The sequence below is a fragment of the Ornithorhynchus anatinus genome, chromosome 11 (genome assembly GCF_004115215.2).
Source record: "Ornithorhynchus anatinus isolate Pmale09 chromosome 11, mOrnAna1.pri.v4, whole genome shotgun sequence".
Taxonomy (NCBI): Eukaryota; Metazoa; Chordata; class Mammalia; order Monotremata; family Ornithorhynchidae; genus Ornithorhynchus; species Ornithorhynchus anatinus.
Window position 1 is genome coordinate 60946731 of NC_041738.1, and position 142005 is coordinate 61088735.

The 142005-nt window shown below is 54.1% G+C and overlaps 3 protein-coding genes across 3 annotated transcripts; 1 reads left to right on the forward strand and 2 right to left on the reverse strand.

The window, feature by feature from the left end:
* The first annotated feature begins 10099 nt into the window (after positions 1–10099).
* FMNL1 (formin like 1) lies at positions 10100–61196 on the forward strand. Its single transcript, XM_029076120.2, has 27 exons — positions 10100–10304; positions 29802–29885; positions 33753–33836; positions 34682–34755; positions 35957–36040; positions 36340–36477; positions 38537–38645; positions 42017–42093; positions 42199–42292; positions 43530–43604; positions 43879–43989; positions 44657–44806; positions 45469–45570; positions 45696–45942; positions 51744–51877; positions 52031–52115; positions 52620–52741; positions 54502–54704; positions 55641–55875; positions 56212–56280; positions 56492–56572; positions 57597–57726; positions 57827–57990; positions 58174–58275; positions 58432–58533; positions 58693–58816; positions 60497–61196. Exons 1-27 carry the CDS (start codon positions 10167–10169, stop codon positions 60595–60597), a joined length of 3219 nt encoding a protein of 1072 aa, XP_028931953.1. The 5' UTR covers positions 10100–10166; the 3' UTR covers positions 60598–61196.
* Positions 61197–65723: 4527 nt separating this feature from the next.
* Positions 65724–78117, reverse strand: SPATA32 (spermatogenesis associated 32). The gene is made up of 5 exons (XM_029074655.2): positions 77988–78117; positions 70364–70418; positions 69528–69594; positions 66118–67805; positions 65724–65862 (listed from the first exon to the last, which is right to left on the reverse strand). The coding sequence occupies exons 1-5, from the start codon at positions 78115–78117 to the stop codon at positions 65766–65768; spliced, it is 2037 nt and encodes a 678-aa protein (XP_028930488.1). The 3' UTR covers positions 65724–65765.
* Positions 78118–84546: 6429 nt separating this feature from the next.
* On the reverse strand, positions 84547–117633 carry MAP3K14 (mitogen-activated protein kinase kinase kinase 14). Its single transcript, XM_029074520.2, is given in 18 exon segments — positions 84547–84968; positions 85292–85389; positions 88570–88714; positions 89904–90010; positions 90128–90490; positions 90924–91074; positions 93377–93469; positions 93471–93532; positions 94852–94965; positions 96073–96204; positions 96388–96517; positions 106010–106147; positions 107674–108249; positions 108410–108498; positions 108501–108619; positions 109851–109920; positions 111935–112240; positions 117594–117633. Coding segments are annotated over 17 exon segments (2838 nt in total). The 5' UTR covers positions 112221–112240; positions 117594–117633; the 3' UTR covers positions 84547–84803.
* Positions 117634–142005: the final 24372 nt, after the last annotated feature.

Sequence of the window (142005 nt, forward strand, 5' to 3'; positions counted from 1 at the left end):
TGTTCTAAGCACTGGGGGAGATACAAGGTAATTAGGTTGTCCCACATGGGGCTCACAGTCTTAATCCCCATTTTACAGATGCGGTAACTGAGGCACCGAGAAGTGAAGTGACTGGCCCAAAGTCACACAGCTGCCAAGTGGCGAAGCCAGGATTAGAACCCATGACCTCTGACTCCTAAGCCCGGGCTCTTTCCACTGAGCCACGCTGCTTCTCAAGAGCTCACTATGTGCCAGACACTGTACTAAGCACTGGGGTGAGCAGAAGATGACAGGGTTGGACACAGTCCCTGTCTCACATAGGGCTCACAGTCTTAATCCCCATTTTATGGATGAGGTAACTGAGGCCCAGAGAAATTTAAGTAATTTGCCCAGGGGGCACATAAGAGACGAGTAGTGGAGCCGGAATTAGAACCCAGGTCCTCTGATTCCCAGACCTCGACTCTCTCCACTAGGCCATGTTGCAGCGTGGCTCAGTGGAAAGAGCCCGGGCTTGGGAGTCAGAAGCCATGGGTTCGAATCCCAGCTCTGCCACTTGTCAGCTGGGTGACTGTGGGCAAGTCACTTCACTTCTCTGTGCCTTAGTTCCCTCATCTGTAAAATGGGGATTAACTGTGAGCCTCATGTGGGACAACCTGATGACCCTGTATCTCCCCCAATGCTTAGAACAGTGCTCTGCACGTAGTAAGCGCTTAACAAATACCAACATTATTATTATTATTATGGCTGACTGCTGTAGCGGCCTCCTCGCTGGCCTCCCTGCCTCCAGCCTCTCCCCTCGCCAGTCCATACTTCACTCTGCAGCCCCTGCCATTTCACAAAAATATCGTCTCGTACCCATCTCCCCACCTCCTAAAAACCTCCAGGCGTTGCCTCTCCCTCTCCACATCAAGCAGAACGCTTGACGGTTCATCTATTCATTCCTTCACTTGTATTTATTGAGCGCTTACTGGGTGCACAGCACTGTAATAATAATAATAATAATTATGGTATTTGTTAAGCGCTTACTATGTGTCAAGCACTAAGCACTGGGGTAGATGCGAGGTAATCAGGGTGTCCCACGTGGGGCTCCCAGGCATAATCTCCATTTTACAGATGAGGTAACTGAGGCCCAGAGAAGTGAAGTGACTTGCCCAAAGTCACACAGCTGTGCTTGGAAAGTACAATTCGGCAATAAAGAGAGACAATCCCTGGCCACAGCGGGCTTCCAGTCTAGAGAAGCAGCCTGGCTTAGTGGAAAGAGCCCGGGCTTGGGAGTTAGAGGTTGTGGGTTCTAATGTCACCTCTGCCTACTTGTCAGCTGTGTGACTTTGGGCAAGTCACTTCACTTCTCTGGGCCTCAGTTCCCTCATCTGGAAAATGGGGATGAAGTCTGTGAGCCCCATGTGGGACAAGCTGATGACCTTGTATCTCCCCCAGTGCTTAGAACAGTGCTAGGCACATAGTAAGCGCTTCACAAACATCATCATCATTATTATCCAGCACTTAGAACAGTGCTCGGCACTTTGATGGTATTTGTTAGGCGCTTACTACGTGCCGAGCACTGTTCTAAGCACTGGGGTAGACACAAGGGAATCAGGTTGTCCCACATGGGGCTCACAGTCTTAATCCCCATTTTATAGATGAGGGAACTGAGGCACAGAGAAGTGAAGTGACTGGCCCAAAATCACACAGCTGACAAGTGGCAGAGCCGGGATTCGAACCCATGATCTCTGACTCCAAAGCCCGTGCTCTTTCCACTAAATGTGTTCTAATCCCGGCTCCACCATTTGTCTGCTGTGTGACCTTGGGCAAGTCACTTCATTTCTCTGGGCCTCAGTTCCCTCATATGTAAAATGGGAATTAAGACTGTGAGCCCCTCGTGGGACTCAGAGAAGCAGCGTGGCTCTTAGTACACTTAGTGGCTCTTAAGTAACAAGCGCTTAACAAATTCCATTATTATTATTATTATTATTATTATTATTAATAATAAAATGAGGATTGAGGCTGTGAGCCTCACATGGAACAAGGACTCTGTCCAACCCGATTTGCTCGTATCCACTCCAGGGCTTAAAACAGTGCCTGGCACATAATAAGTGCTTAACAAAATACCATCATTATTATCCACTGATCGCCACATTCCAGGCCCTTCTGAGCACTTAGTATAAGCGCTTAGTACAGTGCTTTGCACACAGTAAGCGCTCAATAAATACAATCGAATGAATGAATGAAATCACCTCCAGGAGGCCTTCTCTGATTAATCTTTCACCTCCTCACCCGTCTGCAACTTCAGCCCATCATCCCCTAAGCACTTATTTAGTCCCTCTCCACACTTTCATTCATTCAATAGTATTTATTGAGCGCTTACTATGTGCAGAGCACTGTACTAAGCGCTTAGTTATTTAGTCCCTCTCCCCTTAGCATTTCTGCCCCTATTCATTCATTTTATCATATTTTTTTGAGCGCTTACTGTGTGCAGAGCACTGTACTAAGCACTTGGGAGAATACAACAATAAACAGACACATTCCCGGTCCACAATGAGTTTACAGTCTAGAGACTGTATTTCTATTAGATAATCACTCTCTTTAAACTCCCTTTGCTTTCCCCTCTTATCTGTCTCCCCTACTAGAATGTAAACTCCTTGAGGACAGGCAGCCTGTCTACTAACTCTAATTTACTCTCCCGTGGAGTGTTCTGAGTGTTCTGCACAGAGTAAGCACTCAATAAATACTACTACTACTAATAATAATGTTGGTATTCGTTAAGCGCTTACTATGTGCCGAGCACTGTTCTAAGCGCTGGGATAGACACAGGGGAATCAGGTCGTCCCACGTGGGGCTCACAGTCTTAATCCCCATTTTACAGATGAGGTCACTGAGGCACAGAGAAGTTAAGTGACTTGCCCAAAGTCACACAGCTGACAAGTGGCCGAGCCGGGATTCAAACCCATGAACTCTGACTCCAAAGCCCATGCTCTTTCCACTGAAATGCTATTAATCAATTGACTGACAACACGTTTTGTTACACGCGTGTGCAGTGTGGTCTGCTGTCATAACAATAATAGTAATCTCAGCAACAATAATCATAGTTAAAAATGGGATTTCTTACATGCTTATTATGTGCCAAGCACTGTAATAATAATAATGTTGGTATTTGTTAAGCGCTTACTATGTGCAGAGCACTGGGGGAGATACAGGGTCATCAGGTTGTCCCACGTGAGGCTCATAGTTAATCCCCATTTTACAGATGAGGTATCTGAGGCACAGAGAAGTGAAGTGACTTGCCCGCAGTCACACAGCTGACAAGTGGCAGAGCTGGGATTCGAACCCATCACCTCTGACTCCCAAGCCCGGGCTCTATCTACTGAGCCACGCTGCTTCTCTACTAAGTGTTTGGGTAGATACAAGATAATCAGGTCCCACAAGGGGCTCACGGTCAAAGAAGGAGGGAGAAGAGGTTCTGAATCTCTATTATGCTGATGAGGGAACTGAGGCACAGAGGAAGTGAAGTGACTTGCCCAAGGTCACACAGCAGGCAAGGGGAGGAGCCAGGATTATCAATCAATCAATCAATGGTATTATTCAATCAGCCAATCCATCAGTCGTATTTATTGAGTGCCTGCTGTGGGCAGAGCACTGTACTAGGGGCTTGGGAGAGGGCAATAAAACCGAGTTGGTAGATGCGCTCCCTGCCCACAACAAACTTTCCGTCTGGGGTGGGGAGGATTTAGAGTCTGGTGGAGGATTAGAACCCAGGTCCTTGGACTCCCAGGCTCACGCTACCCATAAGAGAAGCAGTGTGGCTTAGTGGAAAGAGCACGGGCTCGGGAGTCAGAGGATGTGGGTTCTAATCCCGCCTCTGCCATTGACCAGCTGTGTGACTTTGGGCTAGTCACTTGACTTCTCTGTGCCTCAGTTCCCTCATCTGTAAAATGGGATTAAGACTGTGAACCCCACTTGGGACAGCCTGATTACCTTGTATCTACCCCAGCACTTAGAACAGTGTTCGGCACATAGTAAGTGCTTAACAAATCTCATCATTATTATTATTATTATTCATTCATTCATTCAATCACATTTATTGAGGGCTTACTATGTGCAGAGCACTGTACCAAGCGCTTGGAAAGTACAATTCAGCAACAGATATTATGCTCTTTCCGCTTGTCCACACTGCTTCCCTGCTCTGTAGAACATGTGTCGGGGGTGGTGACTCTTTTTTCTTCTGCTCAGGGCAACAGAATGGCAGAGGTCATGGCTGCTGGTCATTCATACATTCAGTCGTATTTATTGAGCGCTTACTGTGTGCAGAGTACTGTACTAAGCGCTTGGAAAGTACAATTCGGCAACAGATATTATGCTCTTTGCTTGTCCACACTGCTTCCCTGCTCTGTAGAACACGTGTGTGTGTGGGGGTGACTCTTTTTTCTTCTGCTCAGGACAGCAGAATGTCAGAGGCCATGGCTGCTGGTCATTCACTCATTCAATCATATTTATTGAGCGCTTACTGTGTGCAGAGCACTGTACTACACGCTTAGAAAGTACAATTCAGCAACAATGCAGAGATGGTCCTCATCTCTGCCTCCCCGCCGCCCCATTTTCCTGGGGCAAGCTTGGGGGGCCCTGGGGTCCAGGCCCTGCCAGCTTGGTTTCAGGAACTCCTTGGGCTTCTTGGTGGTCTGGCAGGGGGCAGCCCACCCCGGCCTGGGATCTGGAGGTGGGTCCTGGGGGTGGGGGTGGGGGAAGGAGGGAGAGGAGGGGAGGGGGGCTTGGTCCAAGGGTCTTCCCGCCCCTCCCAGGTTGGGGAGGACGGGACAGGGAGGCGGTGGAGCAGGAGGGGACGGCTGGATCTTGAGGCCAGGATGGTGGTCTAGTTAGATGGTGGTCCCCCATTTAGACTGTGAACCCGTTGCTGGGCGGGGATTGTCTCTATCTGTTGCCGAGTTGTACCCTCCAAGCGCTTAGTCCAGTGCTCTGCACATAGTAAGCGCTCAATAAATACGATTGAATGAATAGTCTGTGCAGAGCACTGGACTAGGCGCTTGGAGAGTTCAATTCGGCAACAGATAGAGACAATCCCGGCCCAACGGCTGGCTCACGGTGTAGAAGGGGGAAGACAGACAGCGAAACAAAACAAGTAGACAGGCATCAATAGCATCAAAATTAAATAGATATAGGCACATCATGAATAAAGTAAATAGAATAATAAATATGTACATATATACACCAGTGCTGTGGCGGGGGGAGAGGGGAGAAGCAGAGGGAGTTGTGTATATGTGTATATATTATTTATTACTCTGTTTTATTAATGATGTGTATATATCTGTGATTCTATTTATCTATTTTGATGGTATTGATGCCTGTCTACTTGTTTTGTTTTGCTATCTGCCTCCACCTTTTAGACTGTGAGCCCGCTTTTGGGCAGGGATTGTCTATCTGTTGCCAAATTGTTCATTCCAAGAACTTAGTACAGTGCTCTGCACATAGTAAGCGCTCAATAAACAGTATTGAATAATTGAATGAATAGTTATCATTATTATTATTATTATTAATAATAATAATATTTGTTAGGCCCTTACTATGTACCAGGCGCTGTACTAAGCGCTGGGAAGGATGCAGACTGATGATGATGATGATGATGATGGTATTTGTTTAGTGCTTACTATGTGCCAGGCACTGTTCTAAGCGCTAGGGTCTATACAAGATAACTGGGTTGGACCCAATCCCTGTCCCACATGGGGCTCCCAAGTCTCAAACCCCATTTTTCAAATGAGGCAACTGAGGCCCAGAGAGGTGAAGTGACTCGCCCACGGTCCCACAGCAGGTAAGTGGCTGAGGCGGGATTAGAATCCATGACCTTCAGACTCCCAGGCCCGTGCTCTATCCACTACACCATGCTGCATCTCTAGGGTTAGCATTAGTATTAGTATTAGTGTTATTACTGTTATTACTATTACTAATAATAATAATTGTGGAATTTGTTAAGAGTTTACTATGTGCAATCACTGTCCTAAACTCTGGGTAGATACAGGTTAATGAGGTGGGAAAAAGTCCCTTTCCCACATGGAGCTCACAGTCTAAGTAGGAGAGAGAACAAATATTTTACAGCTGAGGAAACTGAGGCATGGAGTTCAGTGACTTGCCCAAGGTCAGGCAGCAGGTGCCTGGTAGAGCTGGGAGTAGAACCCAGGTCTTGGGCAAGTCACTTCACTTCTCTGGGCCTCAGTGACCTCATCTGTAAAATGGGGATTAAGACTGTGAGCCCCACGTGGGACAAACTGATCACTTTGTATCCCCCGGCACTTAGAATGGTGCTTTGCACATAGTAAGCGCTTAATAAATGCCATCATCATTATTATTATTATTATCGACTCCCAGGTCTGAGCTCTTCCACTAGGGAACACTGCTTTTTATTGTTACTGTTATATTGTTGTTGCATTGTACTCTCCCAAGCGCTTAGTACAGTGCTCTGCACATAATAAGCTCTCAATAAATACGATTGGCTGGCTGACAGAGATAATAATGATAATTATGGCATTTATTAAGTGCTTATTACGTGCCAGGCACTGTACTGAGCACTGGGGTGGACAAGCAAATCGGGTTGGGCACGGTCCCTGTCCCACTTGGGGCTCACAGCCTCCATCCCCGTTTTCCAGATGAGGTAACTGAGACCCAGAGAAGTAAATTCAGTCAATCAGTAAAGTGACTTAACCAAGGTCACCCAGCAGACAAGTGGTGGAGCCAGGATAAGAACCCACGACCTTCTGACTCCCAGGCCCGGGCTCTAGACACTACACAGAGATGGAAGAGTGGAGGCCCAGGGAGGCAGAGGGGCTGGGCCCTGGGGTCCCGAACCCCGGCGTCCTGGCTCCAACCGGGGGGCGGTTGGCGGGCGGTGGGTGGGTTGGAAAGTGTTGGATCCCAGGGAGAGGAGCAGGGAATCCAAAGCCCCGGAGGGTGCGTGGCGGAGGGCAGGGGGAAAGGCTGCAGGCCGGAGAGGAAGAGGTGGCGGTGGTCGTTTTCATCATTTCTTTAGATTCCCATCCTCAGAGCGTCCTGGCCCAGCTGGGACTCCCCCCGGTCCCCATCCCACCTCCTTCAAACCCACCCCCGACCCTCCCCCACTGTCTGGCCTTCAATCGTATTTATTGAGCGCTTACTGTGCAGAGCACCGTACTAAGCACTTGGAAAGTACAATTCAGCAATGAAGTCAGGCAAGCCCTACCCACAACCAGCTCACATTCTAGAGTGGGGGAGAGAGACATCAATGCAAGTAAACAGGCATCAATATAAATAAATAGAATTATATCTATATCTATATAAAAGTGCTGTGAGGAGGGGATGGGGGAAGAGCAAAGGGAGCGAGTCAGGGTGACGCAGAAGGGAGTGGGAGATGAGGAAAAGTGGGGCTTAGTCTGGGAAGGCCTCCTGGAGGAGGCTTTGAAAAAGGGTAGAGTCATTGTCTGGCGGATTTGAGGAGGGAGGGCGTTCAGCTGGCAGGACGCTGCAGGTTCAACCACCCTGGGGACGGTCCCCCGACCCTGGCACCGACCCTGGCACCGCCCGGGGGCCCCGTAGGAGAGGAGGGGCAGGAGGGGATGAAAGAGGGCTGGGCTGGGCCCCCGAGAGGGCCTGAAGCGAGGAGTGGAGAGACCCTCAGACCCTTCCGCATCAAAGCTCAGGTCCGACTTCAGTTCCCCTACCTGGTGCCAGGGGAGGGGCCACCACCATGCGCCCCTTCAGTGCTTGGCATGCAGTAAGTGCTTCATTCATTCATTCATTCATCATTCATTCATTCAATTGTATTTATTGAGCACTTACTGTGTGCAAAACACTGTACTAAGCGCTTGGAAAGCACAATACAACAATAGAGAGAGACAATCCCTGCCCACAACAGGCTTAAAGTCTAGTGTGGGGGGAGATAAACATCAAAACAAGTAAACAGGAATCAATATAAATAAATAGAAGTATAGATGTATGCATATATATGCATATATAGGAGAAGCAGCGTGACTCAGGGGAAAGAGCACAGGCTTAGGAGTCAGAGGTCATGGGTTCTAATCCCACCTCCACCACCTGTCGGCTGTGTGACTTTGGGCAAGTCACTTCACTTCTCAGTGCCTCTGTTCCCTCATCTGTAAAATGGGGATAAAGACTGTGAGCCTCACGTGGGACAACCTGATGACTCTGTATCTACCCCAGCGCTTAGAACAGTGCTCTGCACATAGTAAGCGCTTAACAAATACCATCATCATTGTTATTATTATTATATATTTATAAGTGGTGTGGAGAAGAGCAAAGGGAGCGAGTCAGGGGGGACAAAGAAGGGAGGAGGAGCTGAGGAAAAGTCTGGGAAGGCCTCCTGGAGGTGGTGTGCCCCGTTGGGGTGCTTCATCGATGCCCCAGTTATTATGACTATTGATAGACAGTTTGCGGAGCCGGGATTAGAATCCCCGTATATATGTACATATTTATTATTCTACTTATTTTATTAATGATGTATATATATCTATAATTCTATTTATTTATACTGATGCTATTGATGCCTATCTACTTGTTTTGCTTTGTTTTCTTGTCCATCTCCCCGCTTCTAGACCGTGAACCCGTCGTTGGGTAGGGATTGTCTCTGTAGCCAAATGGTACTTTCCAAGCGCTTAGTACAGTGCTCTGCACACAGTAAGCGCTCAATAAATACAATTGAATGAATATTCCTCCTATTAATAATGATGCTTCCCCGGCAGCCCCCTCATACCCTCCTGGTCCTGTCCGCTCCGCCCTCCGGCCCTCCCAGCAGTTCCCCTTTTCTGCACCCTCCACGTCCCTCTTGGAGCAGGCCGGGCTGGGGGCTTCATTCATTCATATTTATTGAGCGCTTACTATGTGCAGAGCACTGGACTAAGCGCTTGGAATGGACAATTGGGCAGCAGATAGAGACCATCCCTGCCCAGTGACGGGCTCACGGATGGTGTAAACCAGAAGAGAAGCAGCGTGGCTCAGTAGAAAGAGCCCGGGCTTGGGAGTCAGAGGTCATGGGTTCTAATTCCGACTCCGCCGCTTGTCAGCTGTGTGACTTTGGGCAAGCCACTTCACCTCTCTGGGCCTCAGTGATTTCATCTGGAAAATGGGGATTAAAACTGTGAACCCCACGTGGGACAACCTGATCACCTTGTATCTCCCCCAGCGCTTAGAACGGTGCTTTGCACATAGTAAGCGCTTAACAGATGCCATTATTATTACTATTATTAAGGGGGGAGGCGGACAGCAAAGCAAAAGAGGACAAAACAAGCCAACATCGTCAAGATAAATAGAATCGGGGAGACGGACAGCAAAGCGAAAGAGGACAAAACAAGGCAACATCATCAAGATGAACAGAATCGGGGAGACGGACAGGAAAGCCAAAGAGGACAGAACGAGACACCATCATCAAGATGGATAGAATCGGGGAGAGATACGGCTCATTAAGAAAATAAATAGGGTAATAAATAATATATCCAAATAGGCACAGTGCTGAGGGGAAGGGGAGCAGAGGGAAAGGGAGGGCTCAGCGTGGGAAGGCCTCCTGGAGGAGGTGACTCTCTTCAGGACGCCGGGGTTGGTGTCCCGACCGCGGAAGGGGGGTGTGGGGGTGTCTTGGGGGGAGGGGGGTCCTCTCCCCGACCCCGGGGGTCCGGCAGGTGGAGCGGCCGGTCGACAGCCCCCTCCCCTGCGGACCCCCGACCCCGAGGGCGCAGAGGCCCAGTGCGGTTTTTACGCGCTCAGGACGAAGCCGAAGTTAGAAAATGCCCGGGGGTGGGGCGGGGGGAGTGCCGCAGCTTCCTGCCCCCTCCCCCTTCCTCCTTCCCCTCCTCCTCCTCCTCCTCCCCCAGGCCCCTCCCTCCTTCTCCTCCCCCCCCCCCAGGACCGCCCTTCAGCCTGGACTTGCACCCCGTGCCCTCGGCTACTCCTCCCGGCAGGACCATCCCCATGGGGGCCGCCTCGACCTCCCCCCGACCTCTGGGCAGCCCCCAGCCCGCCTCCCCGACCCCCTCCGCCTGACCCCGGGGTCTCCCGGCCGGCCGCATCTCCCCTCCATCCCCACCCCCTCCCCTCTCCCCATCATCACCTCTCACCATCTCCCCCCCTCCACCCCCCACCGCCCCGCCAAACTGGATCTGGGAGCCTGGAAGCGGCTGGCCGGCTGGGTGGGCAGCGCCATGGGCAACGCGGCTGGCAGCGGGGAGCAGCCCCCGGCCCGGGAGGGCAGGACCCCCCAGCCCGCCCCCGCCGCAGGGACCCCCAAGCAGCCCATGCCCGGAGCCGGAGAGCTGGAGGAGAGGTTCAACCGGGTCCTGGTGAGTGACCGGAGCTCAGTGTGTGTGTGTGTGTGTGTGTGTGTCTGTGTCAGGGGGTCGAGGGGGACCCCCCCCCCCGGAGAGGACTCTTGGCCCACCCCCACCTCTCCCCTGTCCTCGAGATGGCCTTGGGGTGACTTTTCCCTAGTGCCATCTACTCCCTTCCTCCTCCCCCCCCCCAGATAAGTTTGTCCTCCGGAGCCCCCCCCGACTTGGGGGTCGCCAAGGGTCAAACTAGCCGCAGGAGTCTGCATCTCTGCGGCTCTGAGATCCCGAAGGGATCAGGGTTGGGGGGATCCGGGGGGACCCCCTCGGGGGTTGGGGCTCCGGGAGGGACACCACATCCCCCCAAAAGCTTCCTTATCTCCCAGCCGCTGAGGGGATTGGGGTGGCCTGGGTCCCCCGCCCATCCCCCGGCCCGGCTCCCAGCCACTCGCCAGGGAGAAGGACGGGAGGGTCCCATTATTCATTCAATCGCATAATACATATTACTATTACTATACATACAGCTATTACTATGTGCAGAGCACTGGACTGAGCGCTTGGAATGGACAGTTCGGCGACAGATAGAGATGACCCCTGCCCAGTAACGGGCTCACAGTCCAATTGGTGGGTGGGGGGCGGGATTGATGGTGTCCCGGGCCGGGGGTCTCGAGCAGAACCAGCAGCTGGTCCAGGGCGGGGAGAACTGGACCCTGGAAGAGGAAGGCCTACGGGTTCTTTCTCACTTCCTCTCCGGGACCTTCCGCTACCCACCCACCCAAGCCAACTTCTGATGTTCCCCGCCTCCACCCCCACGGCCTGCCCCACCCTGCCCCTCCCCGTCCCACCCCATTACCCCCATCCGTTGGGCAGAAGCCCCCCGGCCCCCTCGGTTGACATCCCCGGAGCCACTCCCGGGGAGCAGGTGCTTGGCCCCTTCCCACTCCCGCTCCATTTCTGGGTTCTGGCGGGCTCGGTTTGGGAGTTTCAAAGCCTCCTCGGCCCACGGTGACCCTAGAGAGCAGGCGCCATCTCCCCATCCTAAAGAAGAGGAAACAGGGGTGGGGTAGGGTGGCGGAGGGGTTACCGAGGACCCTTCTGGGTCACCTCTCTGGGAAATCGGGTTAGATTAGATGGTCGTTTCGCTCTTGCTTTCACCAACCCTTATTAATCATCCATCATCATAATGATGATGATGGTCCTTCTTAAGCACTTACTATGTGCCAAGCACTGTTCTAGTACTAGGGAAGATTCAGGTTGGACGCAGTCCCCGCCCCACAGGGGCCTCCCAGTTTAAGTAGGAGGGAGTAGAATTGAATCCCCATTTTACACACAGGGTAACTGAGGCGCAGAGAATTCACTCATTCAATGATCGTTATTGAGCGCTCACTGTACTAAGCGCTTGGGAGAGTACAATATACAACAGACGCATTCCCTGCCCACAGTGGGCTTGCAGTCTAAAGGGGGAGACAGACATTAATATAAAGTGAAGTGACTTGCCCAGTGTCACTCAGCAACCGATTGGCAGAGTCGGGATTAGAACCCAGGTCCTCTGACTCCCGGGGGTCTGAATCCAAGAAATAAGAGGGAGATTCATGACGGGTTGGCTTGGCAAAAGACCTCCCCTCAGCTCCTCTGACGGAGCCTGGATCAGGGGAGACAATCGGCATCTTGTCCAATTGCTAGATTGTAAACTTGGCTTACCTCAAGCCCTTACTTCTTCCCCTTTAGATCAGTAATAATAATAATAATAATGTTGGTATTTGTTCAGCGCTTACTATGTGCAGAGCACTGTTCTAAGCGCTGGGGTAGATACAGGGTCATCAGATGAGGCTCCCAGTCTTCATCCCCATTTTGCAGATGAGGTCACTGAGGCCCAGAGAAGCGAAGTGACTTGCCCACAGTCACCCAGCTGCCAAGTGGCAGAGCTGGGATTCGAACCCATGACCTCCGACTCCCAAGCCCGGGCTCAGTGTCGTGGGGAGGGAATGTGTCTGTATGGTTCTGTTATACTCTCCCAAGCGCGTAGCACAGTGCTAGGCACACAGTAAGCGCTCAATGAATTCACTCAATGGTATTGATCGAGTTGTCACTAATCCGATCGCATGAATGAATGAATACTACAGTGCTCTGCTGGCAGTCGGCCCTCAACAGATACCACTGATTGATTATTCGTGGTGCAGTTGGGGGCAGGGAGATCTCGAATGAAAGGGACCCACAGATAATCCCCCTAGAGACGGTAAAATCCTTGAGGGCAGGGATGGTGTCTACCAATTCTATTGTACTCTCCCAAGGACTTAGTCAGAAGAAGGTAATGGTAAACCACTTCTGTATTTTTACTAAGAAAACCCTGTGGAAAAAAAAACACCCGAGAGTCTCTATGAATCAGAAACGACTCGATGGCATCTAAGAAGAAAAAGTACTTAATACAGTGCCCTGCACGCCAAAAATCCTCACTAAATACCACTGATTAATCCGAAATCCCTTCTGACCCTGTAGCTTTTTTTTCCTAGTTACTATAATGATAGTAATGTTGGTATTTGTTAAGCGCTTACTATATGCAGAGCACTGTTCTAAGCGCTGGGGTAGATACAGGGTAATCAGATTGTCCCACGGGAAGCTCACAGTCTTAATCCCCATTTTACAGATGAGGTAACTGAGGCACTGAGAAGTGAAGTGACTTGCCCACAGTCATACAGCTGATCAGTGGCGGAGCCAGGATTCAAACCCATGACCTCTGACTCCCAAACCCGGGCTCTTTCCACTGAGCCACGCTGCCGTGCACTGTACAGAGTGCTGGAGTTGATACGGGCTGATCGGGTCGGACGCAGTCCACGTCCCACATTGGACTCACTGTCTTCATGCCCATTTTAACAGATGAGGTCACTGAGGCACAGAGAATAATAATAATGTTGGTATTTGTCAAGTGCTTACTATGTGCAGAGCACTGTTCTAAGCGCTGGGGGAGATACAGGGTCATCAGCTTGTCCCCCGTGAGGCTCACAGTCTTAATCCCCATTTTCCAGATGTGGTAACTGAGGCACAGAGAAGTGAAGTGACTTGCCCACAGCCACCCAGCTGACAAGTGGCAGAGCTGGGATTCGAACCCATGATCTCTGACTCCCAAGCCCGGGCTCTTTCCACTGAGCCACGCTGCTTCCCAGCGAAGTGAAGGGACTTGCCCAAGGTCACGCAGCAGACACTTTGCGGAGCCAGGAGTAGAACCCCCCCGTATATACGTACATATTTATTATTCTATTTATTTTATTAACGATGTGTATATATCTATAATTCTATTTATATTGATGCTATTGATGCCTGTCTACTTGTTTTTCTATGTTTTCTTGCCGTCTCCCCCCTTCTACACCGTGAACCTGTTGTTGGGTAGGGATTGTCTCTATCTGTTGCCAAACTGTACTTTCCAAGCGCTCAGTACAGTGCTCTGCACACAGTAAGCGCTCAATAAATACAATTGAATGAATGAACCCAGGTCCTTCTGACTCCCAGGCCGCGCTGCTTCTTGCTGTTGAAACTTGGGCTACGGCAGGTCCAGTGGGTCTGCGTGGACCATTCAGGGAAGGTCAGCGTCCTGGGGGGTTTTTTGAGGCCCGTTTGATCCCTCTCCCACCTCTGGAGGATGAGAGCTATATAACCATTTTAATGCCTGTCTAGCTCACTTGATTGCACGCTCCTTGTGGACAGGGATCAGCCTGGTCTAATAATAATAATAATAATAATGTTGGTATTTGTTAAGCGCTTACTATGTGCAGAGCACTGTTCTAAGCGCTGGGGGAGATACAGGGTAATCAGGTTGTCCATGTGAGGCTCACAGTTAATCCCCATTTTAGAGATGAGGTAACTGGGGCCCAGAGAAGTGAAGTGACTCGCCCACAGTCACACGGCTGACAAGTGGCAGAGCCGGGAGTCGAACCCATGACCTCTGACTCCGAAGCCCAGGCTCTTTCCACTGAGCCACGCTGCTTCCCGTGGTCTAGTGGTTAGAAGATGGGCCTGGGAGTCAGGAGGACCTGGGTTCTAATCCCGGCTCCGCCGACTGTCTTGCTGGGTGGCCATGGGCAAGTCGCTTCACTTCTCTGGGTCTCAGTTACCTCATCTGTCAAAAGGGGGATTAAGACTGTGAGCCCCATGCGGGGGATGGACAGTGCCCAACTTGATTAATTTATACCTACCCCCACCCAGCGCTTAGTACAGTGCCTGGCCCATATTAAGTGCTTAACAAATACCATTCCAAACAAAAAAAAGATCACGTCTGCCGACTCGGTTGTACCGTCAAGAGCTTAGTGCAGTTATCTGCACGCAGCGAGCACTAAGTAAGAGAAGCGTGGCTCAGTGGAAAGAGCCCGGGCTTGGGAGTCAGAAGTCATGGGTTCGAATCCCGGCTCCGCCACCCGTCAGCTGTGTGACTGTGGGCAAGTCACTTCACTTCTCTGTGCCTCAGTGACCTCGCCTGTAAAATGGGAATTAACCGTGAGCCTCACGTGGGACAACCTCATTACCCTGTATCTACCCCCAGCGCTTAGAACAGTTCTCTGCACCTAGTAAGCGCTTAACAAATACCATCGATTGATGGATTGAACTGTATCGACTGAGCCACTCTGGACCGAGACCCTGGGAAAGTACCGAAGAGTCAGCGGTCTAGGTCTCTGCCCTCAAGGAGCTTCCCATCTAGAGGGGGAAGAGGGTCACTAAAATAAATTACCACCCGGAGGAGGTAAGAGAGGATATACACGTGGACCTAAGTGGAATAGGGTGGGGTAGAAGTATCTAAGTGCTTAAGTGGAAGTCCCGAAGTGGCAGCGGGATGGAGAGATGAGAAATGAATGGAGGAAGGCTCCTGGAGGAGATGTGATTTTAGAAGGGCTGAGCAGATGTGGAGTGAAGTGGTCCGGGGATTCGAAGGGGTGGAGAGCGAGGGTGCCTGGTCTATAATAGAAACCCAATGAATAATATAATCATCAGGCCGGATTTCTGCGCAGAGAGCAGAGTGCTCGGCTCATTTATCCACCTGACGGCTTGGGAGAGGGAGAGAGGGTGAGGCGGGGAAGGCAAACTCCTTTTTTCCACGGGGGCTTGGGCCTCCCGGTGTCACCCACCCAAAGCCGGGCGGGGGGGGGGCTGAGGCTGTAAAAGCTTTGCTTTCCACTCCCTAAGAAGGAAAGGGGAGGGAGCTGGGGCTTGGAAAGTTTTGGTGTTGGAACAGAAGCCCGGCCTCCTGCCCTGCGGCTAGCAGGGAAGCCCCCAGACCACGGTAGCCCAGGGCCCGCTGAAGACCTTTGGAATCAGGCTGTTCCCTGACCTCCGGCCCAACTGTTCAAAGGAAGGAGGGAGCTATTTTTGGGTAGAAACCGCCTTGAATGGTGTGTCCGGGTGCATTGTGGGAGAATCAGCAGCTGTACGCTGTCAGTGACTTTCAGAAGCAGGTGCACCTGGGGTTGGCTTTGCCCGTCTGGTGGCTGGGAGGGGTCCAGAAGCCTTCCTCTCTGCCCCCCCGGGGGCAGCGGGCAGGAGAATCCACCCCACCACCACTCCGGGCACCTCGGGGGAGGGGGCTGGAGGTGGGGTCTGCAGGGCACCCGCAGAAACCCCAGGGTGGCAGGAACCAAACTGGCTAGAGCCGGGCCCAGCTCCCAGGATGAGTCCCCCCCAGGGGCGCAGGCGTTGGCAGAGGGACGAGCCTCCCTGCAGAATCTGGCAACCCCTGCATCAGTACTGAGAAGCAGCATGGCCTAGTGGATGGAGCACGGGCCTTGGAGTCAGAGTGCTTCGCACAGAGTAAGCGCTCAATAAATACGATTGAATGAACGAAAGGTCGTGCGTTCGATTCCCGGCTCAGCCACTTGTCTGCTGCGTGGCCTGGGTCAAGTCACTTCTCTGGACCTCAGTCACCTCGTAAAATGGAGATTGAGATTGTGAGCCCACGTTGGACAGGGATTGTGCCCGACCTCATTTGCTTGTATCCACCCCAGCGATTAGTACAGTAATTGGCACATAGTAAGCACTTAACAAATACCACAATTATTATTATTGTTATTACTAAAGTCCCCCCACCTCCATCCCTCCCCGGGGGTGGGCTTCCCCTCTGGTCCCACCCCTCTGGAACAAGTCTCCCTCATCTGCTCCCTCTCCCTCCATCCCAGGAGGTGTTGGGGGCTCATCTTCCCAGGGCAACTGGGTCTCTGGATGTGGCCCAGTCTCCCCCAGACCCACTGGGCCAGCAGAAAGCACCCGAGACCCCCAGCCTGGAGCCCGGGGAGACCCCGGAGCAGCGTCTGCCATCCACACCCTGAAGCAGCAGGACTGCCTTCTGCCCAGCCTCTGCCATTCCCGCTGCATCTGCTTAATGAACTTTCCTCCCACACCCCCTCCTCCCTCCCCTCCGCCATCCCCGTTGTCCCCAGCGTCCCCTCCCCACTTTCCCGCCCCCCACCCAGATCTCGCTGGTCCTGGCCGGGCTGGGTGGGAAGGGGTCCGTGGGCAGGCCCTTACCTTCCCTGAGGTCCAGGAATAAGAGGGGTGTCGTTGCTTCACTTAAAATGGAGCTGGGGGACGGAGGGGAGGGGGCGACAGCTGGAGAGGGTGCTGCCTTAGCAACGGCTCGGAGGAAGGAGAGGCTTCTGCTCCCGGGGATGGATTTTTTTTTCTTTTAATTTATTCTATTCCTTAAAGGTATTTGTTAAGCGCTTACTATGTATCAAGCGCTGTTCTAAGCGCTGGGGGAAGTACGAGCTAATCAGGTCAGACACAGGCCCCGTCCCACATGGGGCTCGCAGTTTAAGTAATGAATCTTCATTTTACCGTTGAGGAAACTGAAGCTCAGATAAATGACTTGTCCATGGTCACACAGCCGGCAAGTAGTAAGCTGGGAATCTTCTGACCCCCCAGGCCTGGGTTTTTTCCAGTAGGTCATATGCTGCTTCTCTATAACTCCCACCCACCTCGCCGCAGGTTCCAGGCAGTGGTGATGATGGAGACGATGATTAAGGTATTTGTCTAGCACTTTTGTACCAAGCATTGTTCTAAACACTGAGGTAGATTCAAGTTAATCAGGTCAGACACAGTCCCTCATGGAGCTCACAGTCTAAGCGGGAGGGAGAACAGGTATTGAATCCCCATTTTAGAGTGGAGGAGACAGAGGCCCAGATAAGTGCTTGCCCGAGGTCACAAAGTAAGCAAGCGGTGGCGCCGGGATTAGAACCCAGGTCCTCTGATTCCCAGGCCTGTGCTCCTTTTACTAGACCACGTTGCTCCTCGCCGATAAGGAGGCAGCGGAGAGGGTGGGCCTGGAGTCTTGGTGGAGTTAAGAGTGCTCGTGCTTTCTGGGAGAAAGGACAGACAGGGCCCAGGGGCAGTGCCCAGATCTGCTGTGTGACCTTGGGCAAGTCACTTAACTTCTCTGTGCCTCATTTACCTCATTTGTAAAATAAGAATTATGGCATTTGTTAAGTGGTTACTATATTCCAGCCGTCGTACTAAGCGCTAGGGTGGATACAAACAAATCGGGTTGGTTACAGTCCCTGGTCCATATGGGGCTCACGGTCTCCATCCCCATTTTACAGATGAGGTCACTGAGGCCCAGAGAAGTACAGTGACTTGCCCAAGGTCACAGAACAGACAAGTGGTCAAGCCAGGACAAGAATCCATGACCTTCTGACTCCCAGGTCCTTGCTCTATCCACTACGCTACTGGGGATGAAGACTGTGAGCCCCAAGTGGGACAGGGACTGTGTCCAACCTTGTATCTACCCCAGCGCCTAGTACAGTGCCTGGCACATAGTAGGTGCTTAAGAAACACCATTAAAAAAAAAGAGGAGCACGAATGAGCTGGGTGGAGTTGCCAGCTCCTCTCTGCTCTGCCCGAGAATTGGCACTTGGGTGATCTCACTCCTGCCCCAGTGCTTAGCTCCTGTGAAGCACTTAATAAGATGACATTATCATTATCATCATCAGTGGTATTTATTGAGCGTTTACTATGTGCAGAGCACTGAATTAAACGCTTGGGAGAGTACATTCCAACAGTATTAGCGGGTACATTCCCTGCCTATTATGTGTTTACAATCTAGAGGATTCTTATGGGGTGATTTTCCCCCACAGATAATAATTATGGTACTTGCTCATTCATTCACTCAATCGTATTTATTGAGCGCTTACTGTGCGCAGAGCACTGTACTAAGCACTTGGAAAGTACAGTTGGGCAACAGCGGCTTACTATGTGCCAAGCAGTGTTCTAAGCGCCACAGTAGATACAAGTTAATCATGTTGGACACAGTCCCTGTCCCACGTAGTGCTCACAGTCTTAATCACCATTTTACAGATGCGGTAACTGAGGCACAGAGAAGTGAAAAGACTCACCCAGGGTCACACAGAAGATATGTGGCAGAGCCGAGATTAGAACCCAGGACCTTCTGACTCCCACAAACCGCCCAAAGAGCAGCTGGGGGTTGGAGGCCCTTTAGAAAGAGCAGTCTCCAGGGGTCCCAGGGGCAGGCAGGGAGGGAGCGAGCGAGCTGGCTGCCCATCTGCTTCCTTTTCCTCCAGGTTCCCCTAGCTGGGTGAGTGAGGGCGGAGGAGGAAGTGACTCTTGGGGCGGGTGGCACTGGGGGGGTTGGTGGGGGTCTGAGCTGGCACCAGGCAGGTGCCCGGCCAGTCCTCGCCAGGACAGTCCAGCTTCCAGAGGGGCAACCGGTCCTGGAGTCTCGTGGTATTTACTATGTACCAAGCACTGTACGAAGCGCTGGGACAGATCCGAGATAATTAGGCCAGGCACAGTCAACTGTCCCTCATGGGGCTTGTGGTCTAAGGGGGAGGGAGAACAGGTGGTGAATCCCCATTTTACAGATGAGGAAACTAAGGCACGCAGAGAAGGCAAGTGACTTGCCCAGGGTCATACCGCAGGCTCAGGGAGCCCCGGCCCTCAGGCTGTCTCTTTGAACCCACCCCCCGTGTTTGGGAGCCTCAGGCTCGGGGTATTCCCCCGTCCCCACCCCAGATCCTGGGCCGCCAGACATCCCCGACACAAATCCCGAAGTCGAGGAGCCCGGTGAACCCCGACTAGGGAATGTGGCCAAGTGGTTAGCTCCTGACCGTGGCTAGGTCACCCGAGACGCTCCGGCCCCCGCCCCGGGCCAGAGCGGCCGCAGGCCGGAGAAGGGTCCTGGACTGCTCCCTCAGTGGGGGCGAGCGGGGAGGGGGCCCAGGCCCCTGGCCCGGCCTGCAGGTCTTGCGGGGGGAGGCGCCGGTGGTGGTCCTGGCTCCGGTCCCTCAGGCCCCAAACGGTTCTGGGGCCTTAGAGAAGAGCAGCCGGAAACCGCAGAGCGGGGAGGGCCTCCAGGCCGGAGAGCCGGTCCACTCCCCACCGGGGTGAGGGGGCAGGGCCGGGGAACGGGTGCTAACGGTGGGGAAGGGGAGGCCGGGAGGAGGGTCCCCTCCTCGGCTCGGAAGAACAGCAGTGTAGACAATAACAGGAAGTGTGGGGTGCGGGGCAGGAGCAGGAAGCTGCAGGGCCGCAGCGGGTCCCCGGGGCGGACTGACGCCCCGTCCTCGCTTGGCCCCCCGGGGTGGTGGAGGGACGGGAGAAGGAGGACCCGACTGGGAGCCAAAGCCTTCCCTCGCCAGCACAGACGTGGGCAGCCTCCATGTGCCCACCTGTTCCTCCTTGGCTGTGGCTCGGGCCTGCTCGTCACCGGCTCAGCTGTTGTCTCGGACCCTGGGGTGGGTTACGCCCGACCGAGCTCCATCACTCAACCAGTCGTGCTCATTGAGTGCCTAGTCGCACCGTCGTATTTACTGAGCACTGACTGCGTGCTGAGCACTGTACTGAGCCCTTGGGAGAGTAAGCAGGGTGGCCTAGTGGATAGAGCACGGGCCTGGGAGTCAGAAGGACCTGGGTTCTAATGCCGACCCCGCCACTTGTCGGCTGTGTGATCTTGGGCGAGGCGCTTCACTTCTCCGCGCCTCAGTTACCTCATCTGTAAAGTGGGGATTAAGACTGTGAGGCCAGTGGGGACAGGGACTGGGTCCAACCCCATTTGCTTGTATCTACCCCTGCGCTTAGTATAGTGCCTGGCACATAGTAAGCGCTTAACAAATACCACAATTATTATTATTACAATTTAACAGCCACATTTCCTGCCTTCAGTGAACTTACAGTCTAGAGGGAGAGACAGACATTAATATAAATACATTACTGGTGCGGTGGGCCTGGGAGGGGAGATACACTAGCGATAGTAGACCCCATCCCTCCCTCAAGGAGCTTCCCATCCACCCATCAGCGGTATTTATTGAACGCCAGTACATGCAGAGCACTGCCCTAAGCAATCAGGAGAGTACACCGTTCTCCTTCCCATCTAGACTGTGAGCCCAGTGAGGGAGAGGGACTGTGACCAGCTTCATTATCTTGTATCGACCCCACCACTCAGTACAGTGCTCGGCATGTAGTAAGTGCTTTACAAACACTGCTCTTATTACACCAGAGTAGGAAGAAACGATTCTTGCCCTCAAGCAGCTTCACTATAGCAGGGGAGACAGACACGGAAATGATTTATAGACAGAGGAAGGAAAAACTGGAAAATTGCAACCCTATCCCCCACCCCCTGATGATATCATCCGTCAGGCAAGAATAGCACTGGGACAGGGCACGAAGCTTGGCGGTCTGCCAGCTAGTCAATTCTCTTTATTAAGCGCTTACTGTGTGCATAGCACTGTACTGAGCAGCTGGGAGAGTCCAATGCAACAATTATTGTGTTGGAGGGAAGCAGCATGACTTAGTGGAAAGAACCCGGGCCCGGGAGTCCAAAAGACCTGGGTCCTAATCCCCGCTCTGCTCCTGTGACCTTGGGTCAGTCACTTAATTTCTCTGGGCCTCAGTTACTTCATCTGCAAAATGGGGATTGAGACTGTGAGCCCCATGTGGGACCTCTCTGGGTCTCAGGGGCCTCGCCTACCTCATCTGTCAAATGGGGATAATAAGTGCTTAATGAATACCATCATTATTATTGTTATTATTATTATTATTATTATCAATATAGCAGACCCATTCCTTGCCCACAGTGAGCTTACAGTCTAGAGGGACTGGCAGGATTCCTGGGTCCCAGCTCCATTTGGCCCTCAGGCGGAGCCCCTCTTATAATAATAATGATGGTATTTGTTAAGCGCTTACTATGTGCCCGGCACTGTACTAAGCGCTGGGGTGGATACGAGCAAATCGGGTCTCTTGTCCCACTTGGGGCTCACAGTCTCAATCCCCATTTTAGAGATAACTGAGGCACAGAGAATTTAAGTGCCATGCCCGAGGTCACACAACCTTCATTCATTCATTCAATAGTATTTATTTTAATAATGTTGGTATTTGTTAAGCGCTTACTATGTGCAAAGCACTGTTCTAAGCGCTGGGGTAAACACAGGGGAATCAGTGCAGAGCACTGTCCTAAGCACTTGGAATGTACAGTTTGGCAACAGATAGAGACAATCCCTTCCCAGTGACGGGCTCACGGTCTAAACGGGTACAACACACAAATGGTGGAGCCAGGATTTGAACCCATGACATCCTGACGCCCATGCCCTAGCCACTGCACCACGCTGCTTCTCTGTTGCGGGGTCTGAGGCAGGCGGAGGAGACTCGCCGGGGTGGGTTGGGGGGCAGATCTCGTCAGGCTGGAAAGGAGGGAGGGAAGAAGGGAAGGAGGGTATTGGATTCTCTCTTTTTTAGCTGGGCTTTCTGCAGCCTCTCTCCATCCCCGGGGAGGGAGGGAGGGGAGCGGGCTGCCGATCTCGGCTCGCTCTTGTTCCCCTGGGCAGCCCCCGCCCTGGCACGGGTCGATCCCCCTCTGCTGGGTGGGTGCCCTCACCCCTTCGGGTCCCAGCCTCCCCCCGGCGGGTGATGGGGTAGAGGTTTGGAGTCTCCTGCTCCATCCTCCTCCCCTCCTACCACCATCCTCTGGTCACTTCAGAGCCCCTGGGAGGGCAGCAGCCGGGCCCCGCTGCCCTTTTGGCCCGGAGGCCTCCGGGCCAGTGCAGCCTGGACCTGCCCTGTTGCTGCTTTTGTTGAGGATATTTGTTGAGCACTTACTGTGTGCCAGGAACTGTACTAAGCGCTGGGACAGAGACAAGCTAATCAGGTTGGACACCATCCCTGTTCCATTTAAGGCTCATAGTCTTCATCCCCTTTTTGACAGATGAGGTAACTGAGGCCCAGGGAAGTGAAGTTGACTTGCCCAAGGTCACACAACAATGAAACGGCAGAGCGAGGATTAGAACTAGGTCCTTTTGACTCCCAAACCCTGGCTCTACCTCGGTCACTGTGCTGGCCGGCTGGCCGGGGTCCGCCGACCCTTAGCCCCCAGGGCCCCGGCCCCCAGCCCGGGAAGGGCTTGCATCTGTCAGAACATGGGACCCATCAGAGCGGCAGCTGCTAATTAGCAGTTGCGCACCATCCGAGCTATTCTGGCTGATGGAGCCTAAATTTAGCCCAGCTGACGGGCTCCCACGGCTGGAGGACCGGTGCGGGCGGGAGGAGACGGGTCCCTTGACCCCTCCATCTGCCCCGGGGCCAGAGGTCCACCCGCCAGGCCGCAGGTGGGCTAGGAGAGTCCCCGGGGTGGGGGCTGCCTCCCGACCCTTCCCCATTTTGCCCCGGTGCAGCCTCCTGGCCCTAACCATTAGGCCCCAGCCCTGCCCCCTCCTCACCCCCGACCTCCGGCAAGCCCTGGGCCGGCAGAGGAAGGGGCTGGGCACGGACAGCTGCCCCTTTCTGGGAAGCTGCTCTGTTCCTGACTCACCCCTCGGGCCTCGCCTGGCCCCTCGGGGCCCTGGCTCTCCCCCCCGCTCCCCCCCCGCAACCCCGATTCACTCGGCATCTCCATTAATGCCCGGCTTGGCGGCTCCCGGCTATTAGCGGGCCCGACTCTGCTTTCCGCTCTCCGAGCCGCCCCATCCGTGCTCAGGAGTTCCCTGCGGCCTTGTTACTGGTCATTTAAAATTCCATCGTCCCCGTTCGGCGCTCCTAGAACGCTCGCTCTCTCCCTCTGGGGGTGTCTCTCCCTTTTTATGTCTCCAGGACCGTCTCTTTGGGTCTCTCTGCCTCCCAACCCATCCATCGACGGTAAGGAGCGGAATGGTATAGTGAGAGAGCACGAGCCTGGGAGTCAGAAGGTCGTGGGTTCTAATCCCGGCTCCGCCACTGGTCAGCCGTGTGATTTTGGGCAAGTCACTTAACCTCTCTGTGCCTCCGTTAACACATCTGTAAAATGGGGATTAAGACAGTGAGCCCCACCTAGCACAACCTGATGACCTTGTACCTACCCCAGTGCTTAGAACAGTGCTTGGCACATAGTGAGCACTTAACAAATGCCATCATTATCATCCCAGCTCTGCTACTTGTCTCTGGGTGACCCTGGGCAAGTCACTTCACTTCTCTGGGCTTCAGTTCCCTCATCTGTAAAATGGAGATTAAGACTGTGAGGCCTCCGTGGGACGGGGACTGTGTCCAGCTCGATTATCTGACATCACCATAGCGCTTAGAACAGTGCCTGACGCATAGTAAGCACTTAACAAATATCAAAATCATTCATATTATTATTTATGGGGGGCTTTACTGTGCGCAGAGTACTGTACTAAGCGCTAGCGAAAGTGTATGACAGTAAAGTTGGTAGACACGATCCCTCTCCTCAAGGATCTTACAGTCTAGTGGAGGAGATGGACAGTTAAATAAATTACAGCTGGGGTAAAGAGCAGCGTATAGAAGATGTACATAAATCCTGTGGGGCGAAGGGTGCGGTGAGGATTAAAGTGCTCTGTATCTCTCTGAGCCTCTCTGCCCATCTCTGCGCCTCTCCGCGCCCGTGCCTTGTCTCTGTCCCTGACGTAAGCTCAGGTCTGCGGTTTGACACACCTACTTGGGTAGTGGAGGAGGAAGAGGAGGAGGAAGCCAGGCCGACTGGATGACCGAGGACTGGGGTGGGGGTGGGGAGGCTGAGCGAGAGGGTCCCCGGTCCCCGACGGCGTGGGTTTTTCCGGAAGCCCTCGACTGGCTGGGTGTCCAGTCTGCACCGACGCCAAGGGACCATTCCCCTTGGCGGATGGATGCAATCGCCATTTGCGGGGGAACCCCCCGGTACGGTCCCGCTGGGGGCATTGGGCTCCCCCATCCCCCTGGCCCTAGGAGCAGGGTGTCGCCACAACACGTGCCCGAGGCATGATGGCAGGCGAGGGGGGCAGGGGAGTGGCCCTGTTCCTGTCAGTTGGCTGTGGGGGAGGGGAGACGCGCGCAGCTCCCCACAAGACGGTTCCTCAAACTGCCATTTCTGTCGCAACTCGGAGGGGCGGGGGTTGACGTGTCCCTCTCCGGTCCTCCCCCGCTCTTCCGGCCCCCCGGGGGGAGCCGCAAGGGAAGCGGCGGGGGCCAGCCTTGGTGGGTGCTCACCGGGCACCCTCCCGCCAGGAGCGGAACCGACCACTGGTCCGTCCCACGTAAACACGGACGAGAGGCCTCGCCTCTTGGGCATCCTGGTTGCCGCAGGAACCAGGCCGCGGGGCAGTGATTTCGCGGGGGAGGCCCGTGCTGCCGCCGGGCAAGGTGCCCGTGTGCCAGGGCGAGGGGCGACGTGTTCATTCCAGGCCTCGGTGGGCTGCACTCCTTCCACCATGGCCCAACCTCGGCCCTGCCCAGCTCTTGCGATGAGCAGTATGGCCTAGTGGAAAGGGCCCAGGCCTGGGAGACAGAGGACCTGGGTTCTGATCCCAGCTCCACCATCTGTCTGCTGTGTGACCTTGGTCAAGTCACTTCTCTTTTCTGGGCCTCAGTTACCTCAGCTGTAAAATGAGGATTAAGACGGTGAGCCCCGTGTGAGACGGGGACGGTGTCCAACCTGATTAGCTTGTCTCTACCCCAGTGCCTAGAACGCAGCCTAGTGGGTAGAGCCCAGGCCTGAGAGTCAGAAGGACATGGGTTCTAATCCCAGCTCCTACCACTTGTCTGCTGTATGACCTTGGGCGAGCCACTTTACTTCTTTGTGCCTCAGTTCCCTCATCTGTAAAATGGGGATTAAGACTGTGAGCCCGATATGGGACAGAGACTGTGTCCAACCTGACTTGCTTGTACCCCCCCAAAGTGCTTAATACAGTGCCTGGCACATAGTAAGTGCTCCACAAATACCAGAATTATTATTATTACTATTATAAACAGTGCTTGGCACCTAGTAAGCGCTAAACAAATCTTGCAGTTATTACTGTTCTTTGGCTTGGGGCCGGCAGAGCCCTTCCGTGGAATCAGAGGCATGTCAGGCTGGGTGTGTACATGTATTTGTTGGAGCACAGTAGCAGGAGGCTGAACGGTGTGATAGTGTGTATCCAGCGCTTAGAACAGCGCTTGGCAGATAGTGAGCGCTTAACAAATACCTTCATTATTATTATTATTATATGTGTGAGGGCATGGGGTCACAGGAGCCTGCATGTGTGCGTGGTAGAGTTTGTGGTAGGGTGTGAGTGTGAGTAGGGTGTGGTAGGGCGTGTGTGTAGATGCTTGGGTGGGAGTGGAGGGTGTATGATATTTGGAGTGCTGTGGCTAGCCAGCCTGCCACAGACCTTATCTGAGCATTTGCAAGGGACTTGCCAGTTGCGGAGAGGATTATGAGATGCTCTTAGCACAATACACTGTGCTAAACTCTTGGGAAAGTATCGCAGAAGCACGTGACACGGCCCCCTGCCCACCAGAAGCTTACATTCTAAGAGGGGAGGCGGATTTTAGGAAAATAGCTAGTGTGAAATCAGAATAAAATGAAAGTTCAATCGAATCAGGCCTATTCACTCACAAGAGGCAGCTGTAGGGTCAGTCAGCTGTGTGTACTAAGCGCTTACTGTGTGCAGAGTACTGTACTCAGCGCTTGGGAAATGACAACACAACAATATAATGGGCACATTCCCTGCCCACAACGAGCTTACAGTCTAGAGAGGAAGACAGACATTAATATAAATAAAATGACAGATCTGGACTAAAGTGGTGTGGGGCTGGGAGGGGGGATGAAGAAAGGGAGAGAGTCAGGGCGACGCAGAAGGGAGTGGGAGAAGAGGAAAGGGGGGCTTGGTCTGGGAAGGCCTCTTGGAGGAGATGGGCCTTCAGTTAGGTTTTGGAAGGGAAGAGAGTCATTGTCTGTGGGATGTGAGGAGGGAGGCGTTCCAGGACAGAAGCAGGATGTGGGCAAGAGGCCGGCGGGGAGATAGACGAGATGAAGGCCCGGTGAGAGAGTTGGCATTAAAAAAGCGAAGAGATGGGCTGTGCAAAGGGACCTGGTTCCTCCTCCCCTGCCAGTTGCAGAAAGGAATATGAGATACTATTTACTGAGCTTCTACTGGGCACAATGCACTGTGCTAAGCCCTTGGGTAAGTATAACAGAAGCATGTGACATGTACCCTGCCCACAGCGAGCTTAAAGTTTAACAGGGGAGGCAGATGGAAAAATATTTAATGTGAAATCAGAATGAATAAAGTCCAAGCTCAATCAGGCATAGTCACTCACTAAAGGCAGCTGATGGGTCGTCACCACTTGAGGGGTTGGGAATAAATCGGCGTAGCGAGGAAGGTGATTTGGGATGGAGTGGAGAGCTGTGGGAATACATTAGTGTAGCTAGGAAGGTGATTTGGGATGGAGTGGAGAGTGGTGGGCATCAGAAAGGGCTTCTGAGAGGAGGAGAGGAATAAAAGCATCGAAGGGAGTCAGGGCAGAGAGTATGTAAGACTTTGGGCTGATGAGAATGTGTCAGTTCATCAATGCTGGATGCAGAATGCTGTGCTGGGTGCCTGTTGGATATTGAGCACTGTCCTAGGTGCCTACTGGGTGCGGAGCACTGGGCTGGGTGCAGAGCACTATCCTGGGCACCTATTGAGTGCTGAGCACTCTGCTGCCACCTGGTACAGAGCACTGTGCTGAGCACCTGGGAGTATACAATAATCAATTAAGCACACTTCCCCCGTCAGAGTCCTACTGAAGGCTCAAAGAGGCCTTCCCAGACTAAGTCCCCCTTTTCTTCAGCTCCCCTATCCCTCCCCATCGCCCCGACTCGCTCCCTTTTTTCTACCCCCAACTCCCCACCCCGCAGCACTTGTGTACATATGCACATATCTATAATTCTATTTATTTTCACTAATGCCTGTTTACTTGTTTCAATGTGTGCATGTCTATAATTCTATTTATTTATATTGAGGCGATTGCCTGTTTACTTGCTTTGATGTCTGTCTCCCCCCTTCTAGACTTTAAGCCCTTTGTGGGCAGGGTTTGTCTCTCTTTATTGCTGAACTGTACTTTCCAATCGCTTAGTACAGTGCTCAGTACTCAGTAAGCGCTCAATAAATACGATTGAATGAATGAATGAACAATAAAAGCAATAGGCCTGGTCCCTGCCCTGGAGGACCTGATAATCGATGAATTACTTGGTGGGGACGAGGAACTGGAGCTTCTGTCCTGTTGCCTTGACTGGAGCCCCCCCCACCCATAACAATTAATTTTTATTATTAATTATAACATTTTTATGGTATTTGTTAAGTCCATTCATTCGATCGTATTTATTGAGCGCTTATTGTGTGCAGAGCACTTTACTAAGTGGTTGGAATGGGCAATTGGGCAACAGATAGAGACAGTCCCTGCCCCAAACGGGCTCACAGTCTAAAAGGGGGAGACAGACAACAAAAGAAAATAAGTAGACAGGCATCCGAGTGCTTACTGTGTGTCAGTCAATTATATTTATTGAACGCTTACTGTGTGCAGAGCAGTGAACTAAGCGGTGGGGAGAGTAATAATAATAATTGTGGCATTTGTTAAGGGCTTATCGTGTACCAGGCACTGTACTAAACGCTGGAGTAGATACAAGCAAATCGAGTTGGACACAGTCCCTGTCCCAGGTGGCACTCACAGTCTCAATTCCCATTTTACAGATGAGGTAACTGAGGCACAGAGAAGTTAAGTGATTTGCCCAAGGCCACGCAGCAGACAAGTGGCGGAGTCAGGATCAGAACCCATAGTCTTCTGACTCCCAGGCCCGTGCTCTATCCACTCCACCATGCTGCTTCCCAGCACGGGGAGAGTACGGTATCACAACAGTACAGATACATTCCCCGCCCACAAGGAGCTTACAGTCTAGAGGGGGAAGCTAAGCGCTCAGGGTGGATACAAGATAATCAGGTCCCACATGGGACTGATATTTTAAGGAGGAGGGAGAACAGATGTCGAATCCCCATTTTACAGATGAGGGAATTGAGGCCCAGAGAGGTGAAGTGATTTGCCTGAGGTCACACGGCAGACAAGTGATGGAGCTGGGATTAGAACCCAGGTCCTTCTGACTCCCAGGCCCGGGCTCTTGATTCCCAGGCCAGGGATCGTCCCAGCCGGGGGTCGGGAGGGCCCCCGGACTCCGTGAGGTGGGCGGGCGGTGATTGGCTGACTTCCTGTAAAGGTGGGGGGCTCTTTCCTCTATCGGTTGCGTGGCCGCCCCCTCCCGCCTCACCACGTGGCCTTAAGGGCTGACTCACCCACCTCGTCCCCACGTCAGCCCGGCTCGGTGGGGACACCCCAACTTCCTGCTGCTTGGGCCCAGGAAAGCCCCACGGGGGCCCTGGTATGTCACCCGGGTAGTAAGTCTAATTGGTATTTTTTAAGCGTTTACTATGTGCCAGCCACCGTACTGAGCACTGGGGTCGACGCAAGCAGATCGGGATGGATCCGCTCCCTGCCCCACTTGGGGCTCGCAGTCTTAATCTCCATTTTACAGATGAGGGAACTGAGGCCCAGACAAACCCAAAATCACACCCCAGACAAGTGGCAGAGCTGGGATTAGAACCCAGGTCCTTCTGTCTTCCAGGCCCGGGCTCTATCCACTAGGACACATAAAATAAAATTAAAATGGTGGTATTCGTTAAGCGCTTACTATGTGCAAAGCACTGTTCTAAGCGCTGGGGGAGACAAGGTGATCAGGTTGTCCCACGTGGGGCTCACAGTTTGAATCCCCCTTTTACAGATGAGGGAACTGAGGCACAGAGAAGTTAAGGGACTTGCCCACAGTCACCCAGCTGACAAGTGGCAGAGCCGGGATACGAACCCGTGACCTCTGACTCCCAAGCCCGCGCTCTTTCCACTGAGCCACGCTGCTTCTCTGTGGTGGACATGTGCTGGGTGTGGTGGGAGTGTCCCAACTCTGTATGCGTGTGTAAACGTGTATTGGGGTACACTCGTGTGTGCGTGCTCTGTGTCCAGGTTACACCCCACGGGGAAGGGGGGTACCCACCCCGTCCAGCTTTTCAATCAATCAATGATATATATTGAGCACTCAGTGTGTTCAGAGCACTATATTAAACGGTTGGGAGAGTCTAATACACCAGAGTTGTTTTTCCACCCTTGGCAGCAGGACCGCGGGGCTGGGGGCGGGGTGGGGGTTGCCGGGCAGGGCGTGGGGAGTGGGTTGGGCACCCCTAAGTGATGACCCGCTGTTCACCCGCTGTCTGTCTGTACCCGCAGAACTGCATGAACCTGCCCCCTGACAAGATGCAGCTCCTCAGCCACTATGACAGCGAGAAGAAGTGGGAGCTCATTTGTGACCAGGTGAGAGACCCCGGCCCCTCTCACCCCTCACAGCAGGGTCACCAACCCCGGCACTGACCCCTGATTTCCCACCATCTGTGTGTACGTGGGTCTGTGGGGTGGTGGTCGGAGAGGGTGTTGGGGGATGGTGGATATAAGAATAATGATTGCCACAATAGGTTGATATTAAAGGTGTGAAGTGTGCGGGCTGGGTCGCAGTAGAGGAGTAGCGAGGTGAGGTAGGAGATTGCTTGAAAGTCGGTGGTAAAAGGCATTTCTGTTTGCTGTGGAAGGTGGATGGGCAACCTCGGGAGGTTCTTGAGGAGTGGGGAGACATGGACTGAAGTTTTCTGTAGAAAAATGATCCAGGCAGCGGAGCAAATAATAATGCTGGTATTTGTTAAGTGCTTACTATGTGCAGAGCACTGTTCTAAGCGTTGGGGTAGACACAGGGGAATCAGGTTGTCCCACGTGGGGCTCACGGTCTTAATCCGCATTTTACAGATGAGGTAACTGAGGCACAGAGAAGTGAAGTGACTTGCCCACAATCACACAGCTGACAAGTGGCAGAGCCAGGATTCGAACCATGACCTCTGACTCCAAAGGCCGGGCTCTTTCTACTGAGCCACGCTGTTTCGTAGCAAAGAATGGACTGGAGAGGGGAGAGGCAGGAAGCGGGGAGGTCAGCAAGGAGGCTGGTACAGTAATCAAGGCAGGATAGGATAAATGATGGGATTAACGTGGTAGCCATTTGGAGGGAGAGGAAAGGACGCATTTTAGTGATGATGTGAAGGTTTAACTGACGGGATTTAGTGATAGATTGAATATGTGGGTTGAATGAGAGAGGGGGAGTCAAAGATACCACCCAGGTTACGGGCTTGTGAGGCAGATAGGATGGTGGTGCCGTCTACAGCGATGGGAAAGTCAAGGGGGGGGACAGGGTGTGGTTGGGTAGATAAGGAGTTCTGTTTTAGACACGTTAAGCTTGAGGTGACGGGAGGACATCCAAGTAGAGATGTCTTGAAGGCAGGAGGAAATACGAGCCTGCAGAACGGGAGAGAGATCAAGGCCGGAGATGTAGATTTGGGTATCATCCGCAGAGCGGTGATACTGGAAGCCGGGGGAGCAAATGGAACTGACAGTGGGGAAACTTCCCAAGAGGATTAAGGGGAATGGGATCCTGGGATATCCGGGGTTTGACCTTGTCCCGGGTGAGTCGATTCAGGGAGGGAGCGTGTCGGAGGGGTCGATTCAGGGAGGGAGAGGGTTGGAGGGATTTCATTCATTCACTGATTCAATAGTATTTATTGAGCGCTTACTATGTGCAGAGCACTGTACTGAGCACTCGGAATGTACAATTCAGCAATAGAGACAATCCCTGCCCATTGATGGGCTGACAGTCTAATCAGGAGAGACAGACAAAAACAATAGCAATAAATAGAATCAAGGGGATGTACACCTCATTAACAAAATAAATAGGGTAATAAAAATATATACAAATGATTTCTGAATGGCTCCCCCACTCAGTGTGCCCCAGGGTTCTCCGCTAATTGTTCCGCTGGTTTCCGGGGTGCTTGCCACCCAGAAAGCTGGGCTACCGGAAACAGAACTCATAGGGAGAGCTGGGGGGGCATCTGGCAGGTTGGGTCGCAGGGGGTGGGTCAGGATTGGGCATGAGGGTATTAGGTTCCAGGCTACCCAGAGGTTGGTGGTGAGTCTGGCTCAAGGCCGGGAGTTGCTGGGCACCAGGGCGCGTGTGTGTATGTGCCCCCTGTACCCTCCTGGCTATCTGAGTCTCTCTTCTGCAGGGGAGCCATCTAATCCCCCAGCATCAGTAGCACTGCCATTGGGCCACCTGGCTAAAAGCCTAGGGCACCCAGGTGCCAGTTTTGCCTGCTCAGGGGGATCCCAGGGGGACCCCGGGATTGGGAACCATGTCATGGACAGGGAGATGACTTGTTCTGGCCCCTGGCATCCCCAGATATGCTCCCTTGGTGGCTGGGTGAAGGGGGGTATGTGCCTGGTTGAAGCAAACTGCTCTTGGGTCAGGGAAGACTGTGGCTGCTTTGGACGAGCTGAGGTGGGGCCGAGGAGGGAGGGAACATCTTATGGTGGGATGGGGGAGGAGGGTGGGACTGACCCGGCCAAGCAGCGAGGGGGAATGGAGCACCCTCAAAGTGGAGATCGAGCAGGGACGTAGCAGACTGCCCCCCCCAGCCTACCCTCGTCTCGGATCGTGGTGCATGCGATATGCAGGGTGATGCGGTTGACAGTTGTGCCCTCAGTCAGCAGGGCCCTGTGTCTTTGCCCACCCAAGTGCCACAGCCGGCAGGCCCCTGTATTCATGCCCACCCGTGTGCCCACAGCCAGTAGACCCCTGTGACTTTGCCTACCCAAGTGCCCACAGCCAGCAGGGGCCTGTGTCCTCGCCCACCCATAAACCCATGTCCCTCGGCTGGGATGGGCACATGGGAGCACGTGGGCACCCACGCGCCCATGCTGCAATGTTCCCACTCCCCACATAGATTGAAACACATGAAGACACACAGGTACGTCCCAGGCACACACGACACACATCCCACATAAATACACATATGCACACCCTACATGGATTCACAGGGGCAGCTGCCCTGAATGGCTCTGGGGGCAGGACTATAGGGGACAGCAGGGGCATGTGCCAGCTACAGGGCTGGCATTGGCTGGGGGCACCTCCTCGCTGGGTAACCAGGGAGATTGGGAGCCTGGCCGAGGGGTGAGCTCCAGCCTGGGGTGAACGAGGAACCTCAAAACCCAGCAGTGGGGTAACCAAGGAGCCTCAAAGTCCGGCAGTGGGACGAGGTTTGGCCTGAGGTAACTGGAGAGCCTCTAAACCTGGGCAGTGGGGCAAGTTCTGGCCTGAGGCGACCGAGGAGCCTCGAAGCCTGGCAGTGGGGCAAGTTCTGCCCTGAAGCAACCGGGGAACCTGGAAGGCCGGCAGCGGGGTGAGCTCCAGCCTGAGGTAACTGAGGAGCCTCTGGGCCCCAACCTCCATATGCAAGCTCCCCACCACAACACTGTCTGGGAAGGAGACTTTTAATAATAATAATGGCATTTGTTAAGTGCTTATTATGAGCCAGGCACTGTACTAAGTGCTGGGGTGGATACAAGTAACTGGAACCGTTTCCCCAACACATAAAATGGAAGGGGGAAAGGAGGAGGGCTGTCAGATTGGGCTCTGATTTGGGGGGGAGGTGAGAAGGGACCCCTGAATGATGGAGGGGCCCTGGAATGCAGTTAGGATAGAGTTTCGGCCTGAGGTAATCGAGGAGCCTCGATGATCAGGGATGGGGCGAGCTCCTGCCTGAGGTAACCCAGAAGGCTTGAAGCCCGGTGGTGGGGCAAGCTTCAGACTGGGGTAACCGGCGAGCCTCAAAGCCCAGCAGCAGGGTGAGCTCAAAGCCCGGCAGTGGGGCACGTACCAGCTTGAGGTAACCGGGGAGCTTCGGAGGCTGGCAGTGGGGCGAGCTCCGGCCTGGGGTAACCGGGGAGTCTCAAAGGCCGGCCGGGTGGCGAGCTCTGCCCTGAGGTGACCCAGGACTCTGAGGCCCGGGGGCGGGACGAATTCCGGCCTGAGGTAACGGGGGTGGCTGGAAGCCCAGCAGCGGGGCGAGCCCGGGATAAGTGGGGAGCTTCGACAGCGAGGCCAGGCGAGAGGAGGCCCAGATTTGGAGGCCAGAGGCTCTCGGGTGGCAGCCGTAGCCAATTAGTGTAGCTTTCTGGTCACTACCCAGCGGGCTGAGTGAAGCAGAAATCAATCAATCCATCGATCAATCATCCATCATCCTTGTCCCCGGTGCGGCCTGCCTGCCCCTGGGGCGCTCAGGCCGGCCCTGCTGTCCGTCCCCTCAGGAGCGGTTTCAGGTGAAGAACCCGCCCGCCGCCTACATCCAGAAGCTGAGGAGTTACCTGGACACCGGGGCCGTCGGCAGGAAGGTGACGGCCGATTGGATGCCCAACCTGGGGGTATTTTCTTCTCCCTCTGCTATTCCTTTCCTCCGCAGCCCTCTGAGCATCTCCACGGCTGCACGAGGGAGTCTGTGAGCGGACCGGGGGGGAGGGGGTCGGCGTGTGCGAGTGAACGTGCAGGTCCACCTGGGGTGTGCCCGTGGGCCTATGGGCCCACCTGAATCTAGGTGGGGTGTGCACGTGTGTATATATGTGTGCATGTCTGTGGGCCTGTGGGGATGTTCCCATTGTGCATGTGCAGTGCGCACATAGATGGGATATGCGTATGTGGGCAGGTCTGTGGGGATGTACCCTTTGTGTGGGTAAAGTGTGCACGTGTGTATATATATATGGGATGTGCACATGTGTGCATCTGTACGTCTCTGGTGATGTACCCACTGTCCATGTGGAGTGTGCATACGTGCCTATGTGGAGTGGACCCACCTGAGTCTATATGGGGTGTATACATGTGTATATGATGACGATGGTATTTGTTAAGCGCTTACTGTGTGCCAAGCACTGTTCTATATGTGTGCGGTGTTCATGTCTGTGTCTGTGGGGAATGTATCCATTGTGTATGTGGGATGTGCCTATGTGAATTGATGTGGGGTGTGCACGTGTGTAGGTATGTGGGATGCGGGCACGTGTGTGTACCTTTGGGTATGTGAAATGTGTCCACGGGTGTCTCCCCGGGTTTCAGTGCATGTGGAGGGTGGGTGCACTTGCTCATGGGTGCGGGGGGACCCTCCTGTGCTTGTGGGTCCGCGTGAGCCCCTGGCCGGGCGGGCGGTTGTTGAACGGTCTCCTTCCCTCCCCTGGTTTTCCGCTCCCAGTTTAAGAGGCGGGTCCAGGAGTCCACCCAAGTGCTGCGGGAACTTGAGATCTCCCTGAGGACCAACTACATCGGGTGAGTCGCCCCCACTCGCCCACTGTCCGGCCCCCCGGGGCCAGGCCCACCCACCCTAGGTTCTGCCCCAGGCCCTTAGTTCTGCCCCCACCCCTCAGGGCGAGTTTCTCTGGTCAATCCTGCCCACCCCAGGCTCCACCCCCCTCAGTCATTCATTCTTTCAATTGCATTTATTGAGCGCTTACTGTGTGCAGAGCACTGTACTAAGCGCTTGGGAAAGTACAATACAGCAATAAAGAGAGACAATCTCCGCCCACAACAAGCTCACAGTCTAGAGAAGCAGCGTGGCTTAGTGGAAAGAGCAGAGGCTTGGGAGTCAGAGGATGTGGGTTCTAAACCCGGATCCGCCACTTGTCTGCTGTGTGACCTTGGGCAAGCCACTGAACTCCTCTGGGCTTCAGTTACCATTTCTAGACCGTGAGCCCGTTGTTGGGTAGGGATTGTCTCTATTTGTTGCCAAATTGTACTTTCCAAGCACTTAGTACAGTGCTCTGCACACAGTAAGCACTCAAACAATACAATTGAATGAATGAATATCTGTAAAATGGGGATTAAAATCGGTGAGCCCCAAGTGGGACAACCTGATTACCCCGTATCTACCCCAATGTTTAGAACAGTGCTTGGCACATAGTAAGCACTTAACAAATGCCATTATTATCATTTAACGGGGGGAGAGAGACATCAATTCAAGTGAACAGGCATCGATATAAATAAATAAAATGACAGATCTAGACATAAGCGCTGTGGGGCGGAGAGGGGGCGAAGAGTAAAGGGAGCAGAGTCAGGGGGCCGCAGAAGGGAGTGGGAGTACCAGGCTCCTCCCCCTCAGCCCCAGGCTCTACCCCCACTCCGCCCGGGTACCCCAAGTCTTGGGCCCCTGGGCCGGGGGTGGGATGATCCCGGGGGGAAGAGAAATCCGCTGGACTCCCAAAACCCCCTACAGTATCCACCAGGGCGGGGCCGCTGTGGCCTTGTGGCAGATCCCCCGGGGGTGACTGGCTCCCGGAGGGAGGGATCGAGGACACCCACTGTGCCCGGCCCCATGCGTCTGCTGGGATGACTGGCATCCGCCTGGAGGCTGAGCGGAGGTGCCAGCTGCACCCCACCCCCTGGGTCCCGTAGCCCACCCCGTGCCCCGTGCAGTGTCTCAGAGGCCCCGGGGTGCCCGGCCTGAGTGACCCACCCTCTCCCATGCCCGCAGGTGGGTGCAGGAGTTCCTGAATGAGGAGAACCGCGGTCTGGATGTGCTCTTGGAGTACCTGGCCTTCGCCCAGTGCGCTGTCACGTAAGGCGGGCGAAGGGCTGGGTTGTCCCCTCCCTGCCCCTTCCCCCCTCACTGTCCCCAAGGGGACCCGGCCCCTCCCCCTGCCGCCCTGACCCCTGGGCACCCAACCCTGGGTCTCCCGAGTCTTGGCTGCTCTGTGGGGCAGCCGAGGGGAACAGAGGGTCCCCTGAGGGGAAACCCCTAATCGGAGACCCCAATTTTCCCTTGGTCTGCACTCTTCCCTCTGCCCGCCAGCCCAGAGGGGCCACCCCCTGCCCCAGCCCGCTGGCCACCGCCTCCCCCCTGCTCCTCCCCCGCAGGTATGACATGGAGAGCACAGACAATGGTACCCCGAGTCCTGAGAAGCTCAAGCCCCTGGAGAGGTCAGTGGAGGACCTCAGCAAGGGTCCTTCTTCGCCCCCACAGATGTCCTCCAGGACCCGACACCTGACTGTCAGGTAATAGAATCTGCCCCCACTGCAGGTGCCCCCCACCGGCCTCCTTCTCTGCCCCCGCCGCTCGTCTCCGCCTTCAGCCGTCTCCTCGGCCTCCACCCACGGCCTCCTCCTCTGCCCTCAGCCTCCACCCTGTCTCCACCCACAGCCTCCTCTCCTGATCCCGCTCACAGCCTCCTTCTCAGTCCCTCCCCTCGGCCTCCTCCTTTCCCACGCCCTCCCCTCCACACCCCGGCCCCCTCCTGCCCTGCTGCCCCCCTTCCCGAAGGCTGGCGGCAGGGGTGGGGGCATCCAGCTGCGTTGGCTCCCTCTGGAGATCTAGAAGCGGGGTCTCCTCACCCCCGAGGGGTGAGAGACAGGCTCCCGGGCGGAGAGTCTGGGTCACGTGGCAGGGCTGAATGCGGTCCCGACCTCTGGCTCGCTGCCCAGGCTCCCTGCCTCAGTTTCCCCAGGGAAGCCCATCTCCCTCGGTGGGGAAGGGGAGAGGGGCAGGAGTGGCTCTCAGCACCTGGGCTGCCTACCTGGAGAGGCGATGGGCTGAGGGGCTGGGGGGCAAGAGGTTCCAGGATTTGGGGGTCTCGGGGTCTGGACAGGGGGACTAGAGCTCTGCCCAGCCCAGGCCTCCGGGATGGGGGGTTGGGGAGGGGGGTGGAGGTCAGGGGTTCAAGGATGGTGGGGCTCGGGGACATGAGCAGAAGTTCTGGGATGGAGACCATCTCACCCCAACTAACCCCCTCTTCTCCCCTGGCTGCCTCTGGACTCCCCCGGTAGGTAGCGACCGTGAAGGGAAGGGGGCTGGGCGATTAGACTTGGGGGGGGGGGGGGGCATCTCATCTCTTCCCTCACCTTTCCTCCCTTTCCGGCCCAGGATTCACCCAGCACCAGCTGCCCCCAACCCCCTGGCTGGAGGGTCCCGGGAGGGTCCTCTGGGGAAACAGGGATGGGCAGCCCAGATCAATCAATCAATGGTATCGATTGAGCCTTTATTGTGGGCAGAGCACTGTACTGAGCGCTTGGGAGGGTACAATAGGGGAAACAGCGTGGTTCAGTGGAAAAAGCCCGGGCTTGGGAGTCAGAGGTCGTGGGTTCTAATCCTGGCTCCGCCGCTTGTCAGCTGTGTGTCTGTGGGCAAGTCACTTCACTTCCCTATGCCTCAGTGACCTCATCTGTAAAATGGGGATGAAGACTGGGAACCCCACATGGGTCAACTGACGACCTTGTATCTCCCCCAGCGCTTACAACAGTGCTTAGTACATAGTAAGCGCTGAACAAATACCATCATTATTATTAGTAGTACAATACAGTAGGAAGAGTTGGACACAATCCTTGCCCACAAGAAATTTACAGACTAGACGGGGAGGCAGACACTAAAATCAATTACAGATGCCTACGTATGTAATATTCATTCAGTCAAATTTATGGAGCGCTTACTGTGTGCAGAGCACTGTACTGAGCGCTTGGAAAGTACAGTTCAGCAACAGAAACAATCCCTACCTAGCAATGGGCTCACAGTCTAGCAGAAGATCTAGTAGATCTAGTAGATCTAGTAGAAGTCTAGTAGATCACGGGACTGGGAGTCAGAAGGTCTTGGGTTCTAATCCCTCCTCCCCCATTTGTCTGCTGTGTGACCTTGGGCAAGTCACTTCATTTCTCGGTGCCTCAGTTACCTCATCTATAAAATGGGGATCGAGAGAGTGAGTCCCATGCGGGACAAGGGACTGTTTCTGACCCGATTTGCTTGTATCCATCCCAGCGCTTAGTACAGTGACTGGCAGATAGTAAGGGCTTAATAAAAACCATTATACTTATTGTTATTATTTTAGGAAGCCCGGGAGCCTAAGGGCAGAGCTGGGCTTGAGGGAGGGTGGTGGGGCAGGGCCGGAGGGAGGAGCAGGGCTGAGGTCTCACCCCTGCCTCTGTCCCCTGTTTCGGCCCCGTCCCCCATCCCCATCCCTGCCTCCTGTCCTTTGCTCCGTCCCCTGCTCCTGCCCTCTGAACCCCAACCCTGCCCCCTGCTCCCTGCCCCCTGCACCCCACCCCATGCCCGTTTTGCCCGACACAGGCTGCCCCCGGCCCACAGCAGGAAAGCCCTGAGGAACTCCCGCATCGTCAGCCAGAAAGACGACGTGCACGTCTGCATCATGTGTCTCCGTGCCATCATGAACTACCAGGTGGGTGAGGGAGGGGCGGCTGAGGGAGGGGCCGGAGAGAAGAATAATAATAATAATGTTGGTATTTAAGTGCTTACTATGTGCAGGCCACTGTTCTAAGCACTGGGGTAGTTACAGGGTCATCAGGTTGTCCCACGTGAGGCTCACAATCTTTATCCCCATTTTACAGATGAGGTAACTGAGGCACAGAGAAATTAAGTGACTTGCCCACAGTCAGACAGCCAGCCACAACACTGAGGGACCCTAGACTTGAGCCGGGCGTGGGACCTGAGTTCTAGGCAGGGAAGGTGCCAAGTTAGATCACACGGTGTAAGGAGGGAGGGGGAGATCAGTCTATGATTCATTCATTCATTCAATCATATTTATTGAGCGCTGACTCTGTGCAGAGCACTGTACTATACTCTTGGGCGAGGACAATACAACAATAAACAGACACATTCCCTGCCCACCGTGAGTTTACAGTCTAGGGGAGCTTTCAGTCTAGAGGATTGTATTGACTTCTCTATCACCGTGGATGGCACGACCATCCTTCCCATCTCTCAGGCCCGCAATCTCGGTGTCATCCTTGACTCGTCCCTCTCGTTCACCCCACACATCCTATCCGTTACCGAGACCTGCCGGTTTCACCTCTACGATATCGCCAAGATCCGCCCTTTCCTCTCCACCCAAACGGCTACCTTACTGTTACGGGCTCTCGTTATATCCCGGCTAGACTACCGTGTCGGCCTTCTCTCTGACCTCCCTTCCTCCTCTCTCGCCCCGCTCCGGTCTATTCTTCACTCCGCTGCCCGGCTCATCTTCCCGCGGAAACGATCCGGGCATGTCACTCCCCTTCTTAAACAACTCCAGTGGTCGCCTATCGACCTCCGCTCCAAACAAAAACTCCTCACTCTAGGCTTCGAGGCTCTCCACCTCGCCCCTTCCTACCTCTCCTCCCTTCTCTCTTTCTACCGCCCACCCCGCACGCTCCGCTCCTCCGCCGCCCACCTCCTCGCCGTCCCTCGGTCTCGCCCATCCCGCCGTCGACCCCCGGGTCACGTCCTCCCGCGGTCCCGGAACGCCCTCCCTCCTCACCTCCGCCAAACTGATTCTCTTTCCCTCTTCAAAACCCTACTTAAAAATCACCTCCTCCAAGAGGCGTTCCCAGACTGAGCTCCTCTTCCCCCTCTACTCCCTCCGCCATCCCCCCTTCACCTCTCCGCAGCTAAAGCCTCATTTTCCCCTTTTCCCTCTGCTCCTCCACCTCTCCCTTCCCATCCCCACGGCACCGTACTCGTCCGCTCGACTGTATATATTTTCGTTACCCTATTTATTTTGTTAATGAATTGTACATCGCCTCGATTCTATTTAGTCGCCATCGGTTTTTACGAGATGTTCTTCCCCTCGACGCTGTTTATTGCCATCGTTCTCGTCCGTCCGTCTCCCCCGATTAGACCGTAAGCCCGTCAAACGGCAGGGACCGTCTCTATCTGTTGCCGACTTGTTCATCCCAAGCGCTTAGTACAGTGCTCTGCACATAGTAAGCTCTCAATAAATACCATTGAATGAATGAATGAATATTGAGCACTTACTGTGTGCAGAGCACTGTACTGAACTCTTGGGAGAGTACAATATAAGAGTTGGTCGATACGTTCCTTGCCTACAAGGAGCAGACTAGAGAGGCAGTGACGCTTAGTGGAAAGAACCCGGGCTTGGGAGTCAGAGGTCGTGGGTTCTAATCCCCGCCCCCCGCCACTTGTTAGCTGGGTGACTTTGGGCGAGTTACTTCACTTCTTTGTGCCTCAGTTACCTCATCTGTAAAATGGAGTCTTAGACTCTGAGCCCCTCGTGGGACAACCTGATGACCTTGTAGCTACCCCAGCGCTTAGAGCAGTGCTTGGCACATAGCTTAACAAATACCATCGTCATTATTATTACTAGAGGGGGAGACAGACATTAAAATAAATTACAGATGGGTATGAACATAATAGCAAAGTGTTTCAGAGGAACAGATCCAAGAGTAGACGAAGCAGAAGGGAGGGCTTAGTCAGGGAGGGTCTCTTGGAGGAGATGTGATTGTAGATTCCCAGGGTCGAAGGCAGCTGAGAGGTCGAGGAGGATTTTGATGGAGTAGAGGCCGTAGGATTTGGCCAGAAGGAGGTCATTGGCCACTCCGTGACGTGGAGGAGGTGGGAGCCAGATTGGAGGGGGTCGAGGAGAAAATTAGAGGAGAGGAAGTGGAGGCAGAGGGTGTAGACAATTCATTCGGGGAATTTAGAAAGAAATGATAGGAGGGAGATGGGGTGATAACTGGAGGCAGTTGTGGGGTCGAGGGAGCGGTTATTTGGTGGTTTTTTTTAGGTTAGGGGAGAGGAGCCTAGTTTGATGGGAGCGAGATTGTCTCAAGAACTGATCGATGGCGCCTCTCCTCCCCAAAAAGCAGTGTAGGAGAGCGGCAAGAGGCTTGAGGTTAGGCATAAAGAAGGACTTCCCGACAGCAAGATCTGTTCAATCACGCAATGGGTTTTCCTCTTTTCTGGAGATGCTGGTGACTAGGAGCAGGGGTGGGTTGGGACCCAGTGAGTGGGGTGGCTTCATCCGGGGGCGGTCCTGCCCCGAGGGAGTGGCACGGACTAGGCATGAGTCTCCAGGTTCTTCCACCCTAATGACCCTACTGTTCGTTCATTCGTTCGTATTTTCTGAGCGCTTATTGTGTGTGGCGCACTGTAGTATGTGCTCGGAAAGTACAACTCAGCAATCAAGAGAGACAATGCCTGCCCACACTGGGCTTACTGCCTAGAACGGGGGAGACAGTCAGCAAAACAAGTCAACTGGCATCAATAGCATCAATATAAATAGAATTATAGATATATACACATCAAAACAACTAAATAGGCATTAATATAAATAGAATTGTAGATATGTATATATAAACACAAATACCTAAAGCCCCCTTGCTCCAGACCGTAAACTGGTTGTGGTCAGGGAATGTGTCTGTTTACTGTACCCTCCCAAATGTTTAGTACAGTGCTGTGCACACAGTAAGCGCTCAATAAATACAGGTGAATGAATGACCCTGCCGATTACACCTGTGCATCTCTCTCTCTCCCGTTCCCTCCTCTCCATCTCCCCCTTTTCCCTCCCCCGTCGTCTTTCCCTCACTTTCTCTACCTACTGATTCTTCCCTCCGTCTCTCCCCCGTCCCCCTCTTTTCCTCTCCCCCATCCCCTTCCCCATCTCCTCCCCCCTCCGTTCCCTCACCCCCCGCCCTGTCCCCTCTCCCTGTCTCTCTCCCGTCTCTCCCCCCCATCTCTCCCCATCCCTCCCCCCGGGTTCTCCCTCTTCACCTCTCCCCCCGACGGCCGGCCGTCTCCCCCACCGTCTCTCCCCAGACTGGCTTCAGCCTTGTGATGAGCCACCCGGCCTGTGTCAATGAGATCACCCTGAGCCTCAACAACAGGAGCCCCAGGTGAGGTCTCTCCTCCTCTCCCCGCTACCCAGTCCCCACCTCATCGCCCCAAGGACCCAGACCGGGCTGAGACCCTCCCCTCTCCTCCTACCCCATCCCTCCCAGGACGAAGGCTTTGGTGCTGGAGCTGTTGGCAGCGGTGTGCCTGGTGCGGGGTGGGCACGAAATCATCCTGGCCGCCTTCGACCACTTCAAAGAGGTCCGCGGGAGGGGGCTGGCCTGGCTGGGCCTCGGGGAGGGGGCTGCTGGCAGCCGGGCAGGCCGGGGCGGGGAGCGGAGAGGGGCAGGGGCAGGCCCGGCGGACCGTGGGCGAGCCCCAGACCACAGCTAAGGTAAGCGCGGGAGGCCCGATGGGAGAAGCAGCGTGGCTTAACGGATAGAACACAGGCCTGGGAGTCAGAAGGAACTGGGTTCTAGTCCTGCCTCCGCCACACGTCTTCTGTGAGACCTCGGGCAAGTCACTCCCCTTCTCTGGGCCTCAGTTACCTCGCCTCTAAAAATGGGGATTAAGAGGGTGAGCCCTATGTGGGACAGAGACTGGGTCCAGTCTACCCTATATGTACCTCAGCGCTTAGAACAGTGCTTGGCACATAGTAAGCTCTTCACAAATAGCATAATTACCCCCTGCAGAGTATCCACCCGATTTGCATGTACCCACCCCAGCGTTTAGTACGGTGCCTGGCACATAGTAAGAGCTTAACAAATACCACAATTATTCTTATTATTAATAATAAACAAAAGTAGATGAACCAGTAAAACCAGGCACCAAGGGATGGTGGTGGTGGGGGGTGGGGAGAGGCTATCATAATTGTTATTATTAATAATAATAATCGTACTTGTTAAGCGCTTACTAAGTGCCAAGCACTGTTCTAAGCACTGGGGTAGATACAAGTTAATCGGGTTGGACTCAGTTCTTATCCCACAAGGGGCTCATAGTCTTAATCCCCATTTTACAGAGGAGGGGACTGAGGCCCAAAGAAATTAAGTCACACAGCAGGCAGATGGCAGAGCCTGGATTAGAACCCAGCTCCTTCTGACTCCCAGGCCCGGTGGCTTTTCAGGAGGCTCCGAAGGAGGGCAGGGAGGTTTGGCGGAGCCGGGTGTGGGTGAGGAAAGGGGTGAGAGGCAGTTGGGGAGGAGAGTCAGTCGGAGGCCAGGGGCAGGAGGAACTTTTCTGGGAGAGTGGCAAGTGCGAGCTGGGGTGGGAGAGTTGGGTGTCGGGACTCGGGTCCTAGGCTTCTCTCTGGGACCTGACCTGTTCACTCCCCTCTGGGGCCTCAGTTTCTCTCATGCTGCAGAGTCTCAGAGGTTTTTAGAGTCCGAGTTAGGCCGAAAGTACTTTGAGATTTTCAGCAGCGGGAGCAGGCCGGGAGGGGGGTGGGGGGGGGGTGCCCGGGGGCCTAGCCCAACCTCCTCACCCCCACCCCTTCCCACAGGCCTGTGGGGAGAAACATCGGTTCGAGAAGCTGATGGAGTATTTCCGGAACGAAGAGAGCAACATCGACTTCATGGTGAGGAGCTGCGGGGACCGGGCTAGGGGAGACCTGGCTTCCCGGTGCCCCAGCACCCCCTTGCCCGCCAAGGGTCCCTACCCCACAGTCCCCCCCACTTCCCAAAGTTCAGTCGGCGCACTCGGTTCCCATCTCCCCTCAATCATTTAGTAGTATGTAGGGAGCAGGGGGCCTGGGGGCTCCAGGGGAATGAGGGGGAAGGGGGCAGGGGGCCGTGGGAGTGGGGGGGCGGGTTGTTAGGGCGGAAGCTGGGTGCTGACGGGCCTCCCCACAGGTGGCCTGCATGCAGTTCATCAACATCGTGGTCCACTCTGTGGAGAACATGAACTTCCGGGTCTTCCTTCAATACGAGTTCACCCACCTAGGTCTGGACCTCTTCCTGGAGGTGAGACCGCCCCCCACCCCTCCCCGCCATCCCCACTGCCCTCGCTCTCCCACCCTCTTGCCCACCCTGCCCCTACGGCTGCCCATCTTACCCCACCGCCCATCCCCGTAGCCCGTCTGCCTTGCCCCCACTGCCCCCTCGGGTCATCCGGCCACCCTCCCGCCTGCCCTGTCCCACCGCTCACCGTGCGCCCACAGCCCCTCTGCCCTGGCCCTACCGCCCACCATCAGTCAGTGGTATTTATTGAGTACTTACTATGTGCAAAGCACTGTACTAAGCTCTTGGGACAATGCAGAACAACAGCATTAGCAGACATGTTCCCTGCCCACAACGAGCTTACAGTCTCGAGGAAGTAGGGTGGCAGGACCAGTCCATCATGACCTTGGCAAGGGGGCTGGTAGGAGGTTACTCATCCCGCCCCCACCGCCCGCCCGTCTTGCTTCCTTCGCTCGCCCGTCCTCCCGCCTGTCCATCTGCCCGTCCTTCCGCCCTGCAAGGGGATCGGGGGAAGGCCCGGGACCCCCGGAGTCTGGCCCCGCCCTCCCTCCTGCCCGGCCCTCGGGGGTCTCTGCGGTGCCCGGGGCAGAGGGGGGCTGGTACCGGTGCCAGCGCGCCCCCCTCTCGTCCCGTGGTCCCCTCTGTTGTTCGTACCGGACGGGGCCCGTAGACCCTGCGGCACACGGAGAGCGACAAGCTGCAGGTCCAGATCCAGGCCTACCTGGACAACGTCTTCGACGTGGGGGCCCTGCTGGAGGACACGGAGACCAAGAACACGGTCCTGGAACACATGGAGGACCTGCAGGATCAGGCCGCCCAGGTGAGGACGGGGCCCCAGACCACCCATCCCATCCCACCCCGGTCAGACGTCTGGTCCGGGGGCCCAGCGGAGCCTCCGGGAGGGGACGGACGTCAGCGTCAGGACGTCTCCCCAGAGAGCCCCCACCCTTGGGGGCGGTTGACGGCCAGGGCAACACGGTGTAGAAGATGGAGCGTGGGCCTGGGAGTCAGAAGGTCATGGGTTCCAATCCTGGCTCCGCCACTTTTCTGCTGTGTGAACTTGGGCAAGTCACTTCACTTCTCTGGGCCTCAGTGACCTCATCTGTAAATTGGGGATGGAGACTGTGAGCCCCACGTGGGGCAGGGACTGTGGCCAATCTAATTGCCTCGGATCTACCCCAGCGCTTAGCACGGTGCCCGGTAGTGGTAAGCACTTACAAATACCACAGTAATTATTATTTGGGCGGGGGGGACCGGTGGGAACCCCTCCCCCAGCTGGCTGCCGGGAGCCCTGAGAGAATGAGGGGCGAGAGGCTGGCGTGGGGCAGGCGGAGGAGGGGGTGTGGGCCTTGCAGCCGTCGGGTGCGGTGCTCGGAGGCAGGGGTGGTGCGGGTTCCTGGCCCGCCGTCTTCGCCGTGCCCGCCCCCGGGCCCGGCGAAGCCAACGCAGGCGGGCGCTCACCCTGTGCCGACGCTGCTGCAGCTGACAGAGCAGCTCCGGGGCGCGGAGAACGAGTCCATGGCCAAGATCGCCGAGCTGGAGAAGCAGCTGAGCCAGGCCCGCAGGGAGGTGGAGCTGCTGCGGGTGAGCCCGAGGGTCCTGGGTTGGGGGCGCTGGGTCAGGCGGGGGGCTGGGGGGGGCCCAGGGTCGAGGATCCCGGTCGCCCACTGGGTGTCCGACCCTCTCCCCGTCCTCCCCGCCCGGCCCAGGAGCGGTTGAGCGAGACCTCGGGCCCGGAGGGCTCCCGGCCCCCGCGGGAGGCGAAGATATCCGTGGCCCCGGCTAGGCCCTCGGCCCTGGAGCTGAAGGTGGAGGAGATGGAGGAGAAGGGGTTAATTCGGATCCTCCGGGGACCCGGGGAAGATGATGTAGCCATCGAGATTGTCCCCGTTGTTGTGGCAACTCCAGTCTCCATGGAGATGACGGAGGAAGCGTCCCCTTCTGCCACCAGCTCAGGTAGTTGGGGGTGGCTGGTGGGGGGCGATGGGGGGATGGCGGGCCTGGGGGGGGTCAGGATCCGGGGGGGCGGAGGGCAAACCGGGGACTTCTCTCGGACCTTTGCCCGACCCTTGGGCAGAGGGCACGGGGAAAGGGGATCCTTGTAATCAGCCAGTCGTATTTATCGGGAGCTTACCGTGTAAGAGCACTGTCCTGAGCACTAATAATAATGACAATAATTGTGGTATTTTTTAAGCGCTTACTATGTGCCAGGCACTGCCCAAAGCGCTGGGGTGGATGGAAGCAAATTCATTCAATAGTACTTATAGTAAGCGCTCAATAAATACTATTGAATGAATGAATGAATTATTGAGCGCTTACTATGTGCAGAGCACTGTACTAAGCGCTTGGCATGGACAAATGGGTAACAGATAGAGACAGTCCCTGCCCTTTGACGGGCTCACGGTCTAATCGGAGCAAATAGGGTTGGACACAGTCCCCCGTCCCACGTGGAGCTCGCCCCATCTTACAGCTGAGGTAACTGAGGCACAGAGCTGTGAAGTGACCCGCCCAAGGTCACCCAGCAGACGAGCGGCGGAGCCGGGATTAGAACCCATGACCTTCTGACCTCCAGGCCCCGGGCTCTACCCACTAGGCCGGTGCTGGGGAAAGTACAATAGAGCAATAATAGAACTGACACATTCCCTGCCCACAACGGGTTTACAGTCAAGACGGAGAGACGGACGTTAATAGGAATAAATAAAGTGACAGATACGGACATAAACGCTGTGGGGCAAAGGGAGGGATGGATAAAGGGAGCAAGTCGAGGCAAAGGGAGTGGGTGAAGAGGAAAGGAGGGCTTAGACAGGGAAGGCCTCCTGGAGGCGATGGGCCTAGAAACCCTACGTGGGTTCGAATCCCGGCTCCGCCACCTGTCAGCTGTGTGACTTTGGGCAAGTCACTTCACTTCTCTGTGGCTCAGTAGAGAAGCAGCGTGGCTCAGTGGAAAAAGCCCGGGCTTTGGAGTCAGAGGTCATGGGTTCGAATCCTGACTCTGCCACTTGTCAGCTGTGTGACTGTGGGCAAGTCACTTCACTTCTCTGTGCCTCAGTTACCTCATCTGTAAAATGGGGATTAAGACTGCGAGCCCCACGTGGGACAACTTGATTCCCCTGTGTCTACCCCAGCGCTTAGAACAGTGCTCTGCACATAGTAAGCGCTTAACAAATACCAACATTATTATTATTATTCTCTGGTCCTCAGTGACCCCATCTGTAAAATGGGGATGAAGACCGTGAGCCCCACGTGGGACAACCTGATGGCCTTGTATCCTCCCCAGCGCTTAGAACAGTGCTTGGCACATAGTAAGCGCTTAACAAATGCCATCATTATTACTACCGAGCTTAGAACAGTGCTGGGCACATAGTAAGCGCTTAGCAAATACTAACGTTATTAATAAGGCTTTATAGGTGGGGAGAGAAAGACTGTTGGCCGGATATGAAGAGGGAGGGCGTTCCAGGCCAGAGGCAGGATGTGGGTGAGAGGTCGGCGGCGAGGTAGACGAGATGGAGGTGATTTCCTCTCAGTTCCGGCTCGACCCCCAGTGGGAGATAAAGCCAGAAATCCCAGCTCTGCCACTTTTTCTGCTGGGTGACCTTGGACAAGTCACTTAATTTCTCTGGGCCTCAGTTACCTCATCTGTCAAATGGGGATTAAGACTGTGAGCCCCACGAGGGACATGGACTGTGTCCAACCTGATTAACTTGTATCTATCTAGTTCAGTGCCTGGCGCAGAGTAAGCGCTTAAATACCATTTAGAGGAAAAAGAAAATAGAACAAAGAAGACATTGCTCTCGGCCTCCGATCAGGCAAGCGGCAAGGAGTCCCAGCAAGGGAGGGACTGATTCATTCATTCTTATTTATGGAGGGCTTACTGTGTGCAGAGCACTGTTCTAAGCACTCGGAAGACTACAATACAACAATAAACAGACGCATTCCCTGCCCACGACGAGTTTACAGTCCAGAGAGGCAAGGCAAAAGCCATTCATTCATCGGTATTTTGAGCCTCCCCTCTGTGCAAAGCACTGTGCTGGGTACTTGGCTAGACTGTTACCGATTTGTCCATTCCAAGCGCTTAGTACAGTGCTCTGCACATAGTAGAACAGTGCTCGGCACATAGTAAGCGCTTAACAAATATTAACATTATTATAGTAAGCGCTCAATAAATACTATTGAATGAATATAAGCTCCTTAAAGGCAGGACCATCATTCAATCAATCAGTGGTATTTACTGAGCGCTTACTGTGTGCAATGCAGTGTGCTAAGCACTTGGGAGAGTACAATGCAACATCAAACACATTCCCTGCCCACAGCGAGCTCCCAGTCTAGGGGTATCTACCCCAGTGCTTGACACATAGTAAGCGCTTAAGTAAATACCATCATTATTAAATGAATTTCATATAGGGGAAATAGAGTATAAATTAGTGTGCCTCAGGTCCCTCATCTGTAAAATGGGGATTAAGACCACGAGCCCCATTAGACTGTAAACCCGTCATCGGGCAGGGATTGTCTCTATCTGTTGCCGAATTGTGCACTCCAAGCGCTTAGTACAGTGCTCTGCATATAGGAAGCGCTCAATAAATACTATTGAATGAATGAATGAGTAGGAATAGTGTCTAATTTTACTGTATTCTCCCAAGAGGTCAGAACAGTGCTTCGCCCACAGTAGAGTGTCAGCTCTTTCCAGACAGGGATCTAAATCTACTGTTCTGTTCTTAGTACAGGGTTTGAAAACAACTGAAATGGGGCAGAGTTTTGCTACCCTGGGTGAAATTAAAGAAAGTTGTGGAAAGAGGGAAAAAAAACCCCCAAACCCCTAACGTGCCTGTTTCTCTGACCCTTCTCTGTCTTTTATCAATAGTCATTAGTGTTTCCTGGGGAATCAATTTGCAACTGCTCAAAATCAGTTTCTAGTAAACAGGGAATTTTAAATGCTTGCAATTTGTTCCCTTTGCAATGCTAACGAAGGATCAATAGGAGGGTTTCCACAAGATCTTGTAAATTGCCTGAAACTGCATTCTTTTCAGCATGCCGTGGGTTAGAGCCAATTTATAGCCTAAATTGTGGAATGAAAATGCATTTCATGGCAAAAATGAAGGTGAAATTAAGTGTTCAGGGGGACTCTGGGGATGACGTGATCTGGGGCAGTGAAAATTAGGTGGGGAAGGCTTCTTGGGGGAGGTGAGTTTTCAGGAGGCTTTGAAGATGGGGAGGGAGTTCCAGGTGAGTTTGGGAGGAGGGAAGAGAGTGAGCTGGGGTGAAGTGAATGAAGGGAGTGGTTATGCAAGAAGGAGCGAGTTAGGGGAGAGTCATGATCTGGTGAGGAACTTCTCTTTGATGTAGGGGTTGATGGAGCCACGCGAGGTGTTTGAAATAGCGTGGCTTAGTGGAAAAGAGCCCGGGCTTGGGAGCCAGAGGTCGTGGGTTCTAATTCTGGCTCCGCCACCTGTCCGTTGTGTGACTTTGGGCAGGTCACTTCACTACTCAGGGCCTCAGTGACCTCATCTGGAAAATGGGGATTAAGACTGTGAGCCCCATGTGAGACGATCTGATTACCCCCGGCTCCCTCCCTCTGCTCTACCCCGCTCCCCACAGCACTTGTGTATCCATGAATATATTATTCTATTTATTTTATTAATGATGTGTATCTATCTATAATTCTATTTATTTATATTGACGCTATTGATGCCAGTTGAATCGTTTTGCTGTCTCCCCCCTTCTAGACTGTGAGCCCGTTGTTGGGTAGGGACTGTCTCTATCTGTTGCTGAATTGTACTTTCAAGCGCTTAGTACAGTGCTCTGCACACAGTAAGCGCGCGATAAATACGATTGAATGAATCACCTTGTATCTACTCCCAGCGCTTAGAACAGTGCTTGGCACATAGTAAGCGTTTAACAAATACTATCATTATTATGAGGGGAGGGAAGTGTTCTGAATGGCATTTTCAGAAAATAATAATAATGTTAGTATTTGTTAAGCGCTTCCTATGTGCAGAGCACTGTTCTAAGCGCTGGGGGAGATACAGGGTCATCAGGTTGTCCCACGTGAGGCTCACAGTTAATCCCCATTTTACAGATGAGGGAACTGAGGCCTAGAGAAATGAAGTGACTCGCCCACAGTCACACAGCTGACAAGTGGCAGAGCCGGCATTCGAACCCATGACCTCTGACTCCCAAGCCCGGGCTCTTTCCACTGAGCTACGCTGATGACAGCCAGGAGTTAGGGTAGACTGAAGAGGGGAGAGGTTGGAAGCAAGGTACCAGAGGGGAAATCGATGCAGGGCTTGGACTAATCGATAGTACTTACTGAGTGCCTTCTGGGTGCTCAGTATTCTTTTATTATTATTGGAGGAGTACAGCAGAATTAGTAGCAACATTCCCTGCCCTCAAGGAGTCTACAATATAATAATAATAGTGGTATTTGTTAAACACTTACCATGTGCCGGGCACTGTACTAAGCGCTGGGGTGGATACAAGCAAATAGGGTTGGACACAGTCCCCTTCCCGCTAGGGGTTCACAGTCTTAATCCCCTTTTTCCAGATGAGGGAACTGAGGCACAGAGAAGGGACGTGACCTGCTAAGGTCACACAGCAGACAAGTGGCAGAACGGGGATTAGAACCCGGGTCCTGCTGACCCCCAAGCGCGTGCTCTATCCATTAAGCCACGCTGCTTAGTGGGGAAGACACACTAAGCAAGCATTCGATCAGTCGTATTAATGAGCTGTTACTGCGTACTGTACTAAGCGCCTGGGAGAGTACAATACAACAGAGTTGGTAGACACGTTTCCCTGCCCACAAAGAGCTTGCAGTTTAGAAGGGGAGAGAGACATTAATAGAAATCAATTATAGAGTCATTCATTCGATCGTATTGAGAAGCAATGTGGCTTAGTGACAAGAGCCCAGGCTTGGGAGCCAGAGGACATGGGTTCTAATTCCGGCTCCTCCACTTGTCTGCTGTGTGACCCTGGGCAAGTCACTTCGCTTCTCTGTGCCTCAGTTCCCTCATCTGTAAAATGGGGATCGAGACTGTGAGCCCCACATGGGACGGGCACATAGTAAGCAGCATGGCTCAGTGGAAAGAGCCTGGGCTTGGGTGTCAGAGGTCATGAGTTTGAATCCCGGCTCTGCCACTTGTCAGCTGTGTGACTGTAGGCAAGTCACTTAACCTCTCTGTGCCGGTTACCTCATCTGTAAAATGGGGATTAACCGTGAGCCTCACATGGGACAACCTGATTACCCTGTATCTACCCCAGCGCTTAGAACAGTGCTCGGCACATAGTAGGCGCTTAACAAATACCAACATTATTATTAAGCGCTTAACAAATACCATAAGTATTTTTATTATTGTATTTATTGAGTGCTAATATGTGCAGAGCACTGTACTAGGTGTTAGGGCGAGTACAATAAGACAAGAAACAGACACATTCCCGGCCCGCAAGGAGCTTACCCTCTAGAGGATATGGAGACTGTGAGCCCGTCATTGGGCAGGGATTGTCTCTATCTGTTGCCGAATTGTCCATTCCAAGCGCTTAGTACAGTGCTCTGCACATAGTAAGCGCTCAATAAATACTACTGAATGAATGAATATGGACATAAGTGCTGTGGGGCTGAGGGAGGGGTGAATAAAGGGCGCAAATCGAACGCCAAGGGTGACGCAGAAGGGAGTGGGAAAAGAGGAAATGAGAGCTTCGTCGGGGAAGGCCTCTTGGCGATGTTTTAATAAATCCAGGTCTCAACTCATTTCTGCTTCCATTTCCAGATGTCCCAGAGGCTGCCCAACCCCCGGCCACCCCGCCGCCTCTGCTCAGCACCCACCCACCCACCCAACAGGAAAGCCCACCTTCTGAGCTCCCACCCGCCCCACCCCTTCCCGGGAGTCCAGATCTGCCCCCTGCCCCGCCCCTTCCCGGGGGTCAGGACTTGCCCCCCGCCCCACCCCTTCCGGGGAGCCAGGACCTGCCCCCGGCCCCGCCCCTGCCCTGGAGTCAGGACTTGCCCCCCGCCCCTCCGCTGCCGGGGACCCTGCCACCCCCTCCGCCCCCGCCGCCGCCTGACGGACTGCCCCCTCCTCCTCCCCCTCCCGGGGGTCCGGCCGCAGCGTTCGGGGACCAGTGTCCAGCGGCCGGCTCAGGTGAGTTCGTTCGTTCATTTAAGCGCTTACTGGGTGCGGAGCACTGTACTAAGCGTTTGGAAAGAACAGCACAACAATATACGGTGACATTCCCCGCCCGCAACGCCCTCACGGTCCAGATGGCGTGGCGGGGAGACGGACGTCAATACAAATAAGGAAAATGACAGCTGTGGACACGAGTGCTGTGGGGTCGGGAGGGGGGAAGAGCAAAGGGAGGATGTCGGGGCGACGCAGAAGGGAGGGGGAGATGGGGAAAAGTGGGGCTTAATCTGGGAAGACCTCTTGGAGGAGATGGGCCTCGGTGGGGCCAGAGGCCGGGGAAACGGGGCCCGGAGGGGCCCGCTGGTCCAGGACGATGGGGGACGTTGTGAGTCTTTTCTGCGGCGGACTGAGTGGGCTCCCCTCCCCTTCCCCTGCCTAGCCCAGCTTCCCCCCACCCCGGGACCTTCGGCGGTGCCCCCCGCCGAGTCCGAGCACCCCCTTTCCCCCCACTTTCCCCCACAGTCAAGGCCAAGCAGCCGATCCAGACCAAGTTCCGGATGCCCCTCTTCAACTGGGTGGCACTGAAGCCCAACCAGATCACGGGCACCGTCTTCACCGAGCTCAACGACGAGAAAGTGTTGCAGGTAGAGACCCCGGCCCCACCCCTGGGCTCGGCCCCCTGCCCCGTCCCACCTCTAGTTCCAGCAGCACGGCCTAGCGGATAGATCCCGGGCCTGGGAGTCACGAGGTCGTGGGTTCTAATCCCAGCTCCGCCACTTGTCTGCTCTGTGACCTTGTAAAGTCACTTCACTTCCTCTGGGGCTCAGTGACCTCCTCTGGAAAACGGGGATGGCCACGGTGAGCCCCACGCAAAACAGGGACTGGGGTCCAAACCGCTTTGCTCGTATCCACCCCAGCGCTTAGAAGAGTGCCTGGCACGTAGTAAATGCTTAATAAATATTACAGTTATTATTATTAGTCCCAGCTCCTGGCCCAGCTTTATTATTATTTTGGTATTTGTCAAGCACTTACTAGGTGCCATGCACTGTTCTAAGCGCTGGGATACATACAAGATAATAAGGTTGTCCCAAGTGGGCCTCACAGTCTTCATCCCCATTTTCCAGATGAGGTCACTGAAGCACAGAGAAGATAAATGACTTGCCCAGGGTCACACAGCAGACAAGTGGCAGAGCCGGGATTAGAACCCACGTCCTCTGACTCCCAAACCCGGGCTCTATCCACTAAGCCACTCTGTTTCCACAACCCCCAACCCCACCCCTAGTCAGTCAGTCATATTTTGTGAGCGCTTACTGTGTGCTGAGCACTGTACTAAGCGCTTGAGAGAATATGGTACAACAACAAACAGACACATTCCCCGCCCACAACGAGTTTGTAGTCTAGAGGATGAGTTTACATAGTCCCAGCCCCTAAACCCTCGAGGGGGAGGCAGACATCAGTAGAGAAGCAGCATGGTTAAGTGGCAAAAGCCCGGGCTTGGAAGTCAGAGGTCATGGATTCTAATCCCGACTCCCTCACATGTCAGCTGTGTGACTTTGGGCGTCACTTCCCTTCTCTGGGCCTCAGTTCCCTCCTCTGGAAAATGGGAATGAAGACTGTGAGCCCCACGTGGGACAACCTGATTACCTTGTATCCACCCCAGCGCATAACACCTAGTGAGCGCTTAACAGATACCAACGTTATTATTATCATCAATAGAAATCAATAAATTACGGATGTGGACACAAGTGCTGTGGGGCTGAGGGAGGAGGGAATAAAGGGTGAAAATCCAAGGGCAAGAGTGAGGCAGAAGGGAGTGGGGGAAGAGGACATGAGGGCTTAGTCAGGGAAGGCCTCTCGGAGGAGATGGGCTTTTAATAGAGAAGCAGCGTGGCTCGGTGGAAAGAGCCCGGGCTTGGGAGTCAGAGGTACTTCTTGGTGCCTCAGTTACCTCATCTGGAAAATGGGGATTAACTGTGAGCCTCACCTGATGACCCCGTATCTATCCCAGCGCTTAGAACAGTGCTCTGCACATAGTAAGCGCCTAACAAATACCAATATTATTAATAAGATTTCGAAGGTGGGTGGTCCCCACCCCCACCTCAGAGCCCGACCTCTGGACTCCCAGGGAGGGGGCAGCGAGACTCCCACCAGTCCTGGGTTGGGGAGAATGGGGGGTCCTGCCCAAGCCCCAGGGCCTGACCCTACTGGGGCGATCTGGAGCTGGATTGGGTGGGGATCCTGGGTCGGGTGACCTTGGGCTCTTCTCTCTGAGCGACTGTAAGCTCGTTTGGGACAGGGGACGTGTCTCTCCCAAGTGCTTAGTATGGTGCTCTGCACACAGTAAGCGCTCAGTAAGTACCATTGACTCACTGGTCCTCCTCCCCGACCCCGGGGGCCTGGCCAGGAGCTGGACATGAGTGACTTTGAGGAGCAGTTCAAGACGAAGTCTCAAGGCCCCAGCGTGGATCTGAGCGCCCTCAAGGTGAAGGTGGCCCACAAGGCTCCCAGCAAGGTGACCCTCATTGAGGCCAACCGGGCCAAGAACCTGGCCATCACCCTGCGCAAAGGCAACCTGGGCGCTGACCGCATCTGCCAGGCCATCGAGACGTAAGTGTCCCTGTCCCTCCTCTTCCGCTCGCGGCCCCACGGCCCCCAATCTGTCCCTTGCCCCTGCTCGACTCCTCCAGTGCTCTGGGGCTGTGCCCACCCCCCAAAATCTTCCATGGGGCAGAAGCAGGATGGCGTAGTGGATAGAGCCCGGGCCCGGGAGTCAGAAGGTCATGGCTTCTAATCCCGGCTCCGCCGCTCGTCTGCTGTTTAACCTTGGGCGAGTCGCTTCGCTTCTCTGGGCCTCAGCGACCTCATCTGTAAAATGGGGATTGACGCTGTGAACCCTAAGTGGGACAAGGACTGTGTCCGACCCTATTTGCTCATATCCACCCCAGCGCTTGGTACAATGTCTGGCACACAGTAAGCACTTAACACATACCATCATTATAATAACCAGGGGTAAGCAGTCAGTGAATCGTATTTATTGAGCGCTTACTGTGTGCAGAGCGCTTGGGAAAGGATTATAGAACGATACGACAGACAGATTCCCTGCACACCATGATCTTACAGTCTAGAGGGGGAGACAGATATTAATAGAAATAAATAAATGACAGATAAGGACATAAGTGCTGTGGGGCTGGGCGGGTAGTACCCCCTGAGTTCCCTCCTGGCCTGTTTCCCCCTTCTCAATCCCTCCCCCGCCCCCCATAATGCTTCCCCGATTGGTGGGAGAGTGTGTGGGGGGCTGGGTAATCTGTAATTTATTTCTATTAATATGTCTCCCCCTCTAGCTTATTGTGGGCAAGGAATGTGTGTCCTTATTTTTCTATTGTCCTCTCCCGAGCACTTAGTACAGTGCTCTGCACACAGTGAGCGCTCAATAAATCCCATTGAATGAATGAATGTCTGGCTCAGGGGAGGGACATCGGGAAGTGTCCGGGGATGGGCCCGCGCCTCCCACCCCACGCTCCCGTCCACCCCGGCCCTGCCCAGGTACGACCTGCAGGTCCTGAGCCTGGACTTCCTGGAGCTGCTGAGCCGGTTTCTGCCCACGGAGTACGAGCTGACCCTGATCCAGCGCTACGAGCGGGACCAGAGGCCCGTGGACCAGCTTTCCGACGAGGACCGCTTCATGCTGCGCTTCAGCCGCATCCCCCGCCTGGCCGACCGCATGGCCACCCTGGCTTTCTTGGGCAACTTCGCCGACACCAGCCAGCTGCTCATGCCGGTGCGGGCCCCCGGGGGCCGGGGGGGGGGTCTCCTTCCCTTTGGAGAACGGTGGCGGGGGGGGAGCTTCGGCCCAGGGGCTCAGAAAGGGGCAGGGCCGAGCCTGGTTGGGGGCAAAGGAGGCATCTCATCCCCCGGGCCTCTAACGATCAATCGATGGTATTTATTGAGCGTTTACTATGTGCAGAACACTGCACTTAGCGCTTGCGAGAGGGCGATGCCACAGAACTAGCCCACCCTCGACTCTTCAGTGCCCTCCACCCCTCCGCTGTCCCGAGCCTCCCTCTCTCCTCGCCCCTTCCCACCGGCCCCCAGCTCACCCTCCCCTCCTCCACAGCAACTGAACGCCATCATCGCGGCCTCCATGTCGGTCAAGTCTTCGGACAAACTCCGCAACATCCTGGAGGTGAGGGGGGAGGCGAGGCGGGATCCGGGCCTGCCGCTCCCATCCCGCCTCCGCTCCCGGAGATGTTGGGGCGGTGGAGACCCAAGGCCGGGCTAGGGGAGGTTGGGGGGTCGGGGCCGGCCGGGAGGCGCCTTCCCGCCCCCCTAACGTGGATGCCGACCTTTTGGGTTCAGGCCCCCTGAATCCCCCTGCCCTTCCATCCCCCCCGCAGATCGTGCTGGCCTTCGGCAACTACATGAACAGCAGCAAGCGAGGCTCCGCCTACGGTTTCCGGCTGCAGAGCCTGGACATGGTAGGCCGAGGGCCCGCCCGGCGCCAGCCCTTTGGGGGGTAACCCTCGGGGCCCGGCATCCGGGCACTGAGGGCCTCTTCCGAGAGGTCTGCCCTGATTAATCTCCCACCTCCTACCTTATAGCCTTCCAACCCCCACGTCAGCAATGTCACATCTCCATGACACAGTGGTTAGAGCGCGGGGCTGGGAGTCAGGCGGTCATGGGTTCTAATCCTGATCTGTCGCATGTCTGTGTGACCTTGGGCAAGTCACTTCTCTGTGCCTCAGTGACCTCATCTGTAAAATGGCTGTGAGCCCCACGTGGGACAACCTGACGACCTTGTATCTACCCCAGCGCTTCGAACAGTGCTTGGTACATAATAAACGCTTAAATACCATCATCATTATTATTATCATCATCTCCCGAACCTCCGGGTACTCACCCCCTTCCCCCGACCTGGTGGAGTTGGCAGATCTGTCATTTATTTTAGCATCCATCACTAGACCGTGAGCTCCTTGAGGGGCAGAGATTGTTCCTACTATCGTTTGTTTTATGGTATTTGATAAGCACTTACTATGGATCGGGCGCTGTACTAAACGCTGGGGTAGATAATCGATGGTATTGGTTGAGCGCTTACTATGTGCTTGGAAGAGTACAATTCAACAGAATTAGTGGACACATACCCTGCCCATAACGTGCACGTACGATTATCAGCTTGGACACAATCCCGAACCCATATGGGGCTCACGGCCCAAGTCGGAGGGAGGAGGGTTTAATCTCCATTTTCCAGATGAGGCAACTGAGGCCCGGAGAAGTGACTTGCTCAAGGTCACACAGCAGACAAGCGGTGAGCAACGAGCTCACGGTCTAGAAGCGGGGAGACGGACATCAATACAAATAAATAAAGTGACCGCTCTGGACGTGAGTGCCGTGGGGCTGGGAGGCGTAGGAAGAGGAAAGGGAGCAAGTCAGGACGACGCAGAAGGGAGTGGGAGATGAGGATAAGTGGGTTCAGATGAGGATAAGTGGGTTCCTCCCCCGCAGCTGCTGGAGATGAAGTCGACGGACAGGAAGCAGACGCTCCTGCACTACCTGGTGCGGGTGATCGGCGAAAAATACCCGCAGCTCACTGGCTTCCACACGGACCTCCACTTCCTGGACAAGGCGGGGGCAGGTGCGTGGGTCACCCCTCTCCCTGGAGGCCCGGGAGGGGGGCGGACCGGCAGCTGGGGCCGCCCGCAGCTGGACGTCCTCCCGTTGCTTCTTTCCCCCAGTGTCCCTGGACAGCGTCCTGCAAGACATGCGGGCCCTGCAGAAAGGCATGGAGCTGGCCCGGCGTGAGTTCATGCGCCAGGATGACAACCCCGTGCTCAAGGACTTCCTCAAGGCCAACGGCGACGTCATGGAGAAGCTGCTGGCCGACAGCAAGACCGCCCAGGTGGGGGACGCGGCAGAGGGGCCGGGGCTCACCCCTACCGAAGTCCGGTCTCTGCCCTGCCGGCAGTGCCCCGGGAAGTCAGGCTGGGAATCGTGAGAGGCGGGTGGGGAGAGGAGGGATCGGGTGGGAGGGGGGCGGCCCGGCACCATGGCGATGCCCGGGGCTGAATGGCGATGCCTGCAGGAGGCGTACGAATCCGTGGTGGAGTACTTTGGTGAGAACCCCAAGACCACGCCCCCCTCCATGTTCTTTCCGGTGTTCAGCCGCTTCATCAAGGCCTATAAGGTAAGGGGCTGGGGGCGGCCCGTGGGGAGGTAGGGGGTGCTAGGGCGGGTCACGGGGGACGCTGGGGCAGGGACGACCGTGGACAGGTGGCAGGAGGGGCTGGGGCGTCAAGGCCAGCTCCGGGTTCCCAGTTGCCCTGACCCCTGACCCTTCCAGAAAGCGGAGCAGGACGTGGAGCTGTGGAAGAAGCAGGAGGTGGCGGCCGTCTCGGAGGAAGGGCCGGACGCCCCGGGGAAAGCCGAACTCAAGGAACCCAAGGTCAGATCGGGGGTGGCCTTCCGGCCGGATCCTTCCCCGCAGCGGGGGGTGGGTGGGCAGGGAGCTTCTGGCATCGAAGCGGGGTGAGACAGGAGGGGGGGGAACAGCGAGACCTGTCAGGAGGCACAGCCTGGTGAACCCCCCTCTGCCGCTCCGCAGTCCCCCACCCACAAAGCCCGACGGCAGCAGATGGATCTGATCTCGGAGCTGAAGAGGAAACAGCAGAAGGAGCCGCTAATCTACGAGGGTGACCGGGATGGGGCCATTGAGGACATCATCACCGGTGAGGGGGGCTTGGGAGGGCCCGGGGGGGATCCCGGGATCTGCCTCAAGGTTTCTTCTCTTCCTCCTCCTTCCTCCTCCTCCACCTGCCTGCCTGTCCGCTCTACCCTGGAGTCGGGGCCGCCCTAGGGACCCTGCCCCACCCCTTCCTCAGTCAGTCGTTACGTATTGAGCGCTTATGGTGTGCAGAGCATTATACTAAGCGCTCGGGAGAGTACAATATAACAATATAATAGACACATTCCCTGCCCACAACGAGGTTACAGTCTAGAGGGGGAGAAACACATTAGTAGAAATAAAGAAATGAAGGATATGGATGTAAGTTCTGTGGGGTTGGGAGCGGGGATGAATAAAAGGAGCAAATCAGGGAGACGCAGAAGGGAGTGGGAGAAGAGGAAAGGGGGGCTTAGTCAGGGAAGACCTCCTGGAAGAGATGGGCCTTCAATAAGGCTTTGAAGGGGAGGAGAGTAATTGCTGGGTAGGAGGAGGGAGAGAGTTCCAGGCCAGAGGCAGGACGTGGGCGAGAGGTGAGCGGCGAGATCGCCTCCGTCGCCTCCGAGCGGTGCAGCTGGCTCTGGGGCTCCGGGGTTGGGTCAGCCGGGGCTCACCCCAACTGCCTCACTGTGGGGCGGGGCGCCCGCACCCTGGGAGGGACTGTGGAGACCGGCTTACCCCACCCCCACAAAGTCCAACCCACGGAGGGGATTTCCCGGTCGTCAGACTGGACATAAGCCCGCTGAACCTCAGACGCCCCGCCTCGCTTCCCCGTCACCTCCCGCTTCTCGGGGAGCTCAGTGATGGGAAAACGGTCTCTGAAGGGAGCCTGGACTTGGCCTGCTCCAGTCCGGCCTGCCGATCGACCCCTCGATCGATCTTATTTATTGAGCGCTTACAGTGTGCAGAGCACGGTACTAAGCGCTTGGGAGAGCACATAATGGTCACATTCCCTGCCCACAGCGAGCTTACTGTGTAGACGGAGGTCTGTCAGAATCACTGGCCACTGGATCACACGTCCCCTCTCTCTGGGTTATGCCTTCCATCTGCCTCATTTCCTGCTGCTGCTCTGTCTCTCTGTCTGTCTTCCACCCCGCCCGCCCACCCGCCGTCCCCCTAGTACTGAAGACCGTGCCCTTCACGGCACGAACGGGCAAGCGGGCATCTCGGCTCTTCTGCGAGTCCAGCTTCAGTGATGAGAGCCCCCTCTAGCCCTTCCCCCAGCCCAGAGGTAACCCCCGGCCCCCTCCCGACCCCAGAGCCTATGCCTCCCTCCCCTTCTCCCCTTACCCCGCTGGGCTCTGCTCCGTCCTGGCAGCGATGGGGGCGGGTATTGGGTTCCAGTCGCTCCCTTCTCCCTTCCTGTTCTAGAACGGCGACTAGGCTGCTCGCATGTGCAGCTGCTGGGCGGGGGGGGGGGGTCCTCCCCAGTCCCACCCCCAGCCCCCCACCCCAGAGGAGGGCACAGGTAGGCCCACCAGCCAGTGGGCCCTGAGCCCCTCCTGGGAGCTAGAGATTCCCTCCTCTCTGCCTGGGCAGGCTGGTGGGAAGCTGGAGAGCTGGGGTCGCTGCCCTGTCCTCTTGGGCAAACCCACTCTTGGCCGGAGAGGTGCCCCCAAGCCCCCAGGCGCCACTCTGAGCTGCATAAACAATGTCTCTCTCTCTCTCTCTCTTCCCACCAACCCAGATCTGCGGAGCCAACCTTACCGGGCCGACGTAGGCCGCCGCAGCGGCCGCAGAAGGGGCCCGGGCCCCCCCCTGCAAGTAACCTCCGACCTCTCGCTGTAGGCCGCAGAGCCGGGGTCTGGATCCTCGCGTCCAGGCTCCCTCCGGGCAGACCCCTCCGGAGGGCAGGACTCAAGCCGTGACTCCTCGGCCCGTCCGTGGGGGTGGGAGGGCGGGGGGGCTGGGCCGGACTCTGCTCCTTCCAAATCCGGCCCGCATCCCCCATCCTCCTGTGCCCATCCTCCACACTGCACCTTCACTCCGGGCTCCCTCCCTCGCCGGGTTAGCCTTCGGCCCTCGCCCGGTGGCGAGAACGAGGGTCAAGGGGGAGTCCCGCCCTCTCCGCAGGTGAGCCTCTGCCCCTGCTCTGGGCTCCGCACTTCGCCCCCCGCCCCCAGAGGGTAGCACAGCTTGGCCCCTCCACCCCGACCCCCGACGACGGTGCGGTGGCCGCCACCCTCCCGCCCCCCACCCCGGCCCCTCTCGGAAGCCATACCCAGCCGCTGCCGCTCCCACCGCCGAGCGGCCCGCCGGGACCCCAGCCTGTAATTTATCAGATGCCTTGTCCCCTCCCACCCCCCTCAGAGCAATCGCACCCGCTGGGATCTTATTTTTATACGGAGCCTGCCCTGGCTCGGCCAATAAACTGGTTTGGAAGAGACCGCTTTGACTCATTCTATAATAATAATAATAATAATGTTGGTATTTGTTAAGCGCTTACTATGTGCAGAGCACTGTTCTAAGCGTTGGGGGAGATACAGGGGAATCAGGTCGTCCCACGTGAGCCTCACAGTCTTAATCCCCATTTTGCCGATGAGGTTACAGAGGCACCGAGGAGTGAAGTGACTTACCCACGGTCACACAGCTGACACGTGGCAGAGCTGGGATTTGAACTCATGACCTCTGACTCCCAAGCCCGGGCTCTTTCCACTGAGCCACGCTGCTTCTCAATCTATCTGGGCCTCTCCGCCTTCCCCCTGCTGTAATAATCATAATAATAATAATTGTCATATTTGCTAAGCGCTTACTATGTGCCAGGCACTGTTCTAAGTGCTGGGGTAGATACGAGCTAATCGGGTGGGACGCGGTCCCTGTCCCACGCAGGGTTCACAGTCCTGAACGTTAAACTGTGTAAACACTGATCGTGTTAAGTAAGCACTTAACAAATACCAACATTATTATTATTAATCACACTGCTTCTTTACAAATCAACAGCGTCAGCAGATACGTTCCCTGACCACAACGAGCTTACATACAGACAGACATATGAATGAATATGTAATTTATAATATATAATTTAAAGACAGGTACATAAATCAGGCGATTGTATTTACTAAGCACTTACTGTGTGCAGGGCATTGTACTAAGTACTTGGGAGAGTCCAATACCTCAGTATAACAGTATAACGGTGGGGGAGATGAGATTAGAATCCAGGTCCTTCTGACTCCCGGGACCGGGCTCTAACCAATTGGCCACGCTGTTTCTCTAAGGTGTTAGCCCACCTCGGCCTTCCCCGCACCGTCTCTTCTTGACTCTAACACCCCTCAGCCCTGGCAACCTGGCACCCCTCAGTAGGGGCTCAGGGCAGTCCCTGGGAGGGCTTGGGGGTAGTACAAAAATAATAATCATAATTAATTATGATTGGGGTATTTAAGCACTTACTATGTGCCAGGCACTGTGCAAAGCGTGGGGTAGATACGAGTTAGTTTGGACGCGGTCCCTGTCTCGCATGGGGATGGCAGTCTTAATCTCCATTTTCCAGATGAGGGAACTGAGGCCCAGAGAAATGAAGTGATTTGCCCAAGGTCACACAGCTGCCATGTGGCAGAGCTGAGATTAGAACCCATGACCTTCTGACTCCCAGGCCTGGGCTCTATCCACTAGAACACACTGCAGTGTGGCTCAGCGGAAAAAGCCCGGGCTTAGGAGTCTGAGATCATGGGTTCTAATCCCGGCTCCGCCACCTGTCAGCTGTGTGACTTTGGGCAAGTCACTTCACTTCCCGGTGCCTCAGTTCTCTCATCTGTAAAGTGGGAACTGAGACTGTGAGCCTCACGTGGGACAACCTGATGATCCTCTATCTACCCCAGCGCTTAGAACAGCGCTTTGCACATAGTAAGCACTTAACAAATGCCAACATTATTATTATTATTAATCACACTGCTTCTTTACAAATCAACAGCATCAGCAGATACGTTCCCTGACCACAACGAACTTACATACGGACATTCATATGAATGAATACGTAATTTATAATATATGATTTAAAGACAGGTACATAAATCAGGCGATTGTATTTACTAAGCACTTACTGTGTGCAGGGCATTGTACTAAGTACTTGGGAGAGTCCAATAGCACAGTATAACAGACTTAGTACAGTGCTCTGCACATAGTAAACGCTCAATAAATACTATTGAATAAACATTCCCTGCCCACGACAAGCTTACAGTCCGGGGGGGGGACAGACATTAATATGAATAAATAAAATGACAGCTATGGATATAAGGGGCAGGGAGGGGGGATGAATAAATGGAGCAAGTCAGAGTGAAGCAGAAGGGAGGGGGAGACGAGGAAAGTTGGGGGCTTAATCAGGGAAGGCCTTTTGGAGGAGATGGGCCCTCAATAAGGCTTTGAAGGAGGGGAGAGTCATGGTCTGTGGGATATGAGAAGCATAGAGAAGCAGCGTGGCTCAGTGGAAAGAGCCCGGGCTTGGGAGTCCGGGGTCATGGGTTTGAATCCCAGCTCTGCCACTTGTCAGCTGTGTGACTGTGGGCAAGTCACTTCACTTCTCTGGGCCTCAGTCCCCTCATCGGTCAAATGGGGATTAACTGTGAGCCTCACGTGGGACAACCTGATGACCCTGTATCTCCCCCAGCGTTTAGAACAGTGCTCCACACAGAGTAAGCGCTTAACAAATACCAACATTATTATTATTATATGAAGGGGGAGGGCTCTCCGGGCCAGAGAAAGGACGCGGGCCAGGGGTCGGCGGTCAGACAGGTGAGCCCAATGAAAAGGTTAGCGGCACCAGAGGAGCAAAGTGTGCGGGGTGGGTTGTAGTAGGAGAGTAGCGAGGTAAGGTAGGAGGGGGTGAGGGGATGGACTGCTTTAAAGTGCGTATATCTTTCCAGGCAATTAGTACAGTGCCCTGCACAGAGTAAACGTTCAATAAGTACCCCTGATTGACGGGAAGGGGGGACGAGGGGAGGTGGGGGGATGAGGGGAGGTGGGCAGCCGCAGGGCTCGTCAGCCCGCCGCCCCCACCTCCTGCTGGCTCATCTGGAACCCGGCATGGAGCCTTTGAGCTTCGGCTTAGTCCCCCGCCCCTTTATTGTATTTTATTTTAAAATGGTATTTCTTAAGCTCTTACTATGTTCCCAACACTTTTCTAAGCACTTGGATAGATACAAGTCAATTAGGTTGGATTCTGTCCCTGTCCCGCACGGGGCTCACAGTCTAAGTAGCAGAGAGAACTGGAGAAGTGAGGCACGGATGAGGGAAGTGACTTACCCAAGGTCACACAGCAAGCATTTAGCGGAGCCTGTGATGCCCAGGCTTGGGCTCTACATACTAGATCACGCTAAGTGCTTAGTACAGTGCTCTGCACCTAGTAAGTGCTCAATAAATACTATTGAATGGATGCTTCCCCCCTCGAGACTGTGGGTGGTGAAGGATCCCTCGGCTTCTGAGCTGAGCAGCTGGGGACACACCCCTTCATTCATTCATTCATTCATTCATTCATTCATTCATTCATTCATTTTTATTGAGTGCTTTCTATGTGCAGAGCACTGTACTAAGCATTTGGGAAAGTACAATATAACAATAGAGAGACATTCCCTGCCCAGAACGAAAGCTTAGGGGGTCAGGGGAAGGCTGGGGCTGGGCTCTCCAAGGGAAATGGAAGCTTTTTATTATTATTATAATTATTATTATTAATAATAATAATAATGGTATTTGTTAAGCTCTTACTGTGATGATGATGGTAGTTGTTAAGTGCTTACTATGTGCCAAGGACTGTTCTAAGCGTCGGGGTAGATACAAGGTAATTAGATTGTCCCACGTGGGACTCACAGTCTGCATCCCCATTTCACAGTGAGGTGACTGAGTCACAGAGAAGTTAAGCGACTTGCCCAAGGTCACAGAGCTGATAAGTGCCAGGCACTGTACTAAGCACTGGAGTGGATACAAGCAAATTGGGGTGGGCACGGTTCCTGCCCCACATAGAGCTCACAGTCTTAACCCCCACTTTACAGATGAGTTAACTGAGGCCCAGAGAAGTGAAGTGACTTACTCAAGGCCACAGAGCAGACAAGTGGAGGGTCAGCTTAGGATGGGGCTCAAAATCCTGAGGCCCAGGTCGGGGTTGGGGGGTGGGTCGGGTCACTTCCAGATGGGTCTGGAAGCCCCTCTGGCGGCCCCCCAACCCCAGGACCCATTTCCCAGGAGACTGGGGTGAGGCCATTCTGCGGCTCTGCCTCTCTGCCAAGTCTTCCGGCTCTGTCCTCGGAGCCAGCCCCCAATCTCTGACCGCTGCCGGCCCCAGGGCCAAACCCGGGACCCTTCACTCACCATTTGCCCCTCTAACAGGGGGTCCTGGGGCTCTTGCCCAGCCGGGGCATCCACAGGGAGCAGGCCACCCGGCTCTGGACCGGGCCCTGCCCCAACGGGACTGGTCATGGGTCACCCAATCCAAGTCCTCTCCGGGAACCAGCCAGAGTGGACCAACATCCCTCCAGGCTCGGAGAGGGCAGGAGGCTGGAAGAGCCGGGACGCATCATGGTGCAGTGGATAGAGCATGGGCCCAGGAGTCAGAAGGACCTAGGTTCTAATCCAAGGACCTAGGTTCTAATCCCTGCTCTGCTGTGTGACCTTGGGCAAGCCGCTTCACTTCTCTGGGCCTCAGTTACCTCATCTGTAAAATGAGGATTAAGGTTTTGAGCCCCATGTGGGACAGGGGTTGTGTCTAGTCGGATTACCTTGTATCTACCTGAATTTAATACAGTGCCTGGCATCTAGTAAGTGCTCAACAAATACAATTTTTTAAAAAATAGGAGAGGCAGGGGCCTGGAGGGAGTCCCGAGCTCAAGCGGGCTGCCCAAAAGGAAGAGGGTCAGAGGGAGCAAAGGTCAGAGGACGGGACAGCCAGAGCACCCACGGCAGGTGGCCAGAAACACACGGCAGAAGCCCGCCCTTTAGCACTGGAGGCTTTATTGGTGGAGGCCGAGCTTTATCTAGGCTTTGTGGGGGGCTGTTGGGGGGCTGCGACACGACATCTTTAAATGTATATGCAGCAATATCGGGGTCCCTCTCCTTGTTCCTGCTCTCCCGCTGGAAGAGAAACAGTCAGAGCGTTAGCTTGGGGCCGGCACCGTCAGGGCCGGGGGCGGGCCGGGCTGCGGGAGCGGGACGGACCGCAGACCCCTGCCCCAGGGAAGGAGCAGGAGCCTCTGGGAATCACCCGGGGCCTCTGGGAATCATCTTTGGGGTCCCTGCAAGCCGGGGGGAGGGGAAGGGAGAGGGCAGCCCTGGGTCCCGGGGACCCCGAGGGCTTGTGGGTTCTGGGGATCCGGGGACAACACTTACTTTTTCCGCATTTCTTGCTCTGCTGCCTGAGCTGTTGGTTGGGGGTGAGGGGTCCTCTTCTCTTGTAGCTTTTCTACCGTGGCCAGTCCCGAGAGCAGCCCCTGCAGCTCTGAGGGGAAGCGTGTCCGAGGCTTCTCCCCAGGATCCGCAGATGGACAAGCTAGGGGGCTCCCGGCTACGGGGGTCCCGGAGGTGAATTCTGGAGCCTCCTTGGAGGCAGAGGGCCTGACTAGAGAGGTCCTGCATGGAGAGGTCTTGGAAGCGAAACCTCGAGACTCCTTTGAGGATGAAGGTCTAGCTGAAAGGGGCCTGGAAACAGATTTTTGAGACTCCTTGGAGGCAGACGGCTCAGCTGGAAGGGTCCCAGGAGCGAATCCTTGAGACTCCTTTGAGACGGAAGGTCTGGCCGAAGGAGTCCTGGAAGCAGATTTTTGAGACTCCTTGGAGGCAGAGGGCTCAACTGGAGGGGGCCCGGGAGTGAATCTTTGAGACTCCTTCGAGACGGAAGGCCTGGCTGAGGGGGGCCTGGAAACAACCTTTTGAGATTCCTTGGAGCCAGAGGGCTCAGCTGGAGGGGTCCCAGGGGTGAATCTTTGAGACTCCTTTGAGGCAGACAGTCTGGCTGAAGGGGTCCTGCAGGCAGATTTTTGAGACTCCTTGGAGGCAGAAGGTTTGGCTGAAGGGGGCCTGGGATCAGATTTTTGAGACTCCCTGGAGGCAGAAGGTCTGGCTGAAGGAGGCCTGGAAGCAGATTTTTGAGACTCCTTGGAGGCAGAGGGCTCAGCCGGCAGGGGCCCAGGAGCGAATCCTTGAGATTCCTTCGAGGCAGACAGTCTGGCTGAAGGGGTCCTGGATGGAGAGATCCCGGGAGCGAATCTTTGAGACTCCTTCGAAGCAGAGAGCTTGGCTGGAGGGGTCGCGGCTGGAGTGTGCCCCGGAGCCTGCTCTTCCACGTCTCGGGGTCCCAGAACGGAGGCAGAAGAGGAGCTCTTCGAGGAGGCCTCCGGGGGTTGTCGTTTGCTGAGCGAGATGTCGGAGGCGGGAGGCTCCTCCCCGAAAGCGCGGCCCTGAGAGTCCCGCCTAAGCAGGTCTGACTCGAACAAGGTCTGGGACGTGGGCCAGGCCTCCGCGGGGCTGAAGGGGCTATCTGTGGGGGGCCTGGGGAGAGAGGAGGAAGAGGAGGGAGAAGAGGAGGCCTTGGCATTCGGGGCGGGAGGCAGCAACCGGGATTCGGGTCCCGCCGCCTGTTGGATGCTGTTCTCCGAGGCCTGGATGAGCCTGTCGACGTAGAACAGGTGCTTGGAGGTCTGCACGTGGGCTGCGCGGACCCCGGCAGGCGGCTCCGCTTCTGTGGTGCAAGCGGCGGGGGTCAGCGGCTTGGGCGGGGAGGACTGAAGCAAATCCAGGGAGGTCTGTATCTCGATATCCGCCTTGGGGCCCGGGGGCACCTTCCGCGGGGCCGGCTTGAACACCAAATCCGACGTCTGCACATGGACGTCGACTGTGCTAGGGGGCTCTTCTTCCACCAAAGGCTCCGGTTCCGGCTCAGGTTCCGGCTCGGGTTCCAGCTTGGGTTCTGGTTCCGGCTCGGGTTCCGGTTCCGGCTCGGGCTCCGGTTCTGGCTCCGGCTCTGGGTCTGGTTCTTCTGGTTCCGGGTCCAGCTCCAGCTCAGGGAGCTCATCGAGTAACTGTCAAAGGCAACATCTCCATCAGGAGGGTGATGCTTGATTGGAGCCCCTGCGTCCTCTGGACCTCCTGTGCCCTGAACCCCACCTGCTCCCGCTTCCCCCATTCCTTTTGCCCCCGCCAACCCCCTCATCCACGAGCGTCTGCTGGCGTGCCCTAAAACTAGGGGTGTGTCCTGGAGCTGTGCCCAGCTCTGCCCTCTGGGCTGGGGACCTAATCTTTGGGAAGGCTGGGGGTGGTGCACCAGCTCACCAACTCCTTCTTGCTTCACTCTGTACCCTTTATTCACCCCTGCCTCAACCCCACAGCACTTCTGTAAAACATCTGAAATTTATTCAATTCTATTAATGTCTGTCTCCCCCTCTGGTAAGCTCCTTGCGGGCAGCGAATGTGTCTACAAACTCTGCTATCCTGGACTCTCCCAAGTGCTTAGAAATAATAATTGTGATATTTATTAAGGCTTACTCTCTGCCAGACACTGTACTAAGCACTGGGGGAGATGCAAGATCATTTGGTTGGACACAGTCCCTGATGATGATGAGGGTATTTGTTAAGCGCTTACTATGTGTCAAGCACTGTTCTAAACGCTGGGGTAGATACAAGTTAATCAGGTGGGACACAGTTCCTGTCCCATAAGGGGCTCACATTCTTAATCCCCTTTTTACAGATGAGGAAACTGAGGACCAGGGAAGTTAAGTGACTTGCTCAAGGTCACAGAGCAGACAAGTGGCGGAGTCAGGATTAGAACCCAGGCTCTCTGACTCCCAGGCCCTTGCTCTTTCCACTAGGCCACGTGCTTTCTGCACAAAGTAAGCGCTCAACAGATTTGACCCTTAGAATCCGTGAGGGCAATAACCAGAACCGCCCGTCTCTGGGGCCGGGAAAGAGCCAAAGAGTCCAAGAGTCCTCTGGGAACCTCTGCACTACTCTTCTAGATAGGCTGACATAATAATAACAATAATAATAATAATAATAATAATAACTGGTATTGGTTAAGCACTTAACATGTTCCAGGCCCTGTACTGAACGCTGGTGTGGATTCAAACAAATCTGATTAGACTCACTTCCTGTTCCTTGTGGGACTCACAGTCAATCCTCATTTTGCAGATGAGGTAACTGAAGCCCAGAGAAATTAAGTAACTTGCCCAAGGTCACACAGCAGACAAGGAGTGGAGCTCTAATTAAAACCCAGGCCCGTGCTCTATCCACTACGCCATGCTGCAAGCCCAAGCGCTTAGTACAGTGCTCTGCACATAGTAAGCACTCAATAAATACTTTTGAACGAATGAAGTAGCATACATTCGTGAGCCCGTCATTGGGGAAGGATTGTCTCTGTTGCCGAGTACATTCCAAGCGCTTAGTCCAGTGCTCTGCACATAGTAAGCACTCAATAAATACTACTGAATGAATTCGTCAGAAAGGATCGGGTGGGGGGGGACAAAGGGGGGTGATTTGGTGGCCCTTGGCAATAATGGCTTCCTGTAGGCAAATGCCGTGAACTGTAAGCTCGTTGTGGGCAGGGAACATGTCTACCAACTCTGTTATGTTGTACTCTCCCAACCGCTTAGTACAGGCTCTACACACAGGAAGCGCTCCATCAATACCTTTGATTGACTAGTTGGGTTCAAAGTGGGAAGTCCCCCAAGGGACTGAGCCCGGATCCCTCTTTCCCCCCTTAAAGCACGGCCCCCCAGCCTTCACCCCAAAGCGGGCCCAGTCATCACCTCAACCATGTCTTCGGGCTCTGGTTCCGGCTCTGGTTCTGGCTTTGGTTCTTGAATTTCATTCGGGCTGCGGGAGGGGGAGGGCCAGAGGATTGGGTTGAACTGGGGGCTGCCGGGGGGCTCGGCGGGCTTCTAGGTTCCCTTCTCCCCCCCAGGGAGATGCGGATGGTCAGTGACCTGGGGCTGTGGGGCCTGGGAGTCGAATGTCAAGATGCCCGAGCCCCAACCCTGAGGGCCTCCTGAGGAGAGGAAGCGGCCAGCGGTAGCCGACAGGCTCTGGTCAACCCCCATAATAATAATAATAATATTGGTATTGGTATTATAATAAGAAGAAGAATAATGTGGGTATTTGCTAAGCGCTTACTATGTGCTGAGCACTGTTCTAAGCACTGGGGTAGATACAGGGTAATCAGGTTGTCCCACATGAGGCTCACAGTTAATCTCCATTTTACAGATGAGGTAACTGAGGCACCGAGAAGTGAAGTGACTTGCCCACAGTCACACTGCTGACAAGTGGCAGATCCGGGATATGTTAGTATTTGTTAAGCGCTTACTACGTGCCGAGCACTGTTCTAAGCGCTGGGGGAGATACAGGGTAATCGGGTTGTCCCACGTGGGGCTCACGGTCTTTATCCCCATTTTACAGGTGAGGTAACGGAGGCACAGAGAAGTGAAGGGACTTGCCCAGAGTCACCCCTGGACACAAAGCGTGCCGGATTAGCCCAGCCCTTCCGCTGGGAGGGGCTGGCCCGGGAAAAGTTGGGGAGGGTCTCAGGGTCAGAAGTGATCCGGGCCCTGGGGATACCCCGAGGGACAGGGGCTGGGCAGGGCATTACCAAGTCTCCACTACATCCACGTCCTTCTTACTGCAGCATGGAAAGATACTGGCATCTGGAGGGGACAGGGGAGTAGGATGGAGTGAGCAAAGCTGTTTAATAATCATAATAATAATGTTGGTATTTGTTAAGCGCTTACTATGTGCACAGCACTGTTCTAAGCGTTGGGGTAGATACAGGATAATCAGGTTGTCCCACGTGAGGCTCACAGTCTTAATCTCCATTTTACAGATGAGGGAACTGAGGCCCAGAGAAGTGAAGTGACTTGCCCACAGTCACCCAGCTGACAAATGGCAGAGTGGAATTCGAACCCATGACAGTGCTCTGCACATAGTAAGCGCTCAATAAATACTATTGAATGAATGAATGAATGACCTCTGACTCCCAAGCCCGGGCTCTTTCCACTGAATCACGCTGCTTTACTGATTTCTATTCATATCTCTCCCTCTAGACTGTAAGCTCACTGTGGGAATGTGTCTGTTTGTTGTCCCTAGCACTTAGTACATTCATTCATTCTGTCGTATTTATTGAGCGATTACTGAGTGCAAAGCACTGTTCTAAGCGCTTGGGAGGGTATTGGGCAGGGATTGTCTCTATCTGTTGCCGAATTGTCCATTCCAAGTGCTTAGTACAGTGCTCTGCACATAGTAAGCGCTCAATAAATACCACTGAATGCATGAATGAATACAATCTAACAACCGACACATCCCTGCACACAACGAGTTCACAATCTTGAGGGAGAGGCTGACATTAATAGGAATAAATAAATGAATAAATTACAGATCTATACTGATATATACATATGTGCTGTGGGGTTGGGAGGGAGGATGAATGAAGGAGCAAGTAAGAGCGGCACAGAAGGGAGTGGGAGAAGAGGGGAGGGAGGCTTAGTCAGGGAAGAGATGGGGGATATTTGCCTTTAATAAGTAAGCGCTTAACAAATACCAACATTATTATTTAATAAGGTTTTGAAGTGAGGGAGAGCAATTGTCTGAGTTGTACTTTCCCCAGCACTTCGTACAGTGCTCTGCACCCAGTGAGCGCTCTATAAATACGATTGAATGAATGAATAAGAGGAGGGTGGGCACCCAATAAGTATGCGATAAATACGAATGACTGACTGAATGACTGAGCCATAGGGTCCAAGGCCAAGGGAGGAAGAAGGAGGTCGGAAGCCAAGCCCAGAGTGATTCTGGGTCAATAAGGGGGACCCGGCCCCTGCGACGGGACCCCAGATTTAGCCAGTTGCTTCAGGCTCGGCCTCTCAGCAGTGCTTCCCCCTCGCACCCACGGCCCTCTCCCCTGCAGACCCTGACCTGGACCCCTTCCCTGCCCCTCGCCTCTCCGCCTCCATCCTTGTTAATATTGGTATTCGTTAAGCGCTTACTATGTGCAGAGCACTGTTCTAAGCGCTGGGGGAGATACAGGGTAGTCAGGTCGTCCCACGTGAGGCTCACAGTTAATCCCCATTTTCCAGATGAGGTAACTGAGGCACAGGAAGTGAAGTGATTTGCCCACAGTCACACAGCTGCCAAGTGGCAGAGCCGGGAGTCGAACCCATGACCTCTGACTCCGAAGCCCAGGCTCTTTCCACTGAGCCCCGCTGGTTCTGGCCCATCTCCTCGCCTGACCCTCTCCCGCCAAGAGGTGGTCAGTCGGTCAGCCAGTCGTACTTACTGTGGGCCGACCACTGTGCTAAGCGCTTAGGAGAGTACAACAGAACAAAAATCACTCTCTGCCCACAACGAGCTTCCAGTCTAGAGGGGTAGGGAACACCTCCTTTGATTCACTGCTATCTGGGAGGAGCCAGAAGGGCGTTTGACGGCTACTCTCCTACTTCAACCCGGCCCTCACACTTCCCTCCGCTAACGCCAACCTTCTCACTGCGCCTCTATCTTGTCTATCTCGCCGCCGACGCCTTGCTCACGTCCTGCCTCTGGCCTGGGACGCCCTCCTTCCTTACAGACAATGACTCTCCCCTGTTTTCAAAGCCGTACTGAAGGCCCATCTCCTCCAAGAGGCCTTCCCTGACTAAGCCCCACTTTTCCTCATCTCCCCCTCCCTTCTGCATCGCCCTGATTTGCTCCTTTTATTCAAACCCCCTCCCAGCCCCATAGCACTTATGTACCTATCTGTCATTTATTTATTTCTATTAATACCCGTTTCCCCCTCTAGACTGTAAGCTCATTATGGGCAGAGAATGTGTCTTGTTTATTGTTACGGTACACTCTCCCAAGTGCTTAGTACAGTGCTCCGCACACAGTAGGCGCTCAATAAATACAGCTGAATGAATGAAGTCCGGTTGCTGTTCCTCTGGGTTCAGCAAAGGTGGGAGGGGGAGGAGGGACCCCCAGAGAAGATAATAATGGTGGTATTTGTTAAGCGCTTACTATGTGCAGAGCACTGTTCTAAGCGCTGGGGGAGATCCAGGGTCATCGGGTCGTCCCACGTGAGGCTCACGGTTAATCCCCATTTTACAGATGAGGGAACTGAGGCCCAGAGAAGTGAAGTGACTCGCCCACAGTCACACAGCTGACAAGTGGCAGAGCCGGGATTCGAACCCATGACCTCTGACTCCCAAGCCCAGGCTCTTTCCACTGGGCCATGCATGGCGAGGGGTTCGGGGTCACCCCAACCCCAAGGATCCTTGTGAGATCCTGGTCTGGGGAATTGCCCATGACTAATGCTGGACAGCGTGGCTCAGTGGAAAGAGCCTGGGCTTCGGAGTCAGAGGTCACGGGTTCGAAGCCCAGCTCTGCCACTTGGCATCTGTGTGACCGTGGGCGAGTCACTTCACTTCTCTGGGCCCCGTTGACATCATCTGTAAAATGGGGATTAACTGTGAGCTTCACGTGGGACAAGCTGATGACCCTGTATCTCCCCCAGTGCTTAGAACGGTGCTCTGCACATAGTAAGCGCTTAACAAATACCAACATTATTATTATTATCAAACTCCTTAAGGGCAAGGATTATTACAGTACAAGAGGGGCTGGGCTGCTCTCAAAAGGGGAGTGTTTTAGCCTCCTGTAGCACTTACAGACATATTTTACACAGTTAACTCCCTTCCATCCCCTCCAGATTGGAAGCTTGTTATAGGCAGGGAAAGTGTCTACCAACTCTATTATGTTGGACTCTCCCAAGAGTTGAGTACAGTGCTCTGCACACAGTGAGCACTCAATAAATACCACTGCCGGTTCCATTGCAATTTCAGGACATCTCCCTGACCGCCCCCTCCGATAAGATTAGATTTGTAAACTGGCTCAGTGGAAAGAGCCCGGGCTTGGGAGTCAGGGGTCGTGGGTTCGAATCCCGGCTCTGCCACTTGTCAGCTGTGTGACCGTGGGCGAGTCGCTTCACTTCTCTACGCCTCAGTTACCTCATTTGTAAAAGGGGGATTAAGACTGTGAGCCTCACGAGGGACAACCTGATGACCCTGTATCTCTCACAGCACTTAGGACAGTGCTCTGCACATAGTAAGCGCTTAACAAATACCAACATTATATTATTATTAAGCTCCTTAAAGGTAGTTATTGTGGCAACTATTGCAGTCTCCGAACACAGCAAGCGCTCAATAAATACGACTGAATGAACTACTGCAGTATCCCAGCGTTTAGTAGAGGGCTTGGCACTAAGGAGATGCTCAATAAATATCATTTATTCATTCATTCATTCAATAGTATTTATTGAGTGCTTACTATGTGCAGAGCACTGTACTAAGCGCTTGGGATGAACAAGTCGGCAACAGATAGAGACAGTCCCTGCCGTTTGACGGGCTTACGGTCTAATCGGGGGAGACGGACAGACGAGAACAATGGCGATAAACAGCGTCAAGGGGAAGAACATCTCGTAAAAACAATGGCAACTAAATAGAATCGAGGCGATGTACAATTCATTAACAAAATAAATAGGGTAGCGAAAATATATACAGTTGAGCGGACGAGTACGGTGCTGTGGGGATGGGAAGGGAGAGGTGGAGGAGCGGAGGGAAAAGGGGAAAATGAGGCTTTAGCTGCAGAGAGGTAAAGGGGGAATGGCAGAGGGAGTAGGGGGGAAGAGGAGCTCAGTCTGGGAAGGCCTCTTGGAGGAGGTGATTTTTAAGTAGGGTTTTGAAGAGGGAAAGAGAATCAGTTTGGCGGAGGTGAGGAGGGAGGGCGTTCCGGGACCGCGGGAGGACGTGACCCGGGGGTCGACGGCGGGATGGGCGAGACCGAGGGACGGTGAGGAGGTGGGCGGCGGAGGAGCGGAGCGTGCGCTCTGGAGACCAGAGCACTGCCTATCTGGAACTCAGATCCCTGAGACCTGACGCCCCAGCCCGGCCCGGTCTGCCGACAGCGGCCTGGATTTCCAAGGGTGCCCTGGCTGGCTCTTTCCGGACTGTGACCTCGTTGTGTCCACTAACTGTTCATTCATTCAATAGTTTTTATTGAGCGCTTACTATGTGCAGAGCACTGTACTGAGCGCTTGGAATGTACAATTCGGCAACAGATAGAGACAATCCCTGCCCACTGACGGGCTTACAAGATGGTGGCCCATAAGAAAGCAGCCTGGCATAGTGGCTAGAGCCCGGCCTGGGAGTCAGAAGGTGGTGGGTTCTAATCCTGGCTCCGCCACCTGTCTGCTGAGTGAGCTTGGGCAAGTCACTTCATTTCTCCGTGCCTCAGTTACCTCACCTGTAAAATGGGGACTGAGACTACGAGCCCCACATAAGACAGGGACCGTGTCCAACCCGATTTGCTCATAGCTACCCCAGCGCTTAGAGCAGTTTTGGACACATAGTAAGTACTTAACAAATACCATAATTCCTCAGTGCTAGCACAGCACCTGACACATAGTAAGTTCTTAAAGACCATAATTATTATTATTATGGCAAGGAATTGGCTGCCAGGCTCCGGGACCTGACTGGGAATCCAAGCTGTCCAGGGCAGGGCAGGCGCACAGGGCTTAGTACAGTGTTCTGCACACATTAAGCACTTAATACATACAATTGACTGCCAACTCCAGGAGTTGGGTGGGCCCTAGAGCCCAGCACAGAGGGGAAAGAGCGTGGGCCTGGCAATCAGAGGACCTGGGTTCTAGTTCCGGCAGTGCGACTTGCCTGCTGTGTGACTGTGCACAAGTCACTTCACCTCTCTGTGCCTCATCTGTCAAATTCATTCATTTAATCGGATTTAATGAGCACTTACTGTGTGCAGAACACTGTACTAAGCACTTGGAAAGTACGATTTAGCAGTAGAGACAATCCCTGCCCCCAAGGGAGATATGGAGATACCTTTTCTCCCTCCTCCCTTAGACTGTGTCGCCTGGGGCTTTGTCTGATCTGTTTATATTAAGCGGTTAGTACAAGAAGCAGTGTAGCCTAGTGGAGAGAGCACAGGCCTGGGAGTCAGAAGGACCTGGGTTCTCATCCCGGCTCCGCCCTGTGCCTGTCACGTGACCCTGGGCAAGTCACTTCACTTCTCTGAGCCTCAGTTACCTCATCTATAAACTGGGGATGAAGACTGTGAGCTCCATGTGGGACAGGGACTGGGTCCAACCTGATTTGCTTGAATAATAATAATAATGTTAGTATTTAAGCGCTTACTATGTGACGAGCACTGTTCTAAGCATTGGGTAGATACAGGATAATCAAGTTGTTCCACATGAGGCTCACAGTCATAATCCCCATTTTAAATAATAATAATTATGGTATTTTATTAAGCGCTTACTATGTGCCGAGCACTGTTCTAAGCACTGGGGTGGATACAAAGTAATCAAGTTGTCCCATATGGGGCTCACAGTCTTCATCCCCATTTTACAGATGAGGTCACTGAGGCACAGAGAAGTGAAGTGACTCGCCCAAAGTCACACAGCTGACAAGCGGCGGAGGCGGGATTAGAACCCATGACCTCTCCCAAACCCGAGCTCTTTCCACTGAGCTATGCCGCTTCTCTAATAAGCGCTTAGCACAGTGCTTGGTACATAGCAAACGTTTAACAAATACCACAATTCTTATTATACGACTGATCATATTGGTTCCACACCAACATTTGGTCCACAGCAAGCAATCAACAAATGACACCTGGAAGGAAGGGGAGGAGGGCTTCTATTTGGGGGTGTTAGGGATGTGAGCTCGTTGAGGGCAGGGAATGTGTTTGATGTTCTATTGTCCTCTCCCAAGTGCTTAGGACAGTGTTTTGCATACCGTAAATGCTCAATAAATATGATTATCACTATTAATAACAATAAGGAGTCTAAGCCCCTTTTCCTCAGCTCCCCCTCCATTCTGCGTCACCCCAACTTGCTCCCTTTGCTCTTCCCTCCCTCCCCGCCCCTCAGCACTTATGCACATATGTATATATCTATAATTCTATTTAGAATTATATAGAATAGACAGGCTCACAGTCTTAATCCCCAGTTTTCCAGATGAGGCACAGAGAAATCAAGCGGCTTGCCTGAGGTCACAGAGCAGCCAAGTGTCGGATCCAGGATCAGAACCCACGTCCTCTGACTCCCAAGCCCGGGCTCTATCCGCTAAACCACACTGTTTCTCTATATCTATTTATATTGAAGGCTTAGTGGAAAAAGCCCAGGCCTGGGAGTCAGAGGTCATGGGTTCTGATCCTGGCTCCACCACTTGTCAGCTGTGCGATTTTGGGCAAGTCTTTTAAGTTCTCGGTGCCTCAGTTATCTCATCTGTAAAATGGGGATGAAGGCTGTGAGCCTCACGTGGGACAACCTGATGCCCCTGTATCTCCCCCAGTGCTTAGAACAGTGCTCGACACAGAGTAAGCGCTTAACAAATACCAACATTATTACTATTAAGCGCTAGGTGCCAAGCATTGTTTTAAGCACTGGGGTAGATATAGGGTAATGAGGTTGTCCCACGTGAGGCTCACGGTCTTCATCCCCATTTTCCAGATGAGGTAAGTGAGGCACAGAGAAGTGAATAATAATAAGGATAATGGTATTTGTTCATCGCTTACTATGTGCCAAGCACTGTTCTAAGCGCTGGAGTAGATACAAGGTCATCAGGTTGTCCCACGTGAGGCTCACCGTCTTCATCCCCATTTGACAGATGAGGGAACTGAGGCCCACAGAAGTGAAGGGACTTGCCCAAAGTCACCCAGGTAACAAGTGGCGGAGCCAGGATTAGAACCCATGACCTCTGACTCCCAGGCCCGCGTTCTTGCCACTAAGCCAGGCTGTATCCCCCTTCCCCATAGAAGCAGCGTGGCTCAATGGAAAGAGCACGGGCTTTGGAGTCGGAGGTCATGAGTTCGAATCCCAGCTCTGCCACTTGTCAGCTGTGTGACTGTGGGCAAGTCACTTCATTTCTCTGGGCCTCAGTTCCCTCATCTGTAAAATGGGGATGAAGACGGTGAGCCCCACGTGGGACAACCTGATTCCCCTGGGTCTACCCCAGCGCTTAGAACAGTGCTCTGCACCTAGTAAGCGCTTAACAAATACCAACATTATTATTATTATTCCCCCCCCCCCAGCGTTTAGCACAGTGCTGGGCACACAGTAAGGACTGGAGGAGGGAAGGGGGTGCGGGATCTGGTTGTGGCCAGCAGGGGGCAAGCCTGAGCTCCTGCGGCCCGAAACCCGCCGCCCGCGCGTGACGTCACTTCCGGCCCCTCCGCACCTGTCAGCCCCATGGCGGCTCGGGGTCGGGGTCGGGTTCGGGGTCGGAGGGGAGCGGGTGGTCGGTCGGGCGGTCGGTCGGTCGGCCGGTCCCCGCACCCGCCTCCAGCGCGCTCTTGGCTCCCCCGCATCCTGCGGCGCGGCCCCGGCGGGGGAGGGGCAGGCCGGCGCCGGGCGCGCCTGTGACGTCACTCGCGGCCTCTATGACGTCACGGGGCCCCCGGCGGCCCTTTGGCTGCTTCCGGTGTCCGCCTCCCCCCCCCCATTCACTCATTCATTCATTCATTCATCATGTTGGTATTTGTTAAGCGCTTACTATGTGCCGAGCACTGTTCTAAGCGCTGGGGGAGATACAAGGCAATTAGGATGTCCCACAGGGGGTTCACAGTCTTCATCCCCATTTTCCAGATGAGGTCACTGAGGCCCAGAGAAGTGAAGTGACTTGCCCACAGTCACACAGCTGACAATTACTGTTACAGGCTGTCGTTATATCCCGGCTAGACTAGCGTGTCGGCCTTCTCTCCGACCTCCCTTCCTCCTCTCTCGCCCCGCTCCGGTCTATTCTTCACTCCGCCGCCCGGCTCATCTTCCCGCGGAAACGCTCTGGGCCTGTCACTCCCCTTCTTCGACACCTCCAGTGGTCGCCCATCGGCCTCCGCTCCAAACGAAAGCTCCTCACTCTAGGCTTCGAGGCTCTCCATCACCTCACCCCTTCCTACCTCTCCTCCCTTCTCTCTTTCCAGCGCCCACCCCGCACGCTCCGCTCCTCCGCCGCCCGCCTCCTCACCGTCCCTTGGTCTCCCCCGTCCCGCCGTCGACCCCCGGGCCGCGTCCTCGTCCTGGAACGCCCTCCCTCCTCGCCTCCGCCAAACCGATCCTCTTCCCCTCTTCGAAACCCTACTTAAAACTCACCTCCTCCGAGAGGCCTTCCCAGACCGAGCTCCTCTTCTCCCTCTACTCCCTCTACCACCCCCGCTTCACCTCTCCGCAGCTTAACCCTCTTTTCCCCCTTTCCCTCCGCTCCTCCCCCTCTCCCTTCCCCTCCCCTCGGCACTGTACTCGTCCGCTCGACTGTATATATTTCCATTACCCTATTTATTTTGTTAACGAGATGTACGTCGCCTCGATTCTATTTAGTCGCCATTGTTTTTACGAGATGTTCTTCCCCTCGACTCTATTTATCGCCATCGTTCTCGTCCGTCCGTCTCCCCCGATCGGACCGTAAGCCCGTCATACGGCGGGGACCGTCTCTATCTGTTAATAATAATGTTAGTATTTGTTAAGCGCTTACTATGTGCCGAGCACTGTTCTAAGCGCTGGGGTAGACACAGGGGAATCAGGTTGTCCCACGTGGGGCTCACAGTCTTCATCCCTATTTTACAGATGAGGGAACTGAGGCACAGAGAAGTTAAGTGACTCGCCCACAGTCACCCAGCTGACAAGTAGCCGAGCCAGGATTCGAACCCATGACCTCTAACTCCCAAGCCCTTGCTCTTTCCACTCCGTCACGCTGCTTCATAGTAATAATTATAATAATGATGGTATTTGTTAAGCACTTCCTATGTGGCAAGCACTGTTCTAAGCGCTGGGGGGGCAGGAGAGGTGAAGGTGATCAGGTTGTCCCACGTGGGTCTCACAGTCTTCATCCCCATTTTACAGATGAGGTCACTGAGGCATGCAGAAGTGAAGTGACTTGCCCACAGTCACCCAGCTGACAAGAGGCAGAGCTAGGATTAGAACCCATGACCTCTGACCCCAAGCTCAGACTCTTTCCACTGAGCCACGCTACTTCTCTTTATTGCTGAATTGGACTTTCCAAGCGCTTTGTACAGTGCTCTGCCCACACGAAGCGCTCAATACATACGACTGAATTCATTCATTCAATCGTATTGACTGAGCGCTTACTGAATGAATGACAGGAGAGGCCCTGAGAAGCCGCGTGGCTCCGTGGCGAGAGCCCGGACTTGGAAGTCAGAGGACGTGAGTTCTAATCCCGCTCCTGCCCCTTGTCCGCTGTGTGACCTTGGGCAAGTCACTTCACCTCTCTGGGTCTCAGTGACCTCATCTGGAAAATGGGGATGCAGACAGTGAGCTCCACGTGGGGCAACCTCGTTACATCGTATCTGCCCCAGCGCTTAGAACAGTGATGGATCAGTGGAAAGAGGCTGGGCTTGGGAGTCAGAGGTCATGGGTTTGAATCCCGGTTCTGCCCCTTGTCAGCTGTGTGACTGTGGGCAAGTCACTTCACTTCTCTGGGCCTCAGTGACCTCACCTGTAAAATGGGGATGAAGACTGTGAGCCTCACGTGGGACGACCTGATGACCCTGGATCTCCCCCAGCGCTTAGAATAGTGCTGTGCACATAGTAAGCGCTTAACCACCACCAATATTATTATTAGTAGTAGTAACCTGAGGAGCCCGACCCCACCCCCACCCCGCACGAGGAGCCCCGCCCCCTGCACGAGGCGCCCCCTCCCTGCCCCGCCCCTAGCACGTGCAGCTCGGCCCAGGCCCCGCCCCCCTGCACGAGGCCGTCCCTTCCCGGCCCCGCCCCCTCAGCACGAGGAGCTCTTCCCGGCCCCGCCCCCTAGCGCGAGACGCCCGACCCAGGCCCCGCCCCCAGCACGTGCAGCTCGGACCAGGCCCCGCCCCCCCTGCACGAGGCGGTCCCTTCCCGGCCCCGCCCCCTAGCGCGAGCCGCCCGACCCAGGCCCCGCCCACCAGCACGAGGAGCCCTCCCCGGCCTCGCCCCCAGCACGAGGAGCTCGTCCGGCCGCGTCGCCTAGCAACCCAGGCCCCGCCCCAGCAACCCAGGCCCCGCCCCTAGTAACACATGCCCCGTCGTGGTTCAGGGGAAAGAGCCCGGGTTTGGGAGCCAGAGGTTATGGGTTCGAATCCCGCCTTTGCCACTTGTCAGCTGTGTGACTGTAGGCAAGTCTCTTCACTTCTCTGGGCCTCAGTTACCTCATCTGGAAAATGGGAATTAAGACTGTGAGCCTCACGTGGGACAACCTGATGACCCTGTATCCACCCCAGCGCTTAGAACAGTGCTCTGCACGTAGTAAGCGCTTAACAAATACCAACATTATTATTGTTAGCAACACAGGCCCACCCCCCAGACTGTGGGCAAGTCACTTCACTTCTCTGGGCCTCAGTTTCCTCATCTGTCAAATGGGGATTAACTGTGAGCCTCACGTGGGACAACCTGATGACCCTGTATCTCCCCCAGCGCTTAGAACAGTGCTCGGCACATAGTAAGCGCTTAACAAATACCAACATTATTATTATTATTAGTGCGAGCAGCCCTCCTCCCCTCCAACTCCATTTCCTTCTATCTGCCCCAGCGCTTAGCACAGCACCTGGCACATAGTAAGCACTTAACGAATGCCATTGCAGGGGGGCTGAGAGAACTTGGGGTGCCCCGACCTTGACTTCCACACCAAACCTCGTCCCCGACTGCACAGTTGGGTTAGGGAAGCAGCTCGGCCTAGTGCAGGGGGGACCTGGGTTCTAATTCCGCCTCAGCAGTGGGCAAGTCACTTAACTTCTCTGTGCCTCAGTTACCTCATCTGTAAAATGGGAATTAAGACTGTGAGCCCCACGTGGGGCAACCTGATTCCCCTGTGTCTATCCCAGCGCTTAGAACAGTGCTCGGCACATAGTAAGCGCTTAACACATACCAACATTATTATTATTATTAACTTCTCTGCACCTGTTTCCTCGTATGTAAAATGGGGATTAAATATCTGTTTTCCTCCCGCTTTGACCTCATTATCTTTTTCTACCCTAGTGCTGAGTACGGCGCTTGGCCTGTGGTAAGCGCTTAACAAATACCACAATTATTTACTATTCATTTAGGGACAAGCATTGACACGGCTGGACCTGGGCGCCCTACGAGGCGCCCGCGATTTGGCAGAAGGGCTAAACTTGGGCTGGATTTCTAAAAGTGCCATCCTGGCACATAGGAAGCACTGGAACAAACCCCTTCGCTTCCCTGGGCCTCAGTCACCTCATCTGTAAAATGGGGATTAAGACTGTGAGCCCCATGAGGGACAGAGATTGTCCAACCCGATTTGCTAGTGCTTGGCACACAGTAAACACTTAACAAATATTATCATTATTATCGGGCCAGGGCCTAGTTTGGGAGACAGGGCAGCGTACGGGCAACTGCCCGGGACTGGGATTCTGGCCTGCTGTGAAACCTCGGGCAAGTCACTCAACCTCTCGGGGCCTCAGTTTCCTCATCCGTAAAATGGGGATAAAATACCTCTTCCCCCTCCCTCTCACGAGAAGCAGCGTAGCTCGGTGGAAAGAGCCCGGGTTTGGGAGTCAGAGGTCTTGGGTTCGAATCTCGGCTCTGCCACTTGGGCAGCTGTGTGACTGTGGGCAAGTCACTTCCCTTCCCTGTTGTCTCAGTTACCTCATCTGTCAAATGGGGATTAAACTGTGAGGCTCGCTCAACTGTATATATTTTCATTACCCTATTTATTTTGTTAATGAAATGTACATCGCCTCGATTCTATATAGTCGCCATCGTTTTTACGAGATGTTCTTCCCCTCGACTCTGTTTATCGCCATCGTTCTCGTCCGGTCCGTCTCCCCCGATCGGACCGTAAGCCCGTCAAACGGCAGGGACCGTCTCTATCTGCTGCCGACTTGTTCATTCCAAGCGCTCAGGTCCAGTGCTCTGCACACAGTAAGCGCTCAATAAATACTATTGAATGACAACCTGATTCCCCTGTATCTACCCCAGCGCTTTAGAACGGTGCTCCGCACATAGTAAGCGCTTAACAAACACCACATTGGTCTGATCCCTACTCCAGTGCTGGGAAGGCGCTTAATGAGCCCCATGAGCATGGTGGGCTCCACCGGGCCCTTAGCCCCGGGCAATCGGTCGCCGGACCGACCGTGAACTGGCACTATAAAGGTGGGTTCGCCTCCGTCGGGAGGCGTCTGGTCGGATGCCACTCCGATACCTCTGCCTTCCTTTTTCCTTCCCATCGGGGCCTGGACGGGTCCCAGGGACTTCCCGGCAGTTGGGAGATGAGCCGCGCCCGGCACGTCTCCACGGGCACCGGACTGGGGGTGGTGGGGAGGGAGGCGCTGCCCACGCTGTCCCCGTGGGGAGCAGAAGCGGGGGAAAGGTAAAGGGGCGAGCCACACCCCGGTTCTGGAGAAAAAAGGGCCGGGAGCCCTCTGGGTTAGAGCCGGGCAGGAAGCCTGCTTTGTCTGGGTGTCGGGAGCCGGGCCTCGAAGGAGAGGCGGAACGGCTCCGACTTAGATGTCACCTCAACTTATTGCTTTTTTTTTTTTTTCGGAAGAAAATAGGGTCAGTCCCGGTGCAGGACTGTCTGGTCATGGCCGTCCCTGGGTCACAGTGGGGCACGGCCGTCCTGGGTCAGGCGGAGACCCGTTGTCCTCGGGCGGTCGTTCGTCGGCGGCGGGGAGACGCGGCCGTCGGTGGTTCGTTGGAGGGAGCCGGCTGCCTTTGGGTCGCGGAAGGGCCGAGAAGGCTCCACGGATGCCCGGAGCCCCTCTGCTACTGTACCCGGGGAGGCAGGTCCGGGGTGCTGGTTGAAGGGGCATCGTCCGGCAGGCTGCCCGGACTACGAGCTTCCGGGTGGCGAGGGGTCCTGGGAGCCCCCCGGGTCTCTCTGAGGCTCGGGATGCTGGGCCCCCGTCTCACGACGGTCGCCAGGAAGAGCCGGGACGAGGCCATCGCCTCGGAGGGAGACGGCCGGCAGGGCTGTGGCGGTGGGGAGCAGGCCGCGCCTCCGCCCGACTTCCCGAGAGCTCACCACAGGACTTAATGCTACGCGTGACTGTTGAGGGGCCGGTGGAGTCCGCTTCAGCGTCTCCTTCGCCTGTCTCCGCCGCCCGGGGGGCAAAGGGCCGGGGCCGGCCGGTGCCGGGCCCGGGCCCCCTTGCCCGCAGTCGCTGCCGAAGGGATTTACAATCGCCTGCTGCGTGAAAGAGTCTCTGCCTCCGACCAAAGGGGGCAGAGAGGAGGGAGGCAAGAGTTCTAGGAAAGTGCTTGGAGATCGTCGGATGAAATGCGTCAGAGAAGAACAAAGTGCACGTGGCAGTATTGGGTAGATGGCGCCTTTCCAGGTATCCGAAGGAGATCGCAAACTCCTGGAGGGCAGGGGCTCGGGGGCATCCGGGCCGTCGGCTCGGAGTCGGGATCCCCCCGAAGGTTTCCCTTGGGCCGGCGGGGCCAGCCGGGGCCCCAGGGGGTGATGGGCCGAGGCAGTCGGTCACCCTCTCGGGAGGCCCGGCTGCCGGCGAGGGGGAGCTGCCTGGGCGGGCGGCCCGCCTCGGGGACCCCCCCCACCCCCCGCCACCGCACGGGTCCAGGCATGGCGAGGGGCTGCCGCCACCCCGGCGAGAGGGCGACGAGAAGGGCCTCGGCCCCGAAGGCCGCGATCTCACCCGCGGGGAGGGCGGCAGGATCGGCCCCGCCGGGCCGTGTCCCTCCGGCAGACCGGCGCGGCGCTCGGCCCGAGGCACCGCCCCGCTTTCCTCACGCCAACACGGGGAGCCGCTCGTTCCGGTGGGGCGGGAGCCCTCGTCCGGGGGGCCGGCGGGAGGGGACGTCTCGGACAGCTCCACCAACGCTGCCTCGGCCGAGGCTCGGACCCAGGGTCCGAATCCCCTCGGGTCTCCCTCCGTTGTCCCCGGGGGCCCAGCCGGCCGGCGTGGCGGCTGCCCACCGCGGGCTCACGCGGGAGCCGGGCCCGGGCGGGAGCCCCGTCCGCTCCTCGGACGGTGGCTGGCGCGGGCCGAGGTGGGGGTTCCTCGGAAGCCACGGGGCCCGACTAGGGCCTGTTCTCCAGGCGGCCGTGTTTGACCCTCCAGGTCCAGCCGAAGCTGCAGTCGGGGGCCAGGGTGCACTGCAGGTCGATGCCCGAGTCGGGGACCTCCATGTCGTAGCGCACGGGGTGTCCGTCCTTGGTCACCAGGCTGAAGGCCGAGGCCGGGATCTGGGGAGCGCAGCGGACCGGGCCGGGTGGAGACTGATGCAGGGTAGAGCCTCCCCCCGAGCTCCCGGGCCTCCTGGGCCTACCCTCTGCCAGATGCTGGATAAGCTCTCATCTCCCTTAGCCCCCATAAAGCCCACCCTGCCCGACCCCGCCAGCCTCTCCCCTCCAGCCGGCGTGGCGGAAGCCGACCCGGGCCCAAGGCCGATTAGCGCTCGGTAGTCCGAGGCGTGGGGTGGGGATGGGCGGGTCGCCGCGCCCATTCTGGCCGCTTCCCACTGACGGCGGGCCTGCCCCGACTGCCGAGCTGCGGGTCTGCCCCTTACCTGGCTGCTGATGCCCATGGCGATGTCCCCCACCTTGGCTCGCTGAACTCTCGATTGCAGGCTCTCCCCGTTGAGCGACTGGATCTGGATTTTCACCCCTGAGAAGCCCAAAGAGCGGCTGAGTCGGAAGGAGCGAACCCCTCGAGACCCCCAAGGAGGAGATGATCGGGTGCCGCCCGGGGGCCCGGGCACTGGACTGAGTGGGGGGCAGGAGGGGGCCAAGGGAGACGATCCCTGCGCTCGAGGGGCTTACCCTTCAGCGGAAAATCAATCAATCAGAAGTACGCATCGCCCGCCTGCCGTGGGCAAAGTACGCAGGGGAGAGTTGGGGTGCCTAGTCTCCAGCGTGCGGAGGGGAGAGTGGGGGTACTATACAAATCCACGTCGTCTTGTACTTTCCCAGGCGCTTAGACAGTGCTCTGCACACAGTAAGCGCTTAATAAATACAACTGAATCGAACGAATGAGACCGTTAGCTTCTTGTGGGCAGGAATTGTGTCTACCAATTCTACAACTCCATGGCATTTGGTTGTACGCACTCCAGCACTTAGCAGAGCGCCTGGCACATAGCGGGCGCTTAACAAATACCATTATTATTATTAACAGGAGACTGAAAGCCCCTCCTGGGCAGGGAGCACGTCTACCATCTCTATTCGACTTTCACAAGTGCTTAGTACAGTGCTCTGCACGCAGTCAGCGCTCAAGAAATACCACTGACTGACTAATCAACTGAACCCAAAGTGCCAGGGTGCAGAGGAGAGGGTCGCGGGCTGAAACGGACGCTCCAAACCACCAAGATGGATGCCAAGGTGGTCGCCTCTCACACTGTTTTCCAAGTTTCCTTCGGCTGTGGTCAGACACAATATTCGGTGTGGCTTAGTGGATAGATCTGGGAGGCGGAAGGACCTGGGTTCTAGTTTTGCCTCTGCCACCTGACTGCTGCGTGACCTTGGGCAAGTCACTTAACTTCTCTGGGCCTCAATCACCTCATCTGTAAAATGGTGGTTATGAGTGGGAGCCCCATGTGGGACCGGGACTGTGTCCAACCTGACTGACTTGTATCTGTCCTAGTGCTTAGAACAGTGTTTGGCACACAGTGAGTGCTTAATTATTATTATTAATATTCTGCTTGAATGAGCCGGACTTCCCCATTGATGGCAATGCTCGTGTCCCGGTTTTCTTTTCCCTCTGGCCCAGAGGAGTCCCCTTGCCTCAGTTTTTATGGTATTTGTTAGGTGCTTACTCGGGGCCAGGCGCTGTACTAAGCGCCGGGGTAGATATAAACCAAGTGGGTTGGACACAGTCCCTGTCCCACATGGGGCTCACGGTCTTGATCGCCAGATGAGGGAACCGAGGCCCAGAAAATTTCATTCATTCATTCATTCAATAGTATTTATCGAGCGCTTACTATGTGCAGAGAGCCCTGTACTACGAGCTTGGAATGTACGATTTGGCAATAGAGACAATCCCTGCCCGACAACGGGCTCACAGTCTAAAAGTGAGAAGCAGCGTGGCTCAATGGAAAGAGCCTGGGCTTTGGAGTCAGAGGTCATGAGTTCGAATCCCAGCTCTGCCACTTGTCAGCTGTGTGACCGTGGGCGAGTAATAATAATAATAATAATAACGTTGGTATTTGTTAAGCGCTTACTATGTGCCGAGCACTGTTCTAAGCGCTGGGGTAGACGTAGGGGAATCAGGTTGTCCCACGTGGGGCTCACGGTCTTAATCCCCATTTTACAGATGAGGGAACTGAGGCACAGAGAAGTTAAGTGACTTGCCCACAGTCACCCAGCTGACAAGTGGCAGAGCTGGGATTCGAACTCATGAACCCTGACTCCAAAGCCCGCGCTCTTTCCACTGAGCCACGCTGCTTCTCACTGAGCCACGCTGCTTCTCAAGTCACTTAACTTCTCTGTGCCTCAGTGACCTCATCTGTAAAATGGGGATGAAGACTGTGAGCCCCACGTGGGACGACCCGATTCCCCTGTGTCTACCCCAGCGCTTAGAACGGTGCTCTGCACCTAGTAAGCGCTTAACAAATACCAACATTATTATTATTATAAATGGGGGAGACAGACGGCAGAGCAAAACAAAACAAAAACAAGACATGATCATCAAGATAAATAGAATCAAGGGGATGTACACCTCATTAACAAAATAAATAGGGTAATAAATAATATATACAAATGAGCACAGCGCTGAGGAGAGTGGAAGGGGGAAGAGCGGGGTGGGGGGGAGGGGAAGGGAAGAGGAGCAGAGGGAAAGGGGAGATCGGTCTGGGAAGGCCTCCTGGAGGAGGTAAGCTCTCAGGAGGGCTGTGAAGAGGGGAAGAGAGTGAGTTTTGGCGGAGGTGAGGAGGGCGTTCCGGGACGGTGGGAGGACGTGGGCCGGGGTCGACGGTGGACGGGCGCGAACGGGGACGGTCAGGGGTGGGCGGCAGAAGAGCGGAGCGTGCGGGGTGGGCGGGAGAAAGACAGAAGGGAGGTGAGGTAGGGGGGGCGAGGGGATGGACAGCTTTGAAGCCAACAGTGAGGAGTTTCTGTTTCGTGCAGAGGTCGACAGGCAACCGCTGGAGGTTTTTGAGGAGGGGAGTGACGGGCCCAGAGCGTTTCTGTAGGAAGATGAACCGGGCAGTGGAATGAAGAATAGACTGGAGTGGGGAGCGACGGGAGGAAGGGAGATCCGAGAGGAGGCTGACTCAATAATCCAGTTGGGATATTATGAGAACTTGTACCAGCATGATCGCCTTTTGGATGGAGAGGAAAGGGCGGATCTTGGCGATATTGTGAAGGTGAGAAAATAATAATGTTGGTATTTCTTCAGCGCTTACTATATGCAGAGCACTGTTCTTAAGCGCTGGGGTAGATATAGGATAATGAGGTTGTCCCAAGTGAGGCTCACAGTCTTAATCCCCATTTGACAGATGAGGTAACTGGGGCACAGAGAAGTGAAGTGACTCGCCCACAGTCACAGAGCTGACAAGTGGCGGAGCCGGAATTCGAACCCATGACCTCCGAATCCCAAGCCCAGGCTCTTTCCACGGAGCCACGCTGCTTGTCTAAAGTGAAGTGACTTGGCCAACGTAACACGGCAGACGAGTGGCAGAGCCGGGGTTAGAACCCAGGTCCTTCTGAGAACGGCCCCTTGCCCGTCGCCCTCCCCGGAGGGGTCGGGGGGCACGGTGGCCCTCCCTCGGGCCGCGTCCGGCCGCTGGGGTCGGGGAGGGTCCCCCGCCGGGCCGGGGGTGGGGGTGGGGAGGGTGAGGGCAGCCGTCCGTACCGTTGAAGTAGCTGGGGGTGTCCGTCTGCCGGCCGCGAGAGAGAAGGTTGTTCCAGCTGAAGGTCTGCCCGTCCGCCTGGCTGTTCCACGAGTGAACCCCGGAGCTCAAGTTGTCGCGGAGACTCTGCGAGACCCTCGACGAGTTCTGAAAGGCAGGACCCGCTCAGCCCCCGGCGCACCCCTCCGTGGCGTGGCGGACGTCCGACGGGCCGGGGAGGCCCCGAGGTGGCGTCCGGTTAGCGGCCCCCTTTCCTTTTCACCGATGGTATCTGTTAAGCGCTCATTATGTGCCAGCCACCGTTCTAAGTGCCGGGATAGATACTGGGAAATCAGGTTCGGCACACAGTCCGTGGAATTCGTTCAATAGTATTCATTGAGCGCTCACTATGTGCAGAGCAGTGTACTAAGTGCTTGGAATGTACAATTCGGCAACAGTAATGATAATAACTGTGGTACTTGTGAAGCAGCGTGGCTCAGTGGAAAGAGCCCGGGCTTGGGAGTCAGAGGTCATGGGTTCGAATCCCGGCTCCGCCACTTGTCAGCTGTGTGACTGTGGGCGAGTCACTTCACTTCTCTGGGCCTCAGTTCCCTCATCTGTAAAATGGGGATTTACCGTGAGCCCCACAATCTCATTACCCTGTTTCTACCCCAGCGCTTAGAACAGTGCTCTGCACATAGTAAGCGCTTAACAAATACCAACATTATTATTATTATGAAGCGATTACTATGTACAGGCGCTGTTCTAAGTGTTGGGGTAGATCCAAGCTGATCGGGTCGGACACCCTCCGAGTCCCACGTGGGGCTCACGGTCGTCACCCCCATTTTACTGATGAGGGAAGTGAGGCACAGAAAAGTGCTCGTCCAAGGTCACCCACCAGACGGGTAGCGGAGCCGGGATTAGAACCCGGGTCTTCTAACTCCCCGGTCCGGGATCTCCCCACCAGGCCACGCTGCTCCGAAGCAGGGGTCTGCTGAACCGGGGCCGGAGGAGGCACGGCCCGGTCACCGGCTCTCACACCCAGCCCACCTAGAGGACGCCACCGTCCCAGTGGGCCGAGGAGGCAACGGGAGCCGCCCACTGGGACGTCCTGCCAGGAAAGGGGCAGGCCGGGCGGAGCCCTCCCTCCTCACGCCTCACGCCTGGGAGTCGAGGACCCTCAGCTTCCCCGGCCCCCGGCGTACGTGTCAGATTTATTCTTACATCGTCCCCTCCCAAGCGCTCAGTACAACGCTCTGCACACAGAGAGCGCTCGATAAATACCGCCGATTGACCGACTGAGCAGCCGCGGGCCCTCCGGGGAGATGGCGGCCGTCGGCCTCCCGCCCAGACCCACCTTCTCGCTGGCGTCGGACAGGGACAGGCTGTCGATGCTGAGACACGACAACATCTGCTCCTGCTCTTCCAGGGAGTACGGCTGAGACAGGCTGTTCAGAAAGAGCTCTGGCGGGGAGGAAAGCGGGCGGCGGGTGACCACGGGCGACCGGCTGGGGGATGCCCAGAGGCGGGGTGGGAACTGGGGCGGGGTCCCCCGGGTTGGGGGGCTCCACCTGAGGTTACCTATCTCCAGCTGCTGCAGCTCCTGGTCAGAGACGGTCACTCTGCGCTCGCCGGGGCCGGGGCTCTTGGCGGGGCCGGGGCCCAGGGAGGAGAGGGGCCGGGGCCCCCAGCTCCCAGAGTCCTCCTTGCCCGGCCCCGGGGGCGGCGCCGGGTTCCGTTCCGGTGGCTCTGGCGGTACGGGGGGTTGAAGTTTCCGGGTCCCGCCCGTCACCCCGGCGGCCGGTCCCGGCGCGGGTGAGGCCGGGGGAACCGGCCGGACGGGGGCCGGGCGTGGAGCCTCCGTGTCCGGCGGCGATTCCGCGTTGACGGCCAAACGCCTCGGCTCCCTGTATTCTCCTCTCCAGGGGCTTCTCAGCCCACCCACTGCCAAACAGAAAGCGTCCGTTGTGGGATCACCCGCTTCCCTCTGGGGGGCGGCCCGGGAATTGGGGCCGGGGGCCGGAGCCGGCCGGAGAGCCGGGGCAGCGGGTCCCGGGCCGGGGGGGGAGGGGGCACCCCGGCAGGCCGCGGAGCCGGGAAGGGGCGTCGACGACGTGGCACGAGTGTCTGTTCATCTGTTGGACTTGCGATTTCTCTCTTTTTTTTAAATGGTATTTCTTAAGTGCTTACTATGTGCCAGGCACCGTTGGGAGCGCCGGGGTGGCAGCCGGGCAGCCAACCGTAGCCTGGGAGGTGGGCGCGCGATGCCAGGAGGGGGTGAGGCCAACCGGGCGAGACCCTTACGTCCAGCATCCCGGGTCCGTCCCTCTCCCGACCCGTGCCCACCGGCGGGTAAGCCCCCCGCTCCGACTCTTACCCTGCTGCAGGGCCCGGCCAACTCGCGGGCGCAGCTCTGCGGCGGAGGCTCGGTGCGCGGGCTCCTTCTCCAGCCCCTCCCGGATGGCGTCGGCGGTGAGGGGGGCACAGGACGGCGGGATCTCCCTCACCGGCGGAGGCCCCTGGGCGATCTGCTCTTGCCGGAAACAAGGACCTCAGGGCTTCAGAAACGAGTGCTCTGCTCCGCTTCCCCGAGATTCAGCCTTCCCTTCCTGACTCACCCCAACCCCTGCCCCCACCTAAATAATAACAACAATAATAATTGTGGTATTTGCTAAGCGCTCACTACGTGCCAGGGATTGTACTAAGCACTGGGGATACAAGCGGATCGGGCCGGACACAGTCCCTGTCCCACGTGGGGCTCACGGTGCCTGTTTATTGTTAGATTATACTCTTCCAAGCGCTTAGTGTGGTGCTCTGCACACAGTACGCACTCAATAAATACGACCGGATGAGTGAATTTGACGGATGAGGTCAGTGAGGCACAGAGAAGTCAGGTGACTTGCCCGAGGTCACGCAGCAGACACGTGGCCGAGCCGGGATTAGAACCCAGGGTCCTTCTGACTCCCGGACCCGGGCTCTTTCCACATTCTGCCTCTCCCTGGGAGAAAACCGGGGTCCCTTTCGCACCCCTCGGCACCGGGGCACTCACCTCCCCAACCCGCACCAGCTACGTGCCCGGCTCACCTACTTCCTCCTAATAACGATAATGATGATGGCATTTAAGCGCTTACTACGTGCCAAGCACTGTTCTAAGCACTGGGGTAGATACCGGATCGTCGGGACCCACAGTTCAAGGAAGGAGGGAGAATAGGTTTTGACCCCATTTGCAGATGAGGAACTGAGACACAGAGAAGCGAAGTGAACTTGGCAGGGCCACACAGCAGGTAAGTGACGGAAACTGGGATCAGAACCCAGATCCTCTGACTACCGGCCCTGAGCTCCTTCCACTAGGACACGTGACTTTGGGTCGTCACTCCGGTAGAGCGAACGCTTCCTGAGGCAGACATTTATTAGACGCTTTGTACGTGCTAAGCCCGAGGGAGCTCAAGTTTCCTGACTCCCTGTCCTGCCCGCTTTCCTCTAGGCCCCACGCGTCCTCTCCCAAGTGCTTAGCCCAGGGCTCTGGCCCCAGAAGGTGCTCAGTAAATTCACCATCACGGTCTTTAACTGCACTAAACGCTGGGAGAATTATACACAGGACGCGATCCTTGCCCTCGAAACTAGTGGGAAGAGATTACAGTCTGGTGGATAATAATTCTTCAGAGTTTGTTACACGCTTACTGTGTGTTTTGTTTTCTGTCTCCCCCGTTTAGACCGTGAGCCCGTCGTTGGGCAGGGATGGTCTCTGTCTGTTTGCCGAATTGTCCATTCCAACCGCTTAGTACAGTGCTCTGCACATAGTGAGCGCTCAATAAATACGATTGAATGAATGGATGAATGCTAAGCACTGGGGGAGATAGGAGATCATCAGGTGGAAACAAAATTTGACTCCAGACCGGGAGGGCCCACGACCTGCCGCTGGCCCGGAACGCCCTCCCTCCTCATATCCCACAGTGACTCTCCCCCAGTTCAAAGCCTTATGGAAGGCCCGTCTCCTCCAAGAAGCCTTCCCTGACTGCGCCCTCCTTTAATAATAATGATGATGTTGGCCATTTATTAAGCGCTTACTATGTGCAGAGCACTGTTCTAAGCGCTGGGTAGATACAGGGTCATCAGGTCGTCCCACGTTGGAGGCGCACAGTTAACCCCCATTTGACAGATGAAGGACTGAGGCACAGAGAAGTGAAGTGACTCGCCCACGGTCCACAGCTGACAAGTGGTGGAGCCGGGATTTGAACCCCATGACCTCTGACTCCCAAGCCCGGGCTCTTTCCACTGAACCACGTTGCTTCCTCTCCTCCACTCCCTTCTGCGTCGCCTTGACTTGCTCCCTTTATTCAACCCCCATTCCCAGCCCCACACCATTTATGTCCACATCCATTAAGTCATTTATTTATATCAATGTCTGTCTCCCCCTCTAGACCGTAAGCTCATTGTGGGCAGGGAACTCTGTTTATTGTTCTGTTGTATTCTCCCAAGTGCTTAGTGCGGTGCTTGGCGCTATCTATAATTCTATTTATTTATATTGATGCTGTTGATGCCTGTTGACTTGTTTGGAGGTCCGTCTCCACGTCCCCCCGCAGACTGTGAGCCCGTTGTTGGGCAGGGAGTGTCTTTGTTGCTTAATTGTACTCTCCGGGCGCTTAGTACAGTGCTCTGCACACAGTAAGCGCTCAATAAATACGATTGAATGACGAAATAGAATTGAATTGGGAAAGAGGTCCCGGAGCAGAGCCCCTCGGGATCGGCGCGGACCCTGAGCTTCTGGCCGTGCCCACCCACCCGCCCCCCTGGGGGCCGGGTCTTCCCCGCCCCGGCAGCGCCCCTTACCTTGAGACAGAGGGGGTGATTGTAGTACTGAGTCCAGGGATGGCAGCCGTTGAGCATGTGCAGCATCATGCAACAGCTGCTCCACACGTCCACCCTTGGAGTCGCAGCGTTTGGCCATCACCACCTCCGGAGCCACGTGGGTCTCCGTGCCGGGGAACGTAGCGTCCTGCGCAGACCCCAGAGGCCCCCTCAGCCCGGGGCCTCCCGAAACCGCGGCCCCTCCCCAGCTCCCTCTCACCTCACCCCGGCTGACTCTCGGCTCGCCCCCGGATCCTTGGGACGCCCCTCGGCTCCAGAGGGCTTTCGGTCCCGCCCTGGGGACCCCAGGGCCCTCGGTCCCGCCCGAGGGCACTCTCTTGGCCTGAATTATTATGAATGAAAAAATATGGTATTTCTTAAGTGCTTACTATGTGCCAAGCACTTTTCTAAGCCCTGGGCTAGGCTCCTCTCAAACACGCTTTCGAAAATGGGGCACACCATCCCTAATAATGGTAATAATGATAATTATTCCCCTTGATTCTATTTATTGATTCTATTTATTGCCATCGTTCTTGTCTGTCCGTCTCCCCCGATTAGACTGTAAGCCCGTCAAAGGGCAGGGACTGTATCTGTTACCGATCTGTCCATTCCAAGTGCTTAGTACAGTGTTCTGCACATAGTAAGCGCTCAATAAATACTACTGAATGAACGAATGAATGAATGAATAATTATGGTATTTCTTAAGTGCTTACTATGTGCCAGACACTTTTCTAAGCCCTGGGGTAAAAACAAGGTAATAAGGTTGGCTCACGTGGGGCTCACGGTCTCAATCCCCATTTTACAGATGAGGTAATTGAGGCACAGAGAAGTTAATAATAATGATAATAATAATAATAATAATGTTGGTATTTGTTAAGCGCTTACTATGTGCGGAGCACTGGTCTAAATGCTGGGGTAGATACAGGGTCATCAGGTTGTCCCACGTGAGGCTCACAGTCTTAAACCCCATTTTACAGATGAGGTAACTGAGGCACAGAGAAATTAAGTGACTCGCCCAAGGTCCCAGAGGAGAGAAGCGGCAGAGCCGGGATTAGAACCCATGACCGCTGACTCCCAAGCCCGGGCTCTTGCCACTAGGCCATGCTGCTCCTCTTAAGGGTCCGCAGCCGCCACAGGCCCCAGGGTGGTCCCGAAACCCCCGGGACAACAGCGGGGAGAGACGCTGCCCGCTCCCCGTCGAGCGCCGCCCGGGTGGGAAGCCCCCCGTAGGACATCTCCCGTGCTACTGGACTGGCGTTTGGACCCGCGGTGGCATTTGAGGGAGAGATTGGGGAAAAACAAGGCGGGAGATTGGGGTTTTTTCCCCCTTCCTTGCCGCCAGACTTGTTTGAAACAGAGTTACGGCGACAGGACTGGGGGCGGGGGGAAGAGCGGGCTCAGATCGGGCTCCGTCGGGAGGCCCGGTCGAGCCGGTGGCCCTGGAGATTTTAGGGGGGTGGGCTTACCGGTCACCAGGGACGTCCCCAGGCCGTGGGGCTGCAGGTGGGTGGAGTGGCCAAAGTCACACAGGAAGGCCAGGCTCCCGTCCCCTGACAGGAGAACGTTGTCTGCTGCGGGAGGAAGCCGGAGACGGATCGATTAGCCAAGGGAGACTGGCTCGGTCAATCGATCCGTCGGTCGACTGTATTTGGTACTATCATTAATAATAATAACAATGACGACGATGGTATTTGTTAAGCGCTTACTACGTGCCAGACCCTCTACTGAACACTAGGGTAGATCCAAACAAATGGAGATCTGCCCTGTCCCCCGTGGGGCTCGCGGTCTCAATCCCCATCTCCAATCCCCAGATGAGGGAACTGAGGCACAGGAAAGTGAAGTGACTGGCCCAACGCCACACGGCAGACAAGTGGCGGAGCCAGAATCAGAACCCATGCCCTGCTGACTCCCAGGCCCGTGCTCTAGCCACTACACCACGCTGCTTCGTTGAGCAGCATGCCGCTGCTTTACTGAGCGCTTACTGAGCGCAGGGCCCTGTACTGAGCGTTTACGGAGAGTACGGTACAGGAAAGTCGGTAGACCTGCTCCCGGCCCACAAGGAACTGCCAGTCTAGTCAGCCGACTTCCAGCAGACTCCAAGGTGGACGTCGGGCTGACCCCTGGAGCCCCTGCACATCTCCTCCATGAGGCCTTCCCCGACTAAGCCCTCATTTCTTCCTCTCCCCACTCCCTTCTGCGTCATCTCCTGTCCATATCCGTAATTTATTTATTTCTATTAATGCCCGCCTCCCCTCTAGTCCGTCAGCTTGCTGGGGGCAGGGAATGTGTCTGTTTTAAATTTCAGTACGATGGATTAACTGACTGGGGGTGTTCCAGTCAACTTTACCCTTCACGTCTCCCCCGAGCGCTTCGTATAGTGCCCTGGAGACAGTAAACGCTCAATAAATACGACTGATTGATTGATTAGGGGGGGTTCCAGTCAGCTGATGAGATGGAGATTTTACTCTGCAACCCAAGCACTTAATACGGAGCCCTGCACGCAGAAATCGCTCGATAAACACGATCCATCGACCGATTGTTGAGGGGTGTGGCGGTCAGCTGGTGAGACGGAGACTTCGCCCTTCACGTCTCCCCCAGGCGCTAAGTGCCCCGCACAGAGTAAGCGCTCGATAAATACGACGTTGATGGATCGATTGATGTTGAGATGGAGATTTTACCCTTCACGTCTCCGTGGAGGATGCGGCGGGCGTGAAGGTATTCCAGCCCCTCCAAGGTCTGCCCCAGGTAATACAAGGCTCGGTCTTCAGGAAGGCGGCCCTTCTGCTTGATCAGCTGGCCCAGGGAGCCGCCTGGGAGAGGAGGGTGGACAGAGGAGGGAAGGAGGAAGAGAGGTGTTCGGGTCTGTACGTCCGGCTGAGCGGAAAACGGCACGTCCCGCTTTCCTAGCGTGGCCCCCGACCCCGCTCCTCCTCAGCCGCCCGCGGCCCTCGGTTTCCCCGCCGTCTGAAGAGGGAGAGGCCGCGGGACCTCACCGTCCATCAGCTCCATGAAGATGTTGATCCAAGACCCTTCCTTCACGGCGCCGTACAGGGGGACGAGCTTGGGGGACGTCATGCCGGCGCACGCCGTCAACTCCTCTGCGCGAAAAGCTCCGACGTGCACCTAAGGGGGATGATAATAACGACGGTACTTGTTAGGCGCTTACTACGTGCCCAGCACTGTTCTAAGCGCGGGGGGTAGATACAAGTTAATCCCACCCGGTCTCGATCGCCATTTGACAGATGAAGTGAGGCGATTTGCCCAGGTCACCCAGCGGACCAGTGGCGGGGCCGGGATTAGAACTCATGACCTTCTCGACTCCCGGGCCTGTGCTCTATCCACTAGGTCACTCTGCTTCTCTGACGGGAAGGGTGGCACCTGGCCCTCCGGTGACAGATGGCGTTGGTGGCTGAGAGTCACCGAGTCACATTAGTTACCAATTCCCCGCGGGCACCGGATGCAGCACTTGACTGCAAGCTCGTTGTGGGCAGGGAATGTGTCTATTTACTCATTCAAACGAATTTATTGAGCGCTTACTATGTGCACAGCACTGTTTACTGTTCTACCGTGCTCTCCCAAGTGCTTAGTACAGTGCTCCGCACACAGTAAGCGCTCAATAAATACGATCGAATGAACTGAGTGAACTTGGTCGGGCAGAGAACACCAGATCCTGCCCTCAGGGGTCGGGACTGGGCAGTCCCCACCACCCGGCGGCATCAAGTTTAGACCGTGAGCCCGTTATCGGGCAGGGATTGTCTCTATCTGTTGCCGACTTGTAGTTCCAAGCGCTTAGTCCAGTGCTCTGCACATAGCTAGCGCTCAATAAATCCGACTGAATGAATGAAGCAGTGTGGCCTAGTGGCTAGAGCTTGGATCTAACCCGACGCTTAGTATAGTGCCTGGCACAAAGTAAGCACTTAACAAACACCATTAAAAAAAAATTGGAGCTTAGATCCGGGAGTCGACAGGGACCTGGGTTGTAATCCCGCTGACTGATCTTGGGCAAGTCCCTTCACTTCTCCGTGCCTCATTTCCCTCATCTGTAAAATGGGGATAAGGCCGCGAGCCCCACGAGGGGCGGGGACTCCGTCCAACCCGATTAGCTTGTATTTGCCTTTTGTGATTTAGTACAGCGTCTGGTACCTAGTAAGCGCTTAACAAATACCATAAAAAAGCGAACAAACCAAAAACCAGCCTGAGGGGTGACAGCCAGCAGACACTGGGCCAGACTCGGAAGTGTTTGCTTTGCCTTGGAAATAAAGCAAACAGTAAGGACTCAATAAACACAACCGATTCTTCTCCCGCTTCCTCCTGCGTCACCCTAGGACTTGGATTGGCACCCTATATTCACCCCTCCCTCGGCCCCACAGCAGTGGTGCACAAATTCACAATTTATTAATTTATATCAACGTCCGTCTCTCCCTCTGGACTGCAAGAGGGCCGGGAACGGGTCCACCAACTCTGTTACGCTGCACTCTCCCAAGCCTTGAATACAGAGGAAGCGCTCGATAAAAAGTACAGAGGAAGCGCTCGATAAAAACCATCGCCCGATCGGACGTGTGGCCACCCCCAGCCGCATCCGAGAGAACTGGGCATTTTGTTTTCTGTCACTTGCTAGTCTTGACCGAGAGCCTAACTTGTGCAGGGGACTGCACTAAGCGCTTGGGAGAGGGTGGTATCCCTGCCCCTGAGGAGCTTCCGGTCTAATGGGGAAGACGGGCACATTACAGAGGGCGGGAAGACGGAAGAGGGGCTGCGTTCTCCAGTTAGCGCTTAAATAATAGGGTGTGAAAGTCGCGACGTGTGTAAGGGTTATGGGGGGCTGACAGTGGACAGAGCTGGAGGCAGGGCACAACTCCTGCCTACCGAAGAACTCCTGAAGAAGCAGCTTAGTGGAAAGACCCCGGGCTGGGGAGTCAGAGGTCGCGGGTTCTAATCCCCGCTCCGCCACTTGTCAGCTGTGTGACCTCGGGCAAGTCGCTTAACTTCTCTGGGGCCTCAGTGACCTCATCTGGGAAAATGGGGATAAAGACTGTGAGCCCTATGGGGGGCAACCTGATGACCTGATGAACAGTGCTTGGCACATAGTAAGCGCTTAACAAATACTGCCCCAACACCCCCCCCCCCCCCACCCACCAAAATAACCCTCCTGAGGTGGCAAAGCTCCGTCTCCCTCTTCCACTCCCTTGTCTTCCCCTCCCTCCACCCTTCCGGAGCGATGAGGATGGGGTTTTTTCAAAAGGCGGTTCTGCAGCTCTGGAGAACTTGCCCGGGGTAGTTATAATTAATTGTGGTATTTGTTAACAACTTACTGTGTGCTAGGCACTGTACTGAGCACCGGGGTGGATTCAAGCAAATCAGGTTGGACACAGTCCCTGTCCCACACGGGGCTCCCAGTCTCAATCCCCGTTTTACAGATGAGGTCACTGGGGTACAGAGAAGTGAGTGACCGGCCCTAAGTCAGACCGCGGACAAGTGGCCGAGGCGGCATTAGAACCCAGGACCTTCTGACTCCCAGGCTCAACTCTATGCACTACGCTATGCTGCTTCTCAACGACTCTCTTCCAGACGAACACCTGGGCACCGGACTGGCAGTGAGGAAACCTGGGTTCTGAACTGCGGCTCTGCCTCCTGCCTGCTGGGTGACCTTGGACAAGTCAGTGGCTCAGTGGCAAGAGCCCGGGCTTGGGAGTCAGAGGACACGGGTTCTAATCCCGGCTCCTCCACCTGTCTTCTGTTTGATCTTGGGCAAGCCACTTAAATTCTCTTTTCCTCAGTGACCTCATCTGGAAAATGGGGATTAAAACTGTGAGCCCCACGTGGAACAACCTGATTACCTTGTATCTACCCCAGCGCTTAGAATAGCACATAGTAAGCGCTTAACAAATACCATCATTATTATTATTGTTATTATTATTATTCTCTATCATTATAGAGAATTATTATAATATAGAGAATTAATATAATTATTATTCTCTATCATTATAGAGAAGCAGCGTGGCTCAGTGGAAAGAGCACGGGCTTAGGAGTCAGAGGTCATGGGTTCTAATTCCGGCTCCGCCGCTTGTCAGCTGTGTGACTTTGGGCAAGTCACTTAGCTTCTCTGTGCCCCAGTTACCTCATCTGGAAAATGGGGATTAAGACTGTAAGACCCGGGTGGGACCTGATTACCTTGTATCTACCCCAGCGCTTAGAACAGTGCTCGGCACATAATAAGCACTTAACAAATGCCAACATTATTATTATTATTAGTTTCTTCATCTGGGCAATGGGGATTCAATCCCTGTTCTCCTTCCCTCTTGGACTGGGAGTCCCATGTGGGCCAGGGACCGTGTCTGACTTGATTATTCATTCATTCATTCAGTAGTATTTATTGAGCGCTTACTATGTGCAGAGCACTATACTAAGTGTTTGAAATGGACAATTCGGCAACAGAAAGAGACCATCCCTGCCCAATGACAGGCTCACAGTCTAATCGGGGGAGACGGATGGACAAAAACCAGGCAACTTAATCACGATAAATAGAATGAAGGGGATGTACACCTCATTAACAAAATAAATAGAGTAATAAAAATACATACAAATGAGCCCAGGGTCGACAGCGGGATAGGTGAGAACGGGGGACGGCGAGGAGGTGGGCGGCAGAGGAGCGGAGCGTGCGGGGTGGGCGGTGGAAAGACAGAAGGGAGGAGAGGTAGGAAGGGGCTAGGGGATGGAGAGCCTTGAAGCCCAGTTTGCTTATCCAAGCTTGGCATGTAGAAAGTATTTATTATTTATTTATTTTTATCTATCATTATTTATCATTTATTTTTATTTATTGTTATTATTATTACTATCGTTGTTTAGGAAGCAGCGTGGCTTAGTGGAAAAAGGACAGGCTTGGGAGGCAGAGGTCGCAGGTTCTAATCCCGGCTCCGCCACTGTCAACTGTGTGACCTTGGGCAAGTCACTTAAATTCTCTGTGCCTCAGTTCCCTCATCTGTAAAATGGGGATTAAGACTGTGAGCTCCACGTGGGATGACCTCATTACCTTGTATCTACCCCAGCGCTTAGAACAGTGCTTGGCACATAGTAAGCGCTTAACAAATACCATCATTATTATTATTATTCTGAGTTTCTCCATCCGGGCAACAGGGCTTCAATCCCTGTTCTCTTTCCCTCGTGGACTAGGAGCCCCATGTGATAATAATAATAATGATGGTACTTGTTAAGCACTTACTATGTGCAGAGCACTGTTCTAAGCGCTGGGGTAGATACAGGGGAATCAGGTTGTCCCACGTGGGGCTCACAGACTTCATCCCCATTTTACAGATGAGGTAACTGAGGCACAGAGAAGTGAAGCGACTTGCCCACAGTCACACAGCTGGCAAGTGGCATAGCCGGGATTTGAACTCATGACCTCTGACTCCAAAGCCCGGGCTCTTTCCACTGAGCCACGCTGCTTCTCTACGATGCACGATCCCCACGATGTGGGCCGGGGACCGTGTCTGTCTTGATTATCGAGTCTCTACTCCAGTGCTGGGCACGTAGAAAGTATTTATCATTTATTTATTTTTATGATTTATTATCATTATTTAATCATTTATTTTGTTTTTATTTATTATTTCTATTTTTGTTATCTGACCTCTGAGCCCAGGCTGCTGGGAGGCCCTGCAGAGGCCACTAGGGGGCGCCAGCGCAGCACCCCAGGCAGCAGAACAAACATCATCCTCCTCATCATCATCATCATAATAATAATAATAATACTGATGGCATTTGTTAAGCGCTTACTATGTGCAAAGCACTGTTCCAAGCGCTGTGGGGATACAAGGTGATCAGGTTGTCCCACGTAGGGCTCACAGTCTTCATCCCCATTTTACAGACGAGGGAACTGAGGCCCAGAGAAGTGAAGTGACTTGCCCACAGTCACACAGCTAACATGTGGCGGAGATGGGATTAGAACCCACGACCTCTGACTCCCAAGCCCGGGCTCTTTCCACTGAGCCACACTGCTTCTCTAAACATGGGCCTGACCAGTAACGACCGCCATGAACTGGTCCTTTGGCCTCCCTCCTACCACTGGCCTCCCTCCCTCCCTGGGGACCCTCCCACGAGGGTCTTGGAGGGTCTTGGAGCATTCCATAGAAGCCACCCTTTTAAACCAACATTTATGTCGGCATGAGAAACAGCGTGGAGCGCTGGCCGGAGCCCGGGCCTGGGAGTCAGGAGGTCATGGGTTCTATTCCCCGCCTCACCGGTCTGTGGCCTCGGCCAAAGTCACTTCACTTCTCTGTCCCTCATTTCCTTATCCGTCAAATGGGGATTGAGACTGTGAGCCCCACGTGGGATAGGGACCGTGTCTAACCCGATTGGCTTCTTTCCACCCCAGTGCTTAGTACAGGGTCTGGCACATAGTATGCGCTTTACAAATTCCAGATTATGTTCATTTATTTATTTGTATTTATATTAATGTCTGTCTCCCCCTCTAGCCCGGAGCAACATGGTCTAATCGACAGAGCACTGGCCTGGGAGGCAGGAGGACCTGGGTTCATTCATTCAGTCGTACCTACTGAGCGCTTACTGTGTGCAGAGCACTGTACTGAGCACTTGGGAGAGTACGATACAACAATAACCAGACACGTTCCCTGCCGGTTCTAATCCCAGTTCTGCCATTTGTCTGCTGTGTGACCTTGGACACATCACTTCACTTCTCTGCAACTCAGTTACCTCATCTGCAAAATGGGGATGAAAACTGTGAGCCCCATTTGGGACAGGGACTGTGTCCAAGCCGATCAGCCTGGATCTACCCCAGCGCTTAGTACAGAGAAGCATAGTATAGAGAAGCAGCGTGGCTCAGTGGAAAGAGCACGGGCTTGGGAGTCAGAGGTCATGAGTTCGAATCCCAGCTCTGCCACTTGTCAGCTGTGTGACTGTGGGCGAGTCACTTCACTTCTCTGGGCCTCAGTTACCTCATCTGTAAAATGGGGATTACCTGTGAGCCTCACGTGGGACAACCTGATTACCCTGTATCTACCCCAGTGCTTAGAACAGTGCTTGGCACATAGTAAGCGCTTACAAATACCAACATTATTATTATTATTATTACAGTGCCTGGTACATAGTAAGCACTTAACAAATACCCCAATTATTATTATTAAGCTCGCTGTGGACAGGAAATGTGTCTCTTATACCGTCATATTGTCCTCTCTCAAGAGCCTAGTACGCCCCGCACACAGTAAGCGCTCAATAAAGATTATCGATAGACTGACAAGATCTGGCGATGGCACTTCCTCCGACTTCCAATAAAGTCTGTGGGTTCTCGGGTGTGCCAAGCCGGGTCCGGCCAATAGTCCGTCCAGCCGGGCACCTCGTTTCTGACAGCAGCGGCTGCCCGAGTCAAGGGTCGGTGGGCGAACCTTAATGATCCCCCCCACGACATCTCTCTAGGCCCACATTCTTGCGTCTACCCCGACCCTCCTTCAGTGACCGGTCCCTCTGCCAGCATGAGCTGGGGCTGGCCGTAGTGTGGACAGATTTAACTGATTTGATGTTCTTCAGATTTAATTATTTAATTGAAGGGGTGTTTTTTACATTTAATTAATTACAGTGCTTATTAAACACTTACCGTGTTCCAAGTGCTGAGGTAGGTAAAAGATACCCGGGTGGGACCCGGTCCCCGTCCCACATGGGGCTCTCAGTCCGACTAGGAGGGAGTAGGATTGAATCCCCATTTTACAGGTGAGGTAGCTGAGGCCCAGAGAAGTGAAGCGACTTGCCCAAGGTCACACAGCGGACAGGGGGCAGAGCTGGGATGAGAACCCAAGCCCGGGCTCTTTCCACTAGGCTGCCGTGTTGCTTCATTTGTTTTGAACTTTTTTTTTTTAAATGGTATCAAGCGCTTACTATGTGCCGGGCACTGTACTAAGCGCTGGGGTAGATACGAGCTAATCGGGTTGGACATAGTCCATGTCCCACAGGGGGCTCATAGTCTTCTTCCCCATTTGATGGATGAGAAAACTGAAGCCCAGAGAAGTGAAGAGACTTGCCCCAGGCCACCCAGTAGACACATGGCAGAGGCGGGATTAGCATCCAGGTCCTTTAACAACTAGGCCTGTGCACTTAACCAAGAGTACATTTATCATGATGATGATGATAATAGTAATGGTGGTATTTGTTAAGCGCTTATTATGTGCACAGCACTGTTCTAAGCACTGGGGGGCTACAAGGTGATCAGGTTGTCCCACATGGGGCTCACAGTTTTAATCCCCATTTTACAGATAAGGTAACTGAGGCACAGAGAAGTTAAGTGACTTGCCCAAGGTCACACAGCTGGCAAGTGGCGGAGCCGGGACTAGAACCCACGACTTCTGACTCCCAAGCCCGGGCTCCTTCCACTGAGCCATGCTGCTTCTCTTAATGATAAGCACTCAATAAATATTATTGAATGAATGAATGATATTTGCCCCTAGTGGGCTCTCAATAAATAATAATAATAATGATTGTGGTGTTTGTTATTATGTGCCAGGCACTGTCTTAAGTGCTGGGGTAGATACAAGCTAATCAGTTCGGACGGTGTCCCCGTCCCACCTTGGGGCTCACAGCCTTAACCCCCATTTTACAGACGAGATAACCGAGGCCCAGAGAAGTTAAGTGACTTGCCCCAGGTCACCCAGCAGTCAAGCGGACCCAGAACTCGGGACCTTCTGACTCCCAGGCTCATGCTCTATCCACTAGGCCACGCTGCCGTTACTCTCCCTCCTGGGGGTGGCAGGAATCGAGCCCGCCTGGCTGCCCCGGAGACACGCTTCGGGGGGAGGGGGGTCAGCAGGCGTCTGTTCCATCCCATCCGTTCCCGCTGGCTGAGGGAGGTGGGAAATTCTTCCTCCGGCCGGATTGTTTACCCCGTTGCCTGGGACCCGGAGACCATCGGGATGGGAACAGCTGAGGAGCACAATGACTAAACGGGCCCAGCCCCTCGGGCCGGAGGGAGGTCGGGCTCATCTCCAACCCGCCGGGGCCGATTCCTCGCCAGTCTCTGGCGGGGGCGGAGAAGGGGGGCACGGAGGGGAGGGGAGGACCGGAGGTGGCGGCCGAACCGGCTCCCTGCCTCCTGCCCGGGAGGGCAGGGAAGCGGAGAAGGTCACGGACTTGTGGCCGACACCTCAAAGCGGGCGATGACGAGGGAGGGCTGACATCCACTATACGAGGGGAGGATGGGCGGGTGGGCGGGCGGCCGGAGGGGCTCCGTTCACGGACCGACGCGTCTGGGGCTTCTGCTTTCCTTCTCTTTCTTTCTGGGGCTTCTGCTTTCCTTCTCTTTCTTTCTCTCTGGCTCCCGCCTGAGGCCTTCCCCGATCGTCCCATCTTCCAAATCACTGGTGAGAGCAGACCTCCCTCAAGGCGCCCACACGCTTTTGCTTTTTTTCCCTCTTAAAAGGCCTTACAAATGAAAAAGTTTCAGGGCGTCCTCTGGATCTCACTCTTGATGGAAAAGACCCACCCCCGGATTCCAGCTGCCAGGTGGGGTTTGGTCCCGTCGGCTGTGGGGAGCGGGGTGCTATCCTCCGTCGGGACCGGGGCCACTGGGGGCTCGGAAACCGTCACCTGGTGGTTGTTCACCCACCCCTCTCCCCCGTCCCACCCCAACCCCCACCCCAGTCGTTGCCGAGGCAGCCGCCGGGCAGCTGGGCTCCCTCCCCAGCCCGGCCCGGGGGTGCTCAATAAACCGGCACACTGACGGCGGCCCAGACTCCGGCTACGTGGCCGCCGGCTTCGGGGAGAAAGCAGAAAGCAGAGGGAGGGAGGGACGGAGGGTGACCAGCTTCCTCATGGCCATCGCTAAAATCGGCCCTTTCCTCTCCATCCAAATTGCCACCACATGAATCCAATCACTTATCCTGCCTTGATTACCTTATCAGCCTCCTCGCTGACCTCCCTGCCTCTCCACTCCAGTCCACACTTCACTCTGATGCCCGGATTATTGTTCTAAAAACACAGGCCATGTTTTCTCACTCCTCCAGAACCTCCAGTGGTTGCCCATCCACCTCCGCGTCCAACAGAAACTCCTCACCGCTGGCTTTAAATCACTCAATCACCTTGTCCCCTCCTACCTCACCTCATTACTCTCCTACTGTAAACCAGCCTGCGCACTTCGCTCTTCTAATTTTAACCTCCTCGCTGTGCCTCGATTTTGTCTACCTCACCACCGACCCCTCACCCACGTCCTGCCCCTGGCCCGGAATGTCCTCCCTCCTCATATCCAACGATGACTCTCCCCCGCCTTCAAAGTCTTATCGAAGGCCCATCTCCTCCAAGAAGCCTTCCCTGACTGAGCCCTCCTTTCCTCTTCTCCCTCACCCTTCTGCGTCGCCCTGACTTGCTCCCTTCATTCATCCCCCCTCCCAACCCCACACCGCTTATGTCCCTATCTCTAATTTATTTATTTGTATTAACATCTGTCTCCCCCTTTAGACTGTAAGCTCGTTGGGGGCAGGGAATGTGTCTGTCAGATTGTTCTACCATAGTCTCCCAAGCGTTCAGTACAGAGTTCTGCAGAGAGTAAGTGCTCAATAAATACGGGTTCCTCCCATGGCCGGCTGGCCCTCGGCTCCCTGCCCTCCCGTTACCGCCGCTTACCTTCTTGACGGCACACTGGAAGCCCGTCCGCTTGTCTTCCATCCGATACACCTCCCCGAAGGAGCCCCGGCCTAGACGCTCCGGACATTTTGTCCAGTGAACCTCTTCTCGGTACTCGTAATCCACCGGCTTCAGTTTCTGCAGGATGGGAGGAGATAGAAATGGTCCAAGGTGGGCAGAGACAGACACAGAGAGGCAGCGTGTCAAGAACAGAGAAAGACTGGGGGTGTATGGGAGTGTGTTTCGGGGGGAATTTAAACCCCAGAACTGTGGGGTTGAAGGGGAGGTGGAGGGAAGACAGCAATAGCAGCAGGAAGAGGTCCCGTGCGGGAAGACCCGCCCTGTTTTGTCCGGCAGCTTTGACTTCCCCGGCCCAGACTCGGTAATAATGATGTATTTGTTAAGCGCTTACTGTGTGTCAGTCACTGTACTAAGCGCTGGAGTGGACACAAGCAAATTGGGTTGGACACAGTCCCTGTCCCACGTGGGGCTCACGGTCTCAATCCCCATTATACGGATGAGGGAACTGAGGCCCAGAGAAGTCTAGCGACTTGCCCGACGTCACACAGCCGACGCGTGGCGGAGCCAGGATTAGAACCCATGACCTTCTGACTCCCAGGACTGAGCTCTATCCACACCGCCATGCTGCTTCTCCATTCCACACCGGACTCTTCCAGCTAGTGTGGAAGCTTCGTGGGCAGTGAATATGCCTGTTTATTGTCCTATTGGACTCTCCCAAGCACCAGAGTAAGGGTTCAAGAAATGCCAATGACTGGCTGACTGACAGGGCATGCATTCTTAGCTCATCACACTCACTCCCAAGCACTGGCACAGTGTTCTGCCCACGAGAGGCACTCAGTAAATAGCATCAAAGCACTTACATACATAGCCGGGATTTGTTTATTTCTATTCATGTCTGTCTCCCCCTCTAGACTGGTAGCTCGTTAGGGGCAGGGAACGTGCCTAGCAACTCCGCCGTATTGGACTCTCCCAAGTGCTTAGTACGGTGCTCTGCACACTGTAAGCACTCAATAAAGCTTTAAAGCAGTCTACCACCGCGCCCCCTCCTACCTCACCTCGCTGCTCTCCTTCTATAACCCGGCCCGCACACTTCGCTCCTCCAATCCTAACCACTGGGCCTCCATCTCGCCTATCTCGCTGACGACTCCTAGCTCACATCCCGCCTCCGGCCTGGAACGTCCTCCCTCCTCAAATCTGACAGACGACGACTCTACCCCGCTTCAGAGCCGTATCCAAGGCCCATCTCCTCCAAGAGGCCTTCCCGGACTAAGCCCCACCTTTCCTCTTCTCCCACTCCCTTCTGAATCGCCCCGACTTGCTCCCTTGGTTCTTCCCCCATCCCAGCTCCACGGCGTCGACGTACGTATCTGTAACTGATCTATTTGTATTGATGTCTGTCTTTCTCCTTCAAGACCGTAAGCTCGTCACGGGCAGGGAATGTGTCTGTTTACCGTTGTACTGGACTCTCCCAAGCGCCTAGTAGAGTGCTCTGCACCCAGTAAGTGCTCGGTAAATACGACCGAGTGATGATCGGTTGAAGGCTCTATAGTTCTATCCCGCCCCACAGGCCCAAAGGAAGCACCGAAACCCTCGGCGCTTCCCCTCGGGGTCCCCCTCCCCGCGACCCCACCTCAGGAGGGTACCTCAGAAAGCAGGACTCCCTCGTTCTCGTCCGCCTCCGGGACGGGGCCGGTGGGCTCCCCGGCCCCCTGCCACGTCTTGGCCAGGCCGCTCAAGCTCCTGGGCTCCCCCGCGCTCACGCTGCCCTTCAGGGCGTGCACCAGATATTCCTCCACTGAAAGCTTCTCGCCCTGGGCGGGCCCGGGCCGACCGCCCCACCTCCCGGTCAGGCCCGGGAGGGGGCCCTGCCCGCCCGAGGGGTCCAAGTAGGCTTCCAGGGGCCCTCCGGGCTTCCGGGCCTGCAGCGGGAGGATGGGGAAGGGATGGGGCAGTCTGTGGTAGGGGGACGCGGGGCCCATCTCGGGCGGCGGGAACAAGTCCCTCTGCTGGTGGAGCTTCCACACGTGATTCAGGCACTGCACGGGGCTGATCAGTTTGTGGAGTTCGGCTCGGGGGTGGGATTTGGGGGCCGGGGCTAGGCCCGGGGAGACGGGGGACCCCTCCCCCAGTTTCTCAGTCTGGACGCAGGCCGGTCCTCGGGGAGGGTCCGGGAAGCGCTGTAGGTTCCTGAAGTACGGGCCCGCCGCCGACTCATCTTCCTGTGAGGGAAACAGCACGGTGTGAGCGCGGGGTCCCGGGCCTCAAGCCCCGAGGCCCATCCCTCTGGCCCGGGACCCGTCGCCCGGCATGGGAGCGGGAGGGAGAGGAGGAGGAGGACGAGGAAGAGGAGGAAGGAGAGGGCCACGACGACCATCTCACCTGCACCGGGATGGTACAGCTTTCCTGCTCGGGCGTTTTGGGGAGAGCTCTGGCCACGGCCGCTGCCGTTGCCACTGGGGCCTTGGCCTCCTCTTTTTCCGTTTCTTCCGGGCCTTCCCGCGGCGTTTTCCCTTCCAGCCGGCCGGGGCCACCTTCCCCTCCGTCGCGTGAGCCACATTGTTGGGGATCTGATCGAGGTGATCGGACCGGCTGCTGGGGGAGGGAGGAGGCAAGGAGCTCTATTAGACCGATGTGAACTGGCGCGTAGAAGCACATGCAGACTCACATATACACACAAACACACACACAGAGGCCACCTAGCCAGGGCAGGTACATGCCTCCCTCAGCCCCACTGGGAGAGGCGGCTCCCGCTGAGATTTCAGGGAAAGGTGTGGGCAGGTCGTCTGGAGATCCTTCATCAGCTCTTGAATCAAAGGTGGAGGAGGAGGAGGAGGATGTGGAGAAGAGAGTGAGAGGAGGGCGTGGGAGAACCCTGCCCCGATTACCTGGCACGGGCAGCCGTCCCGGGCCCACTTCGGGCAGGGCCGCCGTCCTCGAGAATCCCGGGCCCACCGGTCCCCAGTAATCCCACCCTGAAAGCCCTGGATTCGGTGGAAGCTTCTGTTCGGATATCCGCCTCCTCCACTCGGGTGGACCGGGCTCAGCCAATGCCGATCGGCAATTCCCAGCGCGGAGGCCGGCCAACAGCCGAAAGACTCAACAGGCCCAGAGTCCCGCTGCCTGGCTGGGCTCAACCGATAGCCGGGGGACCACCCCCCACGCCCGTCCGAATCCCCTCCTACGAGGTCCCCCGGTCACCCCGGCCTAATTCCTTCTTGGAGTCATCTCACGCCTTCCCTCTGTGGGCTAGCGGAGGCCCTCAGCTCCTCCCCTAGAGCCTTGGCCGGTGCTTGTTCCACAGCTAGTAATAACAATAATGATAATAATATCTATGGTGTTTATTAAGCGCTTACTTTGTGCCAGGCACTGTACTAAGTGCTGGGGTGGATACAAGCAAATCGGCTTGGACACAGTCCCTGTCCCGCATGGGATTCACAGTCTTAATCCCCATTTTACAGATGAGGTGACTGAGGCACAGAGAAGTGAAACGACTTGTCCAAGGCCACACCGTAGACAAGTGGCAGAGCCGGGATAAGAACCCATGACCTTCTGACTCCCAGGCCCGGGCTCCATCCATTAGGCCATGCTGATTCACTAAGTGCTATCGCTTAGTCCAGTGCTCTGCACACAGTAAACGCTCAAGAAATAGGATCGAACGGACTACCCGAGGCCGCAAGCGACTTTGTTCACCTGGGCCCGGCCCCGCCACCAGGCACCCCGCGCCCACCGCGCGTTTGGGAGAATCCAAGGCTCGGTCGCCCGGCTCCACGGGCCACTCGGGCACCCACGGGCTCCCTCCCAGTGGGGGTGACTTTCTCACCTGAACTGCTTAGACCCTGCGATGAAGAGCCTCTCGGAAGACGTGGGACTGAACTCTTGACTGCTCTCACCTATTCGCGGAAGGGAAAGAAGGCCCCCCGGTTAAGAGCGACCGGGGTCCCGCGAGGCTCGGAAGGGGCCGGTTTACGCGGGACCTCTTGTAGCTCTGCCAGTCCCCCCGCCTCTTCTCCGTCGGCTCTCATCCACCCGCCACCCACTTCCTTGGCTCCCGTTTCTCCCCCGCCCCACCTGACGCCCCCTCGTCGCTCTTCGTCTTCTCCTCGCCCCTCCCTTCTCGCCCGCTCACCCCCGACCTCCGTCTCCTCCCTCTCGGTCTCCGCCCTCCAACGTCCTTATCCAGTCTATAGACCAAATCTAACAGCCTTCCCCCTCAACCGCATCTCCCACATTCGCCCCCCGCCCTCCCCAATCCAAACTGCCCCTGCGTTGGTCCAGAAAGCTGTCTTTTCTGGGGCCTCAGCCTCCTGGCTGATCTCCCTGCCTCCGGTCTCTCTTCTCTCCAATTCTGCTGCCCGGATCACCTTTCTAAAACCATCAGTCTGCCCTCGTCTCCTCTCCAGGGTTTCCCATTCTCTCTGCCTTAACCCGAAACTCTTCTTTGCCAATTTTTAAATGGTATTAAGCTTACTACGTGTCAAACATCGTTCAAAGAGCTGGGGTAGGTACAAGTGAATTAGGTAGGACACGGTCCCTGTCCCGCTTAGGGCTCCCAGTCTGAGCAGGAGGGAGAATGGGCTTTTAGGCACTCAGTCTACTTTCTCTTACCTACTAATCCACTCCCTTCTCCCACTAGACCCCAGCTCGCCTGGACCAACCAGCTCACTGAGCCCCGTTCGGGTGTCTCTCTCGCTGACGGCCCCTTGGCAATGCCCTCCCCCTTTCCATGTGGCACACCTCTGCTCTCCCCGACTCCAAAGCCCTCCTGAAATCCCATCTCCTCCAGGAAGCCTTCTCGGACTCATGTCTCCCCTCCCTGGGTTCTATCTCCTTGCCGGTCACCTGAGTACTTGTGAACTCACACCTCCCGTGGGTCGCTTCTCTAGGTGGCTTATTGACCCTACGATTTTACCCACTGACTCTTGTTCATTTCCCTTTTTCCTCCCTGAAAATTACTTTAATGAAGGATTAAGGAGGAAAAGGCATTTGCTATTTGCTCCACCCTCAACCCCGGGACATTTCTGTACATATCTTTAAATTATATATTAGAAAATTAGTTATTTATATTAATGTTTGTTTCCCCCCACAGTATTGTACTTTCCCAAGCGCTTAGTTCAGTGCTCTGCACACAGTAAGCACTCAATAGATACAATTGACTGAGTGTCCATCTCCCTCACTAGACTGGAAGCTCCTCGAGGGCAGGGACTTTACTGACACTTGGATCTGTGACCTTTTGACATTTGAAATTCATCCCACCCTCCAACCCCACGGCGCTGATGTACATATCTTTAAATTAGATATTACTAATTGCTTATTTATTCATACTAATGTCTGTCTCCCCCTCTAGACTGTAGCACGTCTGCTAATTCTGCTGGATTGGACTTTCCCAAGTGCTGCGTATAGTGCTCTGCACATAGTAAGCGCTCGATAAATACCATTGACTGACACGATAACACCCTCCCAAGCGCTGAGCGCAACCTTCTGCGCTCAGCAGGCCCTCGACACATACTGCCGAAGGACTGCCTGGCGAGCCTGTGTGTCCACCCACACTCGGACTTTGTGGCGATCAATCGGTCGCATCTACTGAGCGCTTACTGTTTTCGGAGCACTGTACTAAACGCTTGGGAGAGTCCAATACAACGGAGTTGGCAGACACCTTCTCCGCCCACAATGAGCTTATTTGGGCAAACCACTTCACTTCTCCGGTCCTCAGTTACCTCATCTCTCAAATGGGGATGGAGACCGTGATCCCCACACGGGACAGGGACTGTGTCCAACCCCACTTGCTGGGGTCCACCCCAGCGCTTAGCACAGTGCCTGGCACACGGTAAGCGCTTAACCAATTCCACAATTATTATTATGAACTTGGGATTCAGGTCCCCCCGAGTCCCGGGCTCGCGCGCTCACACTCGGCCTGCGCGATGATGGAGATGGAGGCCGAGCCTCCCTCGGCTCCTTCCTTGGTGGTCCCTTCCTTGGCCGTCCCCTTGGTGAACACGGCGTTCAGGATCTCCCACTGCCGGAAGAAGATGGGGGTCTTCTCCCCCGCGCCGGCCTCCAGGGTGCACACGGAGCTCTGCTTCCGGCCGGCGGCTTGGCCCTGGCCCTGGCCCTGGCCCTGCCCCTGGGCCACGGCCGGATCCTTCTGGGCCACACCGGCCGCTCCTTGGCAAGCAACTTCCATCACGGCCATCTCATATGCTCGCTGAAACCCTACGGGGGAAACCAAACGACAAGGGTCAGCACTGATGGGGACTGCAGCAGAGAAGCAGTACGGCCTAGTGGACAGCACACAGGCCCGGGAGTCAGAAGGACCTGGGTTCTAATCCCGGCCCCGCTACCTGTCGGCCGGGGCACCTTGGGCAAGTCGCTTAACTTGTCTTCTTGTGGGCCGGGACTGTGTCTCTCCCAAGCGTTTAGTTCAGTAATCTGCAAACAGTAAGCACTCTGACTGAATGAATGAATTCTCTGCCTCAGTTCCCTCATCTGGAAAATGGGGATTAAGACCGTGAGCCCCGATGTGGGATACTGACGGTGTTCAGACTGATTAGCTTGGATCTTCCCCAGCGCTCAGTAGAGTGCCAGGCACGTAGCAGAGTCCTTAACAAACACCATTAAACAAAAAAGGTTAAGGGGCAGGGGAGGAGTGTTTCTTGTCCTCTACATGGACTTTTCTCACATCTCTGGGACGACAAGCCTTGGAGGAAGAGATTCATCCCATCAGCATCTCTGCAAGTCTCAGGTCTGCCCATGACCCCTCAAAACTCTCGCTTCCCCCCTACTTTGTCATCTGTGAGCCTCCCGGCTCGATTGGGAGCTCCTTGAGGACAGAGATCATGTCTTCTGACGCTGTAGTCCTCCCCTGAGCGCTTAGTACAGTGTTCCGCACACCGTTAGAGCTTAATCAATACCTCTGAGAAGCAGCGTGGCTCAGTGGAAACAGCCCGGGCTCGGGAGTCAGAGGTCATGGGTTCTAATCCCGGCTCTGCCACTTGTCTACTGTGTGACTTTGGGCAAGTCACTTCACTTCTCTGGGCCTCAGTGACCTCATCTATAAAATGGGGATTAAGATTTGAGCCCCATGTGGGACAGGGGCTGTGTCCAACCTGATTATTCGATTTCCTTGTATCCACCTCAGCGCTTAGTACAGTGACTGGCACATAGTAAGCACTTAACAAGTACCATCAATATTATTATTACCTTGCATCTACCCCGGCACTTATAACTGTGACTGGCACATAGTAAGCGCTTAACAAATAGCATCAAAACAACAAAAAAACCAATACAAAATCATCATTTGTGTGCAACTGATCAACTCAACCAACAGTATTTACTGAGCGCCTACTGTGGACCCATCCCTGGACCAAGCCCTTGGGAGAGTTTACCTTCATTCATTCATTGAATCGTATTTATTGAGCGCTTACTGTGTGCAGAGCATTGTTCTAAGCGCCTTGGAAAGTACAATGTAGCAATAAAGAGAGACAATCCCTGCCCGCAAGGGCTTACAGCCTAGAGGAGGGGAGACAGACAACAAAACAATTATCTTCCATCTCCCCCAGGGTTTAGTACAGTGTTCACCACACAGTAAGCACCGAACACCTCAATTCTTATTCAATCCATCGTATTTATTGAGTGCTGCGGGCAGAGCACTGTGCTAAGCAATCGGGAGAGCTGGCAGTTAAGGTCCCTGCCCACAAGGAGCTTACGGTCTAGAGGGGGAAGCAGCCATTCATATAAACGATGGATAATAATAATAAAAACGGCATTTGTTAAGCGCTTACTTTCATTCAATCGGATTTACTGAGCGCTTACTATGTGCCAAGCACTGTTCTAAGTGCTGATATGTACAAAAGTGCTGTGGGGCTGAGGGAGGGGTGAATAAAGGGTGCAAAATCAACTGCAAGGTGACAGGGAAAGGAGTGGGAGAAGAGGAAGTGAGGACTTAGTCAGGCCTCTTGGAGGAGGTGTGGCATGGGCGGGGACAGGCGATGGACCACCAACTTGATAATAATAATGGCTATTATTTTTATTATTAGCAAAATGATCCCTGCCCTCAGGGAGGGCAGTCAACTATCTTTCAAATCTTGGCTCCGTCCCCCTAAAGCACCTGATATCCCCCCAGCCCCAAGGTGTTTATATAGTGATCCTTACACTCTGCCATTCCCCCCATCAGGAATTTGTTTTAATGCCTCTCTTCCCGCCTAGACTGTGAGCTTCTTGTGGGCAAAGAACGTGACTGCTCACATTGCTCTCTCCCAAGCACCTCGTAAAGCGCTCAGCCCTTGGTAAGCGCTCAATAAACAGTATTGATCGATCAATCAATCCATCAGTCATATGTATTGAGCGCTCAACTTACTGTTTGAAATCTAGTAGCCCTGAGAGGCAGAGGGCTCAGAGTAGCAGGGCCTAATGGAAAGAGGACAGATCTGGGAGTCAGAGGACATGGGTTCTATTCCCGGCTCTGCCAACTGCCTGCTGTGTGACCCTGGCCAAGTCACTTAACTGTTCTGTGCCTCGGCTTGCCCTCTCTTCATAGACTCTGAGCTCCTTGTGGGACAGGGATTGTGTCCACCCTGACAACACTCTATCTGCCCCAGCGCTTAGTACAGTGCCTGGCACACAGTAAGTGCTTAACAAATATCATAACTAAATCAGTCAACGGTATTCACTGAGCGCCTACTACATATGGAGCACTCTAGTAAGCGCCTGGGAGAGCAAAATACAATGGAATTAGCTGACATGTTCTCTGTCCACAATGAACTTACAGTCTAGAGGGGGAGACAGATGCTACTGATGCCTGTCTACTTGTTTTGTTGTCTGTCTCCCCGCTTCTAGACCATGAGCCGTTGTTGGGTAGGGATTGTCTCTATCTGGTGCCAAATTGTACTTTCTAAGCACTTAGTACTGTGCTCTGTAGACGGTAAGTGCTCAATAAATGTGATTGAATGAATATTAACATGATTAAAATAAAAACACAATAAAATAAAATGAAAAACCAAACAGTAGCACTTAATGAGTACCATAAAAACAGAGCAGCACGATGACCCCCTCTGGTCCCGTGACAGGCTTCCATTTATTCATTCATTCAATCCTATTTATTGAGTGCTCACTGGGTGCGGAGCGCCATACTAAGCCCTTGGGAGAGAACGATACAACAACAAACAGACACACTCCCTGCTCACAATGGGTTTTCAGTCTGTCTAGAGGGGGAGAATATAATGAATACTGAATATTACATGACTATAAATGAATACTGATATTTATAAGTGGTGCGGGGCTGGGGCGGGGGGGGGGATGAAGAAAGGGAGCAAGTCAGGGCGACGCAAAGGGGAGTGGGAGAAGAAGAAAGGAGGGCTTAATCAGGGAAGGTTTCTTGGAGGAGATGGGCCTTCGATAAGGCTTTGAAGGCGGGGAGAGTAATTCAGCTGCGGTCTCCCATGACCGGACTCCACTAGGCCCGGCTCTTTCAATCCAGGAAACATGAGGAGTTGGGCGCTCTGACTTTGCCTCACCAACTCGTCCCCCTTGTCTATCCGTCGGTCAATCGTATTTATTGAGCGCTTACTGCGTGCAGAGTACTGTACTAAGGGCTTTGGGAGAGTACCCTAGAACAATGAACAAATACGTTGCCAGCCCACAACGAGCTGACAGTCTAAGAGGGGGCGGTAGACGTGACTAAAATCCATAAATGACAGATGCAGTTGTATCTGTAGAGACCCTGGAGACCCGAGGGTGGAAGCCAGGAGCTCCCATGGGCCTGGCCCATCTCCGCCAGGCTGGTGGTGACCGAAGGAGCCGCAGCGGGGCCCTGTCCTGGCCACCGTCCTGGCCGCCGCCGCTGCCGTTCTGGTCCAACGGGCTGCGGAGACGGGGTGGGGGAGAGGCCTCCTCCCCGCCTGCTATCTGCAGGTCTTGTGACCTACACAAAAGGGAACTGAGCCAATCTCAAATGGGATGATTTAGAAGAGATTGGTTCGAGGGGGATTTCACACACGCACAAACAGCCCTTTACTACTGTCAACACTGCTGGAAAAAAAACCAAAACCTTACGCTCTGGATTTTGGGGTGGGGGTGGGAGAGGCCCGGCCCTGTGTTCCCGGACCCTCCCTGCATCTTGGTGGCTGGTGGGGTCCTGCCTGTGGGTTAGGCATCTGAACAGAGCAGAGCAGCAGGGCTGGGGAGGGAGCCGGCTAATGATTCTGGGTCTAAAAATCTGGAGGGGCAGAGGTGACGCTCGGGTCCAGCGGACTCATCGCCCCTCCCCCTCTTACAAATAGGGAAACTGAGGCCTAGGGGGCCCGGGAAGACAGCCGGGAGGCCCAGCTGGGCACCAAAACCAGGACTCCTGGGCCTTTGTCTGCTGACCGTGATAGGGTCTCTGTAGGGTCTTCCCCCCAGGACAAGCCAGGAACCCCCCAAGGGGACACGAGCCAGCCCCCCAAGGGGAGGGCACCTAGGCCAGCACCCTTGAAGGACTCAAGCCGGCCCTCTGGGGGACATTAGCCATCTCCCCCCTATCTGGGGAACCCAATCCAGCAACATCTTGGCGGGGGCGGGACACAAGCCAACACTCCCGGGGACGGGAATCCAGGACATTGCCCCGCGGAACCCAAGCCCACCTCCTGGGGAACCCCAGCCATCACCCCCTCACCTGGGGAACACAAGCCAGGACCTCCCCAACACCAGCGTACCACAAGCCAGCGTCCCCGGGGGAACCTAGGCCAACGCCCCCAGGGGACAAACAGAGTGGATAGAGCCAGGGCCTGGAAGTCGGAAGGACCTGGGTTCTAATCCTGACTCCGCCGCTGGTCTGCTGTGGGACCTTGGGCAAATCACTTCACTTCTCCCTGCCCCAGTTCCCTCATCTGTGAAGTGGATATTAAGGCAGCGAGCCCCATGAAGGACAAGGACTTTGTCCCACCTAATTAACTTGTATCTACCCCAGCGCATAGTACAGAGAAGCAGCTTGGGAGCCCTCGGGCGAGTCACTTAACTTCCCCGCGCCTCAGTTCCCTCAGGTGTAAAATGGAGACTGCGAGCGCTACGTGGGACATGGACTGGGTCCAACCTGATTATCTTGTATCTACTCCAGCGCTTGGAACAGTGCTTGACACATAATAAGTGCTTAACAAATACCCTAATAAAACACAGTAAGCGCTTAACAAATACCGTTAAAAAAAAACCCACCCAACTTGGGGGACACAAGCCAATTACCCTGGGGGGGACAGAAGCCAGTCCCCCGGGGGGGGCGGTGAATGCCAGAGAACCAGCAGCTCACAGCCCGAGATGGGCTGTGCCCATCATATCCTCTTGGCTTTCTGGGCTACCAGCCAGTGGCAACAGACCTTATCGCCAGAGTTTTTAGTCCTCATTAGGGGCCACTCACAAAAGGAGAAGTGGAGGCTTCGGGCAGCCAAGTACATACAATCTGCTCATGAGTCAGCCAGCAGCCTGGCAGGTAGACAAGGGGAGAAAACAATGTCCACATTCAGCCTTAACTCCACAAGCAGCAGCTGCAGGGCCCAGGCGGAGGGGTGAGGGGCGAGGGGGGCAACCGATCTCTCACCTCACTCGCTGCGGGCAGGGAACGTGTCCGCCGATTCCGTCGTACTGTCCTCTCCCACGCGCTCAGTCCAGGGCTCTGCACACGGTAAAGCGGTGTAGTGGAGAGACCATGGGCCTGGGAGTCAGAAGGTCATGGGTTCTAATCCCGGCTCCGCCATTTGTCTGCCGGGTGGCCTTGGGCAAGCCGCTTCGCTTCTCTGGGCCTCAGTTCCCTCATCTGTAAAATGGGGATGAAGACTGTGAGCCTTATGTGGGACAGGAACCGCGTTCAACCCGACTGGCTTGCATTCGCCCCAGCGCTTAGTACGGGCATGGCCCAAGTACCCTAATTATTATTATTATTGTAAATACGATAGATTGATGGACTGAATCAGCGGGGAGAGAGGTGAAGCGCTCCCCTGAGCCTGAGGGGCCACATGACTGTGACTAAGGCCGGTAGTGAATGGCAGTGGGGGGTGAGGGGTGGGAAAGGGGAGGCTCAAGTTTCCAGGGCCCGTCTTCCCTCAGCCTCCGCCACCTTCCCCGTCACCTCTCTGAGCTCCGGCCGAGGGGCCGGTCCGGGACGGCTCCCGCCCGCACGGCAAACCAAAAGTGCGGCTCCTCGGGGGACGATTCCCCGATCAATCACTGCTGTTTATTGAGCGCTTACTGGGCTCAGAGTGCTGTATTAAGCGCTTGGAAGAGTACATTAGAACAGAGCTGGTAGACCCGCACATAATGGGCTTACAGTCTAGAGGGGGAGAAAGACACGCATCCAAACCGATAAATAATTTTAAATATACAATTTAAAGTCATGTACAGAGGTGCTGTGGATTTGCGGGTGGGGGCGAATATCAAATGCCCCGATGTCACACATTCAAGCGCCCAGATGACGCAGAAGGGAGAGCGAGCTAGACTGAAAGCGCGTTGTGGGCAGGGAAACGTGTCTGTTTATTCAATCGTATTTATTGAGCGCTTACTGTCTGCAGAGATGTGGAGTGGAATGTGCAATTCGGCAACAGATAGAGACAATCCCTGCCCAACAACGGGCTCACAGTCTAACTACCGTATAGTACTTTCCCAAGCACTTAGTACAGTGCTCGGCACCCAGTAAGCGCTCAACAAATACGACTGAACGAATGAATTAAATGAATGAAAAAGAGGACTTAAATCGGGGAAGGTGTGTCCAGGACTGCACTAAAGCTTTGAGGGTGGAGGGGGGGGTGGTCTGGGAGAGGACATGGGAAAGGGGACGGTGGCGAGACGGGAGAGACTGGGGCACGGGGAACAAGCCGAGGAGCGGAGTGTGCGGGCTGGGCTGGAGTCCAGCACTTAGAACAGTGCTCGGCACATAGTAAGCGCTTAACAAATACCAACATTATTAGATCGGTGCGGTTAGGTAAGAGAAGGGGCAAGCTAATCGAGTGCTATAAACTTCTCAATCAGAGCTTGAAAAGCCCACCTTGGGACCCTCCCCATTCCAAGCACTTCAAGGTTAACAGACGGTGGGGAGGGGAGTTGTGGTCCCTCTTATTCATTCAATTCTACTTACTGAGCGCTTACTGTGTGCAGAGCACTTTATTGAGAGCTTAGGCGAGTACAATACAATAATAAACAAATACATTCCCTGCCCACAGTGAGCTTGCAGTCCTCACATGGGGGATCCCGGATGTTGTCCCCTAGGGAGACAGGCAGGAAGTCAATCCCACCTCCTATATTTATGGAGCTTGTTAAGCGCTTACTATGTGCCAAGCTCTGTTCTGAGCACTGGGGTAGATACACGTTAATCAGGTTGGACACAGTCCCTGTCCCACAAGGGGCTCACACTCTCAAAACTCATTTTCAGATGAGGTAACCGAGGCAGAGAGGAGTTAAGTGACTTGCCCAAGGTCACACAGCAGACAAGTGGCGGAGGCAGAATTAGAACCCACGATCTTCTGACTCCCAGGCCCATGCTCTATCCACTGAGCACGCTGCCAGAGCTTTGCACAGCGCTCTGCACACAGGATAAGCGTTCCATAACTACCACTGCTCAATCGCGTTTTAAGTCAGAATACATTTTCCAACGTTTCTAGATAAAGAATTGACTTTGCAGCTTCGAGCAGCACAGTCCCTTTGGCTTCCAGCCTTCTGGACCACTGCCCTCCCCATCTTCAACGTCCTTCTGAACGTCCACCTCCTCTGGGAGGCCTTCCCTGATTAACCATTCATTTCCCTGTCCTATTTCCCGCTCACATACGGCATCAACACTTCCACGTCTCCTAAGCGCTCGGTCAGGATGTATTTATAACCAGATCTTTAGACTTTCTTGCTTCCTCCTACCCGTAACTTATTTTACTGTCGGCTTCCCTGATAGACAGTAAGCTCCTTGAGGAGAAGGATCTCATCTCTAGGTACTCTCCCAAGCACTTAATCATCACCATCAACATTAATGGTATTTACTGAGCACTTACTGTGTGGACAGCACTGTACTAAGCACTTGGGAGAATTCAACAGAGTTGGTAGACTTCCTGCCCACGATGACTTTACAGTCTAGTCAATCAAATTTATTGATCCGTGCGGAGCGCTGGGGAGAGTACAGTACAACAATAAACAGACACAATTCCCTGCCCACAACGAACTTACAGTCTAGAGGGGCAGGCAGACATTAAAATAAATAATGACAGATATGGACATAAGTGCTGTGGGGCTGGGAGGGGGGATGAATAAAGGGAGCAAGTCAGGGCGACGCAGAAGGGAGTGGGAGAAGAAAGGAGGAGCTTAGGGAAGGCATTTTGGAGGAGATGGGGCTTCAGTATGGTTTTGAGGGGGAGGAGAGTCATTATCTGTCAGATATGAGGAGGGAGGGCATTTAAGGCCAGAGGGAGGGCGTGGGTGAGAGGTCGGCGGCGAGACAGATGAGATAATAATAAAGTTGGTATTTGTTAAGCGCTTACTATGTGCAGAGCACTGTTCTAAGCGCTGGGGTAGATATAGGTACAGAGATATAGGTACAGGGGTAGATGAGATGGAGGTACAGTGAGAAGCAGCGTGGCTCACTGGAAAGAGCACGGGCTTTGGAGTCAGAGGTCATGGGTTCGAACCCCGGCTCTACCACTTGTCAGCTGTGTGACTTTGGGCAAGTCACTTAACTTCTCGGTGCCTCAGTTACCTCATCTGTAAAATGGGGATTAAGACTGTGAGCCCCACGTGGGACAACCTGATTCCCCTGTGTCTACCCCAGCGCTTAGAACAGTGCTCGGCACATAGTAAGCGCTTAACAAATACCAACATTATTATTATTATTATTAAGGTTGGTGTGAGAGGAGTGAAGTGTGCGGGCTGGGTTGGAGTAGGAGAGTAGCGAGGTGACGGAGGAGGGGGGGCAAGGGGATTGACGGCTTTAAAGCCGATGGTGAGGAGTTTCTTTTTGAGGCAGAGGTGGATGGGCAACCACTAGAAGGGTTGCCTTCTACATTCCAAGCGTTTAGTACAGTGCTCTGCACACAGTAAGCGCACAATATATACTATGGAATGAATGAATAGAAGGGGATTGGTTGCAGGGTTCTCTGCATGCAACAGAGGGCAGGGACCTGTTGTACTCTTCCAAGGGTTTAGTACATTACTTTGTAATAATAAAAATAATAATGTTGGTATTTGTTAAGGGCTTACTATGTGCAGAGCACTGTTCTAAGCGCTGGGGTAGATACAGGGTAATCAGATTGTCCCACGTGAGGCTCGCAGTTAATCCTCATTTTACAGATGAGGTAACTGAGGCACAGAGAAGTTAAGTGACATGCCCACAGTCACACAGCTGACAAGTGGCGGAGCCGGGATTCGACTCTGACTCCCAAGCCCGGGCTCTTTCCACTGAGCCACGCTGCTTCTCTACACATTACCCATTAAGCGCTCAATAAATACTAGTAGTGATTGACAGACGATGCCCCAGGCAATTGATGATGACCAGTCAATCGATCAATGGTATTGATCGAGTGCTTCCTGTGTGCAGAGAGTGCTGTACTAAGCGCTTGGAAGAGTGTAATATAACAGAGTTGGTAGACCCATTCCCTGTTCACGGTCTAGAGGGGGAGACGGACACCAACAGAAATAAAGACATTACGGATGTGGACGTGAGCGCCGTGGGGCTGATAATTCCAACCCGACCTGCTTTCCGCTATCGTTTCCTTCTTCGGCTTGTTTTTTATATTGCACTCCCCAACCTGGGCTTCCACTGTGTGATGTTAAAATGGAAAAGAAAAATGGCACCTGCCCATGGAGGCTATGGGGCCAAGCCCCGAGGTGACCCACTGCAGTTGGACAGGCTGAGAAGAGCCATTGATCAATGCTATTTATTGTGCGCTTCCTACTAGTCATATTTATTGAACGCTTACCATGAGAAGAGCACTATACTAAGCACTTGGGAGAGTACAATATAGCAATTTAACAGACACATTCCCTGCCCACAACGAGCTTACAGTCAAGAGGACCACTAAGAGTGGAATTTGGCAAGCACCGACTAGGTGTCAAGCACTGTGACAAGCCCTGGGGGAGAGCCAAGACCTGCAGGTGGGACACAATCGCTGTCCCTCACGGACGTCCCAGGCTAAGGGTGCTGAGCACTGTACTAAGTGGTTGGGAGAGTACAATATAACAGAGTTAGTAGACCCGTTCCCTGCCTACTTTGAGCTGACAGCCAAGAACGGGAGTTGGTCAATCGATCGATCGATCAATCGGTTCCCTCCTCCAGCCCAAACGGACCAAGTGGCCAGGGCTTGGCCGTAGAGGAATCTGAACTGGTCTGGTCCGCTCGGCTCTGTCCGAATCCAGTTCCGCCGCCTCAGGCCCCTCTTCTCAAGTGGCTCGCAGCTTCCGAATAATAATCATAATAATTGTGGAATTTGTTAAGTGCTTACTAAGTGCCAAGCACTGGACTAAGCGCTGGGGTTGGAGACAAGCTAATCAAGTTGGATACAGCCCCTGCCTCACATGGGGCTCACAGTCTTAGTCCTCATTTTACAGAGGAGGGAACTGAGGACAAGAGAACTGAAATGACTTGACTAAGGTCCCACAGCACACAAGTGGCAGAGTGGGATTAGAACCCGGGTCCTTCTGACTCCCCGGCCCGGGCTCTGTCCACTAGGCCACATTGCTTCTCTCCAAGGTGGCCGGGTGGGCAAGTGTGAGGGGAGGAGAAGCATCCAGGCCACCGAATGGACGATGGGGCTAAGCCAGGGCTGTCCCTTATAGAGCAGCCTGGCCTGTAGCCTCAGACAAGCCATTTCTGTGTTCCGGGCCTCAGTTTACCCACACATAGGGTGACGATACAAGGAGTCATCCCATAGAAGGGGTGGGACAGGCCTCCTTTAGACCTTGAGCTCATCATGGGCAGGGAATGTGACTGTTTGACTGCTGTATTATACTCTTCCAAGCACTTATTAAGTGCTTGGGACACAATCATTCATTCGATCGTTCTTATCGAGCGCTTACTGAGTACAAAGCACTGTACTACTAATAATAATAATGTAATAATAATGTTGGTATTTGTTAAGCGCTTACTATGTGCCGAGCACTGTTCTAAGCGCTGGGGTAGACACAGGGGAATCAGGTCGTCCCACGTGGGGCTCACCGTCTTAATCCCCATTTTACAGATGAGGGAACTGAGGCACAGAGAAGTTAAGTGACTTGCCCACGGTCACACAGCCGACAAGTGGCAGAGCTGGGGTTCGAACTCATGAGCCCTGACTCCAAAGCCCGTGCTCTTTCCACTGAGCCACGCTGCTTCTCTAAGCACTTGGGAGAACACAATACAACAAGAGACACATTCCCTGCCCACAATGAGCTCACAGTCTAGAAGGGGAGACAGACGTTAATTTACATAAGTAAATGAATAAATTATATATATATGCTTCGGGGCTGGGAGGGAGGATGAATGAAAGGAGTAACTCAGGGAGATGCAGAAGGGAGTAGGAGAAGAGGAGAGGAGGGTTTAGTCGGGAAGGCTTCTTGGAGGAGAGTCAATCATTCATTGAATTGTATTTATTGAGCGCTTACTGTGTGCAGAGCACTGTACTAAGCGCTCGGAAAGCCCAATTCGGCAACAGATAGAGACAATCCCACCTCAACGACGGGCTCACAGTCTAGAAGGGGGAGACAGACAACAAAACAAGGAGAAGTGGAGAAGGAGATGTGCCTTCAATAAGGCTTTGAAGTAGGGGAGAGCAATTATCTGTCTGATATGAGGCGGGAGGGCGCTCAGTAAGCGCTCAGTAAATAAGACGTCCTGACTGGCTGCCTGACTGCTGGCACGAGGCCTGCCGAGTGCCCGTCCCCGTCTGGGCTTCTCTCGGCTAGAAAGGGCGCTCCGGCCCTGACCGAATCCTCGGGAGGCAGAGAGAGCAGGAAGTGGAACCGTTCAACTTCCTTAACGGAGAAGCTGAAAACCCAGCTCCTCCCGAGGGTTCCTCTTCTGAGTTTCCAGCGTGGCGGTGCCCACCGGGCCCCTCTGGGGAACGCCAGGCCCCACTGCCAGGAAGAAGGCCGGCGGACGACAGAGGGGAAACTGGACACGGTCAGGGGCCCAGGCGACTCTACATTTTATACTGTAAGCTCCCTCTAGACTCTAAGCTCGTTGTGTTCAGTTCAATCATATTTACTGAGCGCTTGCTGCGTGTAAAGCCAGCAAGGCGCTGCGGGGAGGGAGCGTGGCCGTTTATGGTTATAGCACACTCTCCCTCGCGCTCTGCACACAGTGAGCACTCAGTAAATACGACTGACTGACTTGCTCCATTTATTCGTCTCCCCTCCCAGCCCCACAGCAATTATGTGCGTATCTGTAATTCTATTTACATTATCTGTCTCTCGCTCTAGACTATAAGCTCGTTGTGGGAAGGGAATATGCCGCTTTATTGTTATACTGCACTCTCCCAGGCATTTAGTACAGTGTTCGACACACAGTGAGTACTCAGTAAATACGACTGATGGAGGTGAAGAGCTTGAGGCCTGGCCTAGGGCATCAGGCTGAGGAGAAGTGGGGCCTAGTGGCTAATCATGGTCTATTGCATTCTCCCAAGCACTTAGTACAGTGCTCTGCACATAGTAAGCGCTCAATAAATACCATTGATTCGTTGTTTGAAGGACCCTCCCCTAACTGTGGGGTTCCCTTAAGGTTCAGTTCTGGGTCCCCTTCTCTTCTCCATCTATTCATTCATTCATTCAATAGTATTTATTGAGTGCTTACTATGTGCAGAGCACTGTACTAAGCGCTTGGAATGTACAATTCAGCAACAGATAGAGACCATCCCTGCCCAATGACGGGCTTACAGTCTAATCGGGGGAGACAGACGGACAAAAACAAGACAACGTAATCACGAAAAATAGAATAAATCTAAAGTAACTCCCTTGTAGAACTCATTCTCTCCCAGGGCTTCGACAACCACCTCTGCGCAGATAATATCCAAAATCTCCATCTCCAGCCCCGATCTCTCTCCAGCCTTGCATTTCCTCCCGCCTTCAAGCCATCTCTACTTGGATGTCCTTCCGTCACCTCAAACTTTAAATGTCCAAGGTAGAACTCCTTATCTTCCCCCCCCAAACCCTGTCCTCCCCCCAACTTTCCCATCACTGCAGATGGAACCACCATCCTTCTCGTCTCACAAACCCGTAACCTTGGCGTCATCCTTGACTCCTGTTATTTAACTCACTCATTCGATCCATCACTAAATCCTGTCGGTCCCACCGTCACAACATCGCTAAAATCCACCTTTCCTGACGACTTAATACAATCACTCATCCAATCCCTCGTGGATTACTGTATCAGCCTCCTTGCTGACCTCCCAGCCTCCTGTCTCTCCCCACTCCAGTCCATACTTCACACCACTGTCCGGATCATTCTTCTACAGAAATGTTCAGGACATGTCACCTCGCCCTTCAAAAAAAAACTCCAGTCGTTGCCCATCCACCTCCTCCGCATCAAACAAACACTCCTCACCGTTGGCTTTAAAGCAGTCCACCACCTTACCCCTCCTACCTCACCTCGCTTCTCTCCTTCTACAACGCAGCCCACGCACTTCGCTCCTCTAGTGTTAACTTTCTCACTGTGCCTCCATCTCGCCTATCTCTCTGCCGACCCCTCGCCCTCATCCTGCCTCTGGCCTGGAATGCCCTCCCTCCTCAAATTCCCCAGACAATCACTCTCCCCGCCTTCAAAGCCATATTGAAGGCACATCTCCTCCAAGAAGACTTCCCAGACTAAGCCCCCGTTTTCCTCATCTCCCACTCTCTTCTGTGTCACCCTGACTTCCTCCCTTTACTCTTCCCCCCCTCAGCCCCACAGCACTTACGTACATATCTGTAATTTATTTATTGGTATTGATGTCTGTCTCCGCGACTCAAGACTGTAAGCTCATTTTGGGCAGGGAATGTATCCGTTTATTGTTGTACTGTACTCTCCCAAACCCTTAGTACAGTGCTCTGCACACAATAAATACTCAATAAATATGACTGAATGAATTAATGATTTTATATACATATATATTTGTTAAGCACTTATTATGTGCCAGGCACTGCTCTAAGCAATAAGGTAGATACAGGGGAATCAGGTTGGACACAGTCCATGTCCCACATGGGGCTCACAGTCTTCATCCCCATTTGACAGATGAGGTAAAATGAGGCACAGAGAAGTGAGGTAACTTGCCCGAGGTCACAAAGGAGACAAGTGGCAGAGCAGGGGTGAGTACCGAGGTCCTTCTGTCTCCAAGACCCAGGCTCCAGCCACTAGACCACGCTGCTTCTAATTCTTGATTGGCAAGAATATAGGCCTGGGAGCCAGGAGTTCCAGGTTCTAATCCCGGCTCCATCACTTGTCTGATGTGGGACCTTGGACAAGTCAATTCGCCCCTCTGGGCTTCTGTTTCCTCATCTGTAAAATGAGAATCAGGCACCTGCTCTCCCCCTTTCAAACTGTGGGACACAGACTGTGTCCGCTCTGATCGTGTGGTGTCAACCCCAGCGCTGAGCACAGCTCTTGGCGGATAGTAATTCTCTTCCCCTCTTCAAAGCCCTACTGGGAGCTCACCTCCTCCAAGAAGCCTTCTCAGACTGAGCTACCCCCTTTTCCCTCTGCTCCCTCTGCTCCCCCTCCACCCTCTGCTCCTCCCCCTTCCCTCTGCTCCTCCCCCTCCCCCTTCCCCTCAGCACTGTCCTCATTTGTATATATTTTTATTACCCTATTTAGGTGTACAACCCCTTGATTCTATTTATCGTGATAATGTTGTCTTGTTTTTATTTCGTTCTGTTTTGCTCTGCCATCTGTCTCCCCCGATTAGATTGTGAGCCCGTCATTGGGCGGGGATGGTCTCTATCTGTTGCCGAATTGTCCGTTCCAAGCGCTTAGTACAGTGCTCTGCACATAGTAAGCGCTCAATAAATACTATCGAATGAAGGAACAAATTAACAAATTCCACTATTGATATGAAGATGAAAATTCTTGGGAAGCCGCGACACGGCTGTCCAGAGGAAAAGAAATTCAGTCAGGGCCCCAGACCAGTACAGGGAGTCCAGAGACGTGGACAAACCCCTCTACCTACCTCTTTACCTCAAACGGTGGGTAGGGGGTGGGAGCTGGTGCTCAAAAACAGGAGCCAGGAGATCTAGACCGTCAGCTCGTTGTAGGCAGGGAAGGTGGCTGTTTATTGTTATACTGTCCTCTCCCAAGAGCTTAGTACAGTGCTTTGCGCACAGTAAATACCACCATTACCAGTATTAAGCGCTCAAAAAATATGACCGAATGAATGAAAATGAAAGATGGAGAGGGGAAGATGAAACAGTCGATCGATCGTATGAGAAGCAGCATGGCTCAGTAGAAAGAGCACTGGCTTGGGAGGCAAAGGTCATGGGTTCAAATCCCCGCTTCACCACTTGTCAGCTGTGTGACTTTGAGCAAGTCATTTCACTTCTCGGTGCCTCAGTTACCTTATCTTCAAAATGGGGATTGAGACTGTGAGCCCCACGTGGGACAACCTTTCATTCAATACTATTTATTGAGCGCTTACTATGTGCAGAGCACTGTACTAAGCGCTTGGAATGAACAAGTCAGCAACAGAAACAGACAGTCCCTGCCGTTTGACGGGCTTACAGTTTAATCGGGGGAGACAGGCAGACAAGAACAATGGCAATAAATAGAGTCAAGGGAAAGAACATCTCATAAAAACAATGGCAACTAAATAGAAACAGGGTGATGTACATCTCATTAAACAAAATAAACAAAATAAATAGGGTGATAAAGATATATACAGTCGAGGGGACGAGTACAGTGCTGAGGGGGTGGGATGGGAGAGGGGGAGGAGGACCTTGCACCCCCCCTAGCACTTAGAACAGTGCTTTCCACATAGTAAGAGCTTAACAAATGCCATCATCATTGCTATTATCATTATTGAGCACTTGCTATGTGCAGAGCACTGTATTAAGAGCTTGGGAGAGTACAATGCAAAAGAAATAACAGCTAGGCTCTCTGCCCGTAATGACCTTAAAGTCCAGAGGATGTGTTTACAGCTTAGAAACAGCCCCTGGAAACTTCCAATTTCCCATTAGGGAAGAACGAAATGGTGACCAGTCCATTAACCCTGACTTCCTCTCCAACCCCCTCAACTTCCAGGGGACAGATTATAAAATGAATAATGCCAGCATTCTTGAATGTAAGCCCAGGCTGGTGGGAACCAGGTTATCTGCAAGGCTGACTAAAATGGGTGAAAATGACTCTTCCTCACTAGACTGTATGCTTCTTAAGGGCAGGAGTCATAACTACCATCTCTATTGTATACCCTCCTAAGCTCTTATTGGAGTGCTCTGCACAGAGTTAGCCCTCAATAAATAGCATCGATTTTTTTAATGGTATTTAAGTGCTTACTATGTGTCAGGCACTGTACTCAGCTCTGGGGTGGATACAAAATAAGCAAGTTGTACACAGTCCATGAACCGCATGGACTCAAACCCCATTTTTCAGTTGAGGGCGCTGAGGCACAGAGAAGTTAAGTGATTTGCCCAAGGTCCCACAGCGGACAAGTGGCAGAAGCGGCATTGGAACCCGGGTCCTCTGACTCCCAGGCCTGTGCTTTTTCCATTAGGCCATACTGCCTTTGACTTGGACTTTGAGACCCCATATGGGCCAGGGACTGTGTTAGACCTGATTAACTGGTATCTACCCCAGTCTCAGAACAGTGCTCGAATTGTAAGCTCATAACAAGAAGCCACAAGATTATCATTATTATTACTAAATTCAATGGTATTTAGCGAATGCTTAATGTGTGCAGAGCACTGTACTAAGCACTTGGGAAAGTACACTATCACAGAGTTGGTAGACACGTTCCCTGCCCACAAGGAGCTAATAATAATAATAATAATAGTGGTAATTGTGAAGTGTTCACTTTGTGAGTAATCCTGACTCTGCCACTTGTCTGCTGCGTGACCTTTGGGCAAGTAACTTAACTTCTATCTTCCTCAGTTACCTCCTCTGTAAAATGGGGATTGAGACGGTGAGCCTCACGAGGGACAGGGGACTGTGTCCAACCTGATTCAACAAATACAATGATTATTACTATTATTATTTGTGCCAAGCACTGTCCTAAGAGCTGGGGTAGAGGCCAAATCATAAAAACACAGAGTCCCTGCCCCAACGGGGACTCAAAACCTGGTGGGGAGGGAGAACGGCTATGGAACTCCCATTTTAGAGAGGAGGAAACTGAGGACCCGAGAGGTGAAGTGATTTGCCCTAGGTTTCACAGCAGACAAGTGTAAGAGCTGGGATTAAAACCCGGGTCCTCTGACTCCCGGGCCCGTGCTCTTTCCGGTAAACCCCGCTGCTTCTCTGAAGAGAATAATAATACTGCTATTATTACAACTAACTCTACTATTAGTACTACTAGCAATAATAACTGTGGTATTTGTTAAGCACTTACTCTGTGACAGGCACTGTACTGAGCGCTGGGGTAGATACAAGATAATTGGGTTGGGCAGAGTCCCCTTCCCACATCGGGCTCAGAATCTTCATCCTCATTTTACAGATGAGGTAACTGAGGCCCAGAGAAGTGAAGTGACTTGCCCAAGGTTACATGGCAGACGAGGGTCGGAGCCGGGATTAGAACCCAGATCCTTCTGACTCCAGGGCCCGGGCTCTATCCACTAAGACCACGCTGCTTCTCAGTGCCTAGAGACTTGGTCGCTCACGAGAACAAGAGAAACAGCGGGGCCCAGTGGCTAGAGTCCGGGCCCAGGAGCCAAAAGGTCCTGGGTTCTCATCCCGGGTCCTCCACTTGCCTTCTGCGGGACCTTGGGCGAGGAGAAGCGTCGGTATCGGAGGTTGAATTGCAGAACTTGCCATGAGCCCTGACATTTGTGAGTGAGAAAACTAGGGGCGGGCCCAGGGGGAAGTAGCGGCAGAGCCTGAAAACCCAGTCAGGCAGTTGCTAACCAGGAAACCCAACCTGGCCTTCCTGGAAAAAATAAAATTAACATTAAAAAAAAAAAATGGAGGCCGAGCATCTTAGGGTTCTCTGACATCTCCCCTTATCCTTGTCCCTTCTAACTCTAAATTGTTTCCGTATCCTTTCCTCTTCTCCCACTCCCTTCTGCGTCGCCCTGACTTCCTCCCTTTATTCACCCCTCAGCCCCACAGCACTTAATAATAACAATAATAATGATAATAATAATAATAATGGTATTTGTTAAGCACTTACTATGTGCCAGGCATCTTACTAAGCACTGGGGTAGATACAAGCATATCAGGTTGGACCCAGACCCTGACCCATGTGGGGTTCACAGTCTCAATCCCCATTTTACAGATGAGGGAACTGAGGCCCAGAGAAGTTAAGTGACTTGCCCGAGGTCCCAAAGCGCACAAGTGGCAGAGCCGGGATCAGAACCCACGACCTTTTGACTCCCAGGCCCGGGTTCTATCTTGCTGATTCTCGTCCACATCCGTAAGTATTTATTTATATTCACGTATGTCTCCCCCCAAGACTTCAGGCTCCCTGTGGGAAGGTGACCGGTTCTACCAACTATATTATACTATACTCTCCCAAGCGCTTAGTACCATGCTCGGCACATAGTGAGCGCTCAAAGAACACTATTGACTAATTGACTGGTCTCCTCTGCCAGGCTGGAAGCTCGAGGGCGGGGCTGTGTCAACTGAGCTTCCTCAGTGCTTACTACAGTGCTCTGCCCACAGTAATCAAATCAATGGTATTTATTGGGCACCTACTGTGTGCAGAGCACTGTACTAAGTGTTTGAGAAAGTAGGAGACAACAGAGTTGGAAGACATTTTCGCTGCTCACAAGGAACTTACAGTCTAGACAGTAGACAGTAAATACTAGGGAGGAGTCTGTAAGCCTCTTGAAGGCAGGATTGTGCCTCCTGCGTTATCCCAGGCATTTACCACAGTGTCTTCTGAGCTCTCCCAGGTGTTTATCACAGTGCTCTGCCCACAATAGGCGCCCAGTAAATACCACCAAGGAGTCTGTAAGCTCCTAATGGGCAGGGAGGCGACCTACACTATTGTACTGTCCTCTCCCAAGCACTGTTTGGTGCTCTGTATGCAGTAAGCGCTCAATAAATACCTTTGCAGTGATCCTCCTCTCTGTGCCCGATCGACTGATTGCCCCTCTACCTAAGAAAATAGCCCATTGCCAGACGCTTGGTGAGAAACACATCAGCTCCTAAAACTCACATCATTTCTTTTTTTTAAAATGGTATTTGTCAAGCGCTCCCTATCTACCAGGCACTGTACTAAGCACCAGGGTAGATCCAAGCTAGTCAGGTTGGACACAATGTCCCTCATGGGGTTCACCACCTTCGCCCCCATTTTACCGAGGAGGGAGCTGAGACCCGAAGAGGTGAAGTGCCTTGCTCAAGGTCCCACAGCTGACGAGTGGAGGAGCCGGAATTAGAACCCAGGTCCTGCCGACTCCCGGGGCTGTGTTCTATCCACCGATTTACACGAGGAACCGCGTCTTTAGATGCTGAACCGAGGGTCCCGCCGGCTAGAAAGGGGGCATCCGGCAGACGAGAAAGCGGGTGGGAGGGAGGAGTGGGAAGGGCAAATTCTCACCAGGAGAGAGGTCACGTCAGATGAATTGCAGACACTGGTGACTGGTTTGGAAATTGAGGAACTAGATAAAGGAACTTAAGAACAAATAACAAACTCAAACAAATTTTCTTCACCCAGAATTACCCTCGGCCTCCACGGTTCTGACAACGCCGGCTCTACCCGCTTGGGCCCGGAACGCTTTGGGGGAGAAGCCTTGCTCTAAGGCTACGTTAACCCCCAAAGCCGCAGAACCTGTTAACCAGGTTTTAACCCGGTTTAACCTGGGTTCTAATCCTGGATCCGCCCCTTTTCAGCTGTGTGACCTTGGGCAAGTCCCCTTGGCTTCTCTGGTCTCAGTTCCCTCGTCTGTATTATGGGGATGAAGACTGAGAGCCCCATACGGGGCATGAAACGTGTCCGAGCCGGTTACCTTGCATCTACCCCAGCGCTTAGAATAGTGCCTGGCACATAGTAAGCGCTTAACAGATACCCCGATATGATAATGAACCACTTTTTGGATTGACTGGAAGGTGGCAGTTGGAGACTTCTGGTATTCTGATATTCTTAATCTGATATTCTGATATCCTTAATGGACTCTTTCCCTCCTTCCCCTCCGCCCCCAGGGGCTCAACAGGAAAGAGAGGGCGAAACTCAGGGCTTGACATGAAAAGCAGGTGCTTTCACTGGCTCAGGAGGGAAGCGGCTTTCTCCGAGAAGCTTGGAAGGCCTCTTGGGGCAGAGGGAGTGGCCGGTCACCTCAGCCTCTCTCGCTCACAGGGAGACAAAAAACCAAAAACCAACGAAAACAGATCGCGTTCCTAAGGGTTTCCTTTAATTGGCTTCTCCCACCAAAAGCTCACCTTCTCACCCTATTCTTACCCCTGTCCAACCCTACCTGCCCCTCTCTGCCCCTTGTCAGCTGTGTGACTGTGGGCAAGTCACTTCACTTCTCTGGGCCTCAGTTCCCTCATCTGGAAAATGGGGATGAAGACTGTGAGCCTCACGTGGGACAACCTGGTTACCCTGTATCTACCCCAGCGCTTAGAACAGTGCTCTGCATGAAGTAAGTGCTTAACAAATATCAACATTATTATTATCATTACTTGGAGTTCCCTCCCACTCTGCATCTGGCAGACCACTGCTCTCCCCCTTCTCAAATCCCAACTCCTCCTCCTCCTCCTCCAGGAAGCCTTCTCTGAAGTCTCCATCTCCCTGCCCGATTTCCACAACTGCCACTTCAGTGTCACCCCACCTCTTGGGGACTCCCCCTGCCCTCTGTGGCATTTATGCCCAGGCCTTGAAGCTGTTTTGTCCTCCTGTCTTTAACTGATTTTCCGTCGGTCTTCCGGCTCTGGCCTGTGAGCCCCGGAAGGGAAAGGATCGGGCCACTCTCCCGAGCGTTCAGTCCAGTGCTCTGCCCAGATTGGGAGCTCAGTAAACACCACCACAAGAGCAGCGTGGTCTAGTGGAAAGAGCACGGGTCTGGGATTTGGGAGGACCGTGGTTCTAATCCTGGCTCTGCCACGTGCCTGCTGTGTGACCTTGGTCAAGTCACTTCACTTCCTCTGTGCCTCAGTTACCTCATCGGTAAAATGAGGATTCGCTCCCCAAACGCTTCTCCTTCGTAGACTGTGAGCCCTGTGTGGGTAGCCTGTGTGGCTGATTACCTCACAATCCTTCCCAGCGCTTAGGACAGTACTGGGCATATAGCAAGCGCTTAATAAGAATTGTGGTATTTCTTAAGCGTGGACTATGTGAAAGCACTTTACTAAAAGCTGGGGTAGATGCAAGATAATCGGGTTGGACACAGTCCTTGCCCACAGAGGGCTCACGGTCCCAATCCCCATTTTACAGATGAGGGAACTGAGGCACGGAGAAGTGAAGTGACTTGCCCAAGGTCAAACAAATGCCACTCATCATTATTATTATGATCATTATTGACGGAAGATGTTCTCCACCCCTCTGGGCGCTGAAGTTTCCCAGGCTGCAGGAGGGCAACGATTTCGAGCTACCCACCAACAGAGACCCACTCTGCACATTAATCCAATCACTTCTCCTCGCCCGCCTGGATTACTGCATCCGCCTCCTTCCTGACCTCCCTGTCTCCTGTATCTCTCCACTCCAGTCTATTCTCTACTCTGCTGCCCGGATCATTTTCCTACAAAACACGTTCAGTCCATGTTTCCCCCCTCCTCTGGACCCTCCAGTGGTTGCCCGTCCACCTCCGTACCAAACAGAAACTCCTCATCATTGGCTTTAAAGCAGTCAATCCCCTTGCCCCCTTCTACTTCACCTCTCTGTTCTCCTATTACAACCAACCCACATACTTTGCTCCTCCTCTAACCTTCTCACTGTACCTCCATCTCGCCGCTGACCTGCGTCCCGCCTCTGGCCCGGAATGCCCTCCCTCCTCAAATCCGACAGACGACGACCCTCCCCGCTATTCAAAGCCTTATTGAAGGCCCATCTCCTCCAAAAGGTCTTCCCTAAGCCCCCCTTTCCTCTTCTCCCACTTCCTTCTGCATCACCATGACTTGCTCCCTTTTCTCTTCCACCACCCCCAGCCCCACATCACTTATGTCCCTATTTCTTCATTTATTTCTATTAATGTCTATCTCCCACTCTAGTCTGGAAGCTCACTGTGGGCAGAGAATGTGTTTATCGTTATATTGTACTCTCCCAAGAGTTCATTACAGTGCTCTGCACACAGTAACCACTCAATCAAGATGACTGAATGAATGAAATAATAATAATTATGGTATTTGTTAAGCGCTTACTATGTGCAGAGCACTGTTCTAAGCACTGGGGTAGATACAGGGTCATCGGATTGTCCCACGTGGGGCTCACATTTTTTAATCCCCATTTTTACAGATGAGGTAACTGAGGCGCAGAGAAGTTAAGTGACTTGCCCAAGGTCACACAGCAGACAAGTGGCAGAGTCGGGATTAGAATCCACGACCTCTGACTCCCAAGCCCGTGCTCTTTCCACTAAGCCACGCTGCTTCTCAATACGACTGAATGAACCCAGGACCACTGGGAGAAGAGAGATGGGGGCAGTGGAGGAAGAGAGCCTCTCTGTGCTCCCTGAGAAGCCTCATGGCATCATGGAGACTCCTCATCTGGGAAGCAGCGTGGCTCAGTGGAAAGAGCTCAGGCTTGGGAGTCAGAGGTCATGGGTTTGAATCCCGGCTCTGCCACTTGGCAGCTGTGACTGTGGGCACGTCATTTCACTTCTCTGAGCTTCAGTGACCTCATCTGTAAAATGGGGATGAAGACTGTGAGCCTCATGTGGGACAACTTGATGATCCTGTATCTCCCCCAGTGCTCAGAACAGTGCTCTGCACATAACGAATACCAACATTATTATTATTATTATTATCTGTGGAAGCGTCAGTCTCTGCTTCCCTCCCTTTTCTTCTCCCTCCCTCCCTTTTCCTCTTCCTCCCTCTCTCTCCCTCTCTCTTCCTCTGTCTTTCCCTTTCCTCTTCTCTCTCCTACCCCATCTCTCCCTCCCAAACCACCAGCTCTCTGTCTCTCTCACAGCCCTCAGATTTATCAGGCCTTTGGAACCATCGATGAAAATGAGGGTCCCCCCCCTAAGCCCCCAAGTCTGGGCAGGCCAGTGGTTCAACCGAGGAGTGAGTGACGTGTGGAGGAGCAGGACCAGCTCGGAGAATCTGGCGCCGGCGGAGGGTCCCAGGGGACGACCAGCCGTCCGGACGTCGGGGGACCGGGCCAAGCCGAAGGGAACTCGGAACTGTGGCCTTTCGGGATGCCCTCGGCGGGGCGGAGGGGGGACCCCGGACCAGGTCAGCTCACCAGCTGGACGCTTCAAAGTGGCCCTGGTCTGTGGGGCAGGTGCCAGGCAGAGCGACCCACATTGCCCGCCTCAAGGATTCCTGGCACCTCCCCTCCGACCCCGTAGTCAGCAGGGATCGTCTCTTATCTGTAGCCGAATTGTATATTCCAAGCGCTTAGTACAGTGCTCTGCACATAGTAAGCGCTCAATAAATACTACTGAATGAATGGTCACCCTGGACAGTCCCTCTTGACTGGAGGCTGGTTGTGGACAGGGAATGTGTCCGTCATACTGTTACATTTCACTCTCCCATGTGCTTAGTACAATGCTCTGCTCACAATAAGCGCTCAATAAGCTCTCCCACAGCACTTATGTCCATATCTGTAATTTATTTTATTTGTATTAATGTCTGCCTCCCCCGCTAGACTGGAAACTCGTGAGCAGCGAATGTGTCTATTACATTGTACTCTCCCTTAGTATTCATTCATTCGATAGTATTTATTGAGCACTTACTATGTGCAGAGCACTGTACTAAGCGCTTGGATGTACAATTTGGCAACAGATAGAGACCATCCCTGCCCAATGATGGGCTTACAGTCTAAGTACAGTCTTAGTACAGTGCTCCACCCACAGTAATAATAATAATAATGTTGGTGTTTGTTAAGCGCTTACTATGTGCAGAGCACTGTTCTAAGCTCTGGGGTAGACACAGGGGAATCAGGTTGTCCCACGTGGGGCTCACAGTCTTAATCCCCATTTTACAGATGAGGGAACTGAGGCCCAGAGAAGTTAAGTGACTTGCCCACAGTCACACAGCTGACAGGTGGCAGAGCTGGGATTCAAACTCACGAGCCCTGACTCCAAAGCCCGTGCTCTTTCCACTGCGCCACGCTGCTTCTCCAGTAAGAGCTCAATAAGCTCTCCCACAGCACTTATGTACATATCTGTAATTTCTTTATTTATATTAACGTCTGTTCCCCCCACTCTCTAGACGTGGCTCAGTGGAAAGAGCATGGGCTTTGGAGTCAGAGGTCATGAGTTCGAATCCCAGCTCTGCCACTTGTCAGCTGTGTGACTGTGGGCAAGTCACTTAACTTCTCTGGGCCTCAGTTACCTCATCTGTAAAATGGGGATTAAGACTGTGAACCCCATGTGGGACAACCTGATTCCCCTATGTCTACCCCAGCGCTTAGAACAGTGCTCTGCACATAGTAAGCGCTTAACAAATACCAACATTATTATCTAGACTGGAAGCTCGTTGTGAGCAGGAAATATACCTGTTATATTGTTATATTGTACTCTCTCATACGTTTCGTACAGTGCTCTGCCCCCAGTTGATGCTCAGTAGGCTCTCCCACAGCACTTAGGTCCATATCTGTCGTTTATTTATTTATATTAACGTCTGTCTCCCCTTCTAGACTGGAAGCTTGTTGTGAGCAGGGAATGTGTCTGCCATATTATTATATTGTATTCTCCCATGCGCTTAGTACAGGGTTCGGATCTCGGCTCCGCCACTTGTCAGCTGTGTGACTGTGGGCAAGTCACTTCACTTCTCGGTGCCTCAGTTCCCTCATCTGTAAAATGGGGATGAAGACTGTGAGCCTCAAGTGGGACAACCTGATGACCCTGTATCTCCCCCAGGGCTTAGAACTGTGCTCTGCACATAATAAGCGCTTAACAAATACCAACATAATTATTATTATTACAGCGCTCTGCCCTCAGTAAGCACCCAAAAAGTGCTCCCACAGCACTTATGTACATCTCTGTAACTTATTTATTTATATTATTCATTCAATAGTATTTATTGAGTGCTTACTACGTGCAGAGCACTGTACTAAGCGCTTGGAAAGTACAAATCGGTAACAGAGACAGTCCCTGCCCTTTGATGGGCTTACAGTCTAATATTAATGTCTGTCTTCCCCTCTAGGCTGCAAGCTCGTTGTGGGCACGGAAGGTGTCTGTTATATTGTTCTATTGTCCTCTCCCAAGATCCTACTACAGTGCTCCGCACACAGTAAGCGCTCAGTAAATACGACCGACTGCCCGCCCCTGGGCCAGGAGGTGATAGGAGGGGAAACCCAGGAGTAGGTCAGCTTGTCGAACCTTTATCCCTCCCTGCCCACTCCCCCGAGAAGTTTTCAGTTTGCTCATCCCAAAGAGCAACGGCAACCACACGGTGCAGCCACATCTGCCCTCGTTCCTCCGAATCCTTCCCTCTCCAGCACCGGTTGTGGTCCCACCGGGCCACGCCTGGATAGCGACAAGCTCAACGGCAACAACAAAAATAACGATGGGATCCGTTCATTGTTTACCATGTGCCGAGCGCTCCACTAAGCGCCGGGGTAGATTCGAGATAAGCGGGTCGGACACGGTCCTTGTCCCACCTCGCGTTCGCAGTTTAACGGGGAGGGTGAACAGGGATTGAATCCCCATTTTACAGATGAGGAAACTGAGGCATCGAGAAGCGACTTGACCAAGGTCCCTCAGCAGGGAAATGGCAGAGACGGGACGCTTTATTCATCCCCCTCTCCCAGCCCCACAGTTCTTTTATTCATATTAATGTCTGTCTTCCCTTCTAGGCTGTAAGCTCGTTGTGGGCGGAGTATGTGTCCGTTTACTGTTACGCTGTACTCTCCCAAGCGCTTAGTACAGTGCTCTGCACACAGGAAGCGCTCAATAAATCCAACTGACTGACCCAGGTCTTCGGACTCCCAGATCCTGGCTCTTTTCTCCAGGCCGCGCTACTTCTCCCTGCCTCAGAAAGCAGGAAGGTTAGGAGGCCACCAGCCCCTGCTTCCAGAGAACCCTCCTCCAAAATCTCATCGATCAATCAAGCAAAGCTATTTATTGAGCACCTACTGTGTGCAGAGCACTGTAGTGAGTGCTTGGGAAAGTACAATAGAACAGAGTCAGTGGCTTAGTGGAAAGAGCCCGGGCTTGGGAGTCAGAGGTCATGGGTTTTAATCCCGACTCCGCCACTTATCAGCTGTGTGACTTTGGGCAAGTCTCTTCACTTCTCTGGGCCTTAGTTCCCTCATCTGTAAAATGGGGATGAAGACTGTGAGCCTCAGGTGGGACAACCTGATTACCTTGTATCAACCCCAGCGCTTAGAACAGTGCTCTGCACATAGTAAGCGCTTAACAAATACCATAATTATTATTATTATTAGACTCTCCCCGTGGCCCCACTCCATATACGCCTGACCACCTTTTGCTTTTGTTTTAACGAGATGTTCTTCCCCTTGATTCTATTTATTGCCATTGTTCTTGTCTGTCCGTCTCCCCCGATTAGACTGTGCGCCCGTCAAAGGGCAGGGCCTGTCTCTATCAGTTACCGATTTGTATGTTCCAAGCGCTTAGTACAGTGCTCTGCACAGAGTAAGTGCTCAATAAATACTATTGAATGAATTCATTCATTCAATCGTATGTATTGAGCGCTTACTGGGTAAAGAGCACTTTACTAAACGCTTGGGCGAATACGATATAAACAGACAGATTTCCTGCCCACAGCTAGCTTACAGTCTGGAGCTTACAGTCTCCATCTTCCAAGCACTGTTAAAAACCACCTCCTCCGGGAGGCCTTCCCCGATTAAGCCTTCTTTTCCCCTGCTCCGTCTCCCTTCTGTGTCTCCTATGTACTTGGATCTGTGACCTTTGGATATTTGATATCCGCCCCAACCCCCCGACACTTATTTACCTATCTTTAAATCATATACGATAGATTATTCATTTATATTAACATCTGTCTTCCCCTCTAGACTGTAAGCTCATTACGGGCAGGGAACGTATCTGCTAACTCTGTTGCATCGTACTCTCCCAAACGCTTAGTATAGTGTTCTGCACATAGTGAACACTCAATAAATACCATAGATGGCGATGATGTCGATAATAATGGTATTTGTTAAGTGCTTACTATGTGCCGGGTACTGTACTGAGCGTAGGGATGGATACAAGCAAATCAGGCTGGAAACAGTCTCTCTCCTCTCATTCAATCATTCAATCGTATTTATTGAGTGCTTACTGAAGAGCACTGTACTGAGCGCTTGGAAAGTACCATTCAGCAACAAAGAGAGGCAATCCCTGCCCAACAATGGGCTCACAGTGTAGAAGTGGGGAGACAGACATCAAAACATGTAGACAGACATCATTACCATCAATATAAATAGAAATATGTATTTATTATTATAAATACATGTATTATGCATATAAATAGTGTATTATGCATATACACATCCAAACAAGTGAACAGGCATTAATATAAATAAATGTCCTCATGGGGTTCACGGTCTCAATCCCCATTTTCCAGATGAGGTAACTGAGGCCCAGGGAAGCGAAGTGACTTGCCCAAGATCACACAGCAGACAAATGGCAGAGCCGGAATTAGAACCCATGACCTCCTGACTCCCAGGCCCGGATTCTAGCCATGACGATGGCAGACGGGATCCCTGCCCACAAGGACCTTCCAGTCTACAGGGGGAGTCTACAGTCCGGTCCCTGCCCTTAGGAAGCTTACGATTCGGCCTGACCCAGCGGGGTCACGAGTCCTCTAAGTTCTAAGCTCGTTGCGGGCCGGGAAAGTGTCTTTTATATCATTATATTGTCTTTTCCCAGCCGCTCAGTATGGGGCTCTGCACACAGTAAGTGCTCGATAAATACAACTGCCCGACTGGCCCAGAATAATAATTTTGGTATTTGTTAAGCGCTTACTATTCCCCTATGTCTACCCCAGCGCTTAGAACAGTGCTTGGCACATAGTAAGCGCTTAATAAATACCAACATTATTATTACTATGTGCAGAGCACTGTTCCGAGCGCTGGGGGAGATACAGGGTCATCAGGTTGTCCCATGTGAGACTCACAGTTGATCCCTATTTTACAGATGAGGGAACTGAGGCACAGAGAAGTGAAGTGACTCGCCCCACAGTCACACAGCTGACGAGTGGCAGAGTCGGGATTCGAACCCATGAACTCTGACTCCCAAGCCCGGGCTCTTTCCACTGAGCCACGCTGCTTCTCATCCGAAGGCCCTGCCACAACTCAGCTCTAACCGCGTCTCTCCCGCTCCCCCTTCTTCCCCCACCCTGGGCAAGCGAGGGGGGTTTCACTTCCGGATTCCTGGTGGTCATAACTGATCCTTTAAGGTGCCGTTAACCTTTGAGGCTTCCCTAATCCCGCCTGACGTCATTTTGGGATAGCTGCCTTGATATTTTCTTATCGCGTCTGTCTCCGCTTTGCTACCCAGACGCCTCACAGCCCAAAGGGAGGGGCGGGTTGACCCCTGAGGTTCTCGGGACACTTAACCGCCCTCGAGGACCGGCTGTTTAATGACCGCGGGGTCGCTGGGGACGGGAGGAAGGCGGGCGGGACGGGGATGACGGGCGACTGAAGAAGGCAGAAGCGGCGAGGCCTACTGGAAAGGCCACAGGTTGTTGGCCCAGGGGGAGAGACAGAGGACTTGGGTTCTAATTCTGCTTCCTCCGCTTGCCTGCTCTGGAACCTATGGAGAGTCACTTAACTTCTCTGAGCCTCAGCGGCCTCATCCGTAAAATGGGGGTGAAACACCTGTTCTCCCTCCCCCTTTGGACTGTGAGTCATTCGATCGTATTCATTTAAACGCATTTACCGAGCGCTTACGGTGTGCGGAGCGCTGGACTGAGCTGGGGAGAGTACGATATAACAATGAACAGACGCATTCCCTGCCCACAACGAGCCTAGAGGAATTCGAATGCCTCTACTGTCCTTGGGGGACAGGGGCTGTGTTCGATCTGGTTACCTTGGAGGTACCCCAACACTTAACACAGTGCTTGGCTCATAGCAAGGGTTTAACAAATATCAAAATTATTATTAATATGGTAGTTATTCAAACCCTCCATCGGCTCACTCCCTCCCACCTCACCTCACTGCTCTCCTCCTCCGCCCGGCCCACACACTCCTCTCCTTTAGCATCGGTTTACTCACTGCGCCCCGATGTCGTCTATCTCCCCGCCGACCCCTTTCCCACGTCCTCGCCCTGTGCTGGAACTCCCTCCGCCTCCATAAACACCAGATCACCACCCTCCCCATTTTCAAAACATTATTAAGGTCACGTCTCCTCCCCCAGGCCTTCCCCGATTAAACCCTCTTTTCCCCCGCTCCCTCTCCCTTGTCTAACGTCCCTGCACTTGGATCTGTGACCTTTGGGCATTTGATTTTCGCCCCACCCTCAATCCCGCGGCACTTAGGTACATATCTTTAAATTGCATATTATAGATTACTTATTTGTTTATATTAATGTCTGTCTGCCCCGCTAGACTGGAAGCTTTTTATGGGCGGGGAACGTGTCTGCCAAATCCGTTGTGTCATTCGTTCGATCGGTCGCGTTTACTGAGGGCTTATTGTGTGTAAAGCGCTGTACTAAGCGCTGGGGAGTGTACAACAACAAACCGACACATTCCTGCCCACAATGAGCTCGTACTCTCCCAAGTGTTTACTACAGTGCTCTAGACATAATAAGTGTTCGTTAAACACCACTTCTGAGGCTGATTTTAAGTACTTATTATAATAATAATAATAACGATGGCATTTGTTAAGAGCTTACTC

What these genes read in the sequence shown, in the direction of transcription:
- FMNL1 (XM_029076120.2), top strand. Translation starts at nt 10,167, where the DNA reads ATGGGCAACGCGGCTGGCAGCGGGGAGCAGCCCCCGGCCCGGGAGGGC. An exon ending in AGAGGTTCAACCGGGTCCTG is followed by an intron (nt 10,305 to 29,801) that starts GTGAGTGACCGG and finishes CTGTACCCGCAG; the next exon opens with AACTGCATGAACCTGCCCCC. An exon ending in CCCTTCTGCCACCAGCTCAG is followed by an intron (nt 45,943 to 51,743) that starts GTAGTTGGGGGT and finishes TTCCATTTCCAG; the next exon opens with ATGTCCCAGAGGCTGCCCAA.
- SPATA32 (XM_029074655.2), bottom strand. Translation starts at nt 78,117, where the DNA reads ATGCGGGGGAGCCAAGAGCGCGCTGGAGGCGGGTGCGGGGACCGGCCG. An exon ending in AGCCGCCATGGGGCTGACAG is followed by an intron (nt 70,419 to 77,987) that starts GTGCGGAGGGGC and finishes TGTCCCCTCCAG; the next exon opens with ATGCCAGTATCTTTCCATGC. An exon ending in GTGGATGTAGTGGAGACTTG is followed by an intron (nt 69,595 to 70,363) that starts GTAATGCCCTGC and finishes CCCCTCCCGCAG; the next exon opens with CCCGAATGAAATTCAAGAAC.